Below are 144,179 nucleotides of genomic sequence, written 5' to 3'. Positions count from 1 at the left end.
AAAAAGAAAAAAAATAAAGGTCTTTCTAGTAGAACATCTGATTTTCATTGATTAGAATCTGACTGACCAAAATGTATTAGAGAAGTTAAAAAATAATGGCGATATATAGGCAAGCAATTGAGATCTGAAGAAGATATTTCTGACTGTCTTTATAGACTTAAATTTGGAATAAACCGCTACAAGTAATTTCTTATTCCACAATTATGTGCAAATGTTTGAAACTTGTTTCACCAGCATGTAGCATAAAAGTTTACAATATATATATAATTTTCATATGTTATAGACTGGATGATTGTGTCCCCCACAAATTCATATGGTGAAACTCCAATCCCCCCAATCCCCCCACAGTGATATTTGGAAATGGGATATTTGGTAACTAGGTTTAGATGAGGTCATGAGGGTGGAGACCTCATGATGGGATTAGTTCCCTTATGAGAAGAGACACCAGAAGGTGTTTATCTCCCTCTCCTCTCCTCTCCTCTCCTCTCCTCTCCTCTCCTCTCCGTTCCCTTTTCCTCTCTCTCTCTCTCTCTCTCTCTCTCTCTCTCTCTCTCTCATTCTGTTCAAGTATGCAAAGAAGAGGTCATATGAGCACACAAGAGAAATAGCAGCTGCCTACAAGCCAAGACAAGAGGCTTCCGACTGAAACTAATCCTGCTGGCACCTTGATCTTGGACTTCCAGCCTCCAGAACTATGAGAAATAAAATTCTGTTGTTTAAGCCACTCAGTCTACTGTATTTTTTAGAGCAGCCCGAGGTGATTAAGATGTCATTTATACATTTGGAGCAAAAGATTATTCTCCTCACACTATATGATATGAGCTATTTACAAGTATTGTCAAAAATAACTCAATTTTATAAAGGAAGAAATCACACATAATATTAGATAATAATTAACACCTTGAATAAAATATAATAATATATTTTTAAAAAGCAGTCTTAAGGAAAATGTAGAGTGGAAATTGTCGATTACTGTGTATATATGCGTATGTGTGTGAATTTGAGGTATCAGCCACACAAATCCAGTTTCTTTATCATGTTTTGGCAGCCTTCCCATTCCTTCCAACTCTCACTTGTATGAACTCTTCCTTGTTACCTCAGGCCTTGAAAGTCTTATTGATCTGGTTTCAGAAATGTAATCTATTTAGACACGTGAGCTGAAAAAGCCACTGTTTATTCATGCATTAGTGGTGTTCTCCCCATGCCATGGCTGCGCATTGATGCAGTCTCAATTCCCCATCCCAGCCTACTGGATTATGGCTGCACACCTTCCCTAACATAGCACATGATGACTTTATCTATATTAGAGCACACCAGAACATTCCAGAATGTTCTTTCCTGGTCCTATTAGCCTCTCTACACACTTCAGTCCCTTACAAAGATAAGAGATAGGAGTGCAGTCTCCACGTTACAGATTCCATTTCCATCTGCTTTTTCACTCTCACTTAAAGCTGCTTTGCAATAACTGTTCCCTCTGTTCTGCATCCATTCACATTCCTTTTGCTTTTCCAAACCCTCATTTTCTTCTCTTTAAAGTCTCTCCAACAGTCAAATTTTGATATCCTTGGCTAATACACTGTATTGTTTTGCATTTCAACTGAGCTATTCTTTTTTTTTTCAACTGAGCTATTCTTAGTTACATATCATCCATAGAAGCTGTGGAACATGGAGATTAAGAGTATAGACCCTAGACTAGAGCCATTCCACTTGGGTTAAAATAGTTTCCTCTCCCACTTCTTACTTCTATGACCTTGGGCAAAGTTACTTAACCTCAAAAAAAAAAAAGTTACTTAACCTCTTTTTGTGCTTTATTTTTGCCTGTTCATAAAATAAAGATAATGAGAGTAGACTTTTTAAGATGTTTCAAGGATTAAATGAGATGATCCGTGTAAAGCACTTATGTACCTAGTACAAAATAAGTGATGAATCAACTGTAGCTATTAATAATCTATCCTTTCTACTATCTCCATGCTACAGTGCTAGGTGATATAGGTCAAATTTGTGATTTGAACGTATTGCATGGTTAGGTTACAGCAATTTTGAAACATGCTCTAATCTATTTGTTCTCTGGAATACATTACCAAAAATATTTCCTAAAATGAAATTAATAGGTTCAAGTCATACTGATTAAAACAGTATCGGAAGAATTGAACTTATACTGGACATTCAAAATTCCTCTTTAGAAATAATTCAGCAGAATCAGTAAGGCATAAATTCTGGTAACATGACTATCATTAATATCTATAAGTTTGGGCATATCATTAAAACAAATTCAATTGGAATTTTCACACATGATAAAATGGGAAGATTTAATTCATTTCAAAAATATTTGTTGAGCTACTACTATCTGCTGGTGTCTTTAATAGATGACTTATATATATTATACCATTCATTTGTATAGCAGCGCTATGTAATAAGAGCGATTATCCTTATTTTGTAGCTAAAAAACATTGAGGCTTTGCCTATCTCCCTGGTTAAGAAGATCAAATGCATGAAAATGTGAATATTTTCTAAATGAGAACATTAAACTTCCCAAACACTGTATTACTTTAAATTCAATATACTTGTTTTGACAAAGTACATCATTTCAGTAATTAAATTCTTGCCTGTTTTTTCTTCCACTGTTTTGATGGGATATCTGAATCATGAGAACCACTGACTAGTGTTTCTGGATTTGGATATGATGATTAAATTAGAATCTTTTCAAGATAATTAATTAAATACTAAAAGAAGCTTTGAAAGAAAAATCAATTTTAGATTGGATAAATGGCACTATTTTAGAAATATATATATTACACCATTCATTATGCTATAATGAATGATTACTAATGTGTCATTAATTAATGCTTATTATTAATGATTATAATATACAATAAGATATATTATTAAGCAATTTGTGCCACAAACTAAAACAGCTAATGTTTGTGTGTATTTTGAATCTTGAGAACTTTTCATCACAAATACTAAAGAAAAAGGGATTTTGAGACCTATGAATTAAATTTAACTGGTTTTGAAAACAGAAGAAGCCAAAAAAAACCTCAAATTGCATAAAATCGTTTTTCCCATGATAGACTCACACTTTCCTTATTTACCACCTGGGGATTTCTTCTTATAAGTTGATGCAATAGATGGCAATCCAGAAGTGCCATGTCTCTGCAAAGGATATCCAACCGTTTTTATTGGACAAGTGTCACTTTTAAAATTGATGAATAGCAAATGTGAAGTAGTAATATCTAATGTTGAAAAATGAAGCCACCTAAGGAGCAAGAAATGATAGATAACTTGGTGGTGTTTCAATATCATAAAAAATTCATAAATGAAGAATAGTTTTGGTGATGCCTCAGTTTTGATGTGTGGCCTGTAGCTCCAGCATACCATTTCAGGTTGACCCTTCTTTGTAGATAGAATAAAAATAAAAGATCTCATTTCCTCCTGAAAATACCCAATATGACTGTATAAGTATGTATTTGCGGGTTGTTGAAACACATTCCCTGTGAGTACTCCATAAACTCGGCAGGGGTCCATTGGGACCTGGAATTTGGCCTGCAGAAATCGGTAATAGCAATTTTAAGCACTTGTAGGATAATGAGAAAATTTAGGCATTCTCAATAATATCATTCAATGCAGTGTATCTTCATTTCTTTAATAAAAAAGGAAATTCCTGCTGATCAAGTGTTACATAGCTTAAGGCTCATTTGGGGGGATGTAATGGCCAATGCCTAATTTATGTTCTTAGGGTTCCTCTCAATATTAACCTTTTATGATTCCAGTGGGGTTAGAGGCTTAATAGAATGAGGTGAAGTTATTAAAACATATAACTTTATAATATACACATTTCTCACTGTTCCCTCCGGAGTCAAAATGTTTCTTCTCTATCTGAATGAGGCAGGGAATGATTTATCCACATGTTCTTCCCAGTTTGCATTTATCTTTAATGAGAACTTTGCCAGTTAGTTTATTTTTGTAATTAATGATATTTTGCTCCAGAAAAAAAATGATGTCAGTCAGTTTTATATATATATAAACTAATATATATATTGGCTGTCTTTTATTTTATATGTATATGTGTGTGTGTGTGTGTGTGTGTGTGTAGAGAGAGAGAGGGAAGCAATTCAGAGTCCTCGTGTATGTGTGTTCTGTACTCTCTATATCATTTTAGAATCACAATCATGACTTTCTTTTCCAATGTTCATTACTAAAGAAAGTTTTGCAGAAATGCTGCCTAATGCTTCCTGAAGGTCACCTGAAAGTGAGTCTGTGGCATGGTCAGATAAGAGAACACTGCCTAGAGCCATGCTATTCACATCATTAATCAGAAAGTGAGGAACTTAGAAGTCAGTCTGGAAATATGAGTTATGTGGGTAAGAGAAGAATATATAATCCCGTTCAGTAGAGTGTGAAAGTTTCCATATATCTGCTACTCCTAAATCAGTAATAGCTGAGGATGAAGCTTTACGAGCTTTTTAAATAAAATGGTATTCTTGATAATATATGCCAGATGTCTCTGAAGCAGGATCCAAGGCCACACAGTAAGTCACCACTCCAAATTGTCTTAGTAAAGGTATTATTTTGAGTTTTGAGAGAACTATATGTGGGTTGCCACGTAAATCTGTTTTACATTGGCTCATCCAAGAAAGAAGCAAAACACCACCAAATATTTCATGTTCCTCTGAACTTCAAGGCAACTTTAAATATTTAGAGTGCTGGGATGATTGGCTGAGGGGGAGTGGCTAAGTAAAAATATGCTGAAGTCATACTATATGCCAGATTGATGTGGATATTATTTAATTTATCTGGCACACTACATATGCACATGCAAATATGCAGCTACTGAGGTGGGAAATTAAGACATGAAGTTAAAATAACTTCCAAGATTATGAAACCACAAAGTTGTAGACTTGAGTCCACATTACTCCAAAAATTAATGTTCTTTTCCTGTGAGGAATTGTGTGCCCTGCTATATTTTATTTTAGTAATGTATGCATATTTATACCCATGAAACCTTCAGCGACGGGAAGGATAGAACCTTCATGCAACTCATTTTTGCAGCCTCACAACACCTCGCTCCATGCTATGCAACTGGTTGGTGCTCGGTGGAGGGGGGTTGGCAGATTGAACTAATAAATGAATACCGACCTCAAGTATTGGCAATAAAATATAAATGTAAATGTGATGAATGAATGAATGAATATATTTTGGAAAATTGTCCTTCAGGTACAAAAATGAGGATATGGATCCTACCATCAGTAATACATGTTCTTTGATGTATCTTTTTCCTGTAGTTGGAGGGAATTTGTAAGTATTCTCTCATCCTAGCACTGCCAGCAGTATGGATAATCAGGGTTGCAGCATGTAGTCAGGAAGCTGAGTGAAGCCTCCTGGACCACTGGAGTGTCATATGAAATAGAAATAAAACAGACATACTGAGTAGCAAAATTAGAGAGGGAGACAAACCATGAGAGACTCCTAACTCTGGGAAACAAAGGGTTGTGGAAGGGGAGGTGGGCAGGGGGATGGGGTAACTGGGTGACAGGGCAATGAGGAGGGCACTTACTTGATGGGATGAGCACTGGGTGTTATACTATTGTTGGAAAATTGAATTTAAATTTAAAAAAATTTTAAAAAAGACATACTGGTGGGAAAGGGTAAAATTATTACTTTCTTAATATACTGTATACTTCTTGAGGACAGGATACTTAGTATCTTAATGATCTCTACATTCCTAGCGCCTGGCACATTGTCAGGGTCTATTTTCCCCCATGAATGAAGTGAGGGAGTTCTATAATCTTTAAGGTCGCTTTTGGTTCTCACCTGACATCATGACTACACTTTTTCTTCCTTCCACCTGCAATGCCTTTCCTGTTCTCACTTCCTCTATCTTACCATCCCCTGCTCGATTTCATATCTCAACTCAAGCATCCCCTCTTATCTCCTCTGAATAACTTTCCCCAACTCTTCTAGTGACACTTCTTTCTCCTTTCCCTATATCCCAATTGTACCTAGAAAATCTACTCAAATATGTAAGAGACAGTTTCTGTGTCTGGGGAACAACTGAGCTGGTTTTGAATTTTGCATCCACTATAACCATTCAGAAAGTTCTCCTTCCCTCTTGACTTCAGTCTTCTCAACTGTAGAGTTTTAGTCTAGTTGATCTTTAAGATCCAACACTGCCAAGCTCAGCCAAGACAAGGTGGAACAGTTCATATCTAAGGAGAGAACCATCGATACTTCTGGTCAAGGGATGACTTTCTTTTGGTTCTGTTGGCACATCTGCCTTGGTCCCAGTTCGTATATATTTGATTGGTAGGTGATGCTTTTAAGGATAAAAGATTCTCATAACCAATTTCAGAGTTGGTCACTTTAAACTTTTATTACCATCTACCCTGAGAATCCCATTCTTAAGAGGACAGAAAATTATTGAAGAGGGCAAAAAAACAGCATTGACAGGGGTTCCCTTTCACCTGCTATGGTCAGAACAAATATAGCTTTAGGACAGCAGAGGAAGCCGTCAGATGATGTGAGTACCTTCAGCACCAAGAACTTTTTCCTACCTTGTCAGGCTTTCCCACTTGCTCCAGGAATTAGACAGTTTACATGATTTTACATAAATAGCTCTTTAGAACAGGTATCTACAAGCTCATCCTTCTTGCCCTTGGGTTCTGTCTTTCTACTTGTAGTCAAGTTTGGCATGGCCTTGGTGGTCCAACATTTTACAAAGTAATCTACATAAAGATATGGGCATTGTTTTTTTTAAGATTTTATTTATTTATTCATGACGGACACAGAGAGAGAGAGAGGCAGAGACACAGGCAGAGGGAGAAGCAGGCTCCATGCAGGGAGTCTGATGTGGGACTCGATCCCGGGTCTCCAGGATCACACCCCGGGCTGAAGGCAGTGCTAAACCGCTGGGCCACCAGGGCTGCCCATATATGGGCATTGTTTTTTTAAAAAAATAAAAGTGTTTTTAAGAGGAAATATACAAGCTTATACAAAAAAAAGGCTTTGTAACTATTTTACTGGCTAATCGTCAAACAGAAGTTTATTGTTAATTTTTTTAAATATATTTTACACACAGAGGGGAAAAAAGGCATTGTTTGAATCCCAGACTGGGAAAAAGAAGCCCTATCCTTCTGCCCTTGGTTTTTCATGTTACACCATGATAGACACACTATTATAATTTCACAGGAAAAATATTTATATGTCAGTGTGTTTGCTGGCCTACATGACCTAAATCTACAAAAAAAAAAAAAAAAGGAAAATGCATGTTACTAGCTGGAAGAGTTGTTTTCAGTCCTAGGTAAGCATTATAATCATTTTTAGGGATATATAAAGCTTCCAATGCAGGGGCCTCATTCCTTACCAATAAATCAGAAATTCCAGAGTTGAGGCTCTGGGGAATCTTTTCAGATCTGGAGTTTTGATTATCTTTGATAATTCCTGATTCACCATTTTATGTTTTCTCTTTGAATATGTTTCCTACATTGTCTCTGGATTTCTGAAACATTAGATGATCTTTACGTTGCTTGTTCATAGTTAAGAGTAAAACCAAGTACACACTGATGGAGAGGTCACTTTGCAAAGGTGGAAGTACATGAGGATCAGGTGGTAAACTGGTCTCCTTACTGAGGAACCACTGGAATATCCACCTTTCAAAGTTGTTTTTTTTTTTTTATGAAGTCAGTTTCCCAGGAGAATGATCTACCAATTTTATGCCACGTTGACATAACCTGCTCTGTGAGGAGGAAAGGCAGGGAGAGCTGGGAGTCTCAGTGTGCACACTTTCACCTAATCCTTTTATTTTCAACTTGGGATCTCACCCCTGTCCTCCTTTGTGTTAGGTGTCCCAAAGTCTGGAGCTTTCCAAGTTCAGCTTTCAGAAACAAAACCTTTGATCTCTTATTTGGGAGGAAAAGAAAGTGGGTCACTACTGTGGAGGGTGAGGGTGGAGATCTGGATGTCCATCAGCTCTACACACAGACTTTCAACACGTCCTTCTGGTTTCATTTTAACTCCCCACTCCTGTTTACTGCAGTGTCTGATACTTCAACATGAGCCATTCTGATTTTTGTGTGGAAAATCACCTTGCCTCTATTTATGTCTGCCCCCTGTTGGCATTTTTATGTTATAACTTCCTCCACTTTGTTAAATCAATCACTACTCTTGCATCCACTTCCAGGTTTCTTTGGAAAACACACCTCCTCCACTAGAATATAAGCTATAGGGTGGCAGGGATTTTTGCCTGTTCTGCTCACGGATTTGTCCCCAGTGCCAAGAACAGTGCCTGGCACATAGCAGGTATTCAATATGTATTTGTCAAATTAATGCTGAAATTGTTTCCTTTTTTGATAGTGGAACTTGCCTTATTTACTTTGTCCTTAATTTTTATGCTATTTTTGCCACTTTATTCTCATTTCAGCACTGTTTCTGAAGAGAAAGATGGTAAACATGAGAATTTAACCCATCATGTGAGTAAGTGTAACTTATTTTAAGATGTCTAAATTAGATTATCTGAGTATACTCTGAGAGATGGTGAAAGGGCTTCATTTCCCAGACTCCTTATAAATTATAGGCTTTGCCCAGTCTAGCCCTCACTGCTTTCTCAGACATCCCAGTTCGTATTCTTAATGAATAATTCATTAATTTCTTCATCCACTTATCCATCTATCCCTTCATTCTTTACATGTACCCATTCATTCATTTATTTTAGATATACTTATTGAGGATCCACTCTGTTAAATACCAGGACACCAGGAATATGATGAGGCATAGGCCATGCCCTTGAGGTGCTCACACTTCCTGAAAAGAGGTCTGCATAGGGGTGGAGAGAGAATCGGACACCCTTTTTCAAGCTAGTACATGACTCTAATGAGAGAATTGAGGTTTTATCTAGCTCCCCTCCACAAGAGGACTCTCAGTGGCTAAATGGGAAGGAGCCCTGTGATATAAATGTACCTACCGCTAGGCACACACATCCAGACATGCAGATCAAGAGTAACCTGCTTCCACCATTATTCTAGACCAAGAAAATACTTTTCTTTGAGTTACTGTCCTTCCATCTCTACATCGTGTTGAAGGAAAATAAGGACCACATCAAAAAAGCAATTTGGTACAAAATAATGCATTCAAATCCTTGCTGTTTCCTTTAGAAAAATTAAATAGTGAATATACTTTCTACTTGTACAGTCCCATAATCTCCTGCCTAACCCCCTGAAAATCCTATAAAGGTGCACTTTCCAGCAAAGTGACAGAGTTGGCCAGAAAAAAAAAACAGACCCATTTAGAAGTATCTTCTTTTTTTTAAAGATTTTATTTATTTATTTGAGAGAGAGAAAGAGTACAAGCAGGGGAGGGGCAAAGGGAGCAGACACCCCGCTGAGCAGGGAGCCCAACATGGAGCTCAATCCCAGGACCCTGGGATCATGACCTGAGCCGAAGGCAGATGCCTAACTCACTGAGCCACCCAGGCACCCTGGAAGTATCCTTTCTGAAAGGGCTAGAGGACAATGTACATAAAGTTGAAAAGGCAACAAGAGCAATGTTTTTACATTGGTAGCTTTTTTCAAGCTACCTATCTGACTATCTGCAAGGCTGCTCTAAAGAGCAACCACAACAAATCACAAGCTTGCTAGACCCTGTGCTGAGTATAGTGCAGATGCAGGGGCAAGCAAACTTTTAAAATTTATTTATTTATTTATTTATTTATTTATTTATTTATTTATTTATTTGAGACATACAGGGAGAGGCAGAGACATAGGCAGAGGGAGAAGCAGGCTCCCTCCGGGGATCCCGGGATCACAATTTGAGCCAAAACCAGATGTTCAACCACTGAGCCACCTAGGTTTTTTGTTTTTTGTTTTTGTTTTTTTTTTTAAGAGGGGCAAGCAGACTTTTAATGCCAGGACAAATCATTACGGTAGCCCCAGCCAGAATCTTGCATCATACAAATCAGAAGAACATCAAACAAAAGTCATTAACACAGAAAGCAAACACCCTTGAGTTTTCCTGTTTTCAACTATTTATTAATTTACTCATCAACAAGCCTTCATGGGTTTTCTTTAGTGAAGCAGTGTGAGAAAAGGGGAAAAGAAGGAATCCGGAGTCTGATGAATGTATGCAAATCCTGTACCACCACTTACTCTGTCTGACCCGGAGCTATTTATCTGAACTCTCTGAACCTTGGTTATTCCCTGTGTTGAAATGGAGATTAAAATAGCTTTGCTGCTTCATTGGGCTGTTATGAAGTTTAAATGAGATAATGTATGTAGGAGCAGGCTTGGAGTAAATGTATTTGTAATTGATATTATATATACACGGATGGTACACTCAATCTGCAATTACAGTTCCCGATGATAAAGTTATCTGAAAATAAATTAAAAAGACATAGGCCCCGTCTAAGCTTCAGGCTTAAACCTGAAAAGTGGAATTGCTGTCTTTACTGTGTGGGTGCTTTGTAGAATGTATTACTTTTGAGAAGACGATCATTTTATTCTTATTGTACCATTTATCACACAAATGTTAGATGCCTGCTTAGCATTCACCTTGTCTCTGAACTCTGCTCACTGTTACTCGCAAGACTTCCTCATACTTCCTGTCACTGATGTCCTATTTCCTCCAGGCTTCTAAGCTTTGTCTCTTTATCACTGTTTTATTCCAGCCTTTTTTTCTCCAAAGCCTGGCAGGCTTCATGAAGGAGATTGAGCTCAGCAGTCAGTGAAGAGAGAAAGCTAAGGAAAGCAGCCATGATCAAGGACTGAGACCAAAGGAAAGAAGGTCAAAAAAGATGCTAGTTGCTCTGAGGTAAAGAAAAGTAGAAGAAAGGCCTGAGAATCAGGAAAAGAAGATAAGCAGTCAGTAAAAGAATGTTGAAGGAACTGTACTCCATTTATGGAGTACTTGTTCGGTGTAAGGGATTATGGGAGGCATCTATAGTTATTATCTAATTTAAGACTCACAATGAGCCTATGAGGGAAGTATTGGTATAATGTATCTGCAATATCCCCACTTGGAGAACAACTTTCCATCACAGAGCACTAATCTTTAGATGTATGAAAAGGCAGGACATAGGCATAGCAGTATGATTAAATGTGAAGAACTATGAGCTTTTAAGGAGAATGGAGTTTTATTCCCAACTTTGTCATTTTTGCTATTATTTCACACAAGTCCCTCACCTCTCTGAATTTTAGGTTCCTCTTCTGGAGAATCTAGATAATAAGTCTGGCTTACTTCACACTGCTGCTGTGGATCACATGAGGTCACGCACAGTCATAATTGTTAAAGCTATGAGTTTTAGAGCTATGGAGTTTGGCTTCTAAACCTGGGTAAGTAACTTTATAACTCTGGGCAGTTGTCCACCCCTCAGTCCTTCTGTCTCTTTTCTCTCTAAAGTAGGGACAAATTCCACATTTCTTCTGGTTATAATGGAGTAGCTGATGCTCTAAAGTGTGTTTTCAATCCTTTCCCCTTCCATCTCCTAAGGGAATTAACTTTTAAAATAACCGTTTTGTGTTATCTCCAGTTACATCATTGACTTGTCACACCTACATTTAAATTTGACATTTCCATCTTAACGTTTGCCCCCTCCATTTCCCACCAGTCACTACCCTACATCTGTTATCTGCCTTCCCTACAAATCACTCAACAGCCAACTTTCTTCTATAATTAGCATTCTGTTCCTACCCGTCTTTTGAAATCACCCTCATAAGCTCACTGACAATATTTGCCTATTTCTCAGTCTTCTGACCCATGGCCACTTCTCACAGCGCTCTGAGCAAACTCATCCACTCCAATGGACTTGATGAAATAAAATGCAATTACCATCAATGAAATCAATTCTCAGTTAGAGCCCATAGGGGAATTATTGGAATATCCAGAAGTGAATGGTTGGGGAGAATGTGTAGTTTTAAAAACACCTATTACAAATGGTAGTCATTGTTAATACAGACTATTGAATATAAACTCTAAAAGTATTGAATAGTAGGGAAAAGGAAAGGTTGCCAGAAAAGATTTTATTCATAAATTATATCCAGAGATATCCCAGGGAAACTTCATAACACTGAAGATGATGAAAACAAAGAAAAAACACAACTACCTAAAATTTGACTACTTAAGTAGACTACTTAATAGCAAGTAAATTGACAATATACTATTTCACAGCAAGATTGAAACGAGGATATTATAGGATGAAAATTAGCAAATTTTGAGAGAAAAAACTGTAAACCTAAAATTCTATACCTAGGTAGATTATCATTCAAAAGAGGAGGCAAAATAAGGATTTGGGACCATGAAATCCCTGAGAAACATTACAATGAACACATCTTTACTAAAGGAAATAATAAAAGATGTAATTCAGAAAGAGGGAAAGTTAACTGAGATAGAGGGAATGAGAAGCCAGAAGTAATTGTGAACAAAGCCATTCAAATATGCATTGGTAATTCAGAACAAGAATAAATTATTTGAAATAACAATATCTGTAATAATGATTATTTGGGGAATAAAGAAGTTTCAAAACTGAATTTAAAATGTAGAAAAGTTTAAAAACCTGAATAGGCCAAAATTCATAACAGCATAAGGGCAGAGAGCAGGCTGCTGCGAGATGGGCCACTTTGGCATGAAGATTATTTTTAGCTAAAAAGCAATCAAAACTCAGGAGATTCAATAAAGGCTCTTTACCTCCCCCTTCAGTTGCCTAAAGATAATTTATGTAGAGAACTTGCTCCAGGAAGAGAGCTAGCACTATAGGTAGGTATGTTATGACATAAACTAATATGGTAGACAATGAGGAACCTAATAAGACCTGTTTCATTGTTTCCTAGTGGCCCAGCAAACATCTGTTTACCAAACATTTACTCTTTTTCATCTTCCTGTGAAGTGCATTCTTTCCCCTTAAAGTCCCATACCCCAACCCCTTCTCCTTGGTTCAGAATGACATATATACCTCATTTTGTTTAACTGTGTTTGGAATCTCCACATCTGTGTGGGTTCTCCATATGTACTCTATTAAATTTGATTTTCTCCTGCTAATCTGTCTTGTATCAATTTCATTCTTAGTCCACCTAGAAAAACTTTGAAGGAGACAGGACAACAGGAATTGAATCAGTAGTTAGAAAACAACTATCTTCTTCTCCAAACAAAAGCATTTAGAACTTTAAAAGTTTACATTTCAAAATATTCAAGGACCAAATAATCTCTCTTTCCATCTTTTACAAACTAGTCTAGAAAATTTTAAATGAAAGAATGCTTACCAAGTTTGTATTGAGACCCTGGTAAGATAAAAGTAATATAAGAAAATTAAAACTTGAGGTCAATTTCTTTGATTATAGCCAGAAAAATGCTGAATATATTAAAACCCAACTAAATTTAGTAAAATAGGGACACCTAGGTGGCTCAGCAGTTGAGCATCTGCCTTCAGCCCAGGGTGTGATCCTGGAGTCCTAGGATCGAGTCCTGCATCGGGCTCCCTGCATGGAGCCTGCTTCTCTCTCTATGTCTCTGCCTCTCCCTGTGTCCCTCATGAATAAATAAATAAATAATATTTCAAAAGTAAGTAAATAAATAAATAAATTCAATAAAATAGGGATGCCTGGGTGGCTCAGCAGTTGAGAGCATTTACCTTTGGCTCAGGGCATGATCCCAGAGTCCCGGGATCAAGTCCCACACTGAGTTCCCTGCATGGAGACTGCTTCCTCCTCTGCCTATGTTTCTGCTTCTCTCTCTTTCTGTGTCTTTCATGAATAAATAAAATATTAAAAAAATAAATATAGTAAAATATATGTGCATACAAAAATAATGTGTATATGTAAAATTTATATGTGAGTTTGTGTGTGTGTCCATGTGTGTGCTTATATTATACCACTAGAAGGCTTTACTCAGGAATGTAGCCATGGTTTAAATTGAGTCAACTATTTAACGTAACTCATCATGTTAATATGTTAAAGGAAGGTAATCACAAAATCATCTCAGTAAGTAGTGATAAAGCATTTTGTAAATTTCAGCTATTCTTGATTTTTAAAAATGCTGAGAAAACTAGGAATAGAAGGCAATCTTTTTATTTTTTATTTTTATGTTTTTAAAGATTATTTATTTATTCATAGAGACACACAGAGAGAGAGGCAGAGACACAGGCAGAGGGAGAAGCAGGCACCATGCAGAGAGCCTGACGTGGGACTCGACCCAGGGTCTCCAGGATCATGCCCTAGGATGCAGGCGGTGCTAAACCGCTGCGCCACTGGGGCTGCCCGAAGGCAATCTTTTTAATATGATGAAGTGTAACTTTGAAAAACCTTCAGCAAACATCATACTTAATGATGAAATATTTAAAGTCAAGAATAAGGAAAGGGCATGCGCTGTCATTTTTATATTCAACGCTACACAGTAGGTCATAGCCAGAATTGTAAGGTGAGAAAAATATGTAAGAACTTGTAAAGTAAGAAAAAAGAGAGACAGACAGACAGAAGTTCAGTATTCCCAAGTAATATGCTTGTTTATATAAAAAGCCCACAAAAACCTATGCTATAAAACCATTAGAACAAATAAGGAAATTCTACTGAAAAAATTAGAGACAAGAAAATATAAATCGCACTGTTACACAACCCTAATGATTAGACAATGTATTTTTATGAAGACTGCTATTTGCATATGGCTTAAAACTAACTATAAGATACCAAGGAAAATATTAATAGAATGTATGCAAGTTCTTTGTGAAGAAAACTATAAAATGTTATATGAAATAATAAAATAAATCTAGATAAAAGAAATACATGGCATGCATTTGCCTGGAAATAATATGAATGATAAATATACCGGTTTTCCATGAATGTACAAATTCAGTGCAATCCTAAACAAAATTACAATAAGAAATTTTTCATGGAACTTGAGAAGTTGATCCTAAAAATTAAATGGACTTGTAAAGTGCTCAGAATAAGTAAAGCAATTAAAGTATTGTAAGGGGCTTCCTGTATTGGAGAGCAAGAATTATGATAAAACTAAAGCTATAGCACCTAAGACAGGATGGTACATGGAATTACAGACAAATGGACAAAAGGATTCTATTATGGAGATTAGAAACAAACTTATACTGTATGGACCCTTGATATGTAATAGATGTAGTACTATAAATCTGAGGGGAAATGATGGAGAATTTTAATAAATGGTGCTAGTACCACTGGCTATTTAGATGGAAAAAAATAATTCCCTACTCAAATCATACACAAATGTCAAGTCTAAACAGACTGAAAACTTACATGTAAAAATCAAATTATGTAATTTAATGAAGTAAACAAACAAGATGAGATGGGCATTATGGGCTCAGGTTAGGGAAGGACCTCTTTAAAGAGGCATACAAAAGTTCAGAACATGTTACAATGAGGGTGGACCCTGAAAAATACCATGCACACTGAAGGAAACCAGTCACAAAATATGACAGAGATGATTCCATTCATATGCAATGCGTGAACAGGGAAATCTATAGAGATAGAGAGTCGATTGCTTCTGGCTGGAAGGAAGAGCATTTGGAGGATCTGTTTGGAGGTTTTTTTTTTAGGTACTAAAAATGTTCCAAAAGGGACTGCCGTGATGGTTGCACACAAGTAGGAATATACTGCAAACCACTGAATTTTGCATGTTAAATGGGTGAATCATATGGTGTGTGAATTATATCTAAGAGCAGTAAAAATATAAGGTCAAATGATAAATGAATAGGTTGAGACACAGTCCTTGACAGACACTGTAATTTAAAAAGTTGTGTAGAAAAAAACAAAATATAAACAAAGTGAAAGGACAAGCAACAGACTCAGAGAAGGTATTTACAGTGCATATAAATAACAATAGTACTCCCAAATTTCAATGAAAACACGAGGAAAAAAGGCAAAGTATATGTATAAGTAAATTTCATTTCTGTACGAAAAATAGGCATACGAAATGGTGTTTTATTACACCGGACACCAGAAAAGTGCAATTAACACAATAAGACTGACAAAAATGAGAGTGTCTGACAATACCTAGTGTTGGCAGGATGTAGAAGCAGGAGTTCTCATGTAGTGCTGGTAGGAGTATAAACGTCTATAATCAGAGAGGAGAAATTTTTGACAAGATCTAATATTGAAGATGCATGCACTCAATAACCTAATAATGCCATTCCTGTAAAATTGTCCTAGTATTGTATGAAATGTGCAATAATCTGGCATTATTATTAACAATGTAAAATTGGAAACAACTCATTAATAGAAGAATGGGTAAATACATCATGGTTCATTCAGGCAGCAGAATAATAAACAGCCTTTAAGCTGAAAGAACTCTAGGTGCACGTATCAGGTGAATTAATCTCAAGAACATAACATTAGATGAAAAACAGGCAAGTTGTGAGAGGGCTTAAAAAGCTTAACAGCCTAGATGTAGAGATTTAAAACATATAAAACATACCACGTGTTGTTTATGGATGTATTAGGACGGTCTGGGCTGTACTGTGATAAAGACAACCAAGGTGACAAAATAATCTCAGAAGTCTCAAGGACCAAAGATTTATTTCTCACTCGTGTCACATATCAATTGGCGGTTGCTAAAGGGTTCTCCTTCACATCATCCTTATTCTGGGGCTCAGGCAGATAAAACAACCACTATCTGGAAAACTGTTCGCTGTCATGAAAGATAGAGTATTTGAGGGTCTCAGATGAACAATTAAATGATCTGGCCTCAAAATAACACGTCAACTCAAATCATTGCTTATTGGCTAGAAGTAATCCCCTACTTCTAGGGGATTGATGGGTTGGTCCCCTTCAACCACAAAGGGGGTGGGAAGTGTTATCCTCTTGTTTGCTCAGGGTACTAGGAGCTGAAAACATTCAGTGAATAGAATCAACTACAAAGTTTGGCATGTGTTGACAAAGAATTCAGGATCCTACTAGGCAACATGGAACAAGAAGTGAATAAAGGATGGATACAAACAGAGATTCATTCTATCTTTAATGTCTTACTTTTTTTAAGATTTTATTTATTTATTCATGAGAGACACACACACACACACACAGAGAGAGAGAGAGAGAGAGAGAGAGAGAGAGAGAGAGGCAGAGACACAGGCAGAGGGAGAACCAGGCTCCATGCAGGGAGCCCGACATGGGACTCGATCCCGGGGCTCCAGGATCACGCCCTGGGCTGAAGGCAGTGGTAAACCACTGAGCCACCCAGGCTGCCCTAATGTTTTACTTTTTGAAAAAGTAAAGGGAAGCCTGAATGAACTGTAGCAAAATATTGAGGTTTTTCAAAAGTGAATGGTACACTTCAACAGATGAATAGATAAAGAAGATGTGGTCTATATATATTTATACATACAATGGAATATTCCTCAGCCATTAGAAACGACTAATACCCACCATTTGCTTCGACATGGATGGACCTGGAGGGTATTATGCTGAGTGAAGTAAGTCAATCGGAGAAGGACAATCATCATATGGTTTCACTCATATGTGGAATATAAGAAATAGTGAAAGGGATTATAAGGGAAAGGAGAGGAACTGAGTGGGAAAAATTAGAGAGGAAGACAAACCATAAAAGACTCCTAACTGTGGGAAACGAACTAGGGGTGGTGGAAGGAGAGGTGAGTGGGGGGTGGGGGTGACTGTGTGATGGGCACTGAGGGGGGCACTTGACGGGATGAGCACTGGGTGTTACGCTATATGTTGGCAAATTGAACTCCAATAAAAAATAAATTTACAAAAAAATAAAAAATAAAAAAAAATAAAGTGAATGGTACCTAAGTACATAGGTACATAAGTGTTTATCATTTTACATAAGTAATTATGTAATGGAACTACTAAATAAGACTGAAGATATGAGAAGAAAATAAAAAAAAAACAATTAACAGCTGGTTATTATACTTCAGAAGAAAGAGAATATATTAGGAAAAAAAAAGGCAAACAAATCTCTAGCACAGAGATCATTAAAATGATTATAAGAGGATACATTGTACAGTTCTAATGTTTTATGAAACCTGGCTGGAATGGGTGTTTCCTAGAAAAATAAATTCTCCGAATGACTCTAATAGACAAAAAGCAGAAATGGACTAATAATCATTAATCCATTTATGATATAAATTGATAAAGATATCAAAGAACTACATTTCCTTCTTCCTCAAATTGTCAGAAGTAGATGGTTTCACAGACAAAATCTTTCATATTTTTGAGAAGTTGATAATACAATTTTCATTTATTTAATGTCTTTGGAAGGCATATGCGAAGTGTTCTACATTTATTATTTTATGATGTCTTCTGAAGAGACCTATTTGATTAATTTTATTATACCCATCTTATAAATTTATAAGGAAAAGTAGCAGGGCCAGATTTTAAATCCATTTCTTGGGCTACAGAGATCATTCCTCTAGAATTCATATCCTCTGATAAAAGAAAACCAAACGCCCAAAATGGCTTCACTTAGGCTAAGTCCCAGAACTGGGGCTTACTACATAATCTAATTGCAGTTTCAACTTTCCTTAGGGATGTAGTCTACATAGTCAGGAATTTTCTGATGGGCACCTTGTTCTGCCACCTTAGCCCCCTCCATCGCCTAAAGGAAGATGAAGTAATCTTCGCAATACAGCCCTCTACTCTTGTCCCTAAGGGAAAGCAACCCTGCCTGGAACAATCCTTTTCTTTCGCTAATAACTTTCCTGCTCTGCCCTCACCCCTTCTTCTATTTAAAAACCTTCCATTTTCTACTTGTTAGATGGGATGCTGCCCGATTCAAGAATCGTTTGATAAAACCAATTAGACCTTCAAATTTACTCAGTTGAACTTCGATTTTTAACACCCTATAACGTCTATGCATTTTAAACTATTTTTGAACAGTGAGTGACAAGGAAGCTTCTCCAATTATTTTTTTTAAGGCAGCATAATAGTCTTACCCAACCCAAACCTGATGAAGATAGCAAATGAGAAGAAAATACTGAAAAGTATGCATTTTCAAGTATTGATGCAAAAATCGCAAAAGAAACATTTGCTAATATAATCCAACAGCAGAGCAACAGAATAATATATAATGATGAAGTGGGAGGCATTCTAGGAATGCAGAGTTCAATAACAGGAATCCCATAAGAATTGCCTAAATATAGTTTACCATGTTAATAAGTCAAAAGAGGAAAAAATATGGACATCCTGGTAGATGCCAATAAAGGAATTTATAAAATTAAACCATTAAAATACAAATACTTCCTGAAAAACTATAATATATGACTCCAATTAAAAGCCTTATATTTTATTGTAAAAAGAATAAATGAAAAGACTGAATTTAATTCCAGGAACAAAATTAAGATGCTGCTTTCGCCACTATTATTTAAAGTTGTTTTAAAAGCGCTAGATAATGTATTTAGATAAGAGAAAAAAACCTCAGATTTTACATATTTGATATGAAGATAAATGCAAAATTAATATCCAATGATTAATATATTCCATTTATATCAACAAAACAAATTAAAGTGTAATGGAAAAAGCCCATTTACATAAGCGGTCAAAAAATAAAATGAAAATTAAATACCAAGGAATAAATTTCACAAGCAATGCGTATGTACTAAACGAAGAAAACTACCATATAAAACTTTACTGAGGGAAATTAAAAGAAAAATACCTGAATAAAAGTAGAGCAATGTAGAAAAGGCAGTAATTTAGAGATGTCAATTCTCCATGTGTCATAAAACGCTGATTAAAATGAGATATTTTTCACCCTTTGGATTCATAACAAAAAAAAATATTAGCAAAGAGGGATGAATATGAAGAAACCTGTTGTCAGGGAAGGTGTGGGAGTGGGCACATTCATGAATAATATTGAAAACTCAAATTGTTCCAGCTTTTTGGAAAGGCAATTAGCATTGTGCTTTCTTAACAAATTAGATGTGTGACTCAAATTAAAAGCCCCGTGTTTAATCATAAAAAATGTTCAATATCAAAATTAATGCCAGGAACAGGAGAAGAATGCTTACTATTATAAAATTATCTTGAAAGTATGAGGTACTTATGTTATGGAAATGTACGGATAGAACAATGCAGTAAACTAGAGAGTGTAGACATATATATAATCATATACTGTAATTGGGAATATAATACAAGGAACATTCTAAATCTTCGAGGGGGGAAATGTGTTGTGCCCAAGATTGCGAATCCGAGAAACCACCAAGGAGCCTACACCGATGCAAGCGCACGAGGGTTTATTAGCAAGCTCGAGCTTGGGTCCAAGTATAACCGACACAGCGGAGCAGGGACTTGGACCCCGAAGTGGGTTACAGCTGGGTTTTTTATAGGCTGGTCTAGGGGATTTTCAGAAGGGGTGGAGGGATTTCTCAAGTTCTGTCTACATTCTGATATGGGGCTTAAGGGCATTGAGCTCTGTTCTCATTCTAATATGGGACTTTCTACCAGGGCGTGGGCTCTGTTGTCTCTCTGATATGGGATTCCCTGCCGAGGACATTGAGGACATTCTGCAGTTTTTCCCATAAAGTTCAGCTCTTATTCACCGGGGCCTAAGATGGCTGTACTTGTGCTAATGCTAAACTTTAGGTGGCCTTAATTTTTCTCGGTCTCCACAAATGGACTAATCAATAAATTATTTGGGGGAAACAGATTATCTACTGAAAATAGCAATAGTAATAAGACTAATTCCAGATAATATCAATCATATACTTACTATGTACCAAGTTTTGTTCTGAATTCTTTGGATGGATTCGTTCATTTTCATCACAAGCTTATGAGTCAGTGAGTATGATCACTCCCTTTTTTACAGATGAAGAAACAGATTCCAAGAGGTTAAGTGATTTCTCTCAAGGTCACTCAGCTACCAGGTGGTAGAGGCCAGACACAAGTCTTTCTTATCTTAGAGCCTAAGCACTAGCTGATTACTAGCTTGATTACTACCTCACTCCAAAGCCCTCAAATAAATTCCAGGTAGATAAACATTTAAGTGTTAAAAATCAAACCACAGTAGAAAAATATATTTATAAATGCTTTTTGTGTTCTTGATGCAGGAGATGGCTTTCTAAGCCTCACTGGTAGATGTAAAAGCCACAAAATTTTGATAAATACGATCATATAAAAATGTAAAGCTTCTTTTTAGCTAAAAATACTATAATGAAAGTTAAAAGACAATCTGGGAGGAAGCATTTGTAATACATTTGACAGACTAATTTCCTTAATATTCACAGAGCTTGTATAAATCAAAACTAAAAAGATGAGCGACATTATTTAAAAATGGGCAAGGAACATGAAAAGCCAATAGAAAAATAGAACAAAAAAGGTTTATTAAAAATAACAAGCTCAGCTTCACTAGTTATCAAAAATGTAAATGAAAATATTTTCCTCCTTCAGACTGGTAATGAGAAAAAAATATTAACAAAGATGAAAGAACATGAGGAAATCCCCTGTTTGGAAAGGTGTAGGATATGGGTGTATTAGGGCACTGATGGTGTGAGAGCAATTTATTCCAGTCTTTTTTGGAAGTACAATTAATTGTGTGCCTAACATTTATTTTAGTTAAATATTCTTTGGCTCAGTATATCTTCTATTAATATTTCCTAAGATGATGGTCAAAAAGTGCATAAAGGGGACGCCTGGGTGGCTCAGTGGTTGAGCGTCTGCCTTCGGCACCGGGTTTGATCCGGGAATCCTGGGATCGAGTCCCACGTTGGGCTCCCTGCATGGGGCCTGCTTCTCCCTCTGCCAGTGTCTCTGTCTCTCTCTCTCTCTCTCTCTCTCTCTCTCTCTCTCTCTCTCCATCTCTCATGAATAAATAAATAAATAAAATCTTTCAAAAAAAAGTGCATAAAGGTGTGTGCCCAAGCATGATCTCTGCAACACTGTTTTTGATAGGGAGCATTGGGTAAGAGACAACCAAGTGAAGAGTAGCTTGGTAAAGAGCTATAAAGCCGGGGATCCCTGGGTGGCGCAGCGGTTTGGCGCCTGCCTTTGGCCCAGGGCGCGATCCTGGAGACCCGGGATCGAATCCCACGTCAGGCTCCCTGCTTCTCCCTCTGCCTATGTCTCTGCCTCTCTCTCTCTGTGTGACTATCATAAATAAAGTTTTTTAAAAAAAGAGCTATAAAGCCATGAAAGAGAATGCTCAGCAGCCATGAAAATGGGGATGTGAATGGGCATGGAAGGGGATCCACAATACACTGGTGAGTGAAAAAATGCTCAGCAGCCATGAAAATGGGGATGTGAATGAGCATGGAAGGGGATCCACAATACACTGGTGAGTGAAAAAAAGCAAGACACGAGACAGCATGCATGGTATGGCCTTATTTGTGCAAAAGTGTATGCAGATGTGTGTGCTTACATGTACACATATACAAATATAAGACTTGAAAAGTCTTGGCCTCTTGTTCTCCCGCTAAAGCCTGTTTCCATGGGGTGTCTCATTCAAACAATGGTCTATCTCCTGAAATATTTGAAAAGCAACTTTACTCTTTGCTTCCTATTCTTGAAAAGTGTCAGAGTAGAGAATGCATTCATAATGCACAGCAAACCTTATTAGACACTCTCTCCTTCTCTTTGTCTCTGTCTTCCTCTAGGTCTTCAATGCTTCAATTCCTGTAATTGGAAGTACAGCTTTAGAAACCTCTGGTGCATGTTACTGGTTTAACAACCACAGCCAGGGAGAGAGAGAGAGAGAGAGAGAGAGAGAGAGAGAGACTGTAGATTCTTTTTCCCAGTGTCTTTCCCCAAATTATCAGGAACAGGGCTCGCACTGAATTAAAATGACAGCTCCCCTATTACTCAGGTAGAGGAGATAAAGGGGATAGGGCAGGGGAGGGGAAGAAAATTCATAGAAAAAAGGCCCTGGGCAGATAAAACTATAAAGATAACTACAAAGATAAATATATATTCTTAAAGCTCCTTGGTTATTTCCTAAGATAAATAGGTTAATTTGTGTGCATTGCAAGCTTTCCCGTTTTACAATATTCTTAGTATAAGAATTCATTCTCTAGCATTAGAAAAAAGTTTCTAGGGCAGCCTTGGTGGCACAGCGGTTTAGCGCCGCCTGCAGCCCAGGGTGTGATCCTGGAGACCTGGGATCGAGTCCCACATCGGGCTCCCTGCATGGAGCCTGCTTCTGCCTCTGCCTGGGTCTCTGCTTCTCTCTCTGTGTGTGTGTGTGTGTGTGTGTGTGTGTGTGTGTGTGTGTTTCATGAATAAATAAATAAATACATTTTTTAAAAAAGAAAAATGTTTCTAGAACTTTCCTGTGAGCCTTTCCTATGCGCACCATAAAGATTCCTGTTATGTTAAAGATCTGTAAGTTCATATGTAATTGCTTGAATGATAGGTGGACATTCTTTATGTGCTTTTTAAAAAAATATTTTATTTATTTATTTATTCATGAGAGACATACAGAGGGAGAGAGGCAGAGACACAGGCAGAGGGAGAAGCAGGCTCCATGCAGGGAGCCGGATATGGGACTCGATCTCCGGTCTCCAGGATCATGCCCTGGACAGAAGGTGGCGCTAAACCGCTGAGCCATCAGGGCTGCCCCTTTACGTGCTTTTTTTTTTTTTTTTTAATTTATTTATTTATTTATTTATTTACGATAGTCACAGAGAGAGAGAGAGAGGCAGAGACACAGGCAGAGGGAGAAGCAGGCTCCATGCACCGGGAGCCCGATGTGGGATTCGATCCCGGGTCTCCAGGATCGCGCCCTGGGCCAAAGGCAGGCGCCAAACCGCTGCGCCACCCAGGGATCCCCCTTTACGTGCTTTTAAATTAGACCAGAACTTTTTAACTTTGGACCAATTGGGTTGGATGATTCCTTTTCCTTGTTGGAGATGGGAAAGCTCTCCTATGCACTGTTGAATATTAGTAGCATTTCTGGCTTCTAGCAATTAAACGCCAGTAGGACTTCCCACTCCCCCTACCCATCCCCTGACACCCCAGGTTGTAACAACCAAAAATATGTTCAAGGGCAGCCCGGGTGGCTCAGCGGTTTAGCGCCGCCTTCAGCCCAGGGCGTGATCTTGGAGACGCGGGATCGAGTCCTGCATCGGGCTTCCTGCATGGAGCCTGCTTCTCCCTCTGCCTGTGTCTCTGCCTCTCTCTGTGTGTCTGTCATGAATGAATAAACAAAATCTTTAGAAAAATATGTTCAAACATTGCCAAAAGTGCAATGGGGATCAGAACTGCACCTCATTGAGAACCACGGTAGCTGACACAACTCTTTTCGGGAGGGTGAAGACTATATATACACATAAATATATATACACATACATACGTACATCTATATGTATCTGTATATATTATATATATATATATATATGTAATTTTTTGTATCATGAGAAACTTTGTTTCTGATTTGTGAAATAACCAAATCGGATCATGTCAAAAGTAAGCACCCGAAAAGCCAAAGCTCACACAATAAGTACACATTTATTTCTAAAATTCATGAAAGGCTGATCAGATAAAAAAAATCATAAGAAATGTCATTATAACAAAAATGACACTGATAAAAATGCAATATAGAAGTGAAAAATGCAACTATCAAGGGTGAGGAACCGGCAGACTTCAGACAAAATCTAATTAGAACGATTCTATGGGGAAAACGGAGGGCTACTCAAATTTATTTTTTAATCATTTTGTTGTTTCTGTCTTTCTTCAAGGCAGAATATGCTTAAGCTCATACTGGGATTGTTTCTGTATAATTCTTGACTGATGGAATGAATCAGAGAATTGCATAAACTCCCTGGTGAATTCACCATCTGCCCATGCCCTCTGAATATTTTCTATGACTGAACTCCTTAAACAAGTGAAGTTGAAGGCATTGCTGAGCAGAAAGGAACAATGAGAATATAAAATAAAGTGAACACACAAACATCAAAACTCTTGCTAGTTTAGAAGCCCACACTGCAAACTTGCTTTGGGGAAATTTGTCAGTATGCCCAAAGAACTTCCTCTTGCTTTCTGAACTTCTTGCTGTGATGAATATCTTTGGTGACACAGTGGTATCAGATTCATCTCCAGCACTAAGAGCTACTAGAATTAAACAACAACAACAAACAAACAAACAAATCAAAAAAGTCCTAGGGAATGCTCCTGCGCCTGCATGCCTGGAGTTGGCCAAGCCATCCATAAGGAAAGCTTACAGCACACAGACCTAGCGTTAAATCTTAGTTCAAACGCTGACTCTGACAGTGATTTCCAGGACACTTTCCAGTTTTCACGTTTTCCAACTTTTCAGTTGCAGAATTTAATCAAATATATCTAACAGGCCAGTTGGCCATATACTATCTGCAGAAACTCATGAGAACCCTTCCTTTCCCTCTCTGTCCCAACCTTTGAAAAATACTCTCTGGTAGGCAAGAAGTCTTGTCTTTCATTTCAAAATAGCAATGTTTTTGATAACTTAAAAATTAATCCAAAGTAGATTTTGATGCATGTCAATAAATTAGCTGGGTTGGTATGAGTGTATATATAATTGATTCATATGAGATGTATTGAAGTTGGAATAGGCAAGAATAACATTTTGTGGCTATATTAATTGTTATATAACTTTTGTTCACTTAAGATTCTCACTGTTTCTATCATAGTTTATGCAAGTCAGTGCTGTTCTTAGTCAGCTGTATCCAAAACCTGGCCGATGGTTCTCCAAATTCTCAGCTTTATCCAGATTTTTTAAAAGTTGAAGCACATAAATAAACTGCTTCACTAGAGAGACATCTTTAGGCTAGGCATGTATCAAACATAGTTCTTGATATATTGGTTCAAACAGGAAAGGGAAGAGTTGACACAAAATCCTTTATTGCGGCTAGACAGGGGGTCAGCAAACTAAGTCCCAGGGGCCAAAACCAAGCCATCATCTGTTTTGTAAATAGAGTTTTATTGGAATGCAGTCATGCCTGTTCATTTACATATTGTCTACAGCTGTTTTTGTGCTGTAAAGGCAGAGTTGAGTAGTTGTGACAGGAAAATCGTGCCCTGCAAAATCTATTTGCTATCTGGCCCTTTGCAGAAAATGATTGCCAACTCCTGGCATAGACTATCAAAGGGAACGGATTGTACAAATAATCCAATCTTCTTATTTTATGGAAGGGAAAAAACTGAGGCCTAGAGGGAGTACATGGTTTGCCCAGAGTCACACAGCTTATCAGTAGCAAAATAGTTACTGGAAACCAGGTTTCTTGATGTCCTTTGAGAGAAATGGATCCTGCCTCCAAGAATTATAACTAAGATCCACAGTTCTCTAGAGTTCATATTTCAGCCTATAAGATATCACAATGCTTTTGGCTTTTAGATAGAAGAGTGAAAAGACAGATCTGTGAACTCCCTTGCTTTTTCCTGGAGATTAGGTGAGATGATGTATGTATGCATGTGTGTAGCCTGATATGCCACTCATGTTAGTTTCCTTTCCACTTTCATTTTTCTGGATGAGCAAACTGAAATCTGCTGGGTATGTAGCTTATTTGGAGGCCATACCTGCAATGAGGATTAAAAATTGAATTCATCCTTGGAATTTAGAATTTCAAGTCTAGTCTTCATCCTATAATGCCAAATGAACAATTCAAACATAGAACACTAGAACCTGGGAATCAGTTGGGGTAGGTGTTTCTTTGCATCTGCTTGTAGTTTGAAATAACAAATGAATAATCATTGTTTCTTCTTTGGCCTTCCCCAACTAGAGTAAAAAGTTCCCAGAAGGTTATCAAATGCAATTTTCCTTCCAAGTAGGCACCAACAGCTGCCTATTAATAGTTTCTTATCAGGGAGTGTGAAAAGTAATCTCCCACTTGCGCTGCAATGACTTGTAGTAAGTAAGAACAAGAACTAGAGATGTGCTCACATGGCTGCCAGATGCGAAGACCATCCACCTTCCTGTGCTCTGTACTGTTGCAATTCTAAGCAAAATAACTTATCCTGTCTGGGAACAATAATAAGAGGAAGTGCAAGAGAAACAAATGGCCTAAACAAAACAAACACAACTAATCTTACACAGACATAAGGAAGAAATGATTTCTTTCTCCATTTTCTTGACTCTATCCAAGGCTCTTCTCTTCAAATTGAATATAATCCCAGTGTAATTTTTGGCATTTTAGAATGATGAATTACATCGCACAAATGTGGACTATGGCTTATATGAGGAAGGCAAGAAAACCAGGAAAGATAATACTGCAAATATCAAGTTGAGAAGTAATGATGTGCTGAATTAAATAAAAATGAAGATAGAGACGACCTTGTTTGAAGATATTAACTGAGTAAGAATCTTAAGTCTTTTCTAAAACAACATGATAATGGAAGGGAGTGATGAACCACCATTAAGGAGATAAAACCCATGAGATTTTTTTTTTAAACCCACAAGACTTTCGATTACAGATTGGATAGAAATGATGGAGAGGGAGAAAGAAGAGTTAACGGTGACTGTATCCACTTCCTATTGCTGCTGTAACAAATTACCACAAACTGAGTGGCTTAAAATAGCAGAAGTGTATTATTTTAAAATTCTGAAGGTCAGAAGCCCTAAATGAATGTCGAAAATCTAGGTGTACAGGGCTGCATTCCTTTTGGAGTCTCAAGGGGAATAAAAGAGAAGTAGGGAGGGTACTAGTGTGAGAGGCTTTGGTCCAACATTGCTGGTATTGAAGATGGAGAAATAACGCCATGAGACAAAGGAGAGAAATAGGGCCATGAGAAAAGGAATGTAGGCAGCCGTTAGAATAAATGGCTTTGAATTTATTCACATTGGACCAGATGGACTTAACAGATATATTCAAAACATGTTATCTCAGGGGTGTCTGGGTAGTTCAGTCAGTTAAGTGTCTGACTCTTGATTTCAGGTCAGGTCATAATCTCAGGGTTGTGAGGTGGAGCCCCGCATCGGGCTCTTGCTCGGTGCAGAGTCTGCTTGAGAGTCTCTCTCCCTCTGCCCCTCCCCCCACTTGCTCTCTCTCTTTAAAAAAAGAAGAACATTTCATCCCAAAGCAGCAGAATACACGTTCCTTTCATGTGCATATGCGACAGTCTCTAGAATAGATCACACACTAGCTTACAAATCAGGCCTCAAAGAATACCAAAAGATTTGAGATGATACTATGCACATTTTCCTACCACAATGCTATGGAATTTGAAGTCTACCACAAGAAAAGATTCAGAAAGACTGCAAATACTTAGAGGTTAAAGAATATCCTACAAAAGGATGAGTGGTTCAGCCAGGAAATTAAAGAAGAAATAAAACAAGTGCAAATGAAAATACAATGGTCCAAAACCTTTGGGATGCAGCAAAAACAGTTATTTTTCAAAAATATTTTATTTATTTATTCATGACAGACACACAGAGAGAGGCAGAGAGATAGACAGAGGGAGAATGGAGAAACAGGTTCCTCACAGGGAGCCTGCTGCAAGACCCGATCCCCAGACCGAGATCATGTCCTGAGCCAAAGGCAGATGCTAAACCACTGAGCCATCCAGGTGCCCGCAGCAAAAGCAGTCATAAGGAAATATAGAGCAATGCAGGCCTACCTGCAAAAAAATTCTCAAATAAACAACCTGACCTTAAACTTACAGAAGCTAGAAAAAAATACACAAAGCCTAAAGCCAAGAGAAGAAGGAGAAAATAAAGATAATAGCAGAAATAAATGATATAGAGATAACAATAGCAACAAAAATACAGTAGAACAGATCAATGAATGCAGAGGCTGGTTCTTTGGAAAAATTAATAAAATTGATAAACTCCCAACCAGACTTATCAAAAAGAAAGAAGAAGGATCCAAATAAATAAAATCATAAATGAGAGAGGGAAATAACAGCCAACAATAGAGAAATACAAACAATGATAAGAGAATATATATATATTTAAAGATTTTATTTATTTATTCATGAGAGACACAGAGAGAAAGAGGCAGAGACACAGGCAGGGGGAGAAGCAGGCTCCATGCAGGGAGCCCGATGTGGGACTCGATCCCGAGACCAAGGATCACACCCTGAGCCAGGGACAGGTGCTCAACCACTGAGCCACCCAGGGATCCCCGAGAATATCATAAAAAACTTTATGCCACCGAACTGGAAAGCCTGAACGAAATGGATTAATGCCTAGAAAAATATGCACTACCAAAAGTGAAATAGGAAGAAATAGAACATATGAACATACCAATGACTAGGAAAGAAATGGAAACAGTAATCAAAAATTTCCCAACAAACAAAAGTCCAGAGCCGGTGACTTCAAAAGCAAATTCTACCAAACATATAAAGAAGAGTTAATACGTTTCTTCTCAGATTATCCCCAAAAATAGAAAATATTTGTCTCATGGCCCCATTTCTCCATCTTCAACACCAACAATGTTGGACCAAGGCCTCTCCCACTAGTACCCTCTCTGCTTCTCTTTCACTCTGCCTCAGTTTTTCACTTTTAAAGATCCTTTTGATTACATTAGGCAAACCCAGATAATCTCCCTATCTGCGGATCAGCAATCCTAATTCTATCTCAACTGTAATTCCTCTTTGCCATGAAGGTCACATTTTGATGGACTACAGGGATTAAGACAGACATCTGCAGGTGGCCACTATTCTGCCTACCACAGTGACTTCTTGAATTCTTCCTCAAATCACCGAGATGTGTCATGGTTTGAAATATACATGTCAGGGAACATTCCTCAGCATCTTAAAAGCCATCTACGAAAAGCCCACAGCAAATATCATTCTCAATGGGGAAACACTGACAGCCTTTCCCCTAAGATCCGGAACAAGACAGGGATGTCCACTCTCACCACTGCTATTCAACATAGTTCTAGAAGGCCTAGCTTCAGCAATCAGACAACAAAAAGAAATAAAAGGCATTCAAATAGGCAAAGAAGTCAAACTCTCCCTCTTCGCAGATGACATGATATCGTACGTAGACAACCCAAAGACTCCACCCCAAGATTGTTAGCATTCATATAGCAATTTAGCAGTGTGGCAGGATACAACATCAATGCCCAGAAATCAGTGCCATTTCTATACACTAACAATGAAACAGAAGAAAGATAAATTAGGGAATCAATCCCATTTACAATTGCACCCAAAAGAATAAGATACCTAGGAATAAACCTAACCAAAGAGGTAGAGGATCTATACCCTAAAAACTACAGAACACTTCTGGAAGACATTGAAGAAGACACAAAGAGATGGAAAAATATTCCATGCTCATGGACTGGAAGCATTAATATTGTGAAAATGTCCATGCTACCCAGGGCAATTTACACATTTAATGCAATCCGTATCAGAACACCATGGACTTTCTTCAGAGAGTTGGAACAAATCATCTTAATATTTGTGTGGAATCAGAAAAGACCCCGAATAGCCAGGGGAATATGGAAAAAGAAAACCAGAGCCGGGGACATCAAAACGCCAGATTTCAGGTTGTACTACAAAGCTGTGGTCATCAAGACAGTGTGGTACTGGCACAAAAACAGACACATAGATCAATGGAACAGAATAGAGAACCCAGAAGTGGACCCTGAACTTTATGGTCAACTAATATTCGATAAAGGAGGAAAGACTATCCACTGGAAGAAAGACAGTCTCTTCAATAAATGGTGCTGGGAAAATTGGACATCCACATGCAGAAGAATGAAACTAGACCATTCTCTTACCCCAGACACGAAGATAAACTCAAAATGGATGAAAGATCTCAATGTGAGACAAGAATCCATCCAAATCCTAGAGGAGAACACAGGCAACACCCTTTTTGAACTTGGTCACAACAACTTCTTGCAAGATAACATCCATGAAGGCAAGAGAAACAAAAGCAAAAATGTACTATTGGGACTTCATCCAGATAAGAAGCTTCTGCACAGCAAAAGAAACAGTCAACAAAACTCAAAGTCAACCTACAGAATGGGAGAGGATATTTGCAAATGACGTATCAGATAAAGGGCTAGTATCCAAGATCTATAAAGAACTTATTAAACTCCACAGCAAAGAAACAAACAATCGAATCATGAAATGGGCAAAAGAACAGAAATCTCACAGAGGAAGACATAGACATGGCCAACACGCACCTGAGAGAATGCTCCGCATCACTGGTCATCAGGGAAATACAAATCAAAACCACAATGAGACACCACCTCACCCCAGTGAGAATGGGGAAAATTAACAAGGCAGGAAACCACAAATGTTGGAGAGGATGTGGAGAAAGGGGAACCCTCTTGCACTGTGGGTGGGAATGTGAACTGGTGCAGCCACTCTGGAAAACTGTGTGGAGGTTCCTCAAAGAGTTAAAAATAGATCTGCCCTATGACCCAGCAATTGCCCTGCTGGGGATTTACCCCAAAGACACAGATGCAGTGAAACGCCGGGACACCTGCACCCCAATGTTTATAGCAGCAATGTCCACAATAGCCAAACTATGGAAGGAGCCTCGGTGCCATTGAAAGATGAATGGATAAGAAGATGTGGTCTATGTATACAATGGAATATTCCTCAGCCATTAGAAATGACAAATACCCACCATTTGCTTCAGTGTGGGTGGAACTGGAGGTTATTATGCTGAATGAAGTAAGTCAATTGGAAAAGGACGAACATTATATGGTTTCATTCATACGGGGAATATAAAAAATAGTGAAAGGGAATAAAGTGGAAAGGAGAGAAAACGAGTGGGAAATATCAGAGAGGGAGACAGCACATGACAGACTCCTAACTCTGGGAAACTAACAAGGGGTAGTGAAAGGGTAGTGAAAGGGGAGATGGGAAGGTGGATGCGGTGACTGGGTGATGGGCACTGAAGGGGGCACTTGATGGGATGAGCACTGGGTGTTATACTATATGTTGGCAAATCGAACTCCGATAAAAAAATATATATACAAATAATATGCATCTCTTGCTGAGTAAAGTCTAGAGTCTGTACAATGTCTTATAAGGCTCTCTATGCAATTAAGAACCATGGACCTAGAGATAGAATTGGATTAGAATAAAGGTTTTGCCACTTAATAGTATTATAGACTCATAAACGATATTTCTCATTGGCTCGGTTTCCTCATCTGCAAAATGTGGAAACCAGTTAGAGTCAACAAATATGGTTATGGTGAAGATTGAATATGTTGATGATAATAATGTGTTTAGTACAGTACCTGACTCAGTAACTATTAGTTCTTAGTATAGAACAGAAATACAGGTCAAGGATAGCTGGGTTTTAATTTTGGACATATTGATGAGTTACCTGAAAAACATCTGTTATACACTGAATGTGTCCCCCTCATTCATATGTTGAAGTCTCAACTTCCAATGTGACGGTATTTGGGTGTGGGGTTTTAGGAAGTAATTAGGTTTAGATAGAGTCCCAAGTGTGGAGTCCTTATGATCGGATGAGTATCTTATAAGAAGAGACTGGAGAGCTAGCTCTCTCTCTTTCTGCCACGTGAAGATGTAGCAAGAAGGCGACATCTGCAAGCCAGGAAGAGTCCTGTCAACAGAACATAACTATTCTAGCACCCTGATCTCAGACTTCTCTGCCTCCAGAATCGTGAGAAATAAGTGTCGTTTAAGCCACCCAGCCTATGGTATTTTTTCATAACAGCCTGAGCATTAACCCTTGGAATTCAGGATTCACCACTGGAAATTAGCATCCATATTTATCCCCTTAGTATATTCTTTTTCCCGGTTGCATAAATGACCATTTCATACTTTCTCTTCTTTCTTCAAAATTTTAACATCTCCTTGCTTTGCTCATACTCTGCAAAATATATAAGCAATGAGAACTTCCCAAAGCTCCCTCTTCTTCATCTACACATCTACCTGTACCGTGGTCATGTATTTAACTTTCTTTTTTGTTGCTATGGTTGACTGTTCATGCTCCTAAGCCCCAATCCTCCTCCACTTGTGCACTAGATTCCAACTCTGCCTACCCAAGCAATTTCCCCTCTCTCCTCTGCATCTCCAAGCTCTCTCCACCTCATGGATCATTGCCTTCTGCATACAAACATTTCAATATCAGTCTCATTATACACAAAAAACTCTCTCAACTCCATTTTCCACATCAACTACTGCCCCATTTTATCCTTCCCTTTATAGCAAAGCTCCCCGAAACAGATCTCTACATTCCTTATCTGAAATTTACCTCTTCTTATTTTTTCTTGAACTATCCAAATAAGTTTTTTAAGAAATATTTATTTATTTATCTGAGAGAGAGAGAGCATGCATGCACACAGGAGTGGGTGATGGGCAGAGGGAGAGAATCTCAAGCAGACTCCCTGCTGAACAGGGAGTCAGGCTTGGGGCTCCATGAGGGGTTCCATCTAATGACCCATGAGGCTATGACCCATAAGACCTGAGCCAAAACCAAGAGCCATATACTCAACCAACTGAGCCACCCAGGGTCCCCTATCCAAATAAGCTTTTTACTCTACAACTCTACTGAAGCAACTCTTATCCTAGATTAGCAAATGACATTCACATTGCTAGATCCGGAGATCATTTCTGACTTCATTTTATCTGACCCATCAGCAGGATTTGACACTAGCTGATCACTTCTGACTCTGAAGCACTGTCCTCATTTGATTCCTGGGACATCATACTCATTTTGTTTTCTCTACATGTTTGGCTAATTCTTGCTAGTCCCCTTTGCTTGCTCTTCTTCATATTTTGTCCTCTAAGTATTGGAATACTACAGGTTTCAGTCCTCATATCATTTGGCTAGTCTCTCTACTTCCACTGCAAAGGTAATTTTACCCTGTCACATGATTTTATATACCTATATGCTGATGACACACAGATTAATATCTATAATCTGAACTGAGCTGCACAGTTTTATATCCAAATGCTTAACATCACCACTTGGAGGTTTAACAAATATCTTTAAAATCCATGGATGCAAAACAGCTTCTGACAATCTCTTCAAACCTGTTACTCCCATAGTCTTCCCTAACTCAGTGGATGGTAACTCCACTTGTTTTGTTGCTCAGGCCCAAAAACTTGGAGTCATCCTTGACTTCACTCTTAATTTCAAAATATACATTTAATCCAGCAATCCTGTGAATTCTAACTTCAAAATATATCCAGAATCTGACAATTTCTCACTATCTTCACTCCTACCACCCTGGTCCTAACCATCATCATCTACTTCCTGAATTATTGCCAGTAGCCTCCTAACTGGTCTCTCTACTTCCATCCTATAGTCTGTTCTCAGTATGAAGCCTACAGTGATCCTGTTAAATTCTACTAAATCATGAGTTACATCATGTTATTTCCTCTCCTGAAAATCCCCTCAGTGCCTTCCCATCTCACAATGAATAAAATCCACAATGCAATTCCCAAAGGTTCTATAGCAGTGGTGTGCTGATGAGGGTTAAGCAAGTAGTTCTATACTAAAGAAGTATGTATGTGTATTAACACACACACACTGTAAATATAGTAAAATTTACTGATTTAAAATATGATGAGCATACAATTTAGAAATATTTATAAAATATCCAACATTTTACTTTGTAAATTCCATATGGCCAATTGATTCTTACAAAATTCTTTCACTCACTTTTGCAAAACTCCTGTATCTATAGCCAAACTATGGTTGGGAGTTGATGAATGTGTTTAGTTCTTACACGAGTATTGATATTTTCATTTACACTAAGGAGTAAGATAACAGTGAAATAATAAATAAAGATGTATGTTGTAATTTCAGTGATTCATCAATGACAGGAATGATATCTTCATTGAATCTGATTATAGTTTTCAAATACTAAGAGGATATTGCCTCAATATTTTGTACTATTCACAATGTAATACCTACAGCCACAACACGTTTTTAATTTTAATTTCCATTGTTAATGTTTTCTATATCACATCATTACATCTAGAATATCAACCCAATACACAAACAAAGCCCTTTTTGCAGTATTTTCAAATTTGCATTGTATAAATATTCCCATCATAGCTGATTTTAAACTATAAACTTGATGTCACTGAATGCAGAAATTTTAATAATTGTTTCTTACACTCCATTATATAGTATTTCTATCAGGCAGATAAAATAGACTTTTATTATAAAAATTGGAATCATGGGCACAGGTTATAGGTTACATTCAAGGGCATTCTCTGGGGAGAAGGTAAGCTCCTTGCTGAAAAAAAATATCGTAGGACCATAGTTAAAGGTCACATCTATCCTTGAAGGTGTCAGAATTAAGCTAAGAAGTACCCAGGACTTTGTTGGAGAAGCTTGGGTCTTAGGCGTATGAGAGTATCCATAGCTAGAGCTTAATTTTATGTGTCTGAAATGTAATCCTTTTCTGTTCTTTCCAAGTCTTTGATAAAGTCTTGCTAAATTTTGCAACCCATCCTCAGCTAACAATGTAGGGAATGGAAAGAAAGTTCTTTCCCTGAACTTGTGGGAAAGAGTAAAGGGAAAAATGACAGCTGAGCAATGGAACCAAGTTAGGAGATGGCTGTAGGTAGACAGTGATCTGGAATCAGGCAGCTGGTTGAGATAGAAAATGAGAAAAAAACAATGTGTGGAACATGGGCAGATTCTTTTGGGATTTCTAGAAACACATGAGGAAGGAAATTCATTAGAAGACAGGACTTCTTACTGTTGCATAAGATAAAGGCTTGGATTTGTGATTTGGGAGTTTTCTTTTTTTTTAAGGCTCTACTGAAGATTGGAGAAGCCAGCTACCTAATTACAGTGAAAAAGAAAGTGTCACTACATTTAAAAAAATCTAAAAAAGAAATCCATGATCAGATGCTGAAAAGACATACTATTTAACAATCATCATATATATATAACGCTGGTTAACATAAAAATTGATGGATACATCCTTAACATAAGAAACAAGGTAGATCAAAATGAGGAAAAAAAAATAACTTTCAGAACAGAAAAGTGATTATAACACAGTCTTTCCATGTAAGCAAAAATAAATCTGTATCTCTGCATCCACAAAATAAAGTAAGTTTAGAAGGCTTAGGTTATTTATAAATCAATCAAAAGTAAAAATTTGCAATTATAAAACAGTAGTGTGGGAAGGTAAACTGAGAAATATAAATATAAATATAAATATAAATATAAATATAAATATAAATTTCCACTATGGAAAAAAGTATAGAGGTTTCTCAAAAAATTAAAAATTAAAATTAAAAATTAGGTACTATCTCTCTTTCTCAGTCTCTCTCTTTCTCTCTATATATATATTTAATTATAATATATATTAAATAATATAATTTAAATTTCTATTCATAATAATATGCAATAAAAATTAAAAGACAAACTACAAAATACATATGCAACATATATGAGAAAGGACTTTTAAAAATAAAATAAGCAAGTGAAAAGATGAGCATAATAGAAAATATCTAAAAATGACATGAAAAACATTTAATAAAGAAATTCTGATGGTTATAAACATACAAAGTTAATATCAGTCTAATAAGATGTCATATTCAACCTATCAAAATATTAGGCCCCCCCTTTCATTTTTTAAAGACTTTATTTATTTGAGACAGTGAGCGAGAGAGAGAGCATGATCAGGGGAAGTAGCAGAGCGGGAGCCCAATGTGTGGCTGGATCCCAGGATCCTGAGGCAGACACTTAACCAACTGAGCCACCCAGGCACCTCCCCTCCCTTTCATTTTTGGTACAATAAATAATTTGACAAGCTCTATTAAAATTTTAAGTGCATATAATCTTTTCTCTAATGATTCTGTTTTTAAAATTATACTCAAATATACTGACAGATGTACAGAAAGAAACGTCTACAGTAATGTTCACAGTGGCATTATTTATGACATCAAATACCTAGAAATAGCCTAAATGTCTACCTATGGCAAATTGGCTGAACAATTTATATTCTACCTATAAAAAGAAATAAAATGTCACCATTTAAATTACTGTAGTAGATCTTCATGTGCTGATATAGGCAGATCTCAAACTGCATTAAGTATTAAGAATCAAGATGCTACACAGTTTATATAATATTTTCCCTTTAGTATGGGCTAAACTGTGTCCTCTCAAAATTATTTGGAGACAGTGCCTTTACAGAGGTAATTAAGGTAAAATGAGGTTATATGGGTGGGTCCTAATACAATATGACTGTTGTTGTTATAAGAAAAGATTAGGATACAGACAATGCACAGATGGAAGGCCATGTGAAGATATAGCCAGAAGGTGGTCATTTATGGCCAAGGAGAGAGGCCTCAGAAGACACCAACCTGGGCAGAATCTTGATCTGAACTTCTAGTCTCCAGAAATGTGAGAAAATAAATATTTTTATTTTAAGCCACTCATTCTGTGGTATTCTGATAGCTCTAGAAAAATAATACAGGTATAAAAACTGTGTGTGTGTGTGTGTGTGTGTGTATGTGCGTGCGCGTGCCTATATAAGTGGCGAAGTATGGACAAGGAAAATTTCTGGAAGGGTCACAGCAAACTGTTAGTAATTGTAAACTTTAGATGGTCTATATCAACCTAAAATTGGCAGGAAGCAATGATTAAGCAAGAGGATTTATTTGGGATCACGGAATTGCAACTTGGGGTACTCAGATTTGGGTAGAAATACAAATAGAGTCTCACTAAGGAGCAAAAGTCAAAAGTCAGGGGCTTTTCAAGTAAAAAGGGAATGCCTGTATATGTTGTTTACAAAAAAATTTTGATTGGTGTTGGTGGCAGAAATCTAGTCTTGACTCAATTTAATTGGTAGCTAAGGACATCACTAAGCAAAGTCTCTTACTGTAGCAAGTTGTAGGTGTTCTGTCTGAGTCTTTGGAATATTTGCAGTTTGGCCCATTTCAGAAGTTCATGGTTCTACTTGTAGGATGTGCATAAGGCCCATCTCCTTAATGGCCTCCTGGCTTCATTTAAAAACCCCTTGAAAAAATAAAATAAAAACCCCTTGACATTTGTGACCTCATTTCATTTCACAGTGAGCATAGAATTCTGTTTTGGGATGGAGACTAATTTACTATTATTTACCATTTTTACTATATGTATATATTATTTTATACTTTTTTTAAAAAATTGAATTTATTTATTTGAGAGAGAACATTGGTGTGGGGAGAGGGAGAGGGAGGAGCAGATTCCCACTGAGCAGGGAGCCTGATGTGGGGCTCCATCCCAGGACCCTGAGATCATGGCCTGAGCCAAAGGTAGACGTTTAATCTACTGAGTCATCCAGGTGCCCTGTTTTTATACATTTTTAAAAATCAGTGAAAAAAATCGACACACTATTAAAAATTAAATTTCATGAAGGACTATGGACAAGAGAGGAAACAAAGAATCACTGAATATTTGATACAAAAAAGTAAGTCTACTAATATTCAAAGGTGCAAATAAAAACATATTACCATATTTCATCCATCAAAATGACAATTTTTAAAACATCAATACAAAATGAATGTAGGGGTGTGGGGATGAAAATCTTGGACTTTGCAATGAAAAAGGCCAGAGGTCTGCTAATTGCCAGCTAAGAAAATTGCTTATTGAGACTTAGTCTCCACATCTGTAAATAAGGACAAGAATACCTACCTCAGAGAGTTGTTTTGATTAATAAATGAGAAAAAACATGTATTGTGACTGGCTCACAGTAAAGTGTTAATAAATATTAACTATATTATGTTGTGCAGAGAAATTGATACCTTTTAAAATTGTCATTGAGAGTATAAGCTCACAGAAATCTTTTAGAGAGCAACTGGTAATATTTTTGAAGAGCTTGGTTCAGTAATTTCACTTATGGTAACTTATTATAAGGGGATAATCAGCTATGTGCAAAGATTTATGCACAATATTGCTAATAATAGCATTATCTATAAGCCCCAAAACCTGAGAATAATCTAAATGCCATGAAGATGAGACTGGTCAAATAAGATAAGACATATCCACATAATCAAATTCTGTGTAATTTTTATAAATCATATCTTCAAAGCATATTTCACAGCATGGGAAATTATTAAAAATAATGTAAATTACCAAAAGTGGAAACAAAATTCCACATATACTATGACTCTTGTTTTGTTTAAAAACAAGAAAGATAAAAAAAATAATAAAGTGTTAGCACTGGCTATATTTTGGTTGTGGCCCTGCTGGTGATTTTTAGTTCTTTTTCTATATTTTTTTCAAATGTTTCTCAAAAAGAATACATGTTACTTTTTTGCCAAAGTTATGTTTTTTAACTTGATATTTAATATAATATATATACAGAAAAGTTAACACATGATGAGCATTTATCTTGATGAGTTTTCACAAACCGATTGCATCCTGTGTTACTTCTACCATAATCAAGAATCAAACATCAAGAATCAGACACCCGCTAACCACCTCTCACCCTCCACCCACCATTCTTACCATTTTCCTGACTTCTGACAGCTTATATTCATTTCGCTTGTCTTTACAGTTTATATGAAAGAATTCATACAGATTGTACTCTTTTGTGTTTGACTTCTTTTGCTCAACAATTTAAATTCCATGTTTATTTATATTCCAATACCCTAAAAGGAAAGATTCCAGTTGAAGTGAAGATAGCAATTTACTCTTCTTGTGTGATGCAATGACCTTTGTAAATTAGTGGCCCCCCACAGCTATTTTTTTTCTGAAATGTCAGGATTGTGCAGATTCTAGACAACTCTTTTCCAGGGCATTATATGCTGATAAATTAAAATAATAAAAATGATAATGAAATAAGAGTAATAGCAGTAATAAGTAAACCATGATGTCTCAAAGAAGAAAAAGATAGTCTGTGGAAATTTATTTTAAACTAGTAGGTTAGAGTCTAAGTGAAGGTACATTGGTTGAGAATAAATTAATATATTTTATTTAGGAACTTCCATTTGTGGACTCTTACTATGTGCTTGGAATTTTACATATGTTGCCTCATTGTTTAACCTTCACAATAAACCTACAAAGTAGATGCTATTATTATTGTCATACAGATAGGAAAACTGGGACTCTGTGAGGTTTTCTGCTCCAGACTTATCAGATAATTAATGGAGGGTCCGATATTGGAACCTAGGTTTGTCTGATTTCAAAGTCAGGACTCTTTTTACTGTGATGCTTACTAGTAGGTATGTTAGGACACTGTGTTTGTTTGACTTCCTTTTGATTTCCCATGCTAGCGTCTGGTTTTAATTCAGAGCGGGGATAGCCCAGAGAATTTTTAGCAGTAACAAAGGAGAAATCCCCAAAAGGTCTGCTTATGCCTTGTCTGTTTTACTTGCATCAGCAACGCAAATTATATATCCATCACTACTGAGGATGCACTGTGAGCTTCTTAAGCAGCCTGAATTTAATGGAAAATGAATGCATAGATTTTTCAATCAGGTTTGGGAAAAGAGAGGGAGGGAAAGAGGGAGAGAAGGAGAGAGGAAGAGAGAGAGAGAGAGAGAGAGAAGAAACAATGAATGAATAATATTCAGAATTATTCAATGACTCCTCATTTCATCATGAACCCCCTATAGAGCATATCCCTTTTAAATTTCTTTTTTTTTTAAGATTTTATTTATTTATTCATGAGAGACATAGAGAGAGAGGCAGAGACACAGGCAGAGGGAGAAGCAGGCTCCATGCAGGGAGCCTGATGTGGGACTCGATCCTGGGATCCCGGGATCATGCCCTGAGCCAAAGGCAGACGCTCAACCGCTGAGCCACCCAGGAATCCTGAGCTCTTCATTTTTAATGCTCAACAAATAACATACCATTTCCATTTTGTCATGATAGCTAATGATCTTTGACATATGGTCTTCTAAGTGTGAAGTGATGCTTGCTTATCTAACACTGGGAAACAGTATTGGCCCAATGTCTTCAAACACTGCATATTACCACCCGTAAAAACGCACCCACTGTCTTAGGAAAACAGCACAGTTTGTTTGCAATATTCTATTTATTACACTAATAGATCATCTCAATTTTTTGAAAATGTGCAAAATTTAATCTCTTCCTGACAAGTTTTACAGTATGCAATAAAATGAGAAGGGTGGTTATGCGATAGTTCAGAGCTCTCTAAGCAGAAGAACCCACATAGGTATTCTAGGTGAGCACAGCAAGAAAACTACAAACCTAGAGCAATGTTTCTCAAAGTCTGGCTCAGGGACCCCTGCACCAGGATCACCAGGCATGCTGGGTAGACATACATAGCTGTGAACATACTACAATGCTGTATAGGTGAGACAAAGGACTTTCCATGATAAACTTTTTAAAGTCAAGAGCAGAGTTTCTCAACCTTGGCACTACTGATATTCTAGACTAGTAATTCTTTATTTTGGGAAGCTATGATATGCATTATAAGATGTTTGGCATCATTCTTGGCTTCTATTCATTAGGTACCCCAAGCAGACTCCCTCCCCCTGCCCACCCCATCCCTGCAGTGTGGCAGTCAAAAATGTCCTGGGAGGTGACAAAATTGTCCTCAGTTGATAACCACCTCTTTAGAGCAAGGATTCCTAGGGTTAGGCAACTAAAAAAGTCATGGGAGGTAATGATTAATGAAATGAGCTTTATTTGCAGATTGAATAAACCCAGGCAACTCTCAATGAAGTATTATTTGGAAAGAGAAAGTGCTCCAGATAAGCTGAGACAATGGTAAATGTACTCTCTATTCCAATATTCAGCAGATATTTATTGTGCTCCTCTTAGAATACCACTTTCCTTCCTACATTATTTCATTTATTCGTTTGTTTGTTTATAGAGTGAGCAGGAGGAGGGGCAGAGGGAAAGATAGAAAATCTCAAGCAGGCTCCCTGCTGAGCACAGAGCCCAAGGCAAGACTTAATCCCACAACCCCAAGTCATGACCTGAGCCAAAATCAAAAGTCAGACACTCAACCAACTGAGCCATCCAGGTGCCCCCTTCTTAAATGATCTGATAATTTCCAAAGTTTGGCCCTCATTGAAGGAGCAGCTCCTGATGGGAGGGTAGAAAGTAAGGAGTACAAGCAGCTGACCCATTGGTGCTGCGTCTGTCTAAAGAGTTCCATCTTAACCTAATGGTTCTTTCACTTTAATGAACTGTCTTAATTTAAAGACAAGTTCCTGCCTAGGCAGACAAAATTATTAACTGACCATTTTTCTGGCACATGTCCAGACTCCAGATAGACCCATGCATTAAGAGAGTTGGACTTTGGGGAGAGTGAGGATTAAATGTATTAATACGTTTAAAGTGCAGAGCACAGTGCCTGGCTCAAAGTAAGTGCTCAATAAACTCTGGCTATTGTTTAATTATTCAAAAGGAGGTATCCATGAGCTTTCTTCTATCATTCACTATCATAGGCTATGGCCAGGTCAATTGCACTGAACCCTTGAGTAGGCCTTCTGGCACAAAAAGGCACAAAACAAGTGAGTCTGTAATGGACTCAAGAAGAACGTCCAGACATATTTAACTGCATAGACCTCCTGAATGCTGAAGTGTTCCTCTCTCTGTGTGTACAACCCAAAATCATAATCAGTATAAAAAACAGTTGACATGACAGTCTAAATGACACAGTGGTCTTGGTAGCTTGTAAGAAATGAAGAATCAAATTCTGATTCTTCATTTCATGGCTGCCAAGACCACCATGCACAAGTATGCTTTTGTGAGAAAGAGGAGTTCATCTGATTTCCTAGGCCCCTGCCTTGCACCCTTGGCTTCTTGTAAGTCTTATGCATTGCCTGTCAGCAGACTCCATGGTAAACCTGTGTAAAGGTAACACAAACCACATTTGAGTTGTCATTATCAACAATCTTTGAATCTGCAGCCTTTATGATTTGGTCTAGTTCAACCTGTGTGCCTACTGCTCTCACATTCTTAAAATAACTTGCCCTTCTAACAAAAAGCAGAATCAGTATAATGGGGGAAATGTACCAACGTCAGTCATTTGGAACTGTCTGAATGACACAAAAAGTTTAATATGTTAGCCTGCATAAGGTCTTTGTTATGTATCGCTTAGTTTGTTAGTCCCTGTATTTGTTTCTTTGTTTGTGGGGTGAAGATGGGGCCAGAACTTTTATTCTAATAGATAAATTGTCTCGTTGTCTTTTAAATGGTCCTTGGTTCCCCATTTCTATGATGGAGGAATGGAGATGACTTCATTACTATAACATTATTTATTTTAATCACATTATTTTGCCTTTTTCCTGGAATAGCCAATTATCCTATGGCCAGACTGATTGCTCCACCTGGGTCAGGCTAGCAAAAACAGCAGGCATACTTCCCAGCAGGCTGTCTGCATTTTGACTTCCTGATTCACCAGAAGCCAGAAGCCAGAAGCCTAGCTTGTCCTACAATTCACTTTGCTGCCATAATTACAGTCTTGGACCTCTAAGTCATATGATCACTAGTTATCTTTCCTTGTCACCAACAGCTCTTAAATCAACTCTATCACAACTTGACTTTAGTGACAAAAAGCAAATCCAATGTGCTTTTCAGTTGAGCCGATAAAGCCAGTCATATGGGGGTATATAAATGACTGGCAGGGTTTAATGTATAAATGACTGACAGGGTTTAATGTATTAGTCTTCCCAAGGATTTACCAAAAAAAAAATATTTATGCTTAAGTTTCAGCGTTATTTTTGGCAAATCATTTAGCAGATTACTAACCCTGTCTCTTTTAGGTAGTCATCCATTTAGAATACATTTTTTACATCATGGAAGACTCAGATCTCTTCACCAATAGTTAAGATTTAATATGAGTTTCCCCACGCAGCCAAGTGAATTTGATTCTAGAGTTAGTGTCACTGCATCCCCCAGCTCAGGTCAGGGTTTAGTGGGCAGACTTCCCCATAGACTGCATGTTGGCTTCCTGGTTCATTCAAAGTCGGCCATGGCACTTTCCTACCACCTAAAAAACATGACTGATCCCTTGGCTTCAGCAAGCCATGAGGCTCTGTAAGTGATGAGGGACATTCCCACTCACTTCATTTTGGAGGCCTAACAGCTAGCACCAATCCTATTTTCTTAGAAGGGGAGGAAGAAACAAACAGGTAAGAATCAGAGAGAGAAGGATTAGGTTGGGTAACTCTAAGGCAGGTGCGATTAAGTTTTCTCTTTGCAGGGAGGAAGAGCTTAGAGAGGTTGAAGATGCCATGAGAGAAGAAAACTTGATAATAGCTATAGGTCTAGGGCTTCCTTTTTTTTTTTTTTAAATCTGCTCCTACTATATATGTTACATTTTCTCCCTACTAGCAGCTTCTCATTGGCCACTACTCTAACAGGTTTTGGTACCCTCTCTTTCCATAGCAGCAGTATAAGAGAGAGGAATTCTGCTTAATTCTTCTTAGGCCAGTTGCCTTCTGACTCTCAGACCAGTATTCTCAATTCTCCCCACTCAGATTTCTGTGCATCTATAAGCCCCAAGGCAATCTGTTCTACTACTATACTGCAGTGTAAGCTAAGTCCAGGAAGGTTCAGCCTACACTGGGGTTTCCATTCTCAGCACTATTGACATGTAGGGCCAGAGAATTCTTTGTTGTTGGGGGCTATCCCCAACACAACACAAAAATGTCTCCAGATATTGACAGTGTCCCCTGGGGAAAAAAATATTTCCCAGGTAGAAAAACCACAGGCCTATATTGATGAGAAGACAGCAGGGATGTGGGGCAGAGGGTCTTCTGTTCTTGCCAACTTAGGAAAAGAAGGAGGCTGAGCTATGGCCTGAATTTTCTTGAGTGCTTCGTCCCCACAAAACACAGATATGACATAAAGAGGCAGGTGCTGTTAAACCTAGAGACATGATGAATGGCTTCTCTGATCACTCTATGTGATTAATTCTCAATTAATTTCTGCCCACTCATCAAAAGTATAAAATATTTTCCCAATATGTTGGTCCAGCAAACAATGAAATTTCTCTACGTTAAATTCATTTTAGTTGACAAATTGTCTTATCCTTTTTTAGGCAAAGTAAGTATGTGCCTAAATATGGATGAACTAGAAGGCCTATTTTTTTATGTTACTAAGTCAGATACTGTGGAATATCTCCATGTAGAACACTACTAGAGCTTTTGGGTTTCCTGACATCCTGCAGACAGGAAAGACCAAATGGGTTAGGGCAGGAGGCCTTTCCTTATGCCTCTTAGCATCACTTCTACTTTCTCAGAGGCCACAGGAAATTCAGACTGCTGAGCTTGTGCAAACACTGTCACCCCTTTTATTCATGGATCCCAGACCATGGCTCTAGCATCCTTTCAGAGCACCCAGTATTGCAATTATTTCTAAAGGAACAAAGGCTAACATAGGGAAGCTTCTTCAGGGAAGACCTATCATTACAAAACCTTGATTTATAGCATGGCTTTTAGTTGTTTTTTTGTTTGTTTGTTTTTAACTCTGTTACTTTGAACAAATGTCTTACTTTTCTCTGGGCATTACTGTGCTCATCCACAAAATATGTATGATTACACCTGTACTATCTGTGTCACAGGGTTTCCATAAATAGCAAATGAAGTATTGTAAGTGGCAAAGCACTAAGCAATTTCCAGGCATTATTATCATTCAGAGGCATTCTGACTGATGTGAGGGGCTGAAGAAAATAAATGCATACCTAAGACAGGGTTTCCCCTTTTGTGAATACCTTTAAATACAGAAGGGATTCTCATTTTGCCCCAAGACGCTATGATCTTCTCAGTTACGTAAGAACTTAGCTCTTTAGGCCATTGTCAAATTATAAAATACAGTAATTGATAGATCATCTCACCAATTCTCTTCATTTTACAAAAGTGACAAATGAAATTCATAAAAGGTAAATACTATCTTTAAGATCACATAGTCAGTGACAGATGCAGTATGGGAACCCAGTCCAAAAGGCTTTCTATCAGGGTCAGGTTTGATCTGGTCATCTTAAATCACTTGCTGGTCCACTTGAAGAAACAAAGAAAGGGAAATAGTATTTCACTCATACATGGAATTTAAGAAATAAAACAAATGAACATGGGGGAAACAAGAGAGATGTAAACCATAAAACAGACTCTCAACTATAGAGAACACACTAGGGGTGTCTGGAGGGGGATGGGGTGGGGAAATGGGCTAGATGGGGAATGGGCATTAAGGAGGGCACTTGTGATAAGCACTGGGTGTTATATGTAAGTGATGAATTGCTAAATTCTATACCTGAAACCAATATTACACTTGTATGTTAACTAACTGGAATTGAAATAAAAACCTGAAACTGCAATCAATCAATCAATTTAAAAAACCCTGAGACAGTAGGAGTAAAAAAAAAAAAGAAAGAAAAATATATGGCTTCTAAATATAATCATCCATTGAGCGTATAAAGAAGGCTAAGCACTCAATTTGTTCAATTCCTTTGGCTTGGATTAGCTCCTGTGGTGTTTTCTCAGGATTTTAGATACCATGACTTCTAGCTCAATGAATGGGAATTGACCTTAGAGCCTTGTAAACACCCCTTCTAATTTTCTTCTTTGGGATTAATTGGGGATTGGGTGGTGGTTGAGTCACTCAGAATGGTTTAGGGGAACTAAAGATTCATTTCATCTTCTTTCTTCTTATTCCCCAAGTGATCTTGAGTCACGCTTGGCTATAATCTTTTGGCTCCAAACTTCTCAACTCTAGAGTAAACTGAACATTATTGTTGTCTGCACTTCAAAGCTGAAAAAACTGAGGTTTAGAAAGTCTAAGTCACCACCCAAGGTCACACAGCTAGGGAGTGACAGAGTCAGAATTCAAACCCAGATATCCCTGACTCTAGAGCCTGAGAAATAGATACAGAGTTATATTGATAAGGGACATATACATATCAACATAATACAATTCTAAATATTAAAAATGTGAAGGCTAAAAGCATCTGGAAAGGTACAAAGAAAAAAAGTAGTAAGGTAATCCAAGCAAACGAAGGAGCATGCAAAGGGCATAGAGGCATAAAAGTACTTTTTGAGTTCTGGGAATAGCAAGATCAGCGATGTGGAGTATAATAGTGGGTTCTGGAGTCACAGCACCTGGACTCACTCTCAGGCTCTCTCAGTTACCAGTAGTAGTACTTTGGACAAGCTGCTTAACCACTTTGAGCTCTGGTTTTCCTATATGTAACATCATCATCATCATCATAACAATAATAATAATATCTGTCTCTGATGCTTGTTGTGAGTTAGAGGATCTTGGCTGCCCATTAGAATCTACCGGGGACCATTTAAAAAACACCTATGCTGTTGACTCAGGCCCAGAGAGCCTGATTTCATTGATCTCGCATGGCTCCCTTTAGTAATCTGAAATAAAATTCATAAACTACTTATATACATAATTTCTAAAAAAAAAATCAATGCAGTGCATTCTATATAAAATAAAGGAGACCTTTCTAAGGGCAATTTGTTTTAGAAATGTGTTTCAATATGCACATGTTAAGGCATGACCACACTAGATAGTAAAACATGACATCATAACATTCCCAAAAATGGTCCTTTGGAGAAATGTGGCTACTGATGAGAACTACAGTTCTAAGTAAATTCTCTGTGCTTGTGTACATTAGATCCCAGCCCCTCAGATACATTCAAGGACTTGAGACTAAAAATCATTCTCATTCTCTACCACATCATCAGATTATTCCTCCTTAATACATCACTCCCACCAGCAAAGGAGTGTTTCTTCTATCTTAAAGGAAAAAAGCAAAAAACAAAGCAAACAAACAAACAAAAAAAAACCTCTCTCTTGAAACCACTGCACCTTTTCTCTTGCGTCTATAACAAAGGATTCCTGGAAAGCGCTTTCTATACTCACTGTTTCCTATTCTCATCTTCCATTTCTCTTTTAGAACTCACTTCCCACTCCACGGAAACTACTCTTTTCAAGGTTGCTAAATCTACTAATGTTCACCTCACAGATCTCAGCTTACTTGATATATCAGCACCATTGGACCTAGTCGATCATCCATGTATCTTTGTAATATATCCTTCACTTGGCTTTCAAGACACTACATTCCTGGATTTTCTCCCGCCTCTGGCTATTCCTTAGTAGTCTCTTGTTGATACTTCCTCATCTTCTGGAACTGTCAGTGTTGGAGCTTCCTGCTGTTCAGTCTTAGACCTCTTATCTTCTCTTGTACTTTCAGTCTCTAGGGGATTTCATCCTGCCACAGTACGTTATTGACTCCCACATTTGTATTTCCTGTCTTCCATCCTTCCAGTTACTCCAGACAAAAGCTTTGAAACCATCCAACCATGGTATAGTAGTTAAAATCATGGACCACATGCCCAAACTGTCTGTGTTTGAGTTCTGGGTCCACTACTTAACTAGCTGCATACCATGCGCAAGTTACTTAACCTCTCTGTGCCCCAGTAAGTGAATACCGAGTATCCATATGTGCCAGAAACTGTTTCCTCATCTTTTCTGGGAACTAAATGAGTTAATACCTACAAAAACTTTAGTAGGGTTGCATATGTAATAATTGCAATTTCCATTGTCTCTTATTAGCATTATTATGCTTGATTCATTTCCTTTTATCATACCCCAAATCCAATTTATCAGTACACTCTGTCAGAACTGGCCTACTTCTCACTATCTTTACCAGTACAACTGTGGCCCAAACCATCATCATCTCTCACCTGTATTATTGGAGTAGACTCGTAATTGATTAATCTGCCACCACTACTACCTATCTAGAGTTTATTCTGGACACAGGTTCCAGAATAATCTTTTTAAAATACATTGCCCCAGAGATACAGATGTAGTGAAGTGAAGGGGCACCTGCACCCCAATGTTCATAGCAGCAAAGTCCAGAATAGCCAAACTGTGGAAGGAGCTGAGGAGCTGTATATACATACAATGGACTACTACTCAGCCATCAGAAAGGATGAATACCTACCATTTACACAGATGTGAATGGAACTGGAGGGTATTATGCTAAGTGAAATAAGTCAATAAGGAGAAAAACAATTATATGGTTTCACTCATATGGAATATAAGAAATATTGCAAAAGACCATAAGGGAAGGGAAGGAAAACTGAATGGAAAAAATAAGAGGAGACAAATCATGAGACTCTTAATTCTGGGAAACAAGCTGGGGGTTGCTGGAGGGGAGGTGGGTGGGAGGATGGGGTAACTGGGTGTGGTATTAAGGAGGGCATGTGATGGGATAAGCACTGAGTGTTATACTCAACTGTTGGATTATTGAAAACTACACCTGAAGCTGATGATGTACTGTATGTTGGCTATTGAGTTTAAATAAAAAAAAAATAAAATACATCACTCTTTCACTCAAAACCAGCAATGGCTTTCCAGCTTGTTCAAAGTACTTTCTATATGATCTGCATCTGCTATCTCTGTGACCTTAGCCTCTACTACTGTATCTCTTCCTTGCTCTTCTCTAAGTCAATATTACCCCCTCATCGTTCTTCAGTAAAACAAGTACATTCCTGCCTCAAGACCTCTGCACTTGTTTATTTATGAATCACTTTTTCCTCAAGTGTCCACATGACCTCTTCCTTCACCTTTTCTAGTTTTTTTTCCCTTCAAATATCACTTTTCAGTGAGGTCTTCGTTGACTTCTTATTTCAAACAGCGTCCTTTCAGTTCCACCCGACCCTCAACTTTCTGCATTATTTCCTCCATTGTATTTATTACCATTTGATATAGTATATGTTTATCTTATTTATTTTTGCTTATTACCTGCCTCTGCTCAATAGAATGCAAGCTACACGATGGCAGAGAGAAAGTTTAACCTGTTGTATCCTTAATGTCTAGAACAGTCTCTGATCCAAAATAGATGCCCAGTAATAATTTGTTGAATAGGCAAACAATGCACAAAATCACTTAAATTATGCCTTAAACATAGTAAATAAATATAAACTAATAGAATTATTAGCAGCCATCTTATTAATGTACCTAGAGCATGAGATGCATGCATAAGAGGGGTAAATAATACTTTTAAGTAGAGGAAATATATGATGAAATCTGATCTCTAGAGATGATAACTTCTATTGAATATATACCCATTATCTCATTAATCTTTGAAGCAATCCTATGAGATAAATAATCTCATTACTAATTCACAGACAAGAAACATAAGATCTAGAAGGTTAGGTAACTGACAGAGATATGATAAGGGAGGTCTCTCTCCCCTCTGTCTTTCACAGTCCTTTCCTCAATAAATCTTTTAAACTTCTAATTCTTCCTTGACATCTACTTCCCAGAGGACCAGAAATGATCCATGATGCAATGGAGACTTCTTCTCTTCAAAATGTTTATAACTAGAATCTCAATAAAGCTTTAGATTGAACTACCAGTTTGTATGACATACAGGAGATATAGGAACATGGTAGATGACACCATGAATAAACAATCAGACAAATCCAGAAGGTGGGGAATTTTTTTCAATGTCATTAAAAAAAAGGTTAGTGGGGATACCTGGGTGGCTCAGCAGTTGAACGCCTGCCTTCGGCTCAGGGCATGATCCTGGAGTCCTGGGATCGAGTCCCACATCAGGCTCCCCGCATGGAGTCTGCTTCTCCCTCTGCCTGTGTCTCTGCCTCTCTCTTTCTCTCTCTCTCTCTGTGTCTCTCATGAATAAATAAATAAAATCTTAAAAAAAAAGTTTTAAAAAATTTACAGACATCCAGATGGAGTCTTGAGAGACATAAGAATTAAATGTAATACATAGTCCTTAATAAGATATATGTTTCAACAAACAAGCTGTAAAAATCAATTTCAAGTAAATTTAAATATGAACTGGATATTAGGAGAGATTAAGGAATGACTATCACTTTTGTTAGCTCTCTTAATAGTATTGTGGTATATAGAAAAATCTTACTTTTTAGGGATAGATACTAATAAAATAAAGTATAAAATGCCAAAATGTCTATAATGTTTCTTAAAATACTTTATAGTATAAAAATATAGAGAAATCAGAGCATCTGGGTGGCTCAGTTGAATAGGCAACTGAATCATGATTTCGGCTCAGGTCATGATCTCATGGGTCCTGGGGCGGAGCCCCGTGTCAAGCTCTGTGGCCAGCGAGGAGTCTGCTTGAGATTCTCTCCTTCTGCTTTTCCCCACACTTGTGTGCATGCACATTCTCTGTCCCTCTCTCTCTAAAATAAATAAATAAATAAATAAATCTTAAAAAAATGTGGAGGAATCAAACATGGAAAAAGTCTCTAGTGGGTATTATCCCTAAAGGAAGGAACCAAATAAGGATGCTACCTTGTACCATCATCATCAAACTTTTTTTTTGAAAGTTGTAGCAAATAAAATACCAATATGGCAACAGCAACAACAAACCCTTTTTACTGCTTACTCTGTGCCAGGCACTGTTCTAAGCATTTTGCATAAACTAAGTCATTTGATTTTCAAAACCACCTTATCAAATAGGTTAACTGTGTCTCAATTTTACAGGAAACTGAGATAAGGAGATTTGTAAAGTAACTAGCCCTAGTGAAGCACAGCATGGAAGTGGTGAAGCCACATTCAAATGCATACACTCTGGTTCCAGTAAATAAATAAATACACATATGTATGTGTCAGACAGATCTTATATGTGGAATCTAAAAAAAAAGTTAAACTAATAGTAACAGAAAGTAGAATGGTAGTTTCCAGGGCTTGGATGAGGAGAGAATGGGGGCAATGCTGGTCAAAGGGAACAAAGTTCCAATTATAAGATGAGTAAGTTCTAAGGTTCTAATGTATAGCAAAGTGACTCTAGTTAATAGAACTACTGAATACTTGAAATTTGCTAAGAAAGTAAATCTTAAGAGTTTTTACCACACACACACACACACACACACACACACACACACACACACACAAGGTAACTTTGAGGAGATGGATGTACCATTTAGCTTGACTGTAGGAATCATTTCACAATATCTATGTATATTAAATCATGCTGTAAAGTTTAAAAAATCACATTGTACAACCTAAATATATACATTTTTGGTCAATCATACCTCAAATAAGACCGAGAAAAAGCTATATATCAGCTTGCCATTGAATCATTCCATCATCAAAATCCTGATTGCAGTATTTCTCCCTGCAACATCCTACTTAATTTCCTTTATGACAAACAATATATTAACTTATCTTTCACATTGAGTTGTATATTTTTTGCCCTCTAAAGTTTCCCTAGAGTAGGTAAGATTCCTTCCAGCTTCAAGAGTTGGTGGTGACAGTAAGTAGAAATAGGAAAACTAGAGAACACCCACTGGGCTGAGACTTGCCCAAATGTCTCTTACAGGCACCTGTGCGGAACCAAAAACATTAGGAATCTCTCTGCAAAGAAATCACTTTCCTAAAATGAGTAAAATACTAGACAAAAGGTATATTTTCTGATGCTATATGTCACTTTTGTTATACATTCGCCTCTCTTTTCTAACTTAGCCAATTATTCGTTATCTAAAGCAACAGTTCCATACACTTGGTAGGAAATTTTTAGCAATATCTACAAAGTCAGACCTACGTGACTGATTAGGAAACAAAAGTTTCCATGGTTGGATGTGAGATCATGTGGCAGCATTTTGCAATTTAAATTAAAAAAAAAAGTGTCTTAGTGATAAATAGACACCTAGAGCTTTTGTCTGATGGAACTAGAATAAAATATGAAAATTTTCTATGGAAACCTCGGGGGAATGGGGGTGGGGTGGGTGATTTCACTGTTAGCAAATGGAAATGCACTGGAGTGATGACTAATGTTATTTTCTGTGTTCCTGGGAGATAACACAATTGCATTCCAGCAGCTTTTAATGAGTTTTTGCTTGTGATACAGTGGGTACATTTGCATGTCAACTAACAGAGACCAAAAATATATTTCATGTCATCACTGTAGGAGGATAAACCATTTCGGTGCTGTGTGAAGTAGAAGAAAAGTAGGTTCTTGGCCTGCCTTCCACATCAAAGAGAAATAATTGAGTTCAGTTAGCATATTCTGACATAATCTGAAAGGAAGAAGTGAGTCCAGTAACTCCCATTTTATAACTGTTTTTTTTAGGTCGATCTGAAGAATGATGATACAGACATATTTCATGAACTTATGGTAAGAAAAAATGGTAAACAATTAGAATTTAGTACCCTTCTTGATATCTATATTCAAACAGATGAAAACTTAATGTTTTGTTTCAAATGATGGCTTTGACAGTCACCATGTACCTTTCCTTTTGAATGGCTTTTCAGAATTTCATTGGTGATTAACAGAAATTTTGCCCTCAGCTATAAAAGTTTAAAAGGAAGAAGAATATGGCTGTATTAGGAGTAAACACAAGCCACAACTGTAAAGTCAATAAGAAAATGTAAAAGATTTTTATGTCATCCTTAAGTCTGTGCAATCACTTCAGAAATGCAAGTTACCCCAAAGATTCAGATGCAATGAAATGCCGGGACACCTGCACCCCGATGTTTCTAGCAGCCATGTCCACAATAGCCAAACTGTGGAAGGAGCCTCGGTGCCCATCGAAAGATGAATGGATAAAGAAGATGTGGTTTATGTATACAATGGAATATTACTCAGACATTAGAAACGACAAATACCCACCATTTGCTTCAACGTGGATGGAACTGGAGGGTATTATGCTGAGTGAAGTAAGTCAATCGGAGAAGGACAAACAGTGTATGTTCTCATTCATTTGGGGAATATGAATAATAGTGAAGGGGAATATAAGGGAAGGGAGAAGAAATGTGTGGGAGATATCAGAAAGGGAGACAGAACATAAAGACTTCTAACTCTGGGAAATGAACTAGGGGTGGTGGAAGGGGAGGAGGGCGGGGGGTGGGGGTGAATGGGTGACGGGCACGGAGGGGGACACTTGACGGGATGAGCACTGGGTGTTATTCTGTATGTTGGTAAATTGAACACCAATAAAAATTAATTTATTAAAAAAAAAGAAAAAAAAGAAATGCAAGTCCCCAAACTACTTTTAAATACTAATTTCTGTAAACTTTCTAAATAAAAAGCACAAGGTCATCATAATTTGAATGTAGACCTGGTGTTTGTTAAAACTCTGTCATGGCATAGAATTCAGAATATGATGGGGTTTTGGATTTAACCTAGGATGATTTAGTTATTGAAGCATCACAAGGTCTTTTACTTGCTGTTTTCTTCCACCTGTCTGACGATCTTACAGCAAGTATCCCAAGGTCACTGCTAAAGTGAGATTCTGGTATAGTATGAAAACACAGCCATGTCACCTCTGGTTTTCTCTTCAAATATTAGACGTGTTCAGCAATGCATTTGAGCTACACAGTCTGCGTCAGATTTACCCATTTGGCCCAAATAAGCAAGTAGTCCTTGGTTCAGATAATGGAGGTACTTCTTAAAAAATATTATGATGATTTATTAGAAACACAACACATATTACCTTGCACCAAGAAAGTCTCAATTTCGACACTGCCTTTCCTAAAAGGGAAGCATTATTTATCTGTTTCTCTATTTAATTTTAGTTTGCATTTGGGTTCACTAGGTTTTCCTGAAACAGGGTTTCTATAAAATATTACAAAAAGCCTTCTGTTCTCTAACTTAGTAAGTTGCTTGATGATGATGTTTAGCAATTACATAACTGCCCTGGTATTGAATCTCTTCCCTGCCTGTGCCTTGGCCTCACACATGGTCCCCCACATCACCATCACCAAGGACAGAATGGTCCAATCTCCAAGATCTTCCTGATATACTGTCTACACACCTTTCTGGCCTTATCTCTTGACACTTTCCCCCTTGAAACTACACATACTCTAGGCATATCAAGTTCCTGCCTGATTCTTAGGCACTCTCCAGGTGGTTTCTCTATGCCTCTCTTCATTTGCACAAATTCCCTCCCCTGCTTAGAGACCCAGCTCAAATGTCCTTTCCTCAGTGAAAATTCTCCAAACTAAACATCCACCTGCATGGGGCAGGACTAGTTCTTCTTCCCGCTAATGTTTCTAAAAACATCCCATAGGTTTCTAGTACTACATTTCTTACACTGTACTTTTAAATCTGCTTCCCCAAACAAAATGTATACACCTTAAATTTCAGGCAAGAAATGTATCTTAGCATCTTTTTATCGCTTAACGTGACTGCTACACAACTGACACCTCATAGGAGCTCACTGACTAGTAGCCTGAATAAATGAACACTGTTATTTAATCCATTTTAATCATAAGAGTAGGTCCTGGGGATTCGGTGGGGAGGGGCAAGTGAAGAATTGCCTCTGAAAATTTATCGATGTAATTATCTGGTGGAATCAAGAGGCAGGAAAAAAAAAGAGTAGAGTGTCTTGGAGGAAAGGAAAGAGGACACTAATAAATGTGCAAATGATATGCTCTCTGACTCTAGAATGACTTCCTTACCATACATACAGGTCTACTTTGCAGAACTGTGGTGTTGGTACCTTCAAACAAAAGTTTCCTCAAATTGCCACCAGATTTATAGTCCAATCTCTTTCACCTGTCTGTGTTTTAGTCCTAGCCCATTTGGGATTAATATCAATCTCTGCATTTCCAGAGCGCTTTGGGAGAGGTCTGCTCTCTTACTGCTCACATTCACCTGCATATTCACAAGAGCTTTCTCCTCATGAGTCTAGGACCCTTTTTAAATCTCCTTTACAATGCCCAGTTCAGGGTATTATTACACAGTGTAGGGAATCATCACATAAATGTTTAATTACAATGAAGAGTGTGATCTGCTTAGTATGTTAATTGGCAGTTCTGTTCAACCCATTCGTGCTAAATCCCACTCTGCTGGGTTAGCAAGCAGGAAAATGAGAGACCATGTAGATGAAGGTGTACTGTGGCTATGGGAATGACATTGGAGCAACCTAATTGCATAAACCAACAATGTGGAACTATCTCCTCTGAAAGCAAGTGTATGCAAACCACTAATAATGTATTGGGCATTCGCATGTCACTTAGGACTAAGTAGACCTACACATCATATTCCTCTGGCCAGAAAGCTGCTGGAAGCTAGCATGAAACCACCTGATGATGGAGTCAACACAGAAGAATGGAGTAGAGTGGTGGGAGACAATCTGAAGATATCATTTAAATTTCTTTATATAGGCATACCAGAAGTAAGATATACACACCCTGTTTACTTACTTGAGCCAGCAAGTCCCCATATTTGCTTAAATTTGAGAGATTTCCATCATTTTCAGAAAACTGTCTCCATATAGAAATAAAAATGATTATAATATCAGGTATCATTGCATGTCCACATATGTAACTCACACTACGCTAAATACTTTGCTTCTAATATCTCATTATAACTAGGACAACCTTGAGTCTAGTCCTAGCATTCCCGTTTTAAAGATGAACAAATAATTTTATAAGTGTTGTTGCTACTCATGATAGTGGCTATCGATTTGTGGCTAGCGCTTTCTAGGCTCTATCCTAGGAGATTACCTATCTATCTAGCATTCATAACTATACATATATAATTGTGACTTGTAAGACATAAATATTGGTGATTCAGACAATCAAAATACATTTCTTATGCATATTTGGACTTCATACATGGCTTCTGGCTCACAGCTCTCCACACTCTTGAAATTTCCTGAGCGATAAAAGCAATGGGATGATCTTTTGTTATAATGTTTGGTCTCTTGTCCTCAGTTCCTGACATTGTGTCAGAGCTATAAAGGTGAAATGGATGTTTTGTTATTCATAATAAGCCCTTTTCCACCATAACTGGGTCTATATTAATGAGATGACTTTTGGAAAGCACCTAAGAATGAGTGGTTGATTGCCAGGGGACAGACCATGAACAGAAGGTTGGAAATTTCAGTCCCAATCTCTGATTTCTGGGGAGGAGAGAACGGCTGGATGTTCAATCAATCAACAATGATCAATGATTTAATCAATCATGACTATGTAATGAAGCCACCATAAAAACCCAAAAGGCCAGAGTTTGGAGAGCTTCCAGGTTGGTGAACACATGGAGGTTCTGGGAGAGTGGCACATGAGTAAAGGATGTGGAAGTCCTGTGCCCTTCCCACATACTTTGCCCCATGCTCCATCTGGCAGTTTCTGAATTATAATTTTTTGTAATAAACCAGTAAAATAGTTAAGTAAAATATTTTTCTGAGTTCTGAGAGCTGCTCTAGCAAATTAATCAAATCCAAGGAGGAGGTTGTGGAAACCTCCAATCAGTAACTGATCATTCAGAAGCCCAGAGAACACCCTGGGTTTGCAACTGGTATCTGCAGTGGAGGGGGGACAGTCTTGGCAGACTGAAACCTTAACCTGTGGAATCTAATACTATATCTGGGTAGATAGTGTCAGAATTGAGTTGAATTGTAGGATATTTAACTGGTGTCCTATAAAATTGCTTGTTGGTGCAAGGAACCTCCACAAACTTTGGGGACTGGGGATCAAAATATCTATTTTTTATATATTTAAACATTTATTACATATGTATTCATCATCACACTATTCATTGAAATAGGCATTATTGTTGGCCTCAAGAAAATGGAAACACAGAGAAAATAAATGACTTGTCCAAGGTCACACAAGTAGTAAGTGACAGATGGAAAATTGAAATAAGGGGATCCCTGGGTGGCTCAGTGGTTTAGTGGCTGCCTTTGGCTCAGGGCATGATCCTGGAGATGCAGGATCGAGTCCCGCGTCAGACTTCCTGCATGGAGCCTGTTTCTTCCTCTGCCTGTGTCTCTGCCTCTCTCTCTCTGTCTCTCATGAATAAATAAATACAATCTTAAAAAAAAAGAAAATTGAAATATCTGATTGCCCTTTATTTGAAAACTATATTCATAATCAAGAGAATTGAATTCCATTCTTGTATCCAGACCTTATCTTGCAAGCCACTTCATTTCTCTGAGTCCCACTTTCTTCACAGTAAAATGAGGATAAAAACTCAATACATTCCATACCTTTCAGAGATGTTATGAAGCTCAAGTGGAAAAGTGAATATAAAAGCATAACACTTCATATAAATGTAAGTTGTTATGATTATTACAGTTCAATAATAAAAATGGGTCCCACAACCAGATCATTAAACATATCAAATCAAGAATTCTCTCTTAATAATGACATTTATTATTATTTGGATGCCTTAACTATACAGCTAGAGTTTCAGTGTCAAAAATCAGAAATTAACATATCTTTCCTCCTAGAGCCATATGGTCTATTAATAGGGGACTCTCATTCTCTCACTTGTATTTTAGTGATATATACACATTTAATTAGTTTTATTCAATCTGTCACAAAAAGGTGCTATACTATGTTCATTGGTGTCAATTATTTTTACTTTTAAAATATTTATTGCACAATTTTCTCAGGATCGTTGCAGCTGCCAGGACAGAATGTTTTGGAGTCTAGAAGCAAGAACCCTGTAAAGGAAATCTCAAACTTTCAAGCCTGAGTTCATTTAGTTATATCACTTAAAAACTGTGATCTTGATCAAAGTGCAAATGAAATATCAGTCTATATACTTTAACTTATTTTTTAAAGATTTTTATTTATTTATTTGTGAGAGAAAGAGCATGACTGGGGATTGGAGCAGAGGGAGAGGGAGAGAGAATCCCAAGCAGACTCCCTGCTGAGCTCGGAGCCCAATATGGGGCTCGATCCCACAATTCTGGGATCATGACCTGAGCTGAACACAAAAGTCAGACACTTTATCAACTGAGCCCTTCAGTCACTCCTATATACTTTTAAATAGGAAACTGGGGATAATAGATAATGAACAGAATACATAGAGATATTGCTAGAAGAAAGGTAAGTATAATAGCCATGAATATGCTTTGAAGAAATAAAAGCAATTGTAGGAATTCCACAGGAGACAAATCCATTCTGCTCAGAATCCTGTGTCTGACTGCTGTGGTTCTAATGGACAGGACTAGAACATGGACAACTCTCAACTTTCATGAAAAAAAGGGAATGAAGAGTCCTGACTAGAGTAAAGGTGAGGTAATAATGGTCTCGTGAAAGGAACAGTCAGCTGGGCACTGAGGACAAACCATAGGGCTAAGCAGCTTTGTGGAGAGAGAGGGGAAAGATTAGTCACTGCCTCGAGGTCACAGAGTAGTATAGAGGGAAAGGACTTCATCATACACACTCTAGCTTATCCAGTCCCCTTAGCCAATCCCTTTCTCCTTGGTCTAGACAGAAAAGCCTCCGGGAGGTCAATGGGAAAACAGCAAACCAGATAGGAAGGAGGGGGTGAGCTCAATTGCCTACGGGGTAAATCAAGAGTTTCAGGAGTCCAAGCTTACTATTATGATGAGTCCTGTGGAAATGGACTAGAATTCCCTCAGCTGTTCATGTGGCTCACTTCCTCACCTCCACAGCAAGTCTTTGTTCAAATGTCACCTTCTTAATGAGGCCTATCCTGACCACCCTATTTAAAACTACAACTTTCTTCCCTATGCCTTCCCCACTACTTATCCCTTTTACCCTGTTCTATCATCTTTTTTTTAATTTTTCATAGCATTTATCACATTTTAATATACTGTGGAATTTACTTACTAAGTTTTTTGTTTCCTGTCCCCCTCTCCCAATGAAGGCAAATATACTGTCATCTGCTTTGCTCACTGATATGTTTGTTCACTGATGCATCACAAATGTCTAGCCATGAGCAAGAGAAAAGCAGTTTCTGACATCCAGGAACTGGCCTGACAGTCCCAGCTAGGCCTTGGTGTTCAGTTGAACATGATTTCTCAGAATGTCAACATCCAAGGCCACTCTGGGGTCACAATGGATCAAGACAAACACAAGAACACTCTGTAATCATGTTTGAACATTGTCCAAAACACAAAAATAACTAAACGTCTTTAATGTGAGTGATTGCTGCTTCTTTACCAATTGCAGCTTTTCCCTTGCTTTACTTTTTCCTCCTCTGAGACTTGACATACTGAATCACAAAACTGACCCTGTCTCCTAACAGCATTCAACCCTGAGCAAAGACCTGCTTCCTTAAAACATCCTCCAAATCACCCAATATAAACCCAAATCCTATCAAAAGTCCTTTCTGACACTTACTGAGGTGCCTTATAGTATGCATTCCCACTCCTGGCTGCAGTGAGCAATAGATCCAAGTGGTTCAACTTGGTGGCTTTTGACTGGAAGGTTTTTATAGTAGGTACAGAAAATAAAATAGTCATTGAGGGCATCTGGGTGGCTCAGTCAGTTAAGAATCTGCCTTCTGCTCAGGTCATGATCCTGGAGTTCTGGAATGAGCCCTGAATTGGACTCCCTGCTCAGTGGGGAGTCTGATTCTCCTTCTCTCTGACCCTCCCCTTCCTGCTCATGCACACATGCTCTCTCTCTCTCAAATAAATAAAATCTTTCCAAAAAATTCACTCTATGAATATTCTGGGCTTCCTGTTTAAACACTAGGGGTCTAGGGGATTCCTGGGTGGCTCAGTAGTTTAGTGCCTGCCTTTGGCCTGGGGTGTGATCCTGGAGTCCTGGGATCGAGTCGCACATTGGGCTTTCTGCATGGAGCCTGCTTCTCCCTCTGCCTGTATCTCTGCCTCTCTCTCTTCTGTGTCTTTCATGAATAAATAATAAAATCTTTAAAAAAATAAATAAACACTAGGGGTCTAAAGTTATGGTTATTCCAGATATAGGCAAAGTTTCAACCCCATGCTGTTCTGCACAAAGTGATGTTAGAGCTCTCTTGCCTTGCAGATTGCATTTCCTCATCTAGCAAGTGCAGCCAATTTGTGACAACAACCTTTGCCATTGTCTTAGGAGGATTTTTCAACTTTCCTGTAGTTCATATGTAAATCTGTCAGCCAAGATATGTGCCAGTTGGCATACTGATGAAGGACATAAATCAGGGACTCAAGCAATAAGCTGTGTTGTGATTAAGATCCTTTAATGCATGTGGGAAATTCTGTAGGACTCAGGGGTAGTAAAATGGGTAGAGCAGGAGGGGTGTGAGGGGGTTCAAAAGACAGAGGCAGAGGATTGCAATGACAAAATTGTTATTTTCATCTTTCTTATTAATGTTCTCCTCTCTCCCATTTTCCAAACATGGATTATTGAAGTTTACAGTTGATGGGGGGCTGATGTGAGGAGAATATTGTGCTAAAGGACATATTTTTTATGGCATATAAGATTTTGTCAAATATTTACCACTTGGAGTGACTGAATGAATAAACATCTGTACCCAGAGACCATGCTTCTCTAATATCAGTGGTTAGCTTCTGAAATAACAAAATATGGAATAGAATGTAGAGGCATGCAATGGGTGTCCAAATCTGAAACTTCTTTGAGGGCATGCTTGATAGAAAAAAACTAATATAATCACTGGGTCTGCATTACCTGAAGACTCACAATTTATGTAATCGATTTTAATTTTTTTCCTGTATTAATTTAGAATTTTAGCTGGGCAAGGAAACAAAAATATCCATAAATAGTGTGAGAACTGCCTTCCAATAATAGATTGGCTGCACAAGAAAGAGGACACAAGTTCTACAAGGTCTCAAGAGGCAAAGCTAGGACGTTAAGAGAGAACATATGGAGCCAGATTTTGGCTCACCAAAGGGAGAATTTTCTCACAGATAGGTCTGGAAATCTATGAGACACCGAAAAAGAACCAAATGAAAAGCGGCACCAATTGAACAGAAGTGAAGTGATTACACTTTACACTTGACCTCATGCGATTAAGAAGAATGACTTTGAGCAGAGCAGTTACTTTTTAAGCTTCTCTGGCAGCTCTCAGGTGTCTAATGGCTAGAAGGTAAGGGCTATTACAATGTCCACTTCACTATGGAGTTAAACTTTTAAAAAATGAGTCACTGCTCTATTTTTTTTTTTTTTTTGCCTGAGAGCACAGCTGCTATTTGACAATTTTCCTCTTTACTTTTCTTTGATTTTTTTGGACTTCATTCAAAATCACCACTTTAAAGTTAGTTTTAAATTATAGTATGGTTGTTAATTCACAAAAGCAAAAGTACATGAAGAAAAGCAGTCTTCAAACAGAATACGGAAGTGTCAAATGGGGTGGGAGGGTGAGTTGGTAGGCAATGGGACTCTATTTTTTTGAATGCATATATTTTGCCGGGCCCTGTGCTAGGCAGTCTGCATACACAATCGGATTCTCATGATAGCCCCGTGAGGTCAATATGTTTAACTCCATCTAACAGAAATATACACTGGAGTTCTAATAATAGAGTTCACATTTATTATATTCGTATTACCTGCTAGACGCTATTCTAAGCATTTTGCACGTCTTTTCGTCTTTCCTTCTAATGGCAACCAGACAGGTAGGTGCTTTTACTAATTCCATTTTACAGAGGAAGAAACTAAGGTCCAGAGGGATTTGCAACTTGTCCATGATCGTACAGTTCATAAGCAGTGGGACCAGGATTTTAATCCAAGCATTTTAACTCCAAAAATTATTGGGGTCTTCTAAGAGATGAAATCAGGAGTTGAAATACTTCTATTTTAGTGACTCATGTGTTTGTGATAGAGGAGGTCAGAAGGTGATGGGTGGGATAAAGTGTTGAAATGGGGACTAAAGTATAAGGGCCAGTGCTTTAAAGGAAAAACATTTTCAAATATAGCAAGATCACCCCCAGGCAAAGAGCAGAGACATGTCCAAGTATGACAATGAATGCCTTACATCTGGGTCCACAATGGACTTGAGAAAACACATGTGAGAAGCTCCTGAGCAACTGTAGTCTTTTTGATTCCAACTTGAGAACCAGAGGAAACTATTGAAGAATACAGAGCAAAGGGTAGATTTGAAGATGAAAACTAGCCTGCAGTGAGGTGGACATTAGGAAGGCGCTTGCTCCCTCCCTGTCTTTGGTAGTGTACAACTATGAACAGTAAGGGAAACCCTGTTCTGCACATTTTAAAAACATGTTACCCTGTTTTTATGCTGTTCTCTCTTTTTTAAGGATTTTGTTTATTTGAGAGAGAAAGAGAGAGCGCGAGCATGAGAGCAAGAGCACAAGCAGGGGAGCGGCAGAGGAAGAAAGAGGAAGAAGCTGGCTCCCCACTGAGCAGGGAGCCTGATGCAGGACTTGATCCCAGGATGCTGGGATCAGGATCTGAGCTGAAGGCAGACGCTTAACCAACTGAGCCACCCAGGCGCCCTTATATTGTTGTTGTTGTTTTTAAGTGGTCATAAAAGAAAAATCCCTAGTAATAACCTAGGTCGAAAAGCTGTAAGAATTGTTTGGTTTTATGAATTGTATAGACAATTATGTACAAAGGAATTCTTACAGCAACCACAGCTACAGATGGCAGGGCCGGGTAGGGCTGTTTAAGAAGCTGTGTGATGCAGCATATGCTAGTTGGCCAGAAAGGTTTTCCCACTAAGATACCACATCCTTTGGGGCTGTAAACTGTCTTCAGCTAAACCACCCAACCCACATGGAGTTTTTGCTCCAGCACCTTCTCCACTGAGAACAAGCTGGGACTTCAGTGTAGTTAAGGCTCTAAGTAGAGCAGTTAAAATGATAAAGGTTTTTCATGGCTAAAGTGGCGGGATTCAAGCTAGGCTTTGATGCCTTGGCCCTCAAACAGCAGGAACAGCTGGAGAAAGCAAATCAAAAAGCAAATGGAAATTGCAGGAGCCTTGTTGCACTGCAAATAAGCAGGCTCCTGGGGACCAGAAGAGAAAAGGCAGGATAAGGTAAGCCACAAAATTGAGTGAGCTACCTTGCCATTATAATCAGAAACAGAAACAGATGGAACTAGGTGGAGTTTTGACCTCAGGCTACACATTCCTATCTCTGGGCTTTGGTTTCATTATCAGTAAAATGATAATGAAACCTCTCCTATATTGGATTATTGTCAGGCACAAATGAAAATGTGTGTTAAAACACTTTAAAAATTGTAAAGTATCTTAACACGCTAATGAAAACACTTGATCCTTATGCTTTTGGTCTATTAATTTTTTCTCATAGTTGTTAGCCATTTTTTTTCTTCTACATTAAGTGGTAATATTTACAAAGGTGTTAAAATTAAGTGTTGATATTATTTTATCAGTGTTTGAGCCCCTCTAAATTCAGTAGGGGAGTGGTTCAATTTGTAGCTGGTAAAATGAGTGAAAATATCAGTGAGGGTAACAAAACATGAGAGACCCCTAACTCTGGGAAACGAACAAGGGAAAAGTGGAGGGAGGAAAGTGGAAAGTGGAAAGGGAGGTGGATGGGGGGTTGGGAAAAAAGTGGAAAGTGGAAAGTGGAAAGGAAGGTAAGCATGTGGAAAGGGAGGTGGGTGGGGGGTTGGGGTGACTGGGTGATGGATGGGCACTGAGGGGGGCACTTGGTGGGATGAGCCCTGGGTGTTATGCTATATGTTGGCAAATTGAACTCCAATAAAAAAAAATAGTAGCTGGAGAATCACTAGGTGAAAGATCTGTCCTTGAATGCCGAGAGAAGGCAAGGGAATTGCTGAGCAGGCAGAGTGGACAACCCTATTGCTGACTGAGGAAATGAGAGAAGTCAGTGGGAGAACCCAGGATGCCCATGAAGGGACCAACGCAATTGGGTATGGAAGGGGTAGGTTCTAATTAAATACACACACACACACACACACACACACACACAATCTGGAATCTGTATGCCAGTCTGTTTTACTTAACCCAGAAGGAAGAAAACTAAGGCTTGTTGTGAGAAGCTATAGGTCAAAAATACATGTTTTTTTCATAGAAAGAAGAGCCTAATAAATCTGGAGTTATCAACCCATTCACAATCAAGCCCAGAGTTAGAATATCTGAAACAAATCGATATGAGTGATTCAATGGGCTGGGATCAGAAGCAAGTTGCACTATCCACTTAGCTTAAAAATCACGTCCCAAGAGAAATCTTTCCTTAATAATTGCTCTACACAACAGGTCCCTTGTAATCTCTCATTGAAGAGATTGCTTCATATCATCAATCAATCAGGGTGTAACATTTTCATGTGATTATTCATTTAACATATGCCCTTTTCCCCCATTAACCTGTAAGCTCCTTGTGTTTGCTGAATGAATAAATAGACTAATTAAAAAATAAAAAAATCCATGACCAAGGGTTTATCTCTTTCAAAATGACACCTCATTGACACCATGAGCAACCACACTTGGTTGGTGGAGACTTTAGAAGAGTGCAGAGCCTAACAATGCTTGCAGAAAAGGCATACTGCCATCAAGTGCTAATTACATGAATTGCAGGCAAAGGTACTGGTCAAGTGAATATCCAGTTACCTAAACTTTTCTGAAAATAAAATCACTTGGAAGTACTGATTAAAATTCAGATTGGTAGGCCTATAACTGGCCAAATCAGAATCTCCAGGTAAGGGCTGGAAACCTATATATTTATCAATGTCCTCAGAGTATTCTGAGCAACAAGAAAATTTGAGCAACCTTGATCTATGCTAAAGTACTTCTGAATTTGGTCCTTAGACATTCTGCTAAATAATCACCTGGAGTCCCTGTGAAATATACAGAGACCTAAGATGCACTCTATACTGACTGAACTTTTTCTGGCTTTTTTGTTATTAAATCAATGCCACTCCTGCCACCAGATAAAAACTGTCTCTTCCATTATAATTGCAAAATTTCTATGGTAATGCCTCACATTTACCCCTCTTAGGTCAACCCTTGACCAACCAAGTGTGGTTGCTCATGATCTTCATGTATGTGGGACAATTTTTCTCACAAAAAAATAGGTTTTAGGCCAACAAGAGAGGGAAATGAAATAGAAATGTCTAAGGCCAAATAGTGCTGTGTTCATAGTATTCTTGATTAATTCCAAAGGGGGCTTCTGTCAGAAACAAGCCAACTTAAGTAACAGGTTTATAAGAGCAGGGTGGTAGCCCAGGGGTGATCTTAAATATCTTTTTGAATTGTTTTAGAAGAATTCGGACAAATTAAGACAAAATTTAAATCCAGCAATAATATTTCCAGTTTTAGAATTCCTTCCTGCTTTTATTAAACATTTGCCTTGATTTCAAAAACTTGCCAGCATTCTACTGCTTATTTTCATGGGACCTATGGAAATAGCATTAAGAAATGTATTCCTTCCAACTACCCTTTTGCTCTTAAAATTCTAATGTGCAACTGTGTGGTTAGTCTTTCAAGCATACCAAGTTGACCTAGTTAGCAAGCCTTACAGACCTCTGATCACTAAAGTAAATCCACAGTCTCTAATTTATGGAATAAAATATTGAGCATTCAATGGCAGTTCCTGGAAATTCAGGTTATTTAGAAAGTTGGTTTAGCAAAATAACTAGTAAAAGCACTTTGTGATTTTTAGTTATTTTGTTTCTATCTTTAAGCAAAACTTCTGGCCTAAATTTTATAGGCTGTGACAGGTACAAAGATACAGTTTATACTCATGGTTCCTTGATGAAGATAATAGATGTGAAACCAATAATAGATAATAGATGTTAAACTAATTTTAATCACATGGTCTTACTTTTATCATAACTACTTTACATTTTTTTAATGAATAGGAAAGATATACATTTTATGTAAGCAGCAAATTGTTTTCTGGCAAATAGAATTAATGTCTGATAAATACAATTTATGAACTTTTTAAAAACGATTTATTTATTTATTTATTCATGAGAGACATAGACTGATAGAGAAGCAGAGACATAGGCAGAGGGAGAAGCAGGCTCCCAGCAGGGAGCCCAATGGGGGACTCAATCCCTGATCCCAGGATCACTACCTGAGCCGAAGGCAGGCGCCCAACCACCAAGCCACCCAGGCATCCTCAATTTATGAACTGTATAGGAACAAATCTGATGACTTCCACCACCACCCAGATTCAAGTCTTCATCATTTCTTACCTGATTACCTACTGTAATAGCTTCCTAATTTGTCTTCTTGCTGATACCAAGACCAGAGTTTTGTTTTTAAATAAATGACATTATGATCTTCCCATGTTCAAAAACCATCAAATGGCTTCTTATCTTACCAAGAATAAAATTCAAAGTCCTCAGTCTAATCTGTAAATATTTGCATGATATGGTCCTTAGCTAAACTCCTACTCCTTATTTTCTGCCACTTTCCTCACTCACTTTGTTCCTATAGCCCTGGACTCTTTGCTATTCATTGAACAAGCCAAGCACATGCCTATTTCAGGGCCCAGGTACTTACTGTTCCATCTGCCTGGAATTCTCTTCCCTTAAGTAATCACATGCTTCAGTCCTGAGTCTTGCTCCAATGTCACACTTTCAAAGAATTTTTTTTCCTAATCCCTCCATACTAAATAGCAGCCCTCCTCACCTTCTACCCCTTAACTGCTTTAATTTTTCTCATAGCATTTATAACCACCTGACATATTATTTACTTATCTGTTTGCTTACTGTTTTTCAATCTTAAAAGAATATAAGCCGCACAAAGAGGGGTTTTTGTCTACCTGTTTACTGGTATGTCTCCAGGGTTTGACACATAAGCACTCAGTAAGTATTCACTAAGCTAATGCATGGATAATTCTTAAAAGGGCAAGGAAGATATCTTACAGTTGAAAAAAAATAGTGTCTTCAGCAAATAAGAAAATTGCAGGATATTATAGATTTAACTGATAAATTAGTTTAAATGCATCAAAAGGTTTTAAAAAAGATTTTATTTATTTATTCATGACAGGCACACAGAGAGAGGCAGATATACAGCAGAGGGAGAAGTAGGCTCCTCGCAGGAAACCCCATGTGGGACTTGATACCTGGACCCCGGGATCATGCCCTGAGCCAAAGACAGACGCTCAACTGCTGAGCCACCCAGGTTTCCCAAATGCATCAAAAGTCTTAAAGAATCCAAGGGTAAAACTGTGGAGCTATTAGCCAAAAAATGTAAATAGTCACTATAAATTTTGAAAGGATGACATTTGGCATCCATAGAGTTTTAGTGGGGAATCTTATAGCTAAAGACTGACAAATTTCACCTGTATATCAAATAAGTTAATGGAAGATAGATAGATAGATAGATAGATGATAGAATAACTGAGTTACTCCAGAAGATATATTCATTGTAGGAAATGTGGCTTCTACAAGGGGAATCATGTTCAGTTACTCAGATTGAATTATTTGTGGATAACTGATTTGGACAAAATAGAACAAGCAGATATGTTATATTCATTCTTAGAGCATGTTACATAATCTTAAACCAGAGTTACCATGAAGTTGAGAACACTATTTTTGTCATGAATATAGATGGATAAAGAAACAAAGAGTAGGGGAAAATTGCTCTGGACAGAAACGACAAATGGAGGTATTTCTCAGAGGTCAGCCTAATCCAACAATTTTTATAAGTGATTTAAAGGACACGATGCAATTGACATTAGCTCTTCTGGAGATAGTGAGATACCAAACTGGAAGGGACAAAATGCAAGAAAATTACATGAGGCTCTATACAAGGAAAGAAAATTAGAAATAAGGGCAAGGCAAAAAATACACTGCTTTATTTCAAGCTATGAGTTATCTTATTACTATAACAAGACTTGTGCACTGTCAAGGGCGCTGTTCCCTAGGGCCAAAATATGTCTAGAAAGTATTAGGCTTTATTAGAAAATATATTGGAATAAAACAAAATCCAGGATTCAACTGACATACAGGATTGTGGTGTGTTCACACCAGGAGCATTGTGTTATCACATCTCAAATAAGACATAAAAGAGCTGAAGAAAATCCAGAGGGAGGCAACAGAAATGATCAGTGAAAAGGAGGAACTGCCACATGAGAAAAGAATCAAAAGATTCTCTTTCTTCAATCTGAAAGATAAAAATACTGAAAGCATATCATTGAAGTCTATAAGATCTTGAAGAGGGGCAGAGAAGGAGGATGTGGTCATGTTCATCACATCGTAGCTTATCAAAATCAGTGGGGTTCTCTTGAAGCATGAAAAAAAATTAATTTTAGGGCAAAGAAAGAGGAATTCTACTATAGATAGCAGAGAGCAAACCTATTCATCTATTTGAAGATTTGATGAGTGTCTGTCATGCCCCAGATACCTCAGGTTATGAAAAAAAATTTTTTTCATTAAATATTCCCAGCTGGGAGTGGAAATATAGAGACGAACAAGATGTAGTCCCTCCCTTTAATGGGCCTGAAGCTGTAAGGGGAGAAAGGCAAGTAAACATATAGTGATAATAGTATCATATCAGCTATTCCTGCAGATATTTCTTTAATCCATTCATTTCAATTTCCTCGGCCTGTATTCTGGCCTAAGCCACCCCCCATTCTTTGCTCGGGTCACTTAACTAGGGTCTTAAGAAAACATCATCCTCCTTCAATTCCTTCCTCCCTCTGGTCTATTCTCCTTATAGTATCCAGAATAATTTAAAGAATTATATCATATCAGAATACACTTCTGCATAAAAGACTTCAATATCACTCCACCTCTACATGCTGGCCCATAAGGACCTGCATGATCTGGGCTCCTGCCCTTCTCTCCAGTCTCAGCTCTGTTTTTTTTTTTCCCATTTGTTTGGACATGGGCCTTCCCCCCCCCCCACCCCTGTTCTCACAATATGCCAATATCTTTACCACCTTGGAATATTTGCATATGTTGTTTCCTCTGTCAGGAATATTCTTCCTTCTGCTTTGTGAATGGTTAGCTCCTCATCCTTCTGAGCTCAGCTTAAATGTCATCTCTTCAGAGGGTACCTCTCTGCCCACTAAACTAGTTGTCCTACCCCTGCTGGCCTCTATCACAGTACTGCCCTTCCTTCTTTCATTATTCTTGACAGAGTCCATCTGTTTGTAACCGAACCATACATTCCACTGGCAAAGATACTATATCTGCCTTATTTGCCTTTGGATCCCCAGTAAATAGCTCTAGTACCTGGCACATAGTAAGCATGTTACAAATTGGAATGGAAAGAAATGAATAAATGAATATGATAACTTCTATAAAAATGATGAAGGGCATTTCAACTACTTAGAAAAGAACATAATTCATGGTATATCTTTATGTATTCATACGTTTTGAATCGTGTTTCACATAAATTAACCTTAAAGATGGGAATATAGAAGAAAGAGGAAATTGACCATCTTATGAAACTTCATTAGCTTGAGAGGTGATGGAGCCCGAAAAATTGCTTGGCTAACTCCATGAATAGTAACTACGATGAGTTATTAATAGAAACTGTGATGTTTGCCATGACATCCTAGCCTTTGAGACTTGTATCAAGAAGATAGCGATACTCTTAAATATCACTCTCTTAGTTCCCCATGGGTCCAACACAGGCAGAAGAGAACTTTTAATGATCTTATACTCTTATTATATTTGCTACATTTCCTTTAAATTTTCAATAATTGCTGACATAGCCTCAAACATTTATATCCACGCAAAGAACAAGATTTTTGTTTCAATATAACTGTCAAAAGTCTAATATTTAAAAGACTTCCAGTTCACAGTGTTGTTTTTAATGACTACAGTCATATTAAAATCTTAAAAACGTTGTTTCAATGTTTTGAGCCTTGCTCAAAATTCAGTCCACAATCTCTCTGAGCTAGAAGAAAGCTCTCACTTCTCTGATCTCTCAGAGCATTTGCACGTTCCTACATTATGAAATACATGTGTTCATTCATTTAGGAAATAGGTATTGTCGATTAAATAGACTTAATGGGTCTATCATGTCCAGATCTACCTGGCTAGATCCAGTGCTGGGCATACTTTAGGATTTACATACATGGCTTAGCTCTGTGGCCCCTCTCCTTGAGAGTAGAGCCTGTAGGTAATTCTTCCCTGCATCTTTGACAGAACTCCTCAGGGCTTGACACATATGAAGTGACTGATAGGCAAATAGATTGAATCAAAATAGTCCCCCTAAGAAACCACCCATTGATTTTGATTACTGTAGCATTGGCTCTATACTTAAACTCTAAAAATCACATGAAAAACATGTAAAGCCATTACTGGTGAGCATTCAGCCTCACATTCACCTCCTAGTAGAGCGAATCTAGAAGCAGATTCAATGAATATGGGGTCCTCCCATTGACATTGCAATTGGGGATTTTGTCAAGAGAACCTTTATGAAGCCTTAAAAAACTGTTATACTAGCACAGCAAAATTGTTATTGTTATTCTGAATAGTACTCTCTTAACCAAGCAAATGGGCTGGGCTTAATTTAACTATATGGTAGTACATTAAAATGGCAAGAAAAAAGTTTTTAAAGTTTCCTAATACATATTTGTATAATAATAGTTAATAGCTCCTAAGATAGTGCTAGAGACCTTCACATTTAATACTTAAAATGACCTAAAATTTGGATTTGCATTATAAAATTTAATGGATCATATGGGAAAATCAAAATCCTATAGATAAGCTATGAGCAGTTTTCTTTCATTTATTTATTTATTTATTTATTTATTTATTTTAAATTTATTTTTTATTGGTGTTCAATTTGCCAACATATAGAATAACACCCAGTGCTATGAGCAGTTCTAAAAGTCTCTTGTTACACGTTTAGTAAGAGGCCAGAGAGGGACTTTAATTACTGACATGATGATTTGGACAACTGTGTACTTTTTAATAAGTACATCTTAATTGTTCACTTGCTGCCATCATTTTTTAAAGTGTTAATTTCCCAAAAAATAAAGGACGATTCTCAAAGTATTCTAAAACTATGGGGGTGCTCCCAGTTTTGGTAAATCAGATGAATAATTTCTAACCAATCACAGAGACAATATGTTATAAAAGGAAACAAATATGGCTTTTCCCTTTACCATTAAAAAATTAAGTGTCTTTTGTCTTTTCAGAAGCAATTTCATCTAAATTAAGGTGACCAGATAATTAGGTATACAGAGATTCAATGTACTGGTATTATATAGAGAGAGCAGGTTTTTAACTAGGTTATCTAATTTTCTCTTAATAATCTTGCTTGATTTTCATTATCTTGATGCTCTATCACAGCTGTAAAGTGAAGTCTTCATACTTTTCCTCCTCAAGAACCATTACTTTTCTTTATTTAAAAAGTATGATCACAAAAATCCAGCTGTGCAGAAAAGACAGCACACTTCATCTTTTATTTTATGTCTTATGGGTTATTATTCAAAATTCATGTACCTACTTTGACTAGAATTTACCATCAATTAACCAGGGTAATGACTTGAAACTTCTTTCTGTTTTAATTACAAAATCTCTGGTTACTAATATTAAATCACTCTTCAAATCACTTTACCTACAAGCATCCTGTTTATAAATAATAAATATCCAAGAGCTTTAATGCATGTTATTCACTTGAAAACATTCTACTAGATCAATTCAGAGAAGTTTGCTCTTAATTCACAGAAGGATTTTTTTTCATTGTGGTAAGAACACTTAACATGAGACCTCCCACTTTAACAAAATTTTAAGTGCATAATACACTATTGTGAACTCTAGGCACTCATTTATACCTGTTGAATAGCAACTTCCCATGTCTTCCTTCCCCCAGACCCTGGCAACCACCATTGTATTCTCTGTTTCTCAGTTTGACTCTTTTAGATACCTCATATTAGTGGAATCACGCACTACTTGTCCTCTGCAACTGGGTAATTTCATTTAGCAAAATGATTTTGCTCCATTTTTAAAAATATAAGTTGTACTACATATAGTATTGCTTTTCTGAGTCCATTGACCAAACAATAAGCTGGCCCAGAATTATAATTGGAGACTAGGAAAGATAATTTCTTGTAAGATTCACACTGAGGCTGGTTAAAAATCACTTCTCTTTATAGAAGATGTGCAAATAAAACTTTCTCAAAAGCTCAAGGAACAGCTCTTTGGTAGAAATAAAATTCCCCTGAAGATAGTTCTCTGATTAGCATGCCGGTATGTGAGAATATCCTGAGACCACATTCCTAAATGGTCCTGACTAATTCCTAAGAAGAAATTATTAATAAGGAAATTGATCATCATCTCATGAAAATTTATTTTCATCTTTCTTCTCTTACATTTTCACACTCTAAGTGATGCATTGTTGGATATATGGAAGCTTGTCTCCAGTCAACTTCCTTTTTTTTTTTTTTTTTTTAGTATCTGTCATTTGAAAATGATGCTGAGGCACCTGTGTGGCTCAGTTGGTTAAGCATCTGCCTTTGGCTCAGGTCGTCATCCCGGGGGTACTGGGATTGAGCCCTACGTTGTGTTCCCTGCTCAGCAGGGGGTCTGCGTCTCCCTTTTCCTCTCTCCCTTCCCCCCTCACTTGTGGGAGACAGATCTCTCTCTCAAATAAATAAATACAACTTTAAAAGAAAATGATGCCCAACCAAACGCTTCTGTCTTCTCTTTAGCAATTTTTCAGTGGTCTTTTCCTCCTCCTATCTTTATCCATTTGTCTTCTATTCTTCTCCCTGCCTTCTCCTCCAGGGAGAAGAGTAGAAGACTCTTCTCCTCCCTGCTCCTACTCATGTGGATCAAAATCCCATGGATATTGGAAAGAAATCACCAGTGTTCCAGGTGTATGTAAAAAGATCATGTTCTGAAGTGAAATGGGGGACAGCAGTAGCACACATGCTCTCCTAATATGCCCAACACAATGGAGAGATACTATACCCATGCACTCCATTTAGATGGCTCATCTCTTAACTAAACCTCTGAAGGCAAGCCCATATCAGAAGAGACAAATTTAGTGACTGTAAATAAGGGACACCCAAGACACAGAGTCCCTCACAAGTATGAAAAACAAGAATCAATGAAATAATTTGGTCATGCATAAATATTCCACCGAAATTGGACAAATTATGAACGGCCTGAAAATAAAAGAAAATCAGAGAATTAAAATGAGTAAAAATGGGAAATGACTTTTAAAGTATTGATTCAAAATTACTTCAGAAAAAAAAACAAAATTGCTTCAGAATAATATAATGTGAAAGATTGGGCTAGATGAATGCTGAGTTCTCTTTCACTTTTTTTTTTTTTTCATTTTGCAGGTGAGGTCTTGAAGTGATTTTACCAACATTTAAGCTGTGTGATCTTGATCAAATGACTTAGTCTCTCCAGACCTTTGGTTCTACATCCATAAATGAAGAGAACCGTTGGGAGAAATGAATGTGATAAATTTCAGTGCTTGACAGGTCATGTCATGGTGCTGGTAACTGACTACTAGTAAGTTCATAAGTAGGAAGAGGTTTAATGCTTTAGTAAATTACTGTTTAGTGGATTCAAGGGCAACAGTAATCAATAAATAATTTTTAAATGCATTTAAACTTTGCATGGTAGTTATTTTCTAAATGCTAGTTACTTTGCTGGGTTATTGAAATATAATTACAGATAAAATATAATCTCAGACCTCATCTGCCTCATTCACAAAGCTGTTTTGTGTCCTGATTCAATTGTTTCCTACTTTTCTCTCACCTATTTCTTATTTTTTTCCTTTGTATAACCTTTTAGTCATCTTAAACCCTTGCTGAAATAAGTCGCAATACAAATAAAAAAATAAAATAATAAATAAATAAATAAATAAATAAATAAATAATTTGCTTTGCATATACATGCATACACACACAAACTAGCCCTTTCTTTTGTAGGGAAGCTACACCATAAACAATCCCAGCCCAATGTGATATACAATGTCATCAAGGCATGTGCCATGAAGCACAGAGAAGAGAATTAGCTCATTTTGCAACCGGGGATTGTCCATTAGAGACTTCCCCCAAGAGGTAATATTTGAATGAAGCCTTGATGAATGAGTAAGTGTTTATCAGGAGGAGCAAGGTTTGCTACCCTCAGGAAACAAAAGTGAAGAGGCAGGAAAATGTCCAGGGAATGAAGAATTGTTCAAGTGGTAAAGCACAGGGGGCAGGGCACTGAAGTGTGGTAGTCCGATGGCTAGGGCATGGTGAGTGGTGGGGGGGACAAAATACCAAATAAAACAATTAATCAAAGTAAAGTACAACACAGTTTCCAGACAATAAACTCAGAGCCATTTATCTTCAGTCGTCATTAGGTATTTTCCAGTGGCCTTCTGTGTCCACCTGGCATTGTGCACCAAGCTAGTACATTCTTTATCAAAGTAATTCTTTAAAATGTCAGGTCCTTTTGCTGTTTAGGCATGAAACACCCAGATTTCTAGGAAGAACTTAGAGATTTCCAATTGAAATATATTTTCATGGTAAAATAGATAAAAGTTTTCCTTTACTGACCCTAAATGAAGGCATTTTAAGGAATTCTGGGCATAGTTAGAAGCATTTATGCTCTAACACCTTTTGTCCATTAAAGCACAAGTATCCTCTCACTACACAGAGCTGAGCAAAAGGCTGTCATAGATGCTATGGTGAAAAAAAGGCTGGCTTAGTTGTGTGTTGCTCAATGTCTATTTTTATTCTAAATCAACATGATCTTTTAGTCCCTCAGATGTCCATGTCCAAGGAAATCACAGAAGTATAGCATATTTTGCCTTTTTTTCTGTATTTATTAGTAACCCTCTAGCCTAAATTTTTTGCTGTAAAAGATAAGTTGGTGCTTCAGGCCTGCTCTAAGGCCTTAGATTATCAGTGGCCCACACTCCGACCTCACAACCAAGAGGATGGCTCATCTCTAGTAGCTTACCTTTAAAGTGAAATTCAAACTAACATCAGGAGAATTTCTGGTTGACCTGTAAGCCTATAGCAATTGTCTGCCAAAATGATGACAAGTACAGTATCTGACAAAATGTTTGTGCCCTGAATAGTCAAAAAAAAGAGTATCTTGGAATCCTTGGGATGCCTGGGTGGCTCAGAGGTTAAGTGTCTGCCTTCGGCTCAGGGCATGATCCTGGAATCCGAGGATCGAGTCCCACACCAGGCTCCCTGCATGCAGCCTGCTTCTTCCTCTGCCTGTGTCTCTGCCTCTCTGTCTTCCTCTGTGTCTCTCATTAATAAATGAATAAAATCTTTAAAAAAAGAGTATCTTGGAATCCAACTGGACTCCTCTTATGTTAAGCCAATGTATGTAAGAACAAATGTGTTTCTTCAGTGAAGAATTACATATAAATAAATATCATGGAGCTATGTAACCAGATAAGTAATACTGATTTAATTCCTATCCGTACAAACTTTTAAGTAAGTCATTTAGCCTGTGTCTCAGTTTTCTCATATTGAAGATGGATTCAATGAAATATTTGGAGAGGACTTTATGAGGTAATCAAGGAAAGCACTAAGCACTATGCTTGGCACTTAGCAAGTGTCATGATCACTATTATTGCTATTAATTGTCTGGAGTGACTACAGAATCACCAGAAACAAGGCCACTAGAATTACTTAAAAATTATTGAGCTGTAATAAACTAAGATATTTTGAACACTACTTGATTCAATAAGCATTTACTGTGGGTTTATAAATACTGACATTTATGGTAAAGACAAATTCCAAAGAATTTATAATCTAAGGGTATATACAGACACATGCATAAACAACTTGATACAACTTATCTGTAAAGCTTGTTATAGTAGATATGGAGAGGGGATTATGGGAATTTAGAAGCCATAGGTCTTGACTCTGATAACATACAAGGTGTGACCTTGAAAGAAACATTTAGGGGCAGCCCTGGAGGCTCAGTGGTTTAGCGCCACCTTCAGCCTAGGGTGTGATCCTGGAGACCTGGGATCGAGTCCCACATGGGGCTCCCTGCATGGAGCCTGCTTCTCCCTCTGCCTGTGTCTCTGCCTCTCTCTCTCTTTCTCTCTCTGTGTGTCTCTCATGAATAAATAAATAAAATCTTTAAAAAAAAGAAACATTTATTGGAAACCTTTTATGGGCTAGGTTCTGTACTAAGCACTGGTTACACACAGTTGAAAACAGGACAGGCATGATTACTAGCATCATAAGATTTCTATTAAATAATGCAAGAGGATTTAGCTTGGTGGAGAGAGATGAACTCAGTTTTAAACATTTTGAGTTTGAGCTTACTCTAGAACATTTAGGCATAGTAGCTATTTCCACTTAAAATGATGGAGATGGAGCTCAAAAGAAAGATGACTGGAATCTTCTCAGGAGAAAGAACTTTGCCATATCAACTGTTGTATCCCCAGCTCCAAAAATACCTTGGCACATAGTAGGTATTGGTCAGCATTTTTTAAAACATTTTATTTATTTATTTGTGAGAGACACACAGAGAGAATTAGAGGGGCTCCCTCGTAAGTAGCCTGATGTGGGACTAGATCCCTGGACCCTGGGATCAGGCCCTGAGCCAAAGCAGACGCTCAACCACTGAGCCACCCAGGTGTCCCTTGGTCAGCATTTGTTGAATGAATTAGTACCAAAAGACAAAGATACTATTATTATCATTCTTCTTACTCTTATTATCAATACTATTTCTCTATAGTGACTTGAGAAGATAACCAGAAATAGAGCCACTAGAATAGGCCCTGCTGAAATCCTAGATTTAACGAGATCATTGGGGGCATTTGATGCATTGTGTATATAACTGTGCATAGCTACAGTTGAATTTGCATTTTTCTGCCTTAATGCTAGTCATTCTTGGGAAATCACTCTAATCTTGTATCCTCATTTATTTATTTAAATAACATGTCATGTTTCACTCATATGTGGAATTTAAGAAACAAAGCAAACAAGCAAAGGGAAAGGAGAGAGAGAGAGAGAGAGAGAGGCAAATCAGGAAACAGACTCCTAACTATAGAGAACAAACTGATGGTTACCAGAGGGGAGGTTGATGGGCGCATGGGTGAAATAGGTGATGGTGATTAAGGAGTGCACTTGTGATGAGCACTGGGTGATGTATAGAATTCCTGAATCACTATATTGTATACCTGAAAGTCATACAGCATTGTATAACTCACTGGAATTAAAATGAAAACTTTTTAAAAAAGAATAAATAATGTCATAAATACCATATTTTGCCAAGTACCATGATAATTGCTGAGAATGTAATGACAAGCAAGTTATCTGTCTGTCTGCAGGAAAACTTGCAGTTCTCAAATGACATTGCTGACATCAAGGTCAGGGTGGCAGGAGAGTATAGTCAAATTATAAAAAGAGGTAACAACAACAAATAATAGCGTGTCTTATTAAAATTATTACATCTGCTTATTTCCATGCACCAAATCTAGAATCTTATTTCCATTACCAAATCTAAAATCACTCCATCGGAACTGGAGGGTATTATGCTGAGTGAAGTAAGTCAATCGGAGAAGGACAAACAGTGTATGTTCTCATTCATTTGGGGAATATGAATAATAGTGAAAGGGAATATAAGGGAAGGGAGAAGAAATGTGTGAGAAATATCAGAAAGGGAGACAGAACATAAAGACTTCTAACTCTGGGAAATGAACTAGGGGTGGTGGAGGGGGAGGAGGGCGGGGTGTGGGGGTGAATGGGTGACGGGCACTGAGGGGGACCCTTGACGGGATGAGCACTGGGTGTTATTCTGTATGTTGGTAAATTGAACACCAATAAAAATTAATTTATTAAAAAAAATAAAAATAAAAAATAAAATCACTCCATCTATAAAATCCTTCATTCTAATGTCCTTGCCTTGTCATCTAGATATAATAGAAGACCATATATAAATATGTCTTGCTAGACCTGGAAGGAGGATTGTTTTTCATATACCAGAACACAGATTCTGAGGAGACTCAAGATTCATCACAATGAGCCTAAGTTAATGGACCAATTCTTTAAGTAAAGGTAACAGCATTGATTAATGAAAATGATGAAGTGGTCTTATGTTTTTGCACCAGCCTGTTACAGATATGCAAATGAAGAAAATGAGGAAAAGTGTCCAGCCTCCAAAGTGACCACGTGTGCAAGCTTTCCCGTGATCCGCAAAATGGCAAAAATAAAGAATTGTTTCTCTTCTTCAGCAAATCCCTGCTCAGTTATTTGGGGACAGGGAGAGAAGATAGGGAAAATGAACCCTTTTTTGAGCCCCGTGGAATGCATTAAAAATTTGGCTGCTTAAGATTTTTTGGTAGTTGGCCTTGAGAAATGAGCTCCAAAATATGTTAATATGGTTCAAAAGGAATTAAAATAGCCCTTCATGATTATTTCTGTTTTCTAAAAATGTTTCAGAAATAGATGTTATTTACAGAGATCTTGGGATACAAATGTTTATGTATATCATAGGATCTAACACACCTGAATCTCAATCTAAATATGGCACCTAGATTATGAGATATGCATATTCACACATAAATATGTACACAGATACACACCCTCATGGATAGCATGACCAATTTGACCCAATTTGCTAGGACTGTCCTGATTTTAAAATTGAAAGTTCCCTGTCCCAGAAACTCCTTTATTCCTGGGAGAAATGGGACAGTTAGTCACTCTACCCATGGAATACAACAATTATGGAAATCACAATGCTACACTAAGTTGAAAGTGCAGCTGCTTTTAAAGTATAAGCTGAACAAAGAGTACTATAGAAATTTCACAAAACTGCACATGTTCATTTTCATTCTTTCCTTGAGTGTCCAACATTTCAGGATTACTAGGTGAGCAACCACCCCCCAACCTATGCTGGTTCACTTTCTTTGGGAAACATATCAAAAGAGATTGCAAAAAATGTTTACAGAAAATCATTTACACAAATTTGCTCAGCAGTGGTTGACACAGAGTAGGCCCTCAATAAATATTTGCTAAATACAATATCTTAATATTTCTACTTCAATGGATTCAATTTCTGGTAATAATAATTTGCAGGATCACCGCATTGGCTGATCCACATAATCTGATTTATGGGAAAATGCATTTTTGCAATAGCTAGCATTAAGCTTACTATGTTCTGGTCTTCCCATGATTTCTGGCACTTTATCTGATGCCCATAATGATAATAATGACCTTCTTTAATCACTTACCATGCTAACTAATGTGTTTGAACTTTTATAAACATTCTTTACTCTGTGCAGTGACTCTTGGAGGATAGCTATTGCTATCATCCCTATTTTACAAATGAGAAGACTGAGGCTTAGAAAGATAAAGCAACTTCAACTTGGAAAAAGTTAAATTTAAGTCAGCTTTATTACCTAATCATTTAGATATACTATATACTGTCTCTCTAATATATTTCTTCCATCCACTTATTCATTCATTCAGTAAATATTAGTTGGGCACCTACTGTGTTTCCAGCACTATTACAGACAGTAGGAATGTCACATTGACTCAACTAGATGAAGTCACTATTTTCATGAAGAGGGGGTGGAGGAAATTAGGAGAGGTTGGTAAAAGGGTACAAACTTTCAGTTATAAGATGAAGCTCTAAGAATCTAATATAGCACATGATGACTGTAGTTGATACATTGCATTGTGTAAATTGAAATTTCCCAAGAGAATAGAACTAAATGTTTTCACACACGGTAAATATGTGGGGTAATAAATTTGTTAATTAACTGGATGGGGATATCTATTCATAATGTAAACATAGATCAAATCATCATGTTTAACTCTTTAGACGTCTTACAATTTTATTTTTCAGTTATACCTTACTAAAGCTGGGTGCAAAAACTAAATTGGGTAGAAAATGTGAACCAAGGAATAGAAATTTGAATAGAGGGATAAGTAAATAGAGTGAGGTACAGCTATAATATAGAGAATTATTCATAAATTGTTAAAAAATGTAGTTATATATACTACCATGGTTTGTTATCCAAAATATATTATAAATATTTTTAATAAAAAAAACACAGAAAACACTATATATTTTCTACGTTGCGTGTGTGTTTATGTATGTGTATCCACACGGGTCTACATTTTATTCCTTGAACAAAGCAATAACAGTGTGTTTTCTTGCTTCCTGGAATAGCTTTACCCCACTCAGTCATCCTTCAGTTCTTAGCTCAAAACCCACCTCATCAGAAGGCCTGCCCTGGCAACGTAAAATAAAGTAGGTATTATCAGTATCTAGCCTTTTGGGATTTGATCTTCATAGCACTCACATTTAGGATTTTTAATAATTATGACTTCCTTTTTATATGTCTCTCCTAAGTGGAAGGTAACAGAAAGGCAGAACTATAATCTTAATCATAACATCTAGCAATCCTGCACATAAGTAAGCTTCAGAAGACAGATGTCACATCTTGGACTTCCCCCTCCAGGTTAGACAGCTCCAATTACTTTGATCGTTTCTGAAAATAATTTCACTCTGAATAGTCTTCATTCTTCATTATTCCTCTTAAACATTTGCACCCCCTTCCAAAATGAGTAGATTGCTAATTACTGTTGAGCAGAGTGAAGTTACTATCTCTCTTATTTTAGACAAAATATTCTTCTTTATGCAGCCTAAGATAGCATTTGTTCTTTGGGAAAATGACACGAATTATACTGTGACTCATACTGAGTTTACCATTGACATTAAAACCAGATGTCTTCTACAAGTGCTGCTACAAAATTGTGCCTCTCAACATGGATGTGTGCATTGGGTTTTGATCCTAAGGGTGTAGATTTACATCAACTTTTATTAAATTTCATTTTGAAATATCTAGTCCACCATCTCAGTCTTTTAACACATTTTTGGATTCTGATTCACTGATCTAAACTACCTGCTGTCCCTTAAAACTCTGTATTATCCATATTTTTGATGACCAAATACTATATTTCTTTATTTAAATCACTAATAATAATGATAATCAGGACAGGGCTTGGGTTAGAGTTCTGTGACACACCTTTAGAAACTGCTTCATAGTGGAAATACAATTAAATCAGGTATATTCAGCCAGTGAGAAACCCAGTCATGCTTCTATTTCCTTGTGTTATCTACAAAGACAGAAAGAAATCTTGTCCAAATATAATAAAAGTGATAACAGTTTACATTTATTAAGTACTTATATGCTATGTAGTAGGCTAAGAATTTTATATACAATATTTCTTTTAATCCCCTGAAAAATCTGAAAGATAAGCATTTTTTTAATATTTTGAAGATGGAAAGACTGAAACTCTGAGAAATTAAGTCAGAAGAAATTATAATTCCTCTGACATAACTTATTGTTAATTAAAACGAGCTTTCGTTGTTTGCAAACTTGTACTTCTAAAGCAATAATATTTTGTCATGTAGCATGTTCTCAAAATAATTTGAAAGTCAAAATAATACGTTCTGAAACAACAGTGTTATTTATATTTAAATATCAAATTGCTAAGGAATAAGAGCATGAAACATATTGATACTATTAAAGGAGATATGGGGGATCCCTGGGTGGTGCAGCGGTTTGGCGCCTGCCTTTGGCCCAGGGCGTGATCCTGGAGACCCGGGATCGAATCCCACGTCGGGCTCCCGGTGCATGGAGCCTGCTTCTCCCTCTGCCTATGTCTCTGCCTCTCTCTCTCTCTCTCTCTCTGTGACTATCATAAATAAATAAAAAATTAAAAAAATAAAGGAGATATGGTGCTGCCCCATCCTAGAAAAAATTTCTTGACATTTGTAAAAGCCTGTAAAATTTCACCATCCAGCTTACTTAAGGAGTTCTAGTAAAAAAAAAAATCCATAGTCCATTCTAATGTGACGCTTATGATTCCACCAAGCAGATGTTCTCTTCCCTTGAGACTTCAGTACAAATCTTATCTCCTCCTACTATTTACTGTTACCAGATCAGATATTTTTTTCAAAGGCAGTCTCCTTCTCCTTGGCTATCAGAACTGACAGCTCTAGCCATGGTTTATTGGTCCATGCAAAGCAGAGAAAAGGGACAAACTCCAACTGGAACGTGAGAGAAGTTTGAGGACTGAGACATGTGGAACTAACGAGAATTGTCCTTTAAGAGCAGAACAAATGTAGATACATTGCTTTCCTAAAATCCTGTTTTATTAACCTTTATCAACTGCTGAGAAACTGGGACATGATGGAATTTTTGAACTTTCCTGTCAGCAGCTAAAGGGTAATGCTTGTTATGATTGCTACTTGGCAAAAAGCCAGCCTTTCATTCCAAAAGGTCTCAAATTAACTTTGTTCATAACTGATTAGAGAGCACAAAGACTACAGGGTACTTCTGCCACCTTTGTGTCATATGTAGGTGAGAAATATTTGTTGTCCTTGATATAAAACTACCTATATATGTTGTTGAATCGTTGGCACAGTATTTACTACTACTGAGTCAATGCAGAAAGTTGCAGGGGGGTGATTGAGAATACATTACAGTCTAAATGAAAATTGTGAAATTTCACTTTTCCTCATTGGAAAGGAAAATCAGTTTCTCCTTATTAACAGGTTTTGACATTTCCCTACAGCGAGAGAGCTTATTTTAATCTTGGAACCATTGTTTTTCCTCCAATGATAACAGACCCTAATGTGTGAAGATGTAGACTAACATGTCTGACTGTGGATATGCCTGAAATATCCTGAGAGAGAGACAGACAGACAGAAAGAGAGACAGAGTGAGTGACTGGGGAGGGGGGGTCAGAGGGAGAGGGAAAGAATGCAAGTAGACTCCCCACTGAGCATGGAGCCCAATCCAGGGCTCAATCTCAGGACCCCAAGATCATATTCTGAGCTGAAATCAAGAGTTGGACACTTAACTAAACAGCCACCCAGGCACCCTGAAATATAATTTTTAAAAGGTCAAAGGCAAACTTCTATTTCAGACTCTAGACCTTCCCAAGCAACACGTGTTAGCTTTTTAGCAGCATTACAGTGTAGAGTCTAGGGCTGAAGGCTTTAGAGTCAGTCTTCCAGGGTTTGAATTCTAACTTCACTGATTGTTACTTATTTGCTCTCTCTGCCTCTATTTTCTCATCTGCAAAATGGAGGTAATAATCATATAATAGTTATCTTATTAAGCTGTTATAAAATTAAATACATATTATCTAGTAAGAGTGTTTTCTGTTACTGTCATTAATTAGGTGACACAGAAATGAGTGATCTAGATCTAGGTTCTGGCTCAGCTTTACTATTTGTAACCTATGTGATCTCAAATGAAGCATCTGACCTCATCTCACTGGGTGTTAAGTTTCCCATCCACAGCTTGGGGATAATGATACATAGCTTCACATTTGGTGATAACATAAAATAATTCAGGTAAAGTGCTTAGCCTAGCATCTGGCACCAAGCAAACCAAAGGAATCACTTACCATTAATACCATTTTGTGTGTGTATATAAGAATAATTTATATATTTGTCAATATGAGTAAGAAAAATTTGCATTTTCTAGAGCACAAATGAGATTAAGTAACCTTTTTATGTGTTTGCTAGTCATTTGCATGCTTTTTCCATGAATTACCCCTTTATAACCTGTGCCTGATTATTCATTAGCTTGTTTCTGGTTTCATTTTGATTTGTAGGAAAAAATATATGTTTTATTATTGACTGAATGTTTCCCTCCAAAATTCATATGTTGTAGCCCAAACTTCAAGTATGGCTTCATTTGGAGATAGGGCCTCTAAAGAAATAATTAAAGTTAAATGTGGTCATAAGGGTAGGTTGCAGGGCAGCCCAGGTGGCTCAGGGGCTTAGAGCCACCTTCGGCTCAGGCCCTGATCCTGGACACTCGGGATCGAGTCCCACATCAGGCTCCCTGCATGGAGCCTGCTTCTCCCTCTGCCTGTGTCTCTGCCTCTCTCTCTCTCTCTCTCTCTTTGTCTCAAATAAATAAATAAATAAATAAAATCTTAAAAAAAAGAAGAGACACCAGAAAGTTCATATTTTCTCTGCCATATGAAGACACAACTTGCCATCTACAAGTTAGGAAGAAAGCTTTCACCAGAATTATGACCATGCTGGAACTCTGATCTCAGATTTCCAGGCTCCAGAACTGTGAAAAAATGAATTCTGCTTTTTTTTAATTTTATAAATTAATTTTATTGGTGTTCAATTTACCAACATACAGAATAACACCCAGTGCTCATCCCGTCAAGTGTACCCCTCAGTGCCCGTCACCCAGTCACCCCCACCCCCCGCCCTCCTCCCCCTCCACCACCCCTAGTTCATTTCCCAGAGTTAGAAGTCTTTATGTTCTGTCTCCCTTTCTGATATTTCTCACACATTTCTTCTCCCTTCTCTTATATTCCCTTTCACTATTATTCATATTCCCCAAATGAATGAGAACATACACTGTTTGTCCTTCTCCGGTTACTGTGGCCAAGTTCGAAAAGGGTGTTGCCTGAGTTCTCCTCTGGGATTTTGATGGAATCTTGTCTCACATTTAGATCTTTCATCTATTTTGAGTTTATCTTTGTGTATGGTGCAAGAGAGTGGTCCAGTTTCATTCTTCTGCATGTGGATGTCCAATTTTCCCAGCACCATTTATTGAAGAGACTGTCTTTCTTCTAGTGGATCGTCTTTCCTCCTTTATCGTATATTAGTTGAGCATAAAGTTCAGGGTCCACTTCTGGGTTCTCTGTTCTGTTCCATTGATCTACGTGTCTGTTTTTGTGCCAGTACCACACTGTCTTGATGAACACAGCTTTGTAGTACAACCTGAAATCTGGCATTGTGATGCCCCCAGATATGGTTTTCTTTTTTAAAATTCCCCTGGCTGTTCGGGGTCTTTTCTGATTCCACACAAATCTTAAAATAATTTGTTCTAAGTCTCTGAAGAAAGTCCATGGTATTTTGATAGGGATTGCATTGAACGTGTAAATTGCCCTGGGTAACATTGACATTTTCACAATATTAATTCTGCCAATCCATGAGCATGGAATATTTTTCCATCTCTTTGTGTCTTCCTCAATTTCTTTCAGAAGTGTTCTATAGTTTTTAGGGTATATTTTGAGAACCATTTGAATGGTAAATGGTTCTCCAACCTTTTATTTTCAGGTTGTAGGTGTCCTTCTGTCTAAAATGAGTCTCTTGTAGACAGCAAATAGATGGGTCCTGTTTTTTTATCCAGTCTGAAACTCTGCGCCTTTTGATGGGGTCATTAAGCCCATTCACGTTCAGAGTTACTTGAACTTCTTCTTAAAGGGGAGTTTTAAGAGTCCCCCTTAAAATTTCTTGCAGAGCTGGTTTGGAGGTCACATATTCTTTCAGTTCCTGCCTGTCTTGGAAGCTCTTTATCTCTCCTTCCATTTTGAATGAGAGCCTTGCTGGATAAAGTATTCTTGGTTGCATGTTCTTCTCATTTAGGACCCTGAATATATCCTGCCAGCCCTTTCTGGCCTGCCAGGTCTCTGTGGAGAGGTCTGCTGTTACCCTAATACTCCTCCCCATTAAAAGTCGGATTTCTTGTCTCTTGCTGCTTTAAGGATCTTCTCTTTATCTTTGGAATTTGCAAGCTTCACTATTAGATGTCGAGGTGTTGAACGGTTTTTATTGATTTTAGGGGGGGATCTCTCTATTTCCTGGATCTGAATGCCTGTTTCCCTTCCCAGATTGGGAAAGTTTTCAGCTAGGATTTGTTCAAATACATATTCTGGCCCTCTGGCCCTTTCGGCGCCCTCGGGAACCCCAATTAAACGTAGGTTTTTCTTCCTCAGGCTGTCGTTTATTTCCCTTAATCTACCTTCATGGTCTTTTAATTGTTCGTCTCCTTTTTCCTCAGTTTCCCTCTTTGCCATCAACTTGTCTTCTATGTCACTCACTCGTTCTTCCACCTCGTTAACCCTCGTCGTTAGGACTTCTAGTTTGGATTGCATCTCATTCAATTGATTTTTAATTTCTGCCTGATTGGATCTAAATTCTGCAGTCATGAAGTCTCGTGAGTCCTTAATGCTTTTTTCTAGAGCCACCAGTAGCTGTAGAATAGTGCTTCTGAATTGGCTTTCTGACATTGAAGTGTAATCCAGATTTTGTAACTCTGTGGGAGAGAGGGCTGTTTCTGATTCTTTCTTTTGAGGTGAGGTTTTCCTTCTAGTCATTTTGCTCAGTGCAGAGTGGCCAAAAACAAGTTGTATTGGAACACGGGGGAGTATCACTGGTCCGTCCAGCTGGTCTTCTGGGGGAGGGGCCTGTTGTGCTGATTTTCAGGTGTTAGCACATGGGGGAGCTGCTCTGCCCCTGCCTGCTGCCGGGCTCAGCGGGGGTTGTTTACCCCGTGGGGCCCCAGGAGGAACAGCCGCAGTTGCTATGGCAACTCTGGAAGCCTGGATTCAGCCTCCGCAGGAACTACGGGGCTCTCCGTCCCGTCCGCAGGGCCTGGAGGCTCCGGGGCGGGGCCGCTGATCTGCTCAGCTCGGGGCAGGAGCGTCCTCGCTGTCCTGGGCCCTCCCGGCCTCTGCCTGTCCCGGGGGAGGCCGGATCCTGGGCTGTGTCCCGGCGCCCTGTGCTCCGGGGCCTGCGCTGTTGGATTCGCGCTCCCGCCCCGCAGCCCCCTCCGCGGAGCCTCTTCCCCCGCCCAAGCCCCTCCGAGCTGCTCCGGTCGGTCCCGCCGTGCGCGCTGCAGCCCTTAGGGAGCTCGGAGCACTCTCCCGGGGCGCAGGTGTCTGTTAGTGTCCCCGGGAGCCCGAGGGCATCCCCGCCCTCCTGGGTCCTGCTCTAACTCCCTGCTGGCACCTTTCCGCCCGGGAAGGTTGGTGCAGCTCCTGCTCCTCCGGGACGGGGCTCTCCTGTCCTGGGGACACTCGCCCCGGCCTCAGCCCGGCTCCTCGCGGGGCCCCTCCCCCTCGGAGGCCTTTTGTTCCTTTATTTCTTTTCCCCGTCTTCCTACCTTGATGGAAGCGCGGACTCTTCTCACTGTAGCGTTCCAGGTGCTCTCTCTTTAAATCTCAGGCCGAATTCGTAGATTTTCAGGATGATTTGAAGGTTTTCTAGGTAATTTGGTGGGGACAGGTGATTTGGGGACCCTACTCTTCCGCCGTCTTGCCCCTCCCTCTGAATTCTGCTTTTAAGACACCTGGTCTGCGGTATTGTGTTATGGCAGCCCAAGATGAATATATAAATATAAATATATATTCTATTATATAAATATATTTCAATAATTATATTAAAATATATTCTAACCAAATAATATATTTTCTATTAAATATTATTGAAAATAACTTTTATTTTATCCTAAATTTACTATATATCTTTATCAAAATTTATGTTTTTTTGTAATCTATAGGTGCATGTGTGTTTAATGAAGATAAAACTATTAGCCCTTTTCTTTATGACTCCTGAGTTTTTTGTCATTCTCAGGAATGTCAAGAGATATAGCACCTATCCTAGATCTTCTTCTAGTACTTCCATGGTTTTTAATTTTCATGTTTTGATATTTAACCCACCTGGAATACATTTTATATATGTTGTGAGATTGTCATCAAATGTTTATCATCATATAGAAAACCAATTGTCTCACCAGAGTTTACTAAACAGACCATTGTTTCACCAAAAATTTGAAAATTCAACTTTAATATAAAATAAACATACTAAAGTCTGCCTGACTTCTTAGATATATCAGCTAGATCTATTTTCTCTAGTAGCAAATCACCTTTTACTACTATAATTGGGTAGAACACAATCCCATTCAAACGTCTTAGCATATCCTCATCTATATATTTTTTATTCCAGATGAACATTATATTTATTTCATCAATTTTCAGTGGCTGTTTTTAAATATTCAAGGAATTTAAAAACTATTAAAACTCATGGTGTATATTAACAAGTAAGGAAATAGTTAAAATACCATCTTCAACTATTTAGCCTACAGAGGGTAATTATGGTGCCTGCTTAGTTTTCAAGAGTGTATTATACAATAACTGCCAGAGAGTAGTAATTAAGAGCATGGACTCTGGAGCCATATTGCCTAGGTTCAAATTCCAGATCTGCCATTTGTCAGTTGTACAACTATGGAAATGTTAACTTCTTGGCACCTCAATTTCCTCAACTATCAAACAGCATTAATAATACCTTTGTCTCCGGAATCCCTGGGTGGCTCAGTGGTTTAGCGCCTGCCTTTGGCCCAGGGTGCGATTCTGGAGTCCCGAGATCGAGTCCCACATCGGGCTCCCTGCATGGAGCCTGCTTCTCCCTCCTCCTGTGTCTCTGCCTCTCTCTCTCTCTCTCTGTCTGTCATAAATAAATAAATAAATCTTAAAAAAATAATAATACCTTTGTCTCAAGCTATAGTGCAGATTAAACACATTGATGTATGTAAATCCCTTAGGAAAAGTTACTGACACAGAGTATGATCCATGGTAAATGCTGGTCAGATAAAATAACTGCTTCAGAAAGTTACTTTTCCTTCCTGTGAAATAAGAAATGATCTCAAAGGGCACTGCCCATTGACTACAAAATCCAATTCTGTCAGTAATGGAATTTGGAGCATGAGGGGAGCCCAAGTTGGTGTCCTTTGTGTTAACTTCTCTGGGTTACATAGAGCAAAGCGTTTCTCTCAAATACTCTGGCGATTCAGAGCCTCAAACATGTTTGTGCCCAAAGTGCACATTTATTCATATATTTGTCATATTTTCTAGAATCAGGAACTTCTAGAAGATCTTGTTCTATGAAAGTATGTATTTCTGTATGAAGCGGATCTAGGCCACTTTATTCTGTCCTCTAATGCTCACCTCAGTATCACTCTATCTAGTTGACAATAGCTTTAAGGTCAACTTCCTGAAATAATATTTTTTTTTAACTCTAGGAATATTATAGAGTAAAAAAAATTGTTAAAGATACAAGATCAAAGTGAGCCACGAAGCACAACTAAATTGGGCTTATCAGCATGTCTAAATGTGATTAAGGCACAAGCATTTCAGAGAGAGGTAAATAATACCCATCATAGCTATCATTTGCTGACCTCTGACTATGTGTTGGTCCCTGTGTTTGATATACATTATCTAATTTAATTCTCATAAAGCTTCTGCGATGTTGACATCATAATCTCTTTTTTACAAATGAGGATAGAGAAGTTCACATAACTTAAGTGACTTTCTCAGGGCAACAGCTAGTAAGTTTCAGAGCTGGATTTAAATTCAAATTAAGGTGAGGTTTTTTTTTTTTTTTCCTCTATTTTTATTTCCTCTTAGTAATATACCATACATTTACTATTTATATTTATTAGAAAGGCTAAAATAGAGGAAGATGATGGTGGAGTAGGAGGATCCTAGGTTCACTCCATCTCACAAACACAACTAGGTAACTATCAAATCATCCTAAACCCCAGAAGTAGACCTGAAGACTGACAGAACTAATTCCACAACCAAAGGCAAAGTAGAGGCTACAAAGAACGTAGGAAGTGTGGAGACATGGTTTAGGGGAGAAATAGATTCTGGGTGCTGTGGTGGGGAGAAAATCAAGGCTGTGGAGAAGAGTGAGAGAGGAACACACAGGTGAACACATGAGAACATTTCCCCAAAGCCACTGGCTTAGAAAATGAGAGGGGCTGAATTTCCTGAGTTCTTGCAACCAGCAGGTCTTAATGACCTGGAGTTCTAAAGGTCAGCGAGCCTAGAAGGGACTAACCTGCTCCTGAAGAAAAGGCAGACAAACAAACCAGGGGCATACAGCATGGAAACAGCGATCTGAAGAGCACCTAGGGCACACAGTGGGGATATTATTCACTCTTTTTGGAGCATGCCTCTTGAGAGAAAGCTTTCATTGAGACACCTCTCTAAGAATAAAGGAGCTGGCCAGCACCATTTCACTCCCCCACCCATCAGTGTAAATACAGAGCCACCTGTGGGAAGCAACACAGCATTGACAATGGCAGCCTAACCTGCTAAGACCAAGCAACACCCCTCTGTGCTCTGGTGGAACTGTACTTTTCATTCATGCTTGCCTTAGTCCCAGTACAGTGGGCCCCTCCCCAGAAGACCAGCACAAACCTGCCCAAACCACATCTCCCAGGCAGAGTTTTGCAGGGCCTCAGGTCCAGTGGAGGTGGTGGAAAGTCTCATTTCACAAGCAGATAAGAGCACACCTAGTTAAAACTTGCTACATTCAGGTCAGGTACCAAACACAGCCCACAGCAAGCAAGGAGAGCCTCTGCAGGTGACTGGCCTAAAGGGCAGAAGAGCCAGAACACAATAGCAGACTGCCTGCAGCACACATCTGGAACTGTTCCTGAAGTGCCAGGTCATGGACACTGCATGACCTCTTCATAAGGCCATTACTTTCAGAAGCAGGAGACATAACCAGATTTTCTAACATAAAGAAGAAGGCAGAGACTGACAAAACACAAAGATGGAGGAATTTATCCCAAATGAAAGAACAACATAAGGCCACGGCCAGAGATCTAAGTGAAACAGAAATAAGTAACGTGCCTGATAAAGAATTTAAAGCAATAATCATAAGGATACTTACCGGGCTTGAGAAAAGAAGACATCAGTGAGACCCTTACCACAGAGTTAAAAGAGCTAAAAAAGAATCAGAGATGAAGAGTGCAATAAATGAGATTAGAAATACTCTTGTTACAATGAACAGTAGGCTCGAAGAAGCAGAGGAATGAATTAATGCCTAGAAGAAAAGGAATGGAAAGTGATGAAGCTGAATAAAATAGAGAAAGAAGTCCTAATAGACTTAGGGAACTCAGTGACTCCATCAAACATAATAACATTCACATTATAGGAGTCCCAGAAGAAGAAGGGAGAGAAAAGAGGGCAGAAAATTATTTTGAAGAAATAATAGCTGAAATTTTACCTAATCTGGGGAAGAAAACAGACATCTATTCCCAGGGGGCATGGAGAAATCTTATCAAAATTGACAAAAGAGGCTAACACCAAGATATGTTGTAATTATATTTGCAAAATATAGTGATAAAGAACAAAATCTTAAAAGCAGCAAGATAAAATAAATCATTAATTTACAAGGGAAAACCCACAAGGCCAGCTGCAGATCTCTCCACGGAAACTTGGCAAGCCAGAAGAGGGTGACATGATATATTTTAAGTGCTGAATGAGAAAAAATCTGCAGCCAAGAATACTCTATCCAGCAAAGCTAGCATTCAGAATAGAAGGAGAGATAAAGAGTTTCCCAGACAAACAAAAACTAAAGGAGTTCATGACCACTAAACCAGCCCTGCAAGAAATATTAAAGGGGACTCTGAGTGGAAAGGAGCAACAGAAAATGATAGTGTAAAGGCAGGAAACAAAAAAGAAGTAAAAATGAATGTTTCTGTAAAAATCAGTCAAGGAACTCACACAGAAAAAGGACATAGAATATAATAACATATACCCAAAATGTGGGGAGTGTAGGAGAAAAGAATGGATTCAAATGTGAATGACCACCTACTTAATAAGGACTGCTATTTGCAGAAGAGGTTATATACAAACCTAGTGGTAACCATATATCAAAAACCACTAATAAAAAGAAAACACTAATAAACATGCAAAGAATAAAGAGAAAGAAATCTAAATGTAGCACAAAGGAAAAATTTAAAAAAAAATGAAAGAAAGACAAGGATCAGAGAAAATTTCCAGAGACAACCACAAAACAAGTAATAAAATGGAAATAAAAACATATCTATTGATAATTACTTTGAATGTAAAAGGACTTAATGCTCCATTCAAAAGACACAGGATGTCAGAATGTATTTACAAAAACAAGAATCATCTATATGCTGCATATAAGAGACTCATTTTAGACCTAAAGACACCTGCATATTGAAAATGAGGGGGCGGAGAAACATTTATCATGCTGGAGTAGTGATATGTATATTGTACAAACACTATAACAAGAGACAAAGAAGGGCACCATAGAATAATAAAGGAATCTATCCAACAAGAAGATATAACAATTGTAAATATTTATGCACCCAAAATGGGAGCACCCAAACATATAAAACAATTAATAACAAACATAAAGGAACTCGTTGATAATAATACAACAATAGTAGGGGACTTTAACAACCCACTTACCTCAATGAACAGATCATCTAAACAGAAAATAAGAAAGAAAACAATGGCATATTGGACCAAATGGACTTAACAGATATATTCAGAACATTCCATCTTAAAACAGCAAAATATGATTTTTTTTAATGCTGACACAGGAGTTCAAAGAACACTAACTATGCTATTATCTTTATTACTGTCAATACTGTTGTTACAGTGGAAGGGACTTTGGAGTCAATGGACACCCAATTTTTTTTAATAAAGATTTTATTTTTTCATGAGAGACACACACAGAAAGAGTCAGAGACATAGGCAGAGGGAAAAGCAGGCTCCCTGTGGAGAGCAGGAAGCCTGATGCAGGACTCAATCCCAGGAGCCTAGGATCACGACCTGAGCCAAGGGCAGACACTCAACCACTGAGCCACCCAGGCATCCCTGATTCTTTTCAAATGAACATGAAATGTTCTCCAGAATAGATCACAAATTGTGTCACTAAACAGACCTCAATAAATATAAAAAGATTGAAGTCTTAATCATGCATCTTTTCTGACCACAATGCTATGAAACTAGAAGTCAACCACAAGAAAAAAGCTGGAAAGGTCACAAATACATGGAGGTTAAAGCATGCTACTAAACAATTAATGGGTCAACCATGAAATAAAAAAGAAATAAAAAATACATGGAGACAAATGAAAATGAAAACACAATGGTCCAAAACCTTTGGGATGCAGCAAAAGTGGTCCTAGGAGAGAAGTATATAGCAATACAAGACTAGCTCAAGAAGCAAGAAAAATCTCTGATAAACAATCTATCCTTATATCTATAGGGGATAGAAAAAGAACAACAATCAAAGCCTAAAGTGAGCAAAAAGAGGGAAATAATAAAGATTAGAGAAGAAATAAGTCATATAGAAACACACAAACAGGATCCCTGGGTGGTGCAGCAGTTTAGCGTCTGCCTTTGGCCCAGGGCGTGATCCTGGAGACCTGGGATCGAATCCCACATCAGGCTCCCAGTGCATGGAGCCTGCTTCTCCCTCTGCCTATGTTTCTGCCTCTCTCTCTCTGTGTGTGACTATCATAAATAAATAAAAATTTTAAAAAATATGAATTTAAAAAAATAAAAAAAGAAACACACAAACAAAAACACCCACAATTGAACAGATCAATGAACCAGGAGCTGATTCTTTGAAAAAAAATTAATAAAATTAATAAAACCCTAGCCAGACTTATCAAAAAGAGAAAGGACTCAAAGAAATAAAATCACAAAAGAAAAAGGAGAATTAAAAACTAACACCACATAAATACAAACAAGTATAAGAGAATATTATGAGAAACAATATGCCAACAAATTGGAAAAGCTAGAAGCAGATATATTTCTAGAAACATATAAAGTACCAAAATTGAAAAAGGAAGACACAGAAAATTTGAACAGACTGGTAACCAGCAAGGATATTGAATCAGTAATCAAAAAACTCCCAACGAACGAAAATTCAGGACCAAATAGCTTCCCAGGGGAATTCTACTAGACATTTAAAGAAAAGCTAATACCTATTATTCTCAACCTATTCCAAAAAATAGGAAAGGAAGGAAAACTTCCAAATTCATTCTGAGGCCAGCATTACCCTGATACCAAAACCAGATAAAGACACCACTAAAAGAGAGAACTGCAGGTCAATATCCGTGATGAACATAGATGCAAAAATTCCCAAGAAAATACTAGCAAACCAAATCCAATAATACATTAAAAAATCATTCACCACAATCAAGTAGGATTTATTGCATTGGATTGCAAGCGTGGTTCAATATTTGTAAATCAATCCATATGATACATCACATCAATAAGAGAAAGGATAAGACCCATATGATCATTTCAATAGATGCAGAAAAAGCATTTGACAAAGTACAACGTTCATTCGTGATAAAAACCTCAATAAAGTAGGTTTAGAGGGAACATGCTTCAACACAATTAAGGCCATATATGAAAAACCCATAGCTCGTGTCATCCTAAATGGGGAAAAACTGAAAGCTTTACCTCTGTGGTCAGGAACAAGACAAGGATGCCCACTCTCATCACTTTTATTCAACATAGTACTGGAGTCCTAGCCACAGCAGTTAGCAAAGAAAAAGAAATAAAAGATGTCCAAATAGGCAAGGAAGAAGTCAGACTTTTGCTATCTGTAGATGACATGATACTCTATACAGAAACCCAAAAAAATCCACCAAAAAACTGCTAGAAGTGATAAATCCAGTCAAGTTTCAGGATACAAAATCGATGTACAGAAATCTGTTACATTTCTAGACACCAATAATGAAGCAGCAGAAGGAGAAATTAAAGAAACAGTTCCATTTATAATTGCACCAAAATTCATAAGATACCTAGGAATATATCTAACCAAAGAGGTGAAAGACCTACACCATGAAAACTATAAAACACTGATGAAAGAAATTGAAGGTGACAGAGAAATGAAAGGACATCCCATGCTCATGGATTAGAAGAACAAATATTTTTAAAATGTCTGTACTACCCAAAACAATCTACACATTTAATGCGATCTCTATCAAAATACCACCAGCATTTTTCACAGATCTAGAACAAACAATCCTGAAATTTGTATGGAACCACAAAAAGCCCTGAATAGCCAAAGCAACTTTGAAAATAAAAAATAAAACCAGGGGCATCACAGTTCTGGACTTCAAGTTATATTACAAGCTATACTAATCAAAACTCTATGGTAGTGGCACAAAAATAGACACACAGATCAATGGAACAGAATAGAAACCCAAAAATGAGCCCATAATTATATGGCTTCTGTACAGTGAAGGAAACAATCAACAAAACTAAAAGGCAACCTATGGAATGGGAGAAGACATTTGCAAATAACATATTTGAAAGAGGGTTAGTATCCAAGATCTATAAAGAACTTATACAACTCTACACCCAAAAACCAAATAATCCAATTAAAAAATGGGCAGAACATATGAATAAACATTTTTCCAAAGAAGACATCCAGATGGCCAACAGACATATGAAAAGATGCTCAACATCACTGATCACCAGGGAAATGCAAATCAAAACTACAGTGAGATACCACCTCACACCTGTCAGAATTGCTAAAATCAACAACACAATGAACAACAGTTGTTGGAAAGAATTCAGAGAAAGGGAAACTGTTGCAGTGTTGGTGGGAATGCAAACTGCTGCAGCTATTCTGGAAAACGGTATGGAGATTCCTCAAAAAATAAAATTACAAATAAAACTGCCCTATGATCCAGCAACTGCACCACTGGGTATTTACCCAAAGAACACAAAAATTCTAATTCAAAGGAACACATGCACCTCAATGTTTATGGCAGAATTATCTACAATAGCCAAATTATGGAAATAGCCCAAGTGTCCCTCAATGGATGAATGGATGAAGAAGTTGTGGTATATACATATGTTGGAATACTACTCAGCTATAAAAAGAATGAAATCTTGCAACTCGCAATGACATGGATGGAGCTAAAAAGTATTACCCTAAGTGAAGTAAGTTGCAGTCAGAGAAAGATTCAAATGACACATGATGTCATTCATATGTGGAATTTAAGAAACAAAACAAATGAACATAGTTGGGGGAAAGCAGCAAACCAAGAAACAAACTCTTAACTATAGAAAACAAACTGACAGCAGTGAGTGTCGGGATGGGTGAACTTGGTCATGGGGATTAAGGAGGGCACTTGTGGTGAGCACTGGGTGATGTGTGGGAGAGATGAATCACCATGTTGAAACTAGTACTGAAACTAGTATTATGCTGTATGCTAACTAACTGGAATTTAAATAAAAACTTAGAAAAAGATAAAAAGAAGTTTGGGCTCCTCTCTCACACAAAATAAATAAAATTCTGCATGGTTTAAAGATGAAAATGGAGAAGGACAAACATTATATGTTCTTTCACTTGGGGAATATAAATAATAGTGAAAGGGAATAGAAGGGAAGGGAGAAGAAATGGGTAGGAAATATCAGAAAGGGAGACAGAACATAAAGACTCCTAACTCTGGGAAACAAACTAGGGGTGGAGGAGGGGGAGGAGGGCGGGGGGTGAATGGGTGACGGGCACTGAGGGGGGCACTTGACGGGATGAGCACTGGGTGTTATTCTGTATGTTGGCAAATTGAACACCAATAAAAATAAATTTATTATAAAAAATAAAGATGAAAATGTTAAATAAAATTAACAAACTGAGGGGTGCTGGAGGGGAGATGGTTTGGGGGGATGGTGTAACTGGGTGATGGGCATTAAGGAGTGCATGTGATGTGATGAGCACTGGGTGTTATATGCAACTGATGAATCACTAAATTCTACCTCTGAAACTAATAAAAAATATATAACATTTAAAAAATAAAATTAAGGGATCCCTGGGTGGCGCAGCGGTTTGGCGCCTGCCTTTGGCCCAGGGCGCGATCCTGGAGACCCGGGATCGAATCTCACGTCGGGCTCCCGGTGCATGGAGCCTGCTTCTCCCTCTGCCTGTGTCTCTGCCTCTCTCTCTCTCTGTGACTATCATAAATAAATAAAAATTTAAAAAAAATAAAAATAAAAAAAAATAAAATTAATATAGATATTTTGAAAACTTAGGTGTAGTCTAAGAGTCAAGAAACCCTTTTTTTCGAGCTAGGAAACCCAGACACTATAGAGGAAGCTTTGACATATTTGAGTACCTCAAACTTAAAATACAATCGTATGGCAAAAATAAAGGTAAAACAGAAAGACAAATAAGAGAGAAAAAAATATATTTGCAGTAGATATTACAAATAAAGGGTTTATATCTAACATATAAAAATTTCCTACACTTTAATAAAAAAAAAAGACAAACACCTGAATTGAAAGTGGTTAAAAAGTATAAGGATTCACAGACGAAGAAATCCATGTTGCCACTGAACAAGTGAAGTTACTCAACCTCACTAACAAGGATGCTGAAATTAAAATAACAAAGAAATATCACTTTAGGGCCATTAAATATGTTACCACAGAGGGCTGGAGGGTGGTGGAAGTTAACATGTTATCTCATACATCTGCTGAGGGATATGTGAAGTAGTAAAGGACTTTGGAATTCAATCTGGCAACATCTATTAAAATTAAGAATTCACATAAACTTTAATTTAGCAATTCCATTTCTGAGGCCCAATTCCATGGAAATAAAAGCAAAAATATACAATGATGAATATAAACAAAATACACACACACACTCAGATTAATTGTAACATTGTGGTGGCCAAAACCTGGAATCACCTTGAATGTCCTCGTTAGAGGAATGGTTTAATAAGTTGTCTGTCATTCAAACCATATCACACTTCACACATCTACTTTAAAAAGTGTGTTATGTCCATACCAGATGATGTGGAAAAATTTCTGTGAAATGTTTCCAAGTACGTAAAACAAGATGTGGTAAAGAGTAAACTGGTGCCCTACTCATTTGTATGTATATGTATATATGTTACATTATTGTATGAACATGGAGAAAGGTATGGAAAAGAGCACAGCGAGCTTTTAGCACTCATTATCCAGTGAAGGAGAGGGTAATGAAATGCAAGAATTATATTAAATGCAAGAATTATATAGAGTTAAAGTTTTTCTCAGCATTAAAAAATATAAAGTTATTTTACTTATGTAAATGGACATGTGTTTAAATCAGTGTAGAGCCATGTACAGAAAGGTAGTTGCCAAAATTGTGCTTATTGCAGGGTGTTTTAAGTTTTAGGGATTATGGGTTTTCTAAACTCTGGTTCCTGATATTTCAAATTTTTAGTAAGAAAATTTTTAAATGAGTTTAACATTTTCTAAGCAAATATTACAGAGCAGATTAAGGAACCGATCCGGTATGTATGCAATGACTTGTTTACTCCTTCAGTTGTTTATCAATGCATTAAGCAGTCACCATGATATTGTGATAAGTGTGTTAGGGCTATTGGGATTATAAAGATGGATAAAATATGTTCCTCGCTGTTGCATATTGTATATAGGGGGAGATAAATATGTAAATGAATAATTCTCATACAATGTGGCAATTGCTTTAAAGTATTTGTAGGACAACAGGAGCAACTAACTCTGCTTGGCTTTGGTGGTAAAGAGGCTTCAGAGGGGAATTACCATTTGAACTTAGCCTTGAAGAATGAGTAAGGTTTAATCACTTACCAGCCCAAGGTGGGGAGGGGAAAGCAACCCCTTCAAAGAAGGAAACAACATCTTGTCCTATTTCATTTGCACCAAGGATGTGGAGGAAGCAGTAAACAGCTTATGAATCTTAGTTTTAAATGATGATGATAATGCTCAAAGATGGGGAAATATCAGAGACCATAAAAAGAAAATAAAAGCATCAAGGGAACAAGGAAGTGTGGAAGAGAGTTCTGATCAGGAAGTAATAAAATGAGAACCTTTGAAAAATGCAAACAAAAGGAGAAAAAATGAGTGGGAAATATCAGAAAGGGAGACAGAACATGAGAGACTCCTAACTCTGGGAAATGAACTAGGGGTGGTGGAAGGGGAGGTGGGCGGGGGGTGGGGGTGACTGGGTGACGGGCACTGAGGGGGGCACTTGACGGGATGAGCACTGGGTGTTATTCTGTATGTTGGCAAATTGAACACCAATAAAAAATAAATTAAAAAAATAAAATAAAATAAAATGTACTTTGATATAAAAAAAAAAGAAAAATGCAAACAGAGTTTTCTGAGGGAAGAAAAACTCAAAGCGGCATTTAATGGAAAGAAGCAACTGCCAAAGCAACCTGACTAAATGCAGAAGGTTATGTTTGCAGTTAGGAATGAAATGGGTTGCTGTTCATTAAGGATTATGGAAGGAAGTTGGAGAGAAGAGGATAGATTGTCAAGTGATGATTCATTAGATAGAAAGAGGGAATTTTAAAGATCAGCTATCACTGTCACTTCATTATATAAATTAATCATAAGCCATATACAGACATTTATTGTGAAGTATCTAAAGGTACCAGAATTACTCACTGTTGTGAGAAGATGCCCCAAAATACTTGTGTCTTCAAGAAAAATCAAACAACTGTTTGGTAGTCATGGGTTAACAGCAGCTCACACAAGACATATTAGCTCTTGGGGAGTGGGGGTGTGGGAAGAAACAAGAAGGAATATTTATTTATTTACTTATTTGTCTACTTATTTATGTATATTATTGATGATAATAACAGAACCCACTTAATCAAATGCTTATTATGAGTCTAATATAATGTCAAGCATTTCACATAAATTACCGCATTCAATCCAAGAATGACTCTAAGACAGACACATATTATTTCCATTTTCCAGGTAAGGAAACTAACCTTAGAGATGCTAAGAAACTTACTTGAGGTCAAATAGCTTTTAGGTGGTAAATCTGTATGTGGAGGTTGGACTTCAAATCACATGCTCAAAATTGTTCTGCTCAACACTAAGTTGTGTTCCCCCTGCTACAACCCTAGTCCCAGCCACCATCACCTCACCCCTGTACTGTTGCAACACAATATCACTTCTCTGGTCCTACACAATCTACAACATCCAGTGAACTTTTTATTTTTTATTTTTTTAAAGATTTTATTTATTTATTCACGAGAAACACACACACAGAGAGGCAGAGACATAGGCAGAGAGAGAGGCAGGCTCCATGCAGGGAGCCCGATGTGGGACTTGATCCTGGAACTCCAGGACCACACCCTGGCTGAAGGCAGGCACACCAGTGAACTCTTTAAACATAACTCAGATTACATCACTTGTATCAAACCATCCAGTAACTTTCTACTGCACATAAAATAAAATGCAAGTTCTCACCTTGCAAGTCCCTGTTTCCTGTGCAGCCTCATCTCTGCCAGCTTTTGGTTTCAGTCATCACCTTCACCCTGCCCCTGTCTCTGTACTCCAGTCACACTCACCCTTTTGCTACTCCTTAACACATTGCTTTTGTTCTTACCTCATGACATTGCTACTTGCTGTTCTTTCTACAAAAATGCTCTTCTTTCAAGTCTTCACACAGCTTACTCTATCTCATTATTTAGGTCTCAATTAAAATTTCAACTCCTCAGAGATTTCCCCACATCCGCTGACTGAAGCAGCTATCCTCTGCTCCACAGCAACACTCTTATAACTATCTCTTCATTCATATAAATGTGATTACGTGACAGCAGGAACTAAAGACCTTATGTTCTTCATGGTAAGCCCAGGTCCTAGAACACTGTCTGATACATACTAGGCACTCAGGACATATTTGTTTCCTGAAATACTGGTATCTTTCTTAAAGTACCATACCTACATACATGCCTACCTAATCTCTCTCCTTCTCTCTCTCCATCTATGGCATTGAATTTCTGTGGAGTATGTGAGCTTGTTGTCACCTTGCAGAAGTAGCTGGTATACCCCCCAATCAAAATTTAGTTCAAATTTCAAGACTAATGATGCCACACATGGACCAAGAGGGTACAAAAAGATTATTACTTACATAATGAGTTATGCATCAAAAATAGAGTAAAACAAAAAAAACCAGTAAATATGTGAAGTGATGAATAATTAGATGGTTGTGATGATTTCACAATATACATATATATCAAAACATTAAGCTGTACCCCTTAAATATATGCAGTATTTGTTTATTTTACTTCAATAAACCTGAAAAAAATGGAGTCAAACTCTACTTCAATTCATCCCTGATGTTTGACTGATAACAAAAATATTTCATGGTATATTTAGCTTAATTTGGACTTGTTTATTCAAGCTATTATGGCACCTGTAGCCTGATACCAGTAGGAGAGGTAAATGTTCCATTGAATATTTTGTTCAAGAGCCCAGCATTGTGTATTCTGAGAATTGAAATGAATGCCTTGGTCACTATCAATGTGTAGAACTCTGAAGATGATAAGCAGTGACATGGTGAGACCTTGTATTATGTCTTTAATAGGTGAGGAGAAATATGTGACCTTAATTTATATTTTAGATATTTTAGGTGAGCCAAGTATTATGTCTTTAATAGGTGTAGAGAAAGTGATCCCTGGGTGGCGCAGCAGTTTAGCGCCTGCCTTTGGCCTAGGGCGCAATCCTGGAGACTCGGGATCGAATCCCACGTTGGGCTCCTGGTGCATGGAGCCTGCTTCTCCTTCTGCCTATGTCTCTGCCTCTCTCTCTCTCTCTCTCTCTCTCTCTCTCTCTCTCTCTCTATCATAAATAAATAAAAAAAATTAAAAAATAGGTGTAGAGAAATATGTGACCTTAACTTATATTTTTAGATATTTTAGGTGAGGCAAGAGATTTCAAGAGGTCTCTACCCTATGTAAGGCAACCCTGTGTAAGGAATTGTTTGCATTGGCCAGAACAGATGGTCAGACCATTGGCAGTGGCCTAAAGATCTGTAAAAAATGTGCGGATGAGACCAATTGTTGGCCAAGACACCCAGTGCTAAGATGACTGCCTAAAGTTTAGCCAATTGAGCTAACCCTTGGGTCCTGTCTTTTATCAGAAACATCCTGATTAAGGGATGAAAAGCAGCAGCTCTGAAGCAAGCTCCATTAAGTGTGACAGTGATAATATCATTGATTAAGTGAATTAACTCCTTTTGGTATTCACTCTGTTGATCCTAAGGAGCTCCCCAGGTATTCAAAGGTTCTAAGAGACAGATAATCTCTTCTAGCACTATGGCATCTGGCAAAGGATTGAGTGCAGGGGAAGTTTCCCTCTCCAGTTGGTGGGTTATACAGAAAGCCCTGCTTGGGCTTCATCCTGGAGCAAGGAGGCCTCATTGGCCATGCTGAGCTTGCAGAGTGCTGCTGTCATAATCAAAGTCATAATGGGCAGCTGGATGTGGAGAGTCACAGCTTCAGGACTTGAGAAAGCCTATATTTCTAGGAAAGTACAGTATGTGCCATACTAATGGCATATAGCATTGGGCCAAGGAGGGGAGTTCCTTGTATCAAAAGTGCATGGGCAACTAATGGACATTATGGATATTCTAGGGACTCCAAGAAATATTACAGGAGGTTAAAACCTCTACAGTAAAGGAGTCTCTGGGGGGCCTAATAGGAGTGCCTGTTCCAAATCAATTTAGAAAGATTCTTAGGCCTTTTATTTCAGGGCACCTCATTCAACGTAGGCCTATTTGCAAGTAAGGGAACAAATGGACTTAAGTAAAATTTGTATTATGAGGAGTATTGCCCCCAGAGTCCAAAAAAATGTCTAAAAGATTTTAGGCTTATTTTAACAATTAAGAAGGCTATTAGAAGGTATTAAGAAGGCTAAAAGGTGTCTCTTCACACCAACAGGACTGGAGCAGTCCTTAGCTTACCACATAATTTTCAAGAACTTAACTGAGGTGGTAGGGTCCTGTACTGTGCGTGGGAGTAATGGATCATCCTCTTTTATAAGTTCCTTCATGACAGTGAATAGGCATGTCATGAATGCCTATGGCATGAATAGGCATGTCACAATCATCTCCTCAAAGGGTGTCATCAGTGTGATGTCATACCTGTACATATGGGAAAAGCTAGATTAAGGTATTAAGATATTGCCTGCAAGATATTAACATATTGCCTGCAAAGATTATGTGAGATGATAGGAATGGGAGAAGTATCCCATCAAGTACCCAGGTAAAGGTATAGTGTGTCCCTTTCAAGGTGAAGGTTAACTATAGCTGAGAGACTGCTGAACTAGGCACTGAATACAACATGTTAACCAAATACCTTGCTGTGCCTTCAAAGTATCAGTTACTTATTGGATGGAATCAGTAATTTCAATAATACTAAGTTATGAAGTTCTAATGGTTGGGGCCATGACATTACGGGCATGAAAATTCACACTGAGGCACCATTCATATTTCCCAGGTTTAAAAACAGAGTCCAATTTGACTGTTAAATGCAGAAACAGTGGGGATAATTACACCTTGTCTAAATAGGTCTTATATAATGGGTTTCAATCTTTGAAGTCCCTGTTTTCATTTAGATTGGGCCTTTTAAATAAAATCAGGGGTAGAAGGTGTTATTTTCACTAGGGATGAAGGTCCATAGGGTTGTATTTTTTCAAATTGATAAGCTCTTGGTTTGGGTTCAGGTCATGATCTCAGGGTTGTAGGATTAAGCCCCGCGTTGGCCTCTGTGATCAGCGTATCTGCTTAAGTTTCTCTCTCCCTCTCCCCCACCACACCCCCACTGAAACTCTCTAGAAATAATCAGATTCATTATTACACACTGCCACCCCCCATATATCACCCATCTCCCTATCTGGAACCCTCTAACCTGGAGCACACAGAAACATCAAGTCTTTTTCTTACTCTCTAGTGGGATAATGTGTTAGAGGAAATTTATCTTCGGTCTGCAGTTCTCATCTAGTCTTTGTTCCCAATTTCCAGCTAACTATGGACCGGCTGGTCTGGGCCCCAAACTTCAAGGATTCCACCTCCTTCCCTTCTCATACACTTGCCCCTTTCCTTTCCCCTCTCACCATCAGAGAACACAAAGACACATACACACATCTCCACTTGCAACTTGTTGTTTTAATCAATATCCGTGCACTTCATTTTGTCTCCTCACAGGTGACCACCGTGAAAATTTTGATCTCTACCTAAGCATCCGTCTCTCCAGTGCTTTTTCTGGGGAGGTAACAGCTACTTTGAGATCTTTGGCTCCTGGCAGGCATAGGGCGTTGCCGGGAATAAGGGCAGGCTTTCTTCCTCCGTCTTCATCTTCAGCTGATTTTCAGTCTTCATTTTGCTGTGCCTGCGGTAACAGACCAGTATGGTCGATTTCCTTCCTTTCTTACGCTTTTCTGCATTGTCCTGAAGGGCCGATTTAACTTTTGCAAGTATCTTCCGCAGCTGGAAGGAAAACAAAGTGAGCCCGGAAAGACATTGGTTTTGGGGAAGGCGATGGAAAATAATTGGGAAGGGGGACTTTAAAGGAATGGGTGCATCCTAAAAAGGGGTTTTGTGCTAGACAAGGGCAGGATAGGGGTCTTGGGTAGGGGATCGAAGGAGAAAAAGAGGAGGTACATGAGTAGGGTAATCTGACCTTCTCACGTTCTTTGTCCTTCGATTGACAAAGGGTCTTCCTCTCTTTGATTTCTGGAACTTCTTTCACATCTGCGGTTTCGGTTTTGTTTTCAGCATCTGAATTAGACCCCAGCACTGCCGCAATAACCCCCTCCATGTTGTAGCAACACTGGCCCTCTCCAGGGCCCCTGAGCCCTTTATATACCCTCCAGGGACAATGGGGAGCCACGCCCTTTAGCTTTGATTGGTCAGCAGGAAATTCCTCCAGCCAATGGTAGCCCTGGGGTGTTTGGCATCACAAAGCACCACCTGCGCACAGCCACTGGAGGAGGGGAAGAAAGCAGAGGAGCTCAGATGCTCTGGTTAGAGAAAGGGGGAGCTTTCTCAGCACTTCCTAAAGAGCCCTCTCAAACTGACCTGTTATTCATTCTCATCGACCCTGGTTCAATTCTTGTGGTACACATGGCAGGGAGAAGGTGATTCCTTCAAGCCATTCCCCATGGCCACTCCCATTCAGTGGTCCATTCTGTCATCTCCTAGCGCTCATCAGTACCTGGTATTGTGTGCTTTTTAAATAAACTTTTAATTTTAGAACAGTTTTAAGTATACAGAAAAACTGTGAAAATCATACATAAATATCCCATGCCCAATTTCCCTTATTTATTAATGTCTTATATTAGTATGATACTTTTGTTAAACTTAGTGAACCAACAATGAAACTATTATTAACTGAAGTCTGGACCTTATTCAGATTACCTTAGTTCTTTTCTGTCCTTTTTCTGTCATATAGGATACCACAGTAAATTTAGTTAACTTTTTAGGCTCCTCTTGGCTGTGACTACTTGTTTTTGAAGATCTTGACAGCTTAGTGGTGTTTTTTGTTTGTTTTCGCTTTGTGTTTTTTTACATTAGATCCTCAGACACTATTCATCTTATAGCTGAAGGTTTGTACCTTTTCCCCAACCTTTCCTTATTTCCTTCACTCCTCAGGCCTTGGTAATCTCTTCCATTCTCTATTTCTATGAGTTAGACTTTTTTTTTTTGGTGGGGGAAGTGATAAGTGATACCATGCCTATTTGTCCTCTGTCTGGTTTATTTCACTTAGCATAATACCCCCTCAAGTCTATTCATGTCACAAAAGGTAGGACTTCCTCCTTTTTCATGGCTGAATAATATATATAATATACCACATATACATTGCCTAACATTTTAGATGTCCTACTTAAAGCCCCTCTGAGCTAATGGGCCCATATTTAAGTCTCAGTGGAGACATAAATTATCCCACTTCCCTCCAACACTTGGCTCTACCAGGCAACTTTTCCAGGGTGTGTGTGTGTGTGTGTGTGTGTGTGTGTGTGGAGGGGGTTACTGGATATACTTCAGTGGGTTCTTTTCTGCCTGGCTCATATTTATAAGTTTTTCTTCTGGAAGACCCCAAATCAAATCAGTATCATCAGGGTTATGGACCTCCATGGCAATGATTGAGTCAATCCTTTGGCTTTGTTATAGGAGTGCCATAGATATTTCTCTCTAGAACCCTGAGAATCAGTATCTCATGTGTGTGTGTGTGTGTGTGTGTGTGTGTGTGTGTGTGTGTATGAGAGAGAGAGAGAGAGAGAGAGAGAGAGAGAGAGAGGTATAAACAGCAGCAGAAACATTTTGTAAGGTCCTAGTGAGTAGTCTGCTTTTAGAATTGTGACTTCAGCATCCCACATAGTAACCATTCTTCCCCCACCCAATGAGCCTATATATTAAACAGACCATCAGTCTCAACACCTGGTTGAGACACAACCAATATTTATAAGGTAAGACTCATTCACTTGAGTTTAGTGCCAGTCACATAGTACTTTGTAATTGAGACACATGATTTAAAACTCACATATAGGTCCAAGATGAGACACATAATCCATGACTGCTTTAAGGAAGGCTCCAATCCAATCTTGTCACTATATGCCAATTTGCTAAACTGACTTATATTGATCAAATCTTCAGCACACTCTCAGTAGAATCCACAAATGTAGTACAAAAGATCACAGTTCAAAGTACAAGTCAGCCAGTGGGCAGTAGCTAAGAGTGCATGCTCACCAGCATGCAGCAGACCCAGTTAGGAAGCCAAAGCAAGAGAATAAAGACCCCTGGTGGTGGTGGAAAGTACCGTGGTGTCCTGCTTATAGGGTCAATTACTGTGATCACTCCACAGAGACAGAATGGGTCCTTTACCCCAAATTTGGTTGGATGTCAAGACTAAGGGCACATTCACCAAGAGAGTATGAGAAAGCTTGTTACTTACATAATGAGACTTTCTGGAGAGAGCAAGGCAGGCTCTCAAACAGGTTCAAGAATGGCTTGAGAGGGCAGAAAAAAGAGACTGGTTTGGTTTTTATGGTGGCAAGTGAATGAAGCTGGACTAAGTGTTCCCACACAGAGGTCAGGGCTTGAATAGTCTAAACTTCCTACTGGCCCCACAGGAGAAAGTACCAGGGCTTTCTTATCAAATATACATAAGTAGAAGAAGAGAAAGTTCCAGGACTTTTTTACAAAACGGTGCTGTGCAAATGAAAGATGTTCTACCACAATTTAGAATTCTCATAACCACTATAACCAAGCTTCTCATATTGTTTTTAGTTTAAGCTGCTTTTCACTGCATTAGTATTTCCCAAATTATGGTTCTTTAAATATTATTTAAGGTGGCTTAGAATTATCCTGGTTCATCAACAGAGAAGCTGTATAAGAGAAGAGACTGCTAACATCAGCAAGCCTGACAATCTATAGGATAGCAGACCTAATTGCACTATCTGCTGAATTATGTAGGGTTTCTTATATTTTCGCCATCCCAGCTGATTACTATGGCATCCAAAGACTGTAATAATTATAGAAACTAACATTTATTGACCATTAACTCTATGTAGGAATTATGCTAAATATTCATATCCATATTTAAAACTCATCACAACTCTATTGAGGTAAGTGGCAAAATAGCACTTATTGCCAGCTCTGCTGGGACTCCTAAGGCCATCTCCATTCCATTTGCAGAAGTAGAAAAGAACATGAAAGAGGGAACATGGGAATATTTATGGACCAGGATCAAAAAGGGGCATGCATTACTCCTACCTACATTTCATTGCCAAAAACTCACATAGCCACACCTAATTGCACAAAGAAGAAGAGAACTTGAATTGAGAGATCAGCTAGCAATTTCTGTCTCCACTATCCTGTTCATCACAATCTCCAGTATCTAGGGTAGGGCCTAGCACATAGTAGTAAGTGGTCACAAATATATCTATTGAATGAATGTATTTGAGCTCTTATGGTTAGTTATGGAGATTGGAAACATATAGAAGTTTGTTAAGCAAAGTTTGTTAGATATGACACCAAAAGCACAAACAAGCAAGAAAGAGTAAATTGGACTATATAAAAATTTTAAAAGTGTTTTCTCCTGCAAAAAAATACTAGCAAGAAGGTGAAAATGCACACTAGAGAAAAAGAAAAATATTTGAAAATCATATATTTGATAAAGATCAGTCATCTGGAATACAAAAAGAACTCTTACAACAAAAATACAAATTACCTGATTAAAAATTAGATAAAGGACTTGAATAGACATTTTCCCAATGAAGATATACAGATAGCCAAACAAACATATGAAAATACGCTCAATGTCACTAGTCATTAGGGAAATGCAAATCAAAACCATGATGGGATACCACTTCACACCCACTAGAAAGACTATTGAGGAGGTCCAAGATGGCAGTATAAGATCTTGAACTTTCTTCCTTCCATGCACACACCAAATTTATAGCTACATATGGATCATTTCCCTCTAAAAGGATCTGAAAACTAGATTAACTTCTCTCCACAACAAAAGATAAAAGGACCACATTTAAACAGGTAGGAGAGGCAAAGACACAGTCTTCCCTCCCCTCACACATAAGCCCACCCGCCTCTGCATGGTTACACACAATAGAGAGGGATCTCACCAGAAAAGTGCTTCTCCAGAATGAATGAAGGGCTGATGCCCTACATAGGGCACCTTAGTCCCTGGGATCTGCATCAGAAAGATGAGTCCTCAGAACATCTGACTTGAAAAACCAATGGGGCTGACATCCAGGGGCCCAAAGTGCTATAGGAAACAGATTCCCTCTTGGATGGCTCATATGCAGTTTCACTTACTCTGAGACCCAGGGGGAAAAAAAAAAACAGCAGTTTGAAAAGTACCTAGACTATATATGAGGGAGATTCATATGCTGATTTGGGGGCATCTGCTGGAGGGACAAGGGATAGAGTTAAGATGTTCCCTGGAGGCAGGGATGCTGGTGGATGCCATTGAGGCACCCTCCACACAGCCTGCTAGCACAGGCAGGTAAGCTCAAACACAGCACCCTCCCACTATGTTGCTGGGACTGGGATGGGCAAGCAGTCCCAGCACTTATTGAGGCTGGAGAGTGTGAGGGATTGCAATGCTCCCCTGCTCCCTGGCTGGGGCAGTGTAGCACAAACAACCATGGAGTTCTCCACTCTGTACCTAAAGTCTGTGAGTGTAGGTTGTTGTGACAGTCCTCCACTCCCTAGCTGGGACCAGCAAGAATGAGGTCATGGCATTCTCCTGCTCTCAGACTAAAGCTGGCACATGTCCATCGACAAGTGACTCTCCCAGTACATTGCTGAAGCCTGTGGGAAGGTAGAGTCAAAATATTGTCCGACTACCATTCTGAAGCCAGTGAGCATTCCCTACTTCCAACATTTTCCAGTTGCCATGCTAAAGCCAATAAGTGCACACAATCCACCCAGAGGACACCCCTTGATTGTCTGGACCTGTGGCCAATAGAACTGGCATTCCAGAGATGCATGAGACTGTAACAATTGGAAAGATAGATCTTGGCAGGCCATTACACCCAGGGCATTGCATAGACAGCGGACTGAAAGATAATTCCAGTCTCCTATGAAAAAGACTTATTTACTTAGCCTGCAGCTAAATTCTCCAGTCTAAAGTCATAGAGTGACTGAATGGATTTAAAAAGGAAGACACATCTATATACTACCAAAAACCTCATTTCAGAAGTAAGGATACATGCAGACTGAAAGTGAAGGGATTGAAAAAGATGTTCAACATACATGGGAATGAAAATAAATATGGTGCAGCTATACACATATCAAACAAAAGAGACTTTAAAGACTGTAATAAAAGACAGAGGGGGGCACTACATAATGATAAAGGGGCCAATTCAACAAAAAGACATAACGTTTATAAACATATATGTACCCAACAAAAATATATAAAGTAAATATTAACAGACTTAAAGGAGAAATTGATGGCAATATAATAATAGTAGGGGATTTTACATCCCACTTACATCAATGGCTAGATCATCCAGACAGAAATCAATAAGAAAATATCAGCCTTAAACAACACATTAGATCAGATGGATTTAATAGATATATACAAAACTTTCCATCTGAAAACAACAGAATACACATTCTTCACAAAGAACATTCTCCAGGGTGGATCATATGTTAGGCAACAAAATAAGTCTAATAAATTCAAGAAAATTGAAATGATATCAAGCATCTTTTCCTACTATGATGGTAAAATACAGAAATAAAAGAAGAACACTGAAAAACTACAAATATGTAGAGACTAAACAACATGTTATTGGCTAACTACTGGTCATAGAAGAAGCCACAAAAAATAAAAGTAATTTACAGATTCCATGCAATTCCTATCAAAATTTCAATGGCATTTTTTATAGAACTAGGACAAATAATTCTAAAATATGTATGTAACACAAAGGATCCTAAATAGCAAAACAATCTTGAGAAAGAAGAACAAAGCCAGAGGTATGTTCCCTGATTTCAAATATACTACACACCTATAGTAATCAAAACCATACAGTATTGACAAAAACAGACACATTGATCAATGGAACAGAATAAAGAGCCCAGAAATAAACCCATGCATGTAGGGTCAACTAACAATAAGGAGTCAAGAATATGCAATGGGAAAAGATAATCTCTTTAATAAATGATATTGGGAAAACTGGATAGCTACATGCAAAAGAATAAAACTAGATGACTATCTTACAGCATGTATAAAGATTAACTAAAAATGGATTAAAGACTTGAATGAAAAACCCAAAACCATAAAACCCCTAGAAGAAAACATAGAGGGAAAGCTCCTTGACATCAGCCTTAACCATGTTTTCTTGGATCTGATTCCAAAGGCAAGGGAAACAAAAGAAAAAGGAAACAAATGGGACTACTGCTCAGCTAAGGAAACCATCAACAAAACAAAAGGAAACATACTAATTTTGGAGAAGGTATTTGCAAATCATATATCCAACAAGAGGTTAACATCCAAAACTTATAAATCAGAGAGGCTGACAGAACATGAGAGACCCCTAACTCTGGGAAACGAACAAGGGGTTGTGGAAGGGGGAGGTGGGTGGGGGGATGGAGTGACTGGGTGACAGGCACTGAGGGGGGCACTTGATGGGATGAGCACTGGGTGTTATACTATATGTTGGAAAATCAAACTCCAATATAAATATACAAAAAATAAATTAAAAAATAAAAATAAAAAAATAATTGTTATATTCTGTATTGTACACCTGAACGAATATAACATTGTATGTTAACTACACTGGAATTAACATTTAAAAATAAAAAATAAAATAAAGGTAAAATGTGCTCTGAAAAAATACATAATTAACTCAAACAACTCAATAACATAAAAACAAACAATCCAATTAAAAAATGGCAGAGGATCTGAATAGACATTTTCCCAAAGAAGACATATAGATGGCCAACAGGCACATGAAAAGATGTTCAACATCACCAATCATGAGGGAAACACAAATCAAAATCACAATGAGCTATCATTGCCTGTTAAAATGACTTATGCCTGTTAAAATAGCTATTATGAAAAAGGCAAGAAACAGTAAGTGTTGGTGAGGATGTAGAGAAAAAAGAATCTTTGTGTGCTGTTGATGCAAATGTAAATTGATGCAGCCACTATGGAAAAGAGCATGGAGTTTCCTCAACAAAATTTAAAATAGAACTACTATATGATTCAGTAATTCCACTACTGTGTATCCGAATAAAACAAAAACACTAACTCAAAAAGATCTATGCATCTTTATGTTCACTGCAGCATTACTTACAGTAGCCAAGATATGGAAACAACCTAAGTGTCCACTGACAGATTACTGGATAAAAAAGATGTAGTATATATACATAAACAATGGAATACTACTCAGCGACAGAAAAATCTTACTATTTGCAACAACATAGATGAACATTGAGGGTATCATGCTAAGTGAAATAAGTTAGACAGAGAATGACAAACCCTGAATATTTTCACTTATATATGGAATCTAAAAACAAAATAAAACTTAGACTCAGAGATACAAAGAATAGATTAGTTTGTTGCCAGGGTGAGATGGGATGTGGGAGGGCAAAATGGGTGAAGAAGTACAAACTCTCAGTTATAGATAAATAAGTCATGGGGATATAATGTATAGTATGGAGAATATAGATAATGATACTGTATTGGGATGCCTGGGTGGCTCAGGGGTTGACTATCTGCCTTCTGCTCAGGACATGATCCTGGGGTCCAGGTACTGAGTCCTGCATCAGGCTCCCTGCATGAAGCCTGCTTCTCCCTCTGTCTATGTCTCTGCCTCTCTCTCTGTGTGTCTCATGAATAAATAATAAAATCTTCTAAAAATATTGTATTAACTTTGTGAGGTAACAGATGGTAACCAGACTTATTGTTTTGACCATTTTGCAATGTATATAAATGCTGAATCACTGTATATTGTGCATCTGAAAGTAATATAATGTTGTATATCAATTGTGCCTCAGTAAAAATAATAAATAAACAGAAAATACCAAGTATTGGCAAGGAGGTGAAGAAATTAAGACCCTCATACACTTACAGTGGGAACATAAAATGGTGTTGCCTCTGGAAAACAGTTTGGCAGTTCCTCAACAAGTCAAACATAGACTTGCCGTATCACCTAGCAATTCCACTCCTGAGTATATGACCAAAACAATTGAAAACAATGGGGGGCAGGTAAAATGAGCATTACAAAATCAAAGGGCTGACCATGTATCAAGAAGGAAAAAATAGTCAACTTTATTAAATATTTTTCATAGGTAAGATGGGGACAGACAAAGGCTACTGGACTTAGTAATATGGAGGTAATTGGTATCTTTTTAAAAAGGATATTAAAATAATGGAAAATATTTAATATAAACCTCAATAGCGTGTATTAAGGAGATCTTGTGAGGTGGGGACGTGGGTGGTAAATAGGCAATTTCTTTTGCAAGGATTGGTGCCAAGGAGAGGAGAAACTGGGACCATAGTCAGAGGGCAATTTGGTATCAAGAGAATATATATTTTAAAAGGGTATATTTTAGAGCACATCTGTATGCTGATGTGAATGATTCAATAAAATTGATAATATAAAAGATCAAGGCAATAATTGTCAACGAAAAAATATTGAGAACACTAATGGAGTATTTAGAGCAATGGTAGATAGGATACATAGTAAAAGTAGAAGGGTTCACTTTACATGAGAAGAGGTGATGTTTATATACTGTACAGAAAAGAAGGAAATGATTACCAATGCAGGTAAGATGATGGATTTGGTGGGAAAGATTTAAGGGAATTCTCCGTTGATTCTTCATTTTTCTCAATGAAGGATGAGGCAAGGTCATAAAATGATAGGAGTTAGTCTGGGGTGTTTAAGAACTAAGAAGAGGATAAAATGTTGAGTATTTATGTTGAAAAAATGGAAATGGGCACATGATATGGAAGGATTGCTGATTTGGGATTTGTGGTCAAGAATTTAAGGTGGTATGAGTTAGCTCAGTCTTGTAAATTTCTACAACATTCATCACTCATTTATAGGAACAGAATAGACAGCTAGATTTCACAAGGGTTGTGATTTGTCTAGGAATGTACTAGAGTGTTACAGTAGGCATGGAGATGAAGGTCTATGAAAGTAAGTGATAATAATGATGAAATGTGAACTCTGTATTGCTAAAGAATGAGGAAGTGAGGAATAAGAAGGGTGAAAATTATAGTAGATTTCATAGACTGCAATTCAAAGTTGAAGAACTGCTGGATTTGTGTGTATGTGTGTGTGTGTGTGTGTGTGTGTGTGTACATACATACATGTGGAGGAGGTATTTTTTGCAGAAAGAACAACCAGTTGTAGCTCAAGAGATGTATGTTTTTAAATAAAGATTTCTGAATTGGTACGATGTATGAGAATGGCAATGTCTACAGCATGAGCATTAAAGTGAGTGGCTTAAGTATGATGGAAGAAAAATGTCATTGGACATAAGGACATGAAAGATTTGCAAGGCCAAAACTGTTGGATGAATACCCACATAGATGACAGATGTTGAAGTTGATAAAATGGTGGCAGTGATAAAAGTGGAGAGGAAAAAGGGACTCAAGAGCTAAAGCATCTAATGAATGAAGGGAAAGGAATAAGGACATGATATTGTTTAATTATGTGAACTACAAATGAGCTCTGGATTTCCAAGGAGAAAGGAGCAGAAATGGTTAAGAAGTGATAATGAGGAGCAAAGCAGCCAGCTACTCCACCTCTACTCCCTGGGGTACATGAGGAAACTAATGTTTGCCTAAGAGTACTGCAGGGAAGTGATTTCCTCAATGCAGAACCATATTCTACTTATAAAACAGAGATGAACATTGAGAGAAAAATTTGAAGCTACTGTAGAGTTTCTTAACCATCAACTATCAGTTACAGAAGGCAGAAAAGAAGAGCTTATGAAGATGGGGAGAGAGTTGAATCCAATTCTGTCATGTGTAGAACAGTATGTGGATAAAAATCTAGGTAATGATGGATAATATGCCAGGTAGTGACTTAAGTATGAGTGATGAGACAAGATAAACCTTGTCATTGCATGGCAGTCTGGGAGGTAAGTAAAGTCCTCCTGACAGGGGATTGCTTAAGACTGACCTAGAACCCAGAAGAATCCAAAAACACCAATAGGAACATGTTTCCTCTAAATATCATGTATCCTGCATGATGTAGCCTTCCAAAGATAGACTAGGAAGGACATCTAAAAGGGTAGATTTGAAAGGAAAGGAGTGTGTGTGTGCTCAGGAGTGTGGGTGTGTATGAAAAATAGCAGCATATTCTAATGTCAGCAGGTTGCTATTATAGGCATATGGGGCCGTGCGCTATTTTTAGACAACCCAAGATGCCCGCACACATGTGGCCCAGATGTAGGAACCAACATTGGCCAGCTGCAAAGCTAAAACTGGGGAGGCAAAGAGGTCAAGGGGAAGTGGTATTATCCCAATACAGGAATGCATCTCCTTAGGACTCCTAAATGGCAGGTGAAAAAAAAAAAAAAGGAAGGAAAAAAAGTGAACTTTTCCCCCCTAGCATCTCTCTTTAGGAAGAAGTACTTGGAATTGTATTTCCTACATAAATTCACCTGCTAAAACTCCAGGGAGCTCATCAGTGGGCAGATGTTCCCACCTAAGTATGGTTACCAGCAAACATTTAATCAAAATCATGGCTGCATCTGGCTCACATTAAAAGGTTTCTCTTTGTCAATGTCTTTTAAAAGAACAATTCCCCATGCTTATAAATCCAGACTCAGAACATCAATTCAACCTGCCTCGGGAGCTGTGTGGCTACCCCTTTCTTCTGGGAATCAGCACTGTCCCCAGATAATCAATTTGCGAAGTATCGCCAAAGTGTTTTTTTTTTTTCTTTTCAGTGTTTATCTACTGGAATGTCTAGGAGTGAAGCATAGACAGGCCAATGCAATCCTAAGATTCAATTTATTTCTTCAAATACATGCAGTGTATATGAGCATCAAGGCAAGAGAATGGAGAGCTTTAGTTGAACTTCTAATTGGGGCTCAAATCTGGGAATCATACCATATTAACCCTATGAGTTAAGCTAGGTACCTAACCACTCTGAACCTATTTTCTGATCTCTAAAAATAGGAGGGATAATATCTCATAAGGCTGTTATAAAGATCAAATGAAATAAATCACTTAGAGAATATAGCACAACACCTCACAGAATGGGAGAAAATATTTGCAAATCATATGTCTGATAAGAAATTTTCATCCAGAATATATAAAGAACTCTTACACGTCAATGATAAAAAGATAAATAACCCAAATAAAAATGGGCAAAGGATCTGAACAGACATTTCTCCAAGGAAGATATACAAATGACCAACAAGCACATTAACATTGCTTGACATCATTAGCCAAGCAAATAAAAACCACCAAGAGGTACTACATACACACTAGAATGACTAGAATATAAAAATTCAGATAATGGTAAGTATTGGTGAAAATGTGGAGAAATCAGAACTCTCACCCACTATTACCAAGAATGTAAAATGGTGCAGATGTTTTGGAAAAGTTTGGCAATTTCTCAAAAAGTGAAACAGAGTTACCATATGACCCACCAATTCTAATTACAGTGTCTCCCCAAGATACTGAAAATATATGTCCACACAAAAAAATTGTACATGGATGTTCATAGCAGCAATATTTATAATCCTCAAAGTGGAAACAACCCAAATGCCCACCAACTGATGAATGGATAAACAAAAATGTGGCATATCCACATAATTAAATAGCATTCGGTCATCACATGGAATGAAGTGCTAATCCATCTACAACACGGATGAACCTTGAAAACATGCTAAGTGACATAAGTAAGTCACAAAAGACCACATAGTATATCATTCTATTCATATGAAATGCTCAGAACAGGGAAATCTACACAGACAAAGCAGATTAGCAGTTGCTTCTGGCTGAGGGCAAAAGCTATTGGGAAATGATAGCTAAAGAATATAGAGTTTGGGGATCCCTGGATGGCTCAGCGATTTAGTGCTGCCTTCAGCCCAGGGCGAGGTCCTGGAGTCTCAGGATCCAGTCCCACGTCAGGCTCCCTGCACGGAGCCTGCTTCTCCCTCTGCCTGGGTCTCTGCCTCTCTCTCTCTCTCTCTCTCTCTCTCTTTGTGTCTCTCATGAATAAATAACATCTTTTTTAAGAAAAGAATATACAGTTTCTTTTTAAGGTGTTGAAAATGTTCTACAAAGGACTGTGGTGATAGTCGCACAACTCTGACTATATTTTAAAAATACTGACTTGTGCACTTCAAATGGGTGAATTGTATGGTATGTGAATTATATCTCATAAAGCTGATTAAACAGCCTGTGGGGGTAGGCATGGGGAAAAAAAGAGTGCAGCATATCACCTGGAACATGTAAATGCTCATTAAGTGATAGCTATTATTATTCTATCATTTATTATATTCCTCTGACAAATTTCATTTGTCAGGTTCAAAACCAACCCAGAGCAAATGATTAATTACTGGGAAGGAAGGAAATATGACCAATAAATCCTAATGACTGACAGACTGATCATTGGAGCCAGCCAACAACGGATCCTTCATTACTCACATATGGCCCTGAGCATATTAGCTTCTCAGTTTCCTCATCTGTAAGCTGGAGGTGATAATAGCACCTGCCTCATATAAATATTGTCAAGAATAAATGAAAGGCCAGCACAGTAACTGGAACATAATAATTGTCAGCAAAAATTAGATCTCCCTATCTCAAGCAAATTTCCCAGATGTTCTAATTTCTCCAAAAGATCTTTTAAATGTTTATATGCTACCAATTCTATTTTAAATGTCAAACTTTTCCTGGAAGTTGCTTCCAATAATGGTTCACTGCTTGAATATTGTCAGCTGCCAAAATGTCAATTATTCCAAAAGGCTACATTTTTATTCTCCTGTCCTCTACCGGTAACTTGTTGATGGATACAAGTCACTAATGTTCATTGGGTTAATAGGTATTCTTTATTTTAACCAACTACTGGTGCATCTTTGCCATTCTTTTACCTACCAGAAAGAAAATCATTCATTGAAAAGTCAACAGAATAAATGCGATTCAATGAATATGGCTGCCAATGTTAGAAATGAAAACTACTCCCAGCTAATTCAAGATTGTGCTATTGTGAAGTCTTCCACTCCCAGGGGTTTTGTTTTCAGATTTACTCAGAATCAGTGACCTTAAATAACTAAAGAAAAAAATAAAACAAGATGTTAACATGTCAAGATGTGCTTGGAAATCAATACACAGTTTCTTTTAATATAAAGAAAGCAAGACGAAACCTCCACAAAATCCCTGCTGGAACAAATCATGTTCTTCGCTCTAGGGATTAAAGAGAAGAGCAATTTTGTCACAACTATATATCATCCATCCAGATGTGTGACTTTTTTCAAATCTATGAAACCTGCAAATTTCATTCTGTAAACTTGAAACACATACACTGAATTTAAAGATAACCATATGTACTTTCGTAATCAAGCTTCAATTATACCACAGTGGAATAAAATACATTTTTATGCCTTACAACTTTATTCAGAAATCCAGCATAGGAATTGACTATAAATGTCTCAGACTTCAAATATAGCTTCTGAAGTTATGCTTTTGTTCTGGAATTTTAACTGTTTTAAACTAACTTAACAGAAACATTAACAAAAGCAAAACACACATTACAGGCTACTTCAGGGAAAGGTGTGCCCTGCAGCAAGCCTCTACACAGGGAATGGCACATGTCAAGTTCATTGCCTTTTTGCCAAGGTGTGAGCATATGACAGGCCAATGTGAGAATTTAAATCCTCAGAAGAAATATCATGATGCTACTTCTGAGAACAAAGGTTGTTCTTGAGAGGAAAATCTCTTCAAAGTTTCACTCTGGTCTGCACAAGTCAGTAGCATTATTTCTGCCCACTCTTCCCATCCCCAATTTTAATTCATAGGGGCACACTCGTGGCCTTAGAGTCACCCTTCTCTCTCCTTGGCATTGTCTCTTCTGAAATGCCTCTGTATGTTCTCTTGCTGGGCCATGCCAAGGTCAGTGCCATGCAGATAGCTTCTCTCTCAGAGTCCTCTGAGTTATCTCATCCTGCCCCACTGCCAGGCCATTTCCCTGAACACCTTCTTCATGTTAATAGGTAATGTCCTCAGAGCTAACATTTATTGAGCTTCTATCATGCACCAGACCCTATTCTAAGCACTTCACATGCATTACCTTAACTGATCCTCCCAACAATCTAAAAAGTAGGTTTTATTATAAGCTCCACTTATCCATTTTACTGAATGTATGGAAATGTTTCTCCTTTCATTAGTGTCAAATGAAATGAGGAAAAAATATTGAGTAATGTGTCAGTAAATAATCCAATTGACACCAGTAAAATTAGAACATCTTTCTTAAATTAATTGACCATATGCATTTTATTTTAGGAGTTACCTAACCAAATCTTTGCCCATTTTTCTATTGGGACATTTATATTTTTCTTATTGTTTCCTTAAAAAATCTTTATGTATTAATCAATTCTTAAATGATACATGCATTCCTTTTTTCTGGTTATTTGGCTTTTATTTTGTATATACTTTTATATACAGGATTTTTAATTATATTTATGCAGGAAGAGCCTTGCATTTTTGAAGCACACTTAATCCATAATGAGAATCATAATATAAACCTGAAATAGCAATAATATTGATAATAGCAGTATCAATAGATGTCTGTCTATTCCTATTTTACTTTCATAGCTCTTGTGGACAATGGTAATGGTAGAAAGAACAATCTAATTAACAGGCTGCTGGAATTACACTAATTATAGGTCAATTTACATGGGCAGCTAAAAGAAGGAATTTCTGCCTCTTCCCAGTTCAAGTTCTCTTGCAGGGATTGATGTCAAAGATAAAAATGGTAAAACAATATATATTTCTAATCATATAATTTCTATACTAGTTTAAATCAAGTCAATGGATGACAAGGCAGGTCATCAGTGCCCACAATCTCAGGAGTCAGCAGACTTAAGTTTCATTCTTGTATACAGACACCAATTCCTGATAGCCTCATTGCTTTGTCTATGGTATAAATCCTACCAAAATTCTTCCTAATATCTTTCCCCGAAATGGAATTACCTTGACACAGTGCCGCTCTGCTTCTTACTATTCTTTACTTCCAGGAATAGCAAATTTTTCTGTAAAGGAACAGATAGTAAGTCTTTTATTTGTTTCTAAACTTCCCCTCCTCTTCCTCTTCCAGCTCCTCCTATTCTTGCTCCTCTTTTTCAAGTCACATTTTTCTTTATGTAATGCCATGAGATTTTGGAGAGTGCAACATGAATAAGAATAGAAACATTATTTTTTAGTGGACCGTTTCTGTTTACCCCAGGATCATGTGTTCCCTGCTTTTATAGGCATCCCAGATTGGATGTGATCTGCTGACTCACAGGCAGTGGTGTCTGGTGCTGGCACAGACCTGCCTGAGAGAGTTGATTGTATGTCTCTTCATAATTTTGTGTTTGATGACAGTATATTGGTAGGCTGAAATTAGCCATAGTGGGAGTATTTGCTTCATGGAATTAGGCAAATGCTATAAATCAGGTGTATTAGTTTGCTTGTGCTGCTGTAACAATTACCAAAATCTGGGTGGTTTAATCAACAAACTGATTTTCTCACAGTTCTATAGGCTAGAAGTCTATAGGCTAGACTGGTAGGGTTGGTTCCTTCTGAAGGCTGTGAGAGAAGGATCTGTTCTAGTCATCTCTCCTTCGCTTATAGATGGATATCTTTCCCATTGTTTCTTCACATTATCTTCCCTCAATAATGTGTCTCTCTATACATGGCATCTTTTTATAAGGTCACCATATTGGATTAGGGACCCAACCTAATCCAGTATATTATATTATATTTATTATATTATATTATTATATTATATTATAACCATATCATATCTATAATGATTTATAATTATATATTATATAGTATAGTAATTATATCTGTAATGTAACTGTTTGGAAATTAGGTCACACTTTGAGGTACTTAGGCTTAGAACTTCAGCATATGAATTTTGGGGGGATACAATTCAATCCTTAACATCTTGTCTTTGTTCCTTCAGAGAACCACTTGTTAAACATTTACCAGCATACCCATTGCCTACAGGCCTGAGACTGGTCTCTTCCTCAATTTCAAATGGAAATGCAAACACCTGATGACTGTAACTTGTTAGAACTTAGTGGCACTATGAATCCAGTGTTCCCCTTTCTTGAAAAAAGGTACTAATGAAAATGTAGAAACCTAAAACCATAAAACTCCTGGAAGAAAATATAGGAGAAAGGCTCCTTGACTAGGTCTTAGCTATGATTTTCTTGGTATGATTCCAAAAGCACAGGTACAAAAGCAAAAATAAAGAAGTGACACTATATCAAAATAAAAAGCTTCTGCACAGCAAAAGAAATGATCAAGAAAATGAAAAGGCTACCTATGGAATGGAAGAAAATATATGTAAACTATGTATCCAATAATAGGTAAATATCCAAAATATATAAGGAATTTATACAACTTAATAGCAATAATAATAATAATAACCTAATTAAAAATGGGCAAAGGATCTTAATAGATATTCCTCCAAAGAAGACATCCAAACGGCCACCAGGTATATGAAAAGGTGTTCAACATCACTAGTCATCAGGGATATGCAAATCCAAGCCACAATGAAATAATCACCTCAAACCTGTTAGAATAGCTACTATCAAAAAGTCAAAAGATAAGTGTTGGCGAGGATGTGGAGAAAAGGTAACCCTTGTACACTGTTGGTGGGAATGTAAATTGGTGCAGCCACTATGGAAAACAGTGTGAGGTTCCTCAAAAAATTGAAACTAGAACTACCATATGATCCAGCAATTCCACTTCAAAGTATATATTCAAAGGAAATGAAATCAGTACCTTGAAGAGATATCTTACTCCCTTGTAGACTGCAGCATTGTTTACAATAGCCAAGATATAGAAACAACCCAAGTGTCCCATGACAGATTAATAAAAAATTATGTATATAATCTGAAATATAAATATATAATTAAAATATATAATGGGATATTATTCAACCATAAAGAAGAAAGAAATTCTTCCTTTTGCAATGACATGGATGAACCTGAAGGACTTTAAGTAAATAAGCCAGACAGAGAAAGAGAATATTTCATAATCTCAATTCCATGCAGAATCTAAGAGTCAAACTCATAGTAAAAAAGAGTAGAAGGGTATTACCAGGGTCTAGGGGATGAAGGTAATGGAGAAATGGTGGTCCAAGGGTAGAAACTTTCAGTTTATGATGAGTAAGTTCTAGAGATCTAACATACAGCATGGTGACTATAGTACTGCATGCTGAAAATTTGCTACAAGAATAGATCTTGAGTTTTCACACACCAAAAATTGGTAACTATGTGAGGTGATAGATATATTAATTAGCTTGCTTGTGGTAATCATTTCACAATAGGTATATATATCAAAATATCACATTGTTCACATTTCAAGTATAAAATTTTGATTTGTCAATCATGCCTCAATACAGCTGGGGAAAAGGACGTTTTGTCAATATAAATAGAGTATCTTTAAAAAATAGAAAATGTAGAACTAGAAGATAAAATTCCCCTACAAGATTAGAAAGGATTACCTAGGAATGTACTGTATACATTTCATCAAAAGGCCTCAGAAAAGATGATTGAAGTGTCTGTGAGAGTTAAGTAGTTGGTGACCCTTCATACAAATCTTACTCCAGTTTAGAAAGTATACAGATTTAATCAATATTATTCAGTTATCACCAAAATTAATTTTATTAAGTGTGAATAGCAGTAATGACTTTACAGGAGCATATCCACCTGAATCCAAAGCAGATCAAACCATCTGTCTTACAAACCTAAATGAATTCACAAAAAATAGATCAGTGAAATTGGTAAATTAGTGCCTATCAAAGGAATTTTCTAATTTTTAGCCAATTACTTTGACATCACATTGGTCACAAGGTAAGACTGACATATGCTAACTGAGTAGACTAAAATAGGGTGGAATTGGCACGGGATGGGCATGGGCAGACCTCATTCACAGCTAAATTGATTTTTTCAGAAATGGTGACTGAGCAAAGTCATGTAAGCTTGCTATGGCAACAGAGAACCTAAAATAACTTTGCCTGAATAAAACGAAGGCTTCACTCTGCCCCTTCAGAGTCATAGGGCATTTAATTTCTGAAAACCACCTCTAAGGTATAAGGTAGACACTGAGTGAAAGTTCTGGAGTCATATTCAGATAACTAGCAGATTTTACCTTTTCTCTTTCTGTTGTTTAGAAATACACGACGGTTCACATTTCTCCTTTTTTAAAAAAAAAAAGATTTTATTTATTTATTTATGAGAAACAAAGAGAGAGGCAGAGACATAGGCAGAGGGAGAAGGAGACTCCCTGTGGGGAGCCTGATGCAGGACTCAATCCCAGGACTCCGGGATCACGACCCAGCCAAAGGCAGACACCCAACCACTGAGCCACCCAGGCATCCTCACATTTCTCCTGTAATGCCATTCATGTGGTCCACCAACCCATTAGTTTATTTTAGGAATATTCTTTTTCTTGTATAAAAGCTAAGACAACAACTCCCATAGCTAGATAAATGAGACTAGTTAGTTATATAATCTAGCTGGTCAAATATGGTTTGGTTACGCTTACTAACAAAACAAGCATGAATATGCTCGATGTGGTTTCCTTTCTTTCTTTTTTGCTTTTTTTTTTTTTTTTTTTTGGAATGGGCACTTAGTGAATGGGCAAAATGCTTAGCTCTCTGCTCATTTTGGTCATTAAGAATTATCACCAAAGAAATTTCTAGGATGTCTTTCTCTGAGGACTGTAAGCCTCATAAAGAAGCAAACAGAAATTGTGTCTGTTTTCCCTCTCATCCTTCCTTAATAGTTCTTGGCAGTTATTGATAATTGACAACGAACTGTAATTAATAACCAATATAAATTTTGAATAAATGGATCAATTGGTTAAGCAAGCATTCAATAATCATTGAATGAATGCTTGCTTTGCTGCTGCCATCATGGGAAAGGTTTCTGTCATCTTTGGAGCCATCCTTAGATCCTAGAGCTAAGCTCTAGGTTTCTTTTGCAAGTTAAAAAAATGTTCAGCTTTATTGGGATGCCTAGGTGGCTCAGCGGTTGGGCACCTGCCTTCCACCCAGGGCGTGATCCTGGAGACCTGGGATTGAGTCCTATGCCGGGCTCCCTACGTGGAGCCTGCTTCTCCCTCTGTCTATGTCTCTGCCTCTCTCTCTCTGTGTCTCTCATAAATAAATAAATAAAATCTAAAAAAAGTTCAGCTTTATTAAGGTATAATTGATATATAAAAAGTAACCATACATATTTAATGTGTAAAATTTGATAAGTTTGGACAGTACGTACATCTGTGATCACATCACAATAAAGGTAAGGTTCTTCTGATTATACAGAGGAGATGAAAAACAAAAGCAAAGAGGTAGGTATTTACCCTGTCATAGAGGTATTTAGTCTAACAAAATAAATTACAGTGTAAACTCAGAAGTTGTCTCTATCATAATATATTTGGGGAACCAAAATGCACAGTAAGTTAGTCAAAAGGACGTTAAATTGTAACCATTTGCAGATAAGGTCAAATGCAATTTCTTTTTTTTTTAATAAGATGTATTAATAGGGTAATGTTTCATTCAAAATTTTTTGTTCACTCAGGCCTTGCTGATAAGTGATTCGAACTTCCATCTCCAAAGAGATTAATCATATTTAATGTGTTCATTGGCACAGTGACATGCCTAAAGCAAGTAGGTGGAAAGTGATTTTGCCAATGTCATTGGGATGTGTTTTTGCCAAGCTCTGAATGATATTACTTAATGGCAATTCTAAGACAGATGATATATGTCTTTCATCTGAAGAAATTTCTTTCTCTCTACTTAAAATAATTAAATGTATAGTCAAGTCTGTTTTCATATGTATGTAGTAAGTAGATTTCTTGAATTCCTACATCTATTCTGACCCCAGGCACGTTTTTTTTTTCAATGTTGGGAAGACAGACATGTGACTTCATAGGTGTGCTATCCTAACCCCCTATTAATGACTATAGTAGATAGAACAAAGGTAGCCAGAAGATTTCCATGTCCTAATTCCCAGAAACTGTAAGTATTTTACTTTACATCATAAAAAGGACTTAGCAGTTATAATTTAGTATTTTGAGATGAGGAGGTTATCCTGAATTATTCATGTGGGACTCATACAATTGCAAGAGTCCTTAGATGGGGACAAAGAAGGCAGAAAAGTTAGAAACAGAGAAATGGTATCATAATAAAAACTCCACCATTCATTGCTAGCTTTGTGAAAGAGGGCCACAAGTCAAGGAATGTGGGAAGTGTCCAGAAACTGGAAAAGGCAAGAAAGCTCATTCTTCCTGAAAAAGAAACCTTTCAGAAAGTAATATAGGCCTGCTGACATTTTTATTTTAGCCCAGTTGAAACCCACTTTGGACTTCTGGACTCCACATCTGTAAGATAATAAGTTTGTGGAGAATGTAGATGGAAAATAAAAAAGATGATATTGTATGTGTTTTCTGTAACGAGTTCTAGGCAACAGGACTGTCAATCAACTAGTGATGCTATTTTGGGGAATCAGAAGAGACAATAAAGCTGTGAGAAGGTGTTAACTCTTCTAATCAGGTAAGAAAAACATCTGGACCATTATTTCTTACTAAATTTAGGGAAGCAATGGTTTGAAGTGCTGTAGAGTGAGCCTTTAATTTATCAGCACCTAAATAATACATTTCATGGAGAATTTTCCAGCAAGAGAAAAAGAAACTGTGGAAAGGAGTTTCTCTAGAGGCAGTACTACATTATAGTGAACTTGACAGCTCATATTAGCTGAATCCAGCTCAAACTACATAAACAATTGCACAAAAATCAAGCATTTTCGAGTTATATAACTCGAAATTAATATATTCCATTTTCACCACAAAGAAATGGAATTTATAAGCCCAATCTGGGCTATAGATGAAATCAACGTTTCTTTATGTGTATCTAGGAAGTCTTTGTGGAGGAGCGAAGAAGTGTAATGCAGCATGCTAAAAGGAGGGCATCATAACCATTACAGGTATGACCTGACAGTCAGAGAGGCAGGAATGTAATGAATACCATCAAAAAGGAGAAAGGGCAAAGAAACTCACAGTTTTGAGATATGAATCCATTCAAATTTTCTGGATCTATGAGAAGAAGCCATTATACTTTAGAACTTGGAAACAATAGAGGTCATATACCTGACAATTATTAACCTGGAAATACATGCACACTGAATCCCATAATCTAAATGAGATGCTTTCTCTCCATCCTCTCAAAATATATTTATTCTTAACATTCTTAAATTAGCAATAGATATCCAATATTGTAGTTGAAGAAATAAACCTTAACTATTCCTCTAATGAATTTCTCTAAGAATTCCTCTGAGATGTCCCCTAAAGAACACTGTAATGAATTTGGGGATCTCATTGGTAGTAAACTCATTCAAAATGTCATTTTAAAAATTTATTTGAGAGAGATAGTGAGGTGAGCCACCCATTCAAAATGTCAAAGAGATAACCTAATATGTTGGATTTATGTTCAAAGTCAGAAAGTGTCTGACTAGACAAAGGGTAGTCAAGTGGAAAGGGCCTCAGGCTACAATGCAGGAGACCAGGGTTTTAGTTCTAACACTGCCACCAGCTGACTAGAGCATCTTCAATAAATCACTTCTCCGATTTGGGTCTCAGTTTATGTATCTTGCAATTATGGGGGATTAAAAGAAATTGAAGAAAGGCATATTTGGAGAAAACAGGCTTCCCCTAGTTCATCTTTCAGTCATGACAGATACTTATAATGGATCATGGCACCCTTTTTCCTGAACCTGGATGAAACCTCACAATCTCAACTCAGCAATCCAGGCAGCTGCTTCAAGATCATCAGAGTCAACACGCAGGTGAAACATATTCCCCTCCTTGGAAATGATCTCCAAAATGCCTTCCGCCTCCAAGAATTAATGTTTCTGTGCTTTTTTTTTAAATTTCATGTTGCCTGTCCTAGCTATTTTTTTTGTCCTAGCTATTTAAAAATAGGCTTGATACAGTGCACCTGGGTGGCTCAGTTGGTTAAACATCTGCCTTTGGCTCTCAGGTCATGATCCCAGGGTCCTGAGATCTGACCCCTGCATTGATGTTGGTGTACCTGGCCTTAATCTGCTGAAAGTAGATAGTAGTTTCAATAATAAGCATAATAATGATCTGTGAAGGAAACAAATTGTATATGGAAGGCTAAAATTTAGTCAAACTATAAAGTTAACTAGAAACAGGAAGTAAGATGCCCAAGAAACATGGAGGCAGTCTTATGTGTTGGAAAGGGCACAGGCTCTAGAATCAGGCAGGCCCAGATTAAAAAAACAACAACAGCAAACAGTTCTGCCATTTGAGTTCTGTGCAACCTTAGGCAAGTCACTGGACTTTTTAAAGTCTGTCTTCATATGTAAAAGTGGGCATAAAAGCTACCTCAGAGAGTTGCTATGAAATTTAAATGAGATGAGTTTATTAAGGCCAGTGAAAACATCCAGCGTACTACCTGATACATAGTAAGTGCTCAATAACTGTCAATTTCCTTCCTTCTTTCCTTCCTTTTAAAGAGAAAACATGATTTGAGAAACCTTTCCTTATGCCGAAGTCTATCTACAAAGACTGTTGCATTCTTACTTCCTGAGGTGAACTTTTAAGATTTAGAAAGAATTTTTAGAAACTAATTTTTGATGTAAAGAAATCACTGTCAGATTAACTGCTACCTATAGAGTATTTCTGCATATTTATCTCAAGGTGGAGATTAAAAATTGGAATAGGAGGACATTTTGTAGTTCAGCTCTGAGAAAGTCTGATTGAACTGGGATTTTCTGATTAGGTTGGTAACATAAAAATGTTATTTAGTAGAATATAAAATCACTGGTAGTAATTCTACATCGAGCTGAATTTAAAAGGCAAATAATAGTGTATATTAACTGACTCAGCTGGGGCGGAGGTTTGAAAAATGTGGCTTGCAGATCTTCTGGGTCAGATGGTCAGAGAGGAGAAGGAAGGCAGAGCTGCTGTCCCTAGAAAAGCACCATTGCCTCAGGATACATCGCAGTGTTGGCCAGCAAGACCACTGGGAACTTCCAGGATACACCTTGCTGTCTTAAAGGTTACTGTACAAATGCAGGAACATCAGTAAAGAACACAAAATAATGCAAAATCACGAAATCCTTCATCTCTTGAAAGGAAAAGGAATGAAAATATATAATTTTGAGACCTTTGAATCCCACAAGCATGCAATCCCTAGTGCAGCATGGCCAGTGCTAAATAACAATCTCATCAGGATGCCTTGAGGAACATGATTACTGTTTTCACTGCTGCTCCCATCTCAACCCGTTTTGTCCTTGGCATCTGTACTTGCACAAATACTGTAGTGCAGTGGGGATCCCTGGGTGGCTCAGTGGTTTAGCACTGCCTTCGGCCCAGGGCATGATCCTGGAGTCCCGGACCCGCGTCCCACATCGGGCTCCCTGCATGGAGCCTGCTTCTCCCTCTGCCTGTGTCTCTGCCTCTCTCTCTCTCTCTCTCTCTCTCTCTCTCTCTCTCTCATCTCTCATGAATAAACAAATAAAATATTTAAAAAATGTTGTAGTGCATTTTGAATAACTGAGTATATTTTCTGGAAAGTTAATAGGATTTTTAATCCTTTAGAAAATGGATAGCTTTTTGAAAAAATTATTTCCATCCATGGAAAAATAACACAGAGGTGTCATTTCAAGGGTTTCCTATGCATAAATATAAAGTTTGGTAAAGTTCCTTTAAATCTCTACAATCCACTAAGTTCTAGATGTACAGCTTATGAAGAGCTGCAATAAAAAATGGCAGATAACCAACAAAGAGGAGTAGTGCTTATATTGTTGCCACTTGCTTTCTAACCCTTCATATGATGGAAGATATTATCCTGGCACCATTATATTTCCTTCAAACTCCTACAAGAAGAACTATGTTACTGGAGGGGAGAAATGTTCTGGACTATGAGACAGGTATACAGCATAAAGCGTGCAAAATATCTTTCCCTAAGTCACTGTGATTCTCTCACCTTGGGGCATCAACTATATAACCTACATTAAGGCCAGCTGCTAACTTCAAGATCTAATCCCACAGAGGACTGCATCCAAAGGAACAATAGTATATTATAGTGTGAGATTATAGGAAATTCCCCTATTTAAAAAAATATATTTCTTTGAGTGCATTTATTCTTTATCTCAAAATCATTTATTGATCATCAGCTATATGCTACTCGTTATGCTAGGACATGCTGATACAATGTTGAACAAAAACAGATACATTTCTTATGGACCTTATCTTCTGATTGGAAAAAAATATATTAATTATATATTGTCTTAATCAGATATGTGTATATTAATATATTAATCACATATGTACACATACATTGCCTCTTGTACATGATAAAATATTATTCAGTCACAAAAAGAAGGAAATCTTGCCATTGGTAATAAACATGGATGGACATGGAGGATATTACGCTACATGAAATAAGCCAGATTGAGAAAGATTAACACTATATGATCTCACTTACATGTGGAATAAAAAAAATGCAAAGTCAAGTCAGAAGCAGAGAGTAGAACAGTGGTTACCAGGGGCTGGTGAGGTGGGGGAAATGAGGAGATGTTGATCAAAGGGTATAAAGTTACAGTTATGTAGGATGAATAGATGTAGGGAGCTAGTGGACAGGCATGCTAACTATAATTAACAATACTGTATTGAACTCAAAATATGCTGAGAGTAGATTTCAGATGCTCTCCTCACAGAAAAGAATGGCAACTATGTGAGAAAATGATGTGTTATCTGACTGTAGTAATCATTTCACTATGTATATCAAATCATTATGTTTTAAACTTTATATATAAATTTTATTAATAAATATATAAATAAATGAAGACTAAAAATATAAAGGGTCAAGAAATAATTTTTTCATGTTAAGGTCTATTGTACAGATGATGGTCCATTTTGTTCTGTCTTTAGGAAACATAGCTCAAAAGGCGATGGGTTATTTCACCACATAGGTAACTATCTCCTCTGTGTACCCATGGGACCAAATGTGCTGATCATCATTCTCATAACATCCTACACATTTTCCTTATGCTACTTTTCACAGATATAATCGAATATTTCTTTCTCTCTTAGTGTTGGCTTTAAAGTATCTAGCCTGATAGATTTTAAACTCCATAAAGTCAGCAAATGTGCTTCATTTACCATCGTATGCCTAGCGCCTAGCATAATGCTTGAGTCTTAATAAATGATCCATAACTCTGTGTGAAGCGAAGACTAGAGGGAAGGAAGAAAAGAACCTAAGAAGGAAGGGAAGAAAGAAGCAAGAAAGAAAGATGAAGGAAATGAGGTGGATATGAAAGTTATTTAGTGCAATCAATGTGACTTATGGATGAATAGGTTATTAATAATCAACCATTTTAAAATCTAAAAAAGCAGCTTACATGGCAATGCATGGCATCTACTGGACAGTCACGTTCAGTTCTAATATGCAGAGTGGATGTATGTACTATAACTTGTTTGTAGAAGTTTGAAACCACTTTGGTTTTCTCATACTTTATCCTCTGTTTTCAAATGAATTCTGGTCTTTTTTTTTAAATTTATTTATGATAGTCCCACAGAGAGAGAGAGAGAGAGAGAGAGAGAGGCAGAGACACAGGCAGAGGGAGAAGCAGGCTCCGTGCACCGGGAGCCCGACGTGGGATTCGATCCCGGGTCTCCAGAATCGCACCCTGGGCCAAAGGCAGGCGCCAAACCACTGCGCCACCCAGGAATCCCCTGGTCTTTTTTTTTTTTAATGCAAGTGTCCTGTCCAGAAGTCTTTGAAGTATGTGTATCACATGCACTCAGTAGTGCTACTCAAAAACCGCAGAGTTATTCTTGACACTTTTTTCTCCCTTATCATACATGTCCAATTCATTGCCAGTTTGTCAATGTTGCTTCCTTGATACTTTTTTGAATCTGTCTTTCTCTTAGTCTCAGTCATCACTATTGCAAGTCTATCCTAAACTATATTTCCTTTGGTAAATGGAAATAACCTCCCGACTGATCTCCCTGATTCTACTCCAGATCCTTCAATTCACCTTCTCTGCTGCAACTAGATGGTTTCAGAACACCAACATGGGCACAACTGCATGCTCAAAAGTCATTAGTGACGCGCCACTCTTAAAAACCAAACTTCTCAGTGACTACTTAGTGACTTACATGGTGCTGCTCCCTTCCCATTCCCGCCTCCTGTTGCAGCACTCTCAGCCTCACCTCTACACTTAGTCACTCTGGTCTCATTTGAGTTCATTTCACGTATCATTCTACCCTGCCATTAGGTTATTATTCTACTGTTTCTTTCACCTAAAATGTTCCCACATACCTAGGCCTTTACCTAATCAAGGCCTATTCATGTTTTGAGTCTCAGCTAAAGTAAGATTTCTTCAGGGAAGCTTTCCCTAGTCAACCTTGCTCCCTAATCTAGGTCAGGTTCCTTTGTAATAGACTCCATTAGCCATGTTCTTGACATTAATAACATTGTTCTCAGATTGGAATGATACACTTATGTGATTATTTTGATTAATACATATTTTGCCAATTAGAAGATGAGGTCCATGAGACCCATGTCTGTTTTTGTTCAACATTTTATCAACATCTCCTGGAGAAATGAGTAGCACATAACTGATGATCAATAAATATTTTTGAAAGGGGTAAACAATAAGTGTACTCAAGGAGGTGTGATTTTTAAAATATTCTCATAAACATAAGGCGATTTTCTTAATCTATTTTTAACCTAAAGATGAAGACTCAGATTTAACGTTTAATTAACATCCCCTACGATTATAAAAAAAAATAGTAACATCACTATTGTCCTTGGTGACAGTTTTTTTATGAAAAATATTGAAACATTAGAGTTGTATTATAACTTGGTGATAAATCAAATTTATATGCTCTATATATCTTGATCTCATCATCAAATCACCTTTAATTTGAATAATGAAATGTCTCCATGAAGCCAAGGTTTTTTTCTTTTTTTTTTTTTAAGATTTTACTTATTTATTCCTGAGAGACACAGAGAGAGAGGCAGAAACATAGGCAGAGAGAGAAGCAGGCTCTATGCAGGGAGCTCAATGTGGTACTCGATCCCGGGATTCCAGGATCATGCCCTGGGCTGAGGGCAGACACTTAACTGCTGAGCCACCCAGGCGTCCCATCAAGGTTTTTTTTCTGTGTTCACATGCCTGCTGATGGGAGAATGCTGCAAGTATATATTCAAATGATATCAAAGGGTTAGGTGAAGTTATGGACTATGTCAAGAAATTGATTCACTGATCCATTTTGATAGAAAATGTCCTCAGAGACTGTTTTTACACTTAAAAGCATTGGGTCAGCCCTAGCAGCAACAAAGTACCTTAAGTTCTGTTATTTCAAAATTGTGATCTCTCTCAGGCCTCTCTTGGCTAAAACAACAAGGAAAATGGCTTTCTGTATCTCATGACACATACTGTATCTTGTTCTTACCCTTTTTCTTCCCCCTTTCTTATTCTTAAATGATAGGAAACATGAAGGTTCATTCATGATGCTAGCAAAAAGGTGTGGACACTACTAGTACTGAATGATTATAGCCTGGGGCTTAGCCAAGAAAGAGCCAAAGCAAATGAAACTACAATGTAGGACAAAAATTCATTCAGGACACAGTATTCACAAGAAAAAAGTAAAATTATTTATGGGAAAAGTAAAATTATTTATGGGAACACTTCAGGCTCTTAAAATTAAAACAAAAGTGTCAAAAATAAGTAAAATAAGAAATAAGAATTTCTCTAGCGTTTTTCTAATGAACGCAGGTTCTACTATCCTTACAGTTCTTATCTGGGGACAGAAGACTTCAAACTTGCATTCACTTGATTTTTGGAATGATTTTTGCTTAAATCTTGAACAGCCTTATTTTAAAACTGTGCAACTTACTTACAGCCACCTCCTTCATCTCTTTCCATATCTGTCCCTTGGCCTGTCCCTCAAAAAAGACTATTCATGATCCTTTTCTATTCAAAACCTTTCAAGGACTCCCCATACTTTCCAGATAGATTCAAAAACTTTTAGGAGGGCATCCAAGTTTTTTAGCATAGTTTTCAAAGCATTCAAAGACCTGGCCCCAGCTCAACCCTTGCCACCTCAACATGCAGATCCATACAAAAAGTGAACCCTTTTCAGTTTCCAAATCCATCCTTTTTTTTCTCTTATTTCTCTCTGTCTCTGTGTATATGCTGGGAATATCTTTTCTCCTGAAGTTAATTCCTCTTAGTCCTAAAAGGACCAGTTTAAGCAATAATCTTTTACTATCTCTGAAAAAGCCTTCTCTGGTATTCTCATTTTGGGTGAGGTATCACCCGTGTGCTCCCAGGTCAAGAATGGGAATAAATAAGCTCTATACCATTAAGTACAAGGAAAAATTATTGCCACTAAGGAGAAGAAAACCCCTCTAACTGTATATATAACTAAGTAATATGACTTGATAGTGGAGCTGAAAAGGCCATACGTGTCCTCTACCCAGAAAAGTTTTACCACAGGAAAGTGACTCCCACAATGTAAGATGGCCACCTTGGCACGGTTGGTATGTTTTAGAAGTCCATTCCACTGAGTAATTTATAGTTCATCTCTGCAGGGACTGGAGCAGTAACTTCCTCCACAATACAGCAGGAACTGGTTACTCAAGTTACCACAGATAGACATAGTGATGATGGTGAGGGTTTCTGCTGTAAACATCACCGTATATGTCTTTTGATACACTGATGTTTTGGAATTAACTGATAGTCAAACTCTACTCTCCTTTCTCCAAATACCTGGTACCTGAATTGGAATGTTTACCCCAGCTGCAATCTCACTATCACTTGGGGACAGAAATGGCATGTAAATCGAACTACAGTTATGACACCATTTCCCTATCAAGAAAAGGGATCACTAACATTTCTAGACAATTTTTCCCAAATCCCATGTGACCCACAAAATGTAAAAATAAACTCAACACCAAAGAAACAAACAATCCAATCATGAAATGGGCAAAAGACATGATCAGAAATCTCACAGAGGAAGACATAGACATGGCCAACATGCACGTGAGAAAATGCTCCGCATCACTGGCCATCAGGGAAATACAAATCAAAACCACAATGAGATACCACCTCACACCAGGGAGAATGGGGAAAATTAACAAGGCAGGAAACCAAAAATGTTAGAGAGGATGCAGAGAAAAGGGAACCCTCCTGCACTGTTGGTGGGAATGTGAACTGGTGCAGCCACTCTGGAAAACTGTGTGGAGGTTCCTCAAAGAGTTAAAAATAGACCTGCCCTACGACCCAGCAATTGCACTGTTGGGGATTTACCCCAAAGATGCAGATGCAATGAAACGCCGGGACACTTGCACCCCAATGTTTCTAGCAGCCATGTCCACAATAGCCAAACTGTGGAAGGAGCCTCGGTGTCCATCGAAAGATGAATGGATAAAGAAGCTGTGGTCTATGTATACAATGGAATATTCCTCAGCCATTAGAAATGACAAGTACCCACCATTTGTTTCAACGTGGATGGAACTGGAGGGTATTATGCTGAGTGAAGTAAGTCAATCGGAGAAGGACAAACATTATATGTTCTCATTTATTTGGGGAATATAAATAATAGTGAAAGGGAATAGAAGGGAAGGGAGAAGAAATGGGTAGGAAATATCAGAAAGGGAGACAGAACATAAAGACTCCTAACTCTGGGAAACGAACTAGGAGTGGTGGAAGGGGAGGAGGGTGGGGAGTGGGGGTGAATGGGTGACGGGCACTGAGGGGGGCACTTGACGGGATGAGCACTGGGTGTTATTCTGTATGTTGGCAAATTGAACACCAATAAAAAATAAATGTATTATTAAAAAATAAATGATTAACTCATGAAATTAGGTTGAAATCTCTGCTCCATGCACATTAGTGATATTGATAGAGATAGTTACTATTCTAGAATTTTTATACTGGTGGAGTTTGGCATCAGTAGTTGGTTGAGGGAAGTGAGAAGAAAGGCTGGAGAACTTGTCCTGGCTACAACTTGTCCCCTGTTACAACAAGAGTCCAAAAGCATGATCACCTCCAAAAGATGATCTACAAATAGAAGCTGTCTTAAGCTGAACTCAGCATTATTGTACCATGGGTTATGGGGGCCAGCCTGCATGGTGTATATTTCAGTCAATAGCCAGGCATTTGTATACACTGGCTCTCAAGTGGAATAGTGGCCTTGATCAGTGATTCTCGATTTCTATTGCCCATGAGAAAAAATGATGTTTTCATATGCAATATACAATGCAAGGACCTTTCTGCAGAATAGAGAAGATAGAATTCAAGGTATGCTTCTTTCTCAGAACCTCAGTTATAACTATCCCTTCCTCTTACACTCAAAAAAGCATACTAGAATGCAAGTGAGTTTGTGAGAAAATGATATTTTTATTGGTATAGTTGGTATATGAATATATCTGTCCAAACACTGGGCTGAGCAAGAAATACAATGCTGTTTTTCTATAATTGGGCTTAATTTGCATGTGACAAACTTAATTCAGGATCTCTGTCATATCCCCTAGGGTTGTATCCATCTGACATCTCCTGAGATGTGCATCATCCATCTGGACCTTTGTGGTTGATTCATACAAAACACTTCTTTGTCATCCCTCGATCCCAACCACAGAGACTTTTCTAATTCCAACTCTCTTTAAGAGACTTCATGGTCACACTTAGGGGCATGGGAAACATTTAACTGCTTCCTTCCACTATTCTGATTCTTCAAGAAACAAGGTAGGGCTTTTAGAGGACATTTATTGCCTGAGTGCTACTCTCAGGTAGCACTCTTACTTCTGATACACTGTGCACAGAAACACAGTGCATGGTAACCATGGAAGGCAGTCTTAGGCCCATCTTTCCAGGTAGAGCACTTGGACATTTCTTTCAATGTCCCACTACTCTGGCCTAGAGGCAATTTTGTCTCTTTTATCCTCTCAAGAATATGTATATGTTCTCATCTCTGGTTCCTAAACCCATTATTGGTTTCTACATTTAATTATCCTCCACCCACTCAGGAGCTGTAGGAGCATGGGTTGGGAAGTTCAGCGTACAGTACTCCATCTCATGCATCAACAATATCTATTTACTAATTGTAGATTATGGTTACATATCTCTTCATTCCACACTTCAAGGATGGATCTTCACATGGGCGAAGAAATTATGACTATACACTAAGATATACTAGTATTTGCTGGAGAAACAGACAAATCCAAACTCTTAGTGGCTCAATATAACAAAGATTTAATTTACACTCATGCTAAATAGAAGGGTGAGCTATAAAGTCCTATCCACATTACACTGACTATCTAGATTACATACCAGCAAGTGTGGCAGAGGGAAAACAGAGTCATGGAGCATTTCATATCAGCAATTAAGTATTCTGGCCCAGAAATGATGTTTGCCATTTCTGCTACAGTTCATTGATCTGAATAAGTCATGCCTCTCATTGTCCTTCCCCACACTAACTGTCAGGATTGGACATATAATTGCTCGTACCAATAAAAAGGAAGTGGAAAAAACCTAGCAGAAGTTGTAAAACCCACAGCATAATTCTTCATGTTCTATGTTTCTTCCGCTACAAACTGGCAATGGCTTGCTTCCTCATTCAGCCTGCATCCTAGAATGAAGATGTCATTAAATAGAGCCATAGCTAACATGCAGTCAACAAGCAGCATGAGCAAGAAATTAAGTTTTATTAGTATAATCCATGGAAGTTTAGGGTTGTTCGTTACTGCAATGTAACTGTTCCTAAACTAATTTATATAGTCTAGAAGGGAGGGGAACTGAAATATTTGATGAACAGCACTAATGACTTATCATAAATTTTCTATGTTCTGAACACCTGAGTAAAATAATTATAGACTTGGAAAAACTTGAGTTTATGGTAAAAGCAATTGGGGAAGTAAGAAAAAATGAATCTATTTGAACCTATTGCTTGAAATATGCTCCTTAGAATGGCACTGATGTTCTGACATTATGCCCATAGAGAAAGAAATTTAATTAATCATACTATTGTTTCACAGTATGTGATATTTATATAATCAAGATAATATCAATATTTATGGTTGTCTACTTATATAATTAACTAGATGTAAATCAAATAATACTTAAGATAATTAGTTTTGTAATGATAGTGATCAGCCTTGGCAATATCAAATAAATATAATGCTTAAAAAGCCTGGGTGCTAGAAAGAGGTAAGAATGGGTGCAGGGGGTATACAAGGAAAGAAGAAAGAGAGAACTACCAATATTTCATTCTACAAAATAGGGAGTTAGGAGAAACTGTTTCTGGTTGGTAAAACAAGAAATGGAGATTAAAATACTCAGTTTGAAGTAAAAGAGGTGCCCAGTGGAGAAACTAGAATAATAACGTGTTGTTGGTCAGAATAGGTTAAATCAAAATCAGCATCTGACATGCTGCTTATTTTTGTAAATAAAGTTTTATTGGAACATAGGCACCCCCATTTGTTTATGTCTTGTCTGTGGTGCCTTTCACACTGCAACAGCAGAACTGAGTAGTTGCAAGAGTCCTAAAACAGAGTCCTGGCTTAAAATATTTACTATGCGACTAATTAAGTAAAAAAAAAGTTTTGATAACTCCTGCACTAGATTACGGTGTAGTAAAAATTTAGTCTCAGAAACAAAGTGACCTAACATTAACAAGAGATTTTTTTTTTTTGCTCACAACATGTCCAGCATAGGTCAGTAGAGACCCTGCTCCATGTAGTCACTCAGAAGAACTAAGCTGCCTGAGTATCCATCATTTTACGAGCCTCCATATCAACACAAGGTTTCAGAGTTTGCCACAGTATAAGAGAAGTTCACATGAAAATTCCAGGGTGCCTTTTGAGTGCTTTGGGGCTAGAAGCAAAATATTAGTTCTCTTCATACCCCATTAGCCAGCACTAGTCACATAGCCCTAAAACTGCAAGGTAGCTTGAAAGCATAATTTTCCAGGGAGTGTTCTGTGTGCCTGAAAGGAGAGGAAACACAGATAGTGATGAGCACTAGAAACATCTAGCACAAATGAAAGGAAGATGGAGACATAGAAGTGGAAGGTTGCAAAGAATCTAAATACATATCTCTCATTGCAGGGAATCAACAGATAAGTTGCTAAAGAATGGCACAACTACATGACTTTGAGAGAAGGAATTAACAACCAGAAGAAACCAGAACTAGAAAGTCAACAATGTGGTTTCTTCTGGGGCCCAGAACTGGGAGACGAATAGTGTGGACATAGAACTATTATGTTTCCTTACAAACTCTTCTATAGTCTTGCTTGTTTCTTAACTTAATGCATATATTACTTGGATGCTTTATTTAAACTGGATCATTCTGGGCATGAATATATAACCTCTCTATACCAGCTTATCACACAGTTAATATCTGTCTGTTAAGATCTAGTTCACTGACAAACTAACAGATTTCCCTTTTTTCCCATCCAGTCTTCCCAGTGAATTATCCACACTTTTGCTAGAATGATCCTTCCAAAGTGCGATTAAATTATTTTACTTATTCTCTCTAATTTTTCCAATGTCTAGAGGTTCCGAAATAATAGGATATAAACTCAGTAATATGCTGACAAATGTTTATCAACTGGCTCTCAAAAAAAGCCCTGATTTGTAGCATTTGTAAATATGTGTAAATATTACCATCATGACTGCTCTCAAACTGCCAACATGACTTCACCAAACCCAGAGTTGGAAAGAAATGCACAGCACCACATCATGATATATATAATATGCCCACCATGCAGATATAATAGAAGTAAATATCCTCAATAGCATAGATAATAGTTAAATGGGGTAAAATAATTAGGAAATGATTAGTTTTGAGTAGATACTATCTTGGTTTTTAATATATTCTGTTTAATTGCATATCTCACATAATTTAATTTTGGTTATTATATTATCTGAAATTAATACTTTTTAATAATCAACTAGGTCAGGAATTCTAGCACACTACTATAAATCTTCTTAGCAAGGCTTACAAAGCCCTTCATAATCACATCCTAAGCTTAGCTTTCCAGCCAATTCCATTCAGCATTCAGATCATAAAGAATGATTAATGGTTCCCTAAGGATGCTGTTCTATGTCCCTTTTCTGTGCATTTATTCTAAATTTCCTCCGCCTGGAGGGCCACCCTTTTCATTATGATAATGGAAAACTCCTAGTAGTCCCACAAGATCCAGATAAGGAGTGATGACAGTGAAAATAGTGAAGTATCTCTACAAATTTTCTCTTTAATAAAAGCAAAGAGAAAACTAACAAAATTTATAAGAATCATCTCTTTCAAAACTGTGGACATTAACAAAAGACTAGTAACAATATGAGAATTATTTAATCAAGAAAATTGGTTGAATGCAGGTAAGAATAGTGAGATTTATAGCATTTTAACTTGCCCTAGTCTAATACCCAGTTCTCTAGCTCCACAGGAGCCTTGAAAACTAACAGCCTGCATTCACAGTGAAACCAGTAGTCTGGCAGCCACTGGAGGGACAGAACAGTGTGAGAGCTTTTGCAAAGCTACATTCCCAGATGAATGTCATCATTTGATGTGTCTGATGTCTCCTTGGAAGATCCCACTTGCAAGGATGTCTGTATTTGACCTCATTCAGAGATCATCTACTAAGAGAAGCCCTTTCCCTGGAGTTTGAAGAAAACCATTAAAGGCAATTGTTTCAATTCGAGACCTTCTGAGGAGGTGGATAACTGTTAAAGTGAACAACAGACTAGCCAAGAAAGCTTAAAAGGAAGAGCTAAAGAATGAGATGGCTATAAAGACTTCAAATCCAGAAGGCCAAGTACATACAAGTGGCTAAGCATATGGCCAGGGCTGTGTGCATGTTCTGGAAAGGCCTAAGAAGGCTCTATGCTCTCGCTTTTGCCTGCCCCCGAGGCTTGTAAAGAAGAAGTGAAGGATAAGCCAGAATGGTCAACTGCCACCCCCAATACACACACAGAGTCCCTTGGCAAAGACTGGAAGGTTTATTGGTTCCAATTTTTAAAGAAAACTTCTGTCGGGATCCCTGGGTGGCGCAGCGGTTTGGCGCCTGTCTTTGGCCCGGGGCGCGATCCTGGAGACCCGGGATCGAATCCCACATCGGACTCCCGGTGCATGGAGCCTGCTTCTCCCTCTGCCTGTGTCTCTGCCTCTCTCTCTCTCTGTGACTATCATAAGTAAATAAAAAAAAATTTTTTTCAAAAAAAAAAAAAAAAAAAAAGAAAACTTCTGTCCAATCATTAGTTTAGAAAACTTCTGTCCAATCATAGTTGTCATTAGTTGACAACTAATCTGAGTAGAAACTTTAATGGCCACACATGACTAAGAATAGAGACTTTACATAATTAGTTGAGAAAAGTCACTAAATAAATGAACAAGAACAACAATAAACAGCAACAACAACAAACCTTGAGGTACAGAATTTCATTTCGAAAGTTGCTACATTATATTATTTTAAATATCTAGTTTTTGACAAACAATTATGAGACAGGCAAAGAAACAAGAAAGAATGGCTCATACAAAAATTAAAAACCAATCAAGAAAAACTATCCCTGAGGAGCAGACATTGGACTTATTAGAAAAGAATTTTAATAAGCTATTCAAAAGGACAAAAGGAAATAATTTATAAAGACATAAAGGAAAATATGAAAATCATGTCTTATAAAAGAGAGTATATCAAAAAGAAGATAGAAACTATAAAAAGGAACCAAATAGTAATTCTATAATTGACAAGTAAAATAACTGAAATGAAAAATTCACTAGAAGTCTCACCAGTAGATTTGAGATGACAAAACAAAGAACCAGTCAATGTGAGATTATCTAATCTGAAGAATAGAAAGAAAGAAGAAAAATGAACAATACACAGAGACTAACATCAGTCATACCAAAATATTCATAAAGAGAGTCCCAGGAGGAGAGAGTGAATAATGACTACAAAAGCTTTGAGGAAATAACTGCCAAAGCTTCCCAAGTTTAAGGAAAAACATCAATCTACACATCCAAGGAGCTCAGTGAACTCCAAGTACTATAAACTTAGAGATCTGCACCTAGATACACCACAATCAAATTGACCAAAACAACAACAACAAAAAAAATCATAAAAGCAGTAAGAGAGAAGCAACTCATCTTCCACAAGCAACCCTCAATAAATGAACAGCTGTTTTCTCATCAGAAACCATGGAGATCAGAAGGCAGTAGGATGGCATATATAAAGTGCTAAAAGATAAAAGCAGTGAACCTAAAATTTATATACAACAGAGCCATCCCTCAAAGTGAGGGAGAAATTAAGACACTCTCATATAAACAAAAACTGAGACAAGTCATCAGCAGCAGACATGCCCTACTATAAATTCTAAAGGAAGTTCTTTAGCTTGAAATGAAAGGAGACTAGACAGTAACTCAAAACCACTTGAAGAAATAAAAAGCATCAGTAATGATTACTACAAAGATAAAAATAAAAAGCAGCATACATATATTTTCCTTGTAACTCCTTTTATCTTTTCATGATTTAAAAGATAATTGCTTAAAACAATAATTATGAATCCATGCTGAGAGGCATGCTTTGCACAAAGATGTAATTTGTATGACCATGAGAGCACAAAAGAAGAAGGAGAAATCAGAGCTATGTAGAAGCAAAGATTCTGTATACTATTAAAAATAAATTGGTATCAGGAGTACCTGGGTGGCTCAGTTGGTTAAGTGTCTGACTCTTGGATTTGGCTCAGATCATGATCTCATGGTCAAGACTGAGTCCCCTCTCAGACTCTGTGCTGGGTGTGGAGCCTGCTTATGATTCTCTCCCCCTCTCCCTCTGTTCCTCCCCACCCCACCCCTGGGGTTCTCTGTCTCTAAACTAACTAACTAACTAACTAACTAACTAACTAACTAACTAAATATAAATCCAAAGTAGATTGTTATTAAGATGATGACCATAATTCCCAGGGAACCACTAATTAAATAATTTAAAATATGTATTATGAAGGGGCACCTGGGTGGCTCAGCTATTGAGCATCTAACTTTGGCTCAGGGCGTGGTCCTAGGGTCCTTGGATCGAGTCCCCCATCGGGCTCCCCACATGGAGCCTGCTTCTCTCTCTGCCTCTGTCTCTGCCTCTCTCTGTGCATTTCTCATGAATACATAAATAAAATCTTTAAAATATATATATATCATAAAATAAATGAAACAAAATGGTACACTACAAAATGTATTTAACACAAAATAAGGCATTAGTGGATTAATAGGAAAACAAAAGTAACATAATACAAATAAAAAAAACAAATAGCAAAATGGCAGATACAAATTCTAATTTATCAGTAATTACATTAAGTGTAAGTAGATTAAACATTCCATTAAAAGGAAGATGCTGGCAAAGCAGATTAAAAATAATCCAACTCTATGCTATTATTTAATAGATACACTTTAAATGCAAATACACAAATAAATTCAAAGTAAATGGATGAAAAAAAAGATATTCCATGTAAACATTAATCAAAGAACAATGGAGTAGCTTTCTTTTTTTTTAAGATTTCATTTATTTATTCATGAGAGACACAGAGAGGTAGAGAGAGAGAGAGAGAGAGAGAGAGAGAGAGAGGCAGAGACACAGACAGAGGGAGAAGCAGGCTCCATGCAGGGAGCCCGATGTGGGACTCGATTCTGGGACCCCAGGATTATGCCCTGGGCCGAAGGCAGACGCTCAACCGCTGAGCCACCCGGGGATCCCCTTGACAAAATAGACTTCGGACAAAAATTATTACTAGAGACAAATAGGGCCACTTTTGTGACAGTAAATTTGTTATATCCATCAAGGATATATAAAAATTATTGAACCTAACAAGAGAGCCCCAAAATACATGAAGAAAAACTGGACAGAACTGAAAAAAGACTCAACTGTAATCACTGGAGACCTCAATGCCCCACTCTCAGTAATGGAATGAAGAAGTAGTCAGAAGACCAACAAAGAAACAGAAGACTTGGATAACACTATAAACCAACAAAACCTGACAGAAGTCTGTTGCACACTCTATCCAACAATAATAGGATACATATTTTTCCCAGGTGTACATTGAACATTCTGTGGGGCAAATCATATTTTTAGGGTACAAAGCAAGTCATAAAAATTTACATACAGAATATGTTCTCTGATCACGAAAGGATGTAATAGAAATCAATAAAAGAACAAAATTTGGGGAATATGTGTAAATTAAATCACACATCCCCAAGCAACCAATGGGTCAAATAATAAATCATGGGTAAATTTAGGAAACACTTTGAGATGAATGAAAATAAAAATACAACTAACTAAAAGTGATAGGATGCAGCTAAAGCAGTACTTCAGGAGAAATTTATAGTTGTGAACATCTATATTTTAAAAAATTCAAATAGGCAAGAATGTCGAGAAAAAGGAAGCATTGTGCATTGTTGGTAGGGATGTAAATTGGTGCAGCCACTGTGGAAAACAATATGGAAGTTCCTCAAAAAAAATTAAAAATAGAATTATCATATGATTCAGCAATTTTGCTTCTGGGTATCTATTTGAGGGAAACACAAATACTAATTCAAAAAGATATCTGCACCCCCATCTTCATTGCAGCATATTTGCATTAGCCAAGACATGGAAACAATGTAAGTGTCTATCATTGGATGAATGGATAAAGAAAATATGTGTATATATACAATGGGAATATTATTCAGCCATAAAATGAAGGAAATCCTACCATTTGTGACAAGATGAATGGACCTTGAGGATATGCTAAGTGAAATAAGTCAGACATAGAATGACAAATACCATATGATTTCACTTATACGTGGAATCTAAAAACAAAACAAATTAAAACAAGCAGAAAAAATAATTCATTGATACAGAGAACAGACTGGCAGTTGCCAAGGAAGAAGGTTAGGTGGGTGAATGAAATGAGTGAAGGTGGTGAAAAGGTACAAACTCCCAGTTATAAGATAAATAAGAAAAAACCCAAAACCTCAAGTCAATAACCTAGCTTACCACATTAAGAACCTATAAGAGCAAAGTAAAGTCAAACCAAGTAGAATAAAGAAAATGATAAAGATTAGAATAAAAATAAATGAAATACAGGTTAGAAAAACAGAGAAATCAACAAAATCAAAATTTGGTTCTCTGAAAATCGACAAAATCAACAAACCTTTAGCTAGACTTGACCTAAAAAAGAGAAGATTCAAACCACTAAAATTGGGAATGAAAGACGGTGATTGAAAACATTTCATTCACACAAAAACTTATACACAAGTGCTCACTGCAGCATTATTTATAATAATCCAAAGGTGGAGACAACCCAATTTCCATCAACTGTGGAATGGATCAATAAAATGTGGTGTGCCCATACAATGGAATATTTTCAGTTGTAAAAAGGAAAGAAGTTCTGATACATGCTACAACATGGATAAACTTTGAAAAGCTTGTGCTAAGTCAAAGCTAGACACAAAAAGTCACATACTGTATGATCATATTTATATGAAGTGTCAGCCAAAATATCACCATACATGAGTCAATGTAAACTATCTCCACTATTAGCTACAAAATGTTTCCATGACACTTACTATATTCTATTTCTCCATCGTGGTATATACCACCCATATTGCAATTGCCTGCTTTCTTGTCTTCCTCCCCCACTATATCTCTCAAACCATATTTCTTCAAGGGTAGGGGACTGAGATTTACTCATCTTTGCATCCAGAGAACCTGCACGGTGTCTGACACGTCGCAGTTCCTCAAAAAATGTTTGTGTGATGGATGGGTAGCTTTTATGACACAAATTTATTAGTGTTACCATTCT

This window comes from Nyctereutes procyonoides, unplaced genomic scaffold, assembly GCF_905146905.1.
Source record: "Nyctereutes procyonoides isolate TBG_1078 unplaced genomic scaffold, NYPRO_anot_genome, whole genome shotgun sequence".
Taxonomy (NCBI): domain Eukaryota; kingdom Metazoa; phylum Chordata; class Mammalia; order Carnivora; family Canidae; genus Nyctereutes; species Nyctereutes procyonoides.
This window is presented reverse-complemented; position numbering follows the sequence as displayed.